Source organism: Eublepharis macularius, chromosome 6, assembly GCF_028583425.1.
Source record: "Eublepharis macularius isolate TG4126 chromosome 6, MPM_Emac_v1.0, whole genome shotgun sequence".
Taxonomy (NCBI): Eukaryota; Metazoa; Chordata; class Lepidosauria; order Squamata; family Eublepharidae; genus Eublepharis; species Eublepharis macularius.
In genome coordinates this window covers 141,006,446-141,150,624 of record NC_072795.1, presented here as the reverse complement: position 1 = coordinate 141,150,624, position 144,179 = coordinate 141,006,446, and the positions used below count along the sequence as shown (strand labels likewise).

At 46.2% G+C, this 144,179-nt stretch overlaps 2 protein-coding genes across 2 annotated transcripts in view; one reads left to right on the top strand and one right to left on the bottom strand.

Moving 5' to 3' along the window:
• LRIT2 (leucine rich repeat, Ig-like and transmembrane domains 2) overlaps nt 1-8,651 on the top strand; it is a 12,093-nt gene extending 3,442 nt beyond the window's left edge. Inside the window, exon 3 of the mRNA XM_054982180.1 lies at nt 7,852-8,651. Coding sequence (XP_054838155.1) covers nt 7,852-8,651 — 800 coding nt within the window. The remainder of the gene's footprint in view (nt 1-7,851) is intronic.
• A 15,691-nt stretch (nt 8,652-24,342) lies between these two features.
• On the bottom strand, nt 24,343-121,457 carry CDHR1 (cadherin related family member 1). The gene is made up of 18 exons (XM_054983976.1): nt 121,397-121,457; nt 121,134-121,136; nt 120,344-120,439; nt 106,716-106,861; nt 105,913-105,963; nt 103,278-103,367; nt 99,500-99,586; nt 95,417-95,533; nt 89,038-89,181; nt 77,693-77,771; nt 72,422-72,522; nt 67,909-68,112; nt 63,486-63,638; nt 52,632-52,796; nt 49,273-49,340; nt 43,883-44,111; nt 39,440-39,694; nt 24,343-24,897 (listed from the first exon to the last, which is right to left on the bottom strand). Exons 1-18 carry the CDS (start codon nt 121,455-121,457, stop codon nt 24,343-24,345), a joined length of 2,604 nt encoding a protein of 867 aa, XP_054839951.1.
• Nucleotides 121,458-144,179: the final 22,722 nt, after the last annotated feature.

Here is a 144,179-nt window from a genome sequence, read left to right as displayed (position 1 = left end):
TTAATCCATTAAAATCAATGGTCTTAGGCTGGAGAAACCCTACATAGGATTGCACTGTAAATTAAAGTGAAGTCCATTGCTTTCCATCTATTTACTGTTTTTATTTCATTCTTTTCTGAAGGAGCTCAGGCTGGTATTAGCTAGTCCACCCTTATAACAATCCCATGAGGTGAGTTAAGATGAGGGAGAATGTGGTAAGTTCAGGGTCACCCATTGAGGGTCATAGCTTGAGGATTCCACCAGGCCTTGTCTGATATGCTAGCCACTACACCACAATTTCCATTCCAAGCCTGGTACGTGGTATTCAGTAGGGAATAGTCATAGCCCAAATTTGCTGCATTAGGCTTAGTTTCTTTCAAATATACATCTGGTATAGACGCTTTCAACTTTCTCTTCCTAGAAAAACTGAGTCCATCTTCTTTGAAAGCCGTCTTGTTAAGACCAAGATACAACTTTGCAGACTTATTGCCTCAGCTGTCCTGCTCATAATTTTCTTGAACAGGTGGAACTTAGATTTTCTTAGGCTTGCCCTAGTCCTGAGGTAAATTGTTGTCAACAATTTGAACCAAATTGGTTCTGCTAGTTTCTGAGCAATCCAAGGGCAATGCAGAAATTGATTAGACTGTATCAAGAGACAGTTAAAATAAGATGCAATGTGGAAGGTCAGACTACAGATTCTGTTCCTATCTTTCAAAGTGTTTGACAAGGCTGTCTTTTATCTCCTCATCTCTTCAACTTGTATATCAATGGCATTGTTAAAGCTATCTCAGGATATATCTTTCACGCACCTATTCTTAACCAGCCAGATCTTTCAATTCTACTCTATGCTGCTGCTGATGACAAGAACAACAACAACATTCGATTTATATACCGCCCTTCAGGAAGGTATATAAATGCCCACTCAAAGCGGTTTACAAAGTATGTTATTATTATCCCCACAACCAACATCCTGTGAGGTCACCCAGCTGGCTTCAAGTGGAGGAGTGGGGAGTCAAACCCGGTTCTCCAGATATGAGTCCTGTCGCTCTTAACCACTACACCAAACTGATGTGGCATTATTATTCCCAATAACTGTAGGACTAAAGTGTATGCTACTCAGTTTTGACACTCCTGTGCTGAGGAAGGTCTAATAATAAATGTGAAAAAATCTAAAATAATTGGTTTCTCAGCAGTCTGTTGGCCAAAGAAAAAAAAAAAGAGAAGCAAATATATTAAAATCTAACAAGAGACCAGATTTAGATATCTGGGATTACTATTCTTTCAAGATTTATCTTGAAAAGTCTAATTCCAATTCATTCTTCAAAAAATATTGCCATATTTAAATGCTTTGTTGTATTTTTTTCATACATTCGGTGGCAAGTATTATCCGGTAGCCGTTAGAATCTTTTTGAGAAAAATTAACTAAATGATTCTTTATTGCTCTGGAGTTTGGGTCAAAGGTGCTTATGAGGCCACTGATTCCTTTCTGCTATAATTTTTAAGGAAAATAACTAGACTGCCTAACTATGTATTAAGTATAGCTAACTGGCAAGAATTTGCAATTGCTTCATTAGAATCAGGTGCTTGAATAGATGCATTTAGACTGAGGATCAAGATTCTTTTTGATCACAGATCCAGGCTCCTCTGTAGATTAAGGGAAGTTTCTTTCTTGAATAGTTTGAAGAGGTTTGTGGATCAGAGATTGAAATGACTAGGATTTACTTCTGTCCTTTTATTATTGATGGAGAATGATAAAATAGCATTAGCATGGGTCAAAAAGCAGTTCGAAGCTTGAGTTCAGAAGAACAAATCTGCTGCTAGAAGGGTGTGCTTTCTTTCTTATTATGGATTAGAACTCCCAGTACCCCTCCCTGCGTATTTAAAATCTTTACTGTCCCTAGATATTGTAAATTTTTTGGCTGCCAGATTACCTATATTAAAGGGAAATTTTTCAGGAATTTCTTTTTTGGAACATTGGCGCTTTTGTAGTACAAGGAAGATAGGTACTTTGTCTCATTTAGTCTTTGAATGCCCTTTATTTATCAAAGATAGAGAGAGATGGATAACTCTGTTGTTAAAGAAGGACGGCCCGGAGTCTCCCTTTTCTTCTTCATGATGATGATCCACATAATGCTAAGCAGGGCTTTTTTTCAGGGGGAACGTGGGGGAACGGAGTTCCGGAACCTCTTGAAAATGGTCACATGGCTGGTGGCCCCGCCCCCTGATCTCCAGACAGAGGGGAGTTGAGATTGCCCTCCGCGCCGCTCGGCGGCGCGGAGGGCAATCTCAACTCCCCTCTGCCTGGAGATCAGGGGGCGGGGCCACCAGCCATGTGACCATTTTCTCCGAGGGCAACCCACTGAGTTCCACCACCTCTTTCCCCAGAAAAAAAGCCGTGATGCTAATTCTTTGGCTTCTTTTCTGCTAGCAATTCGGCATAAAACTAAAACTAAAAAACTTCTATAATTAGAACCAGCCATGTAGGGTTTCTTTTTTTGTCAAACCAGTGTGGTTAGGCTGAAGGCTACAGCCAATAAAGCGGTACTATTAAGGGAAATACAATTATCTGTGGGTGATAAATAAATAAAACAAAATATAAACAATTAACTTCTCTTTTCCCCTCCATAGGTCTTAATTGCAAATGTCCTTGCTGTTAGGCCAAGGAGTTGCAGTTGGAAACATTAACTTTTCTTTGACTGATAGATTTTGTAGAAGAAAAAGGAAGGTCTCAGGTTTGCAGTAAAAGACTTCCTTTTTTTTTTTTTTTTACTTTACTGGCTCAGTTGCTAGCTGGTGTAAAGTATTCCTGCCCTGTTGACTTTACAATCCCAAATTATATTAGAGAAGAAGCAGGATTCTGACTCATGGTTTTTATAGCAGAGATATCAGACCTTGTGAATGCCTTCCCCATATCAATGCCTCCTGGATCTTATCAAGTAGTTCCGTGAACATCCAACATTTCCAGAGTCTTTATAATGATTCCTGCAGTAAATATGCTGTGTACGAAAACTGTGGTTGCCCTAATCATCTGATGTTTTGGAGTTGACACAGATGTGTGGGAAACCTTCGAGATCTCCCTACTACCTGTGCCTTGCCTGGTCTTAGTGGAATTCTCTCCCTCATCGCCCCAACAGCATGATGGGGGGGGGGGGGTCGTAGTGGAGAGGGTTATTTCATGCTCAGAGAAGTGACAAGGTGATCCCCCGTATGGTGCTCTTGAGATCCATGGTGCCCAACAGAGGTTTCCTGGTTTCCGCTTGTTTCTTCCCCAAACCACAAACCACTTCTTCTCCAAAGCAAAGAACCAGTTGTGACTTTCCTTCACTTTATCGGGGCAGGAGATGCCTCCATCCCAAGACGATGCTTGGCTTGGAACCTCTTAACAGTTTGTAATTTACCTAATGGCAGCCATTTTGTCACTGGTCCCACCTCCCATTGCATACATTTTGTGGCGGGATCCACTACCATCTGGGAAAAAAATTCCAGAAGTGTCCACAAGTTCAATGGGTTGTCCTGCTCTAGAAAGAGGCCTCTAGAGCTGATGCACATTCTTGATGATGGTGCTAGAGAGACATCACCATTTGGGAAACGGGTGAATTTTGGATGTTCAGTGGACGTTCTTGTAATGGATTTGGTGTAATGGACCAAATAAGAACTGGACTTAGGGGATCCCACCCAGTATAAATAAAACCAAAAAACCAGTAAAAGAACTTGTTTGTCTAAGACCTAAATATGCACATGAAAGAAAAAGGCTAATGAGTTATATGTAGGCCTTACTAGGTACTGTGCTGAGCTGAACAAACATGCCCATGGACCATTGGCCTTTATTTATGTTGGTCATAAGCAGTCTCATGTTCTTTTACAAGATTATGCATGGAAACATTCCTGAGTTAGGCCTTTTATTTTGGGCAAAGAAAACAACAGACGTTTCCTGGCATTACAGTTCTTTCAAAGACTTTTTAGCATAATGTGCGCCCTCAAATATTTGGACAGCACAAAGCAGGAAAAGTAGTCATCAAATTTACCAGAACTGTCTTTGGCAAAACTCTAAATCGTTTTGAAAGAAGAGATTGGATAAAACACATCGTGAGTGATTCTGCACACGTTGGATAATGCACTTCCAATCCTCTTTATTGATCATTTGGAATGGATTTTTTTGTGTGCAGAACAAAAAATCTACCTCAAACGATTGATAACGTGCATTGAAAGTGCATTATCCAAGGTGTGCAGAATCAGACGTGAAATATCTTCTGGAAAGGGCCAGGTTTGCAAAGCAAATTGTTTTTAGCCATCACTTGTGTATTCTGCCTGTTGCTTTCAAGGATATCAAAAAGTGTCTTGGGCACTTTCCTATCTTAAAGCCCGCTGTGAGGTATGTTAGATTAAGGAAGAGGTTGTTTTTAAAATTTAAATTATATTGGGCTGAATCCACTGATCTCTGGATGCAAGGACCAGGGACCTTCCCCACATTTTGGGCCCTCCTCCACCCAAAGCAGTCCTTTCTGATCCCGGGGAAGTTGACACCTGGGGTCTCGGGATCCTTATGGACTAACAGACTGGGGGCTGGTCTGGAGGTGTTAGAAATAAATTCAAATGGGACTTTGGGACAGAGAGAGGTGACCGAGCTCTACCTGCAACTGCACCAATTTGCATCTCAAGCCTTAGGGACCAAGGAAGAGACAGGAAGGGTTCTGGAGGCCTCACTTCAGAAAGGATGTGGACAAAATCGAGAGGGTGCACAGGAGAGCGATGAGGATGATCAGGGGTCTGGAGACTGAGCCCTATGAGGAAAGGCTGAGGGCTTTGGGAATGTTGAGTTTGGAGAAAAGGAGGTTGAGGGGGGACATGATCACTCTCTTTAAATATTTGAAAGGCTGTCATTTGGAGGAGGGCAAGGAGCTGTTCCAGTTGGCAGCAGAGGGTAGGACCCGAAGCAGTGGGCTAAAACTACATGCACAAAGGTACCGGCTGGATATTAGGAAGAACTTTTTCACGGTCAGAGTAGTTCAAAAGTGGAATCAGCTACCTAGGGAGGTGGTGAGCTCCCCCTCACTGGCAGTTTTCAAGAAGAGGCTGGATGAATCTTTGTCAGGGATGCTTTAGGCTGATCCTGCACTGGGCAGGGGGTTGGACTAGATGGTCTGTATGGCCCCTTCCAACTCTGTGATTCAGTGGGACTCCAGTGTGCTTTGAAAAAACTTTTTCAATTACAGAATGCACTGTAACCCCAACCCTGGCCAGGCCTTCCTGTGCTGTGATACTGTTATGAGCCCGAGCCTAGTGAGGCCTAGTGGCTCTGGGGAGGCCTGAACGAAAGTGACTGCAGGGCCTACATTTCCCCGATTCCCTTTGGCCCTTGTGATTGGGTAAGAGGGGATTCTGAGGGGAAAATTGCACGAATAGAAAAGTAGAGGGATGGTGCCTGAGAGATAAAAGGCCTCGCCACAGTGGGAGGAGGTTCACTCCTAGGGAGCAGCGCTGAGGAGAGGCTGCTGCAGACGGAAGGATCCCTCATCCAGAAGGGGTGACAGAGTTGGAGGCCAGTTGCCAGGAGACAGTTAAGAACAGTCTAGTTAGACGCATTAGGGTGTTATAGTTTTGTTTGTTCACCAACCTTTTACTATTCTTTTTACTTTACAAAGTTTTGAACACCAGTTGCTAATAAACCTTTTTAATAAAGTTCTTTATTATTCTGCCTGGGTCCTCACGACTCATTTGGTCACATAATAAATCAATCCTACTGGGGAAAAGTAAACAGAAGGGGTCGGTTGGGTGCTCTGGGCCCTTCCGAGGAAGCTTGTACCAGAGTGGTGGCAGCCTACAGAGAGCTTCCCTGGGCCTCAGCACCTGTGACAGATGCTGATCTGTAAGGAAAGACTCTCATGGGAGGGTCTAAACTAATCAACCAGGAGAGATCTTCAAAGGTCTCTGCTCCACCTCAGGCATCTCTAGATCTTTTAGTCCATTCTTCTTAGTTTCTGCCTGTCTCCCTACATATGGTTAACTGGGTACCCGTTGAATAAGGCGCCATGGCTCAGAGGTCTTGCCTCCTGGCCTTCGTGATCCATGAGGTAAGCTTGACTCACAGATCTTCTGGAACTTTGTTGACATGCATCTTTACTCATGTTAACTGACTTTGCTTACTTTCCCTTTTTCTCACTGCAGAGAGCTTCTAGTGGCTTCCATTCTCCAGTGTGGAGGTCATCTGTGAACTTTACCACTGGTGGCCTCTTTTATTCCTTTCATCCCAGATCTTATCCTGGCCCAGATCACACTCATCCTGTCATTCTTTTACCCTTTTTTACTTTTCTTGCCCACACATGAACAAGGTTTCATGGGGGAGGTACATAAAAGTACGTCTCAAGCTGCTGGCCGCACTGTATGAATTGTGAAATCTACTGCTCAGCTCCTTCGGGAAGAAGCTAGAGCAAATAGACATTTTACCAACTGCTGCATGATAGGAAAAAACAGGGCTTTTTTTCTGGGAAAAGAGGTGGTGGAACTCGGAGAAAATGATCACATGGCTGGTGGCCCCGCCCCCTGATCTCCAGACAGAGGGGAGTTGAGATTGCCCTCTGCGCGGAGGGCCATCTCAACTCCCCTCTGTCTGGAGATCAGGGGGTGGGGCCACCAGCCATGTGACCATTTTCAAGAGGTTCCGGAACTCCGTTCCCCTGCGTTCCCCCTGAAAAAGAGCCTTGGGAAAAAACACTCAAGCGCCTTCTGTTTTTTACATGCTCCCATGTCTTGTCAGCCTGAAAAATATTTGCAAACTTTAACATTGTTATTAGCTAAAAACCATAAACTTTACAGGCCCATAATTTCATAACTTAGAGGTGCTGCTCTAAGGAAGAGGGAAGGATGTGAAATCACCCTCTCTTTCCTCTTCTGTCATTAGAGCGCTGCTGTTAGAAGAGTTACTAGGGTTAGAAGGGGGGTTTACCCCGTGAACACTGCAGTCTCCTCACCCACATGGACTAATATAGCTTGGGATTGGAGAAGACTGCAGGGGAAAGAGGAGATCCACAACCACCCTTCGATTGAGTCTTGCTGGAACCATCGAACATGACCCTGCTATCAGGAGAAATGTAAATTAAGCAACATAGGACAGAGAAGTGAAGGAGCCACTTCCACCAAATCAAGGGGAGGGGGTATAATAATAGGAGGGATACCTTCTGGTGGGCCAAAGACAGGAATAGCTACTTCCGCTCATGACCAGAATTGACAGTATATAGACCAAAGCAAACAACCATAGTTACAGTTCTGAATCCAAGTCTCCCTCCTTCAAGCCTTACTCTTAGCTACCCCACCACAAGTTTCTTCATCCCTTTTCTGCTCTGGCAAGTAATCTGAAGAATTTATAGGGAGGCTAAAAGCGTTTCGGGAAAACTAGTGGAATTTCTCTGGGGGGTGGTTTGCGTATCCATGTTTTTGGATCATTTTTGGCAGGGCTTTTTTTCAGCTGGAACGTGGTGGAACAGAGTTCTGGCACCTCTTGAAAATGGCCACATGGCCAGTGGCCCCGCCCCCTGCTCTCCAGACAGAGGGGAGTTTAGATTGCCCTCCGCACCGCTGGCACGGAGGGCAATCTAAACTCCTCTCTGTCTGGAGATCAGGGGGGCAGGGCCACTGGCCATGTGACCATTTTCACCGAGGGTGATTTAAACTTAAAAAAAACTCCCCCCTTGTTCCAGCTGACCCAAAGTGATGTCATTGTGCAGTCCTGAGTTCCACCACTGAGTTCTACCACCTCTTTTCCCAGAAAAAAAGCCCTGATTTTTGGGAATGAAAACATGGTTATCACACCTAGACTGCTGTTGGCATTGAAAAGAGAATCTTATGTCCTTTGTCTTTGTCCTCCTTTTCTTCTAGTGTCCACAAGCCATATCAGTGAAGATACCACTAAGTCAGTCTTGGTGATTCCTTCAGTCCATCTTATGGATCATGGCAACTATACCTGCTCAGCCGCCAACTTCCTCGGCAACACCTCAGCCACCATCATGTTGAATGTTCAAGCTCCCCGAACGATGGCTTCTTCCTTCTCCTCTTCCTTCTCAAGAGAAAATCCCTACATTGATGTGAGAATTGCCAAACAGACAGTCTATGGGATCACGTTGGAATGGTACACCATGACCGAGAATCCAGGGGAAACCTGGTATACCCTCCATTTTGGGAAGTATGACGACTCCGAGAAGGAGATGATTTACATTGGCCCTGGAATCAACAGCTACTCGGTCAATGACTTGCTCCCCGCCACTAAGTATGAAGTATGTGTGACTTTGAGGAATCAAATGCCTCAAAGGGGGCAATGCATTGTCTTTGTTACAGGAAATGACATTAGTGAATTGGAACAGAGGGAGAAACTCATTCACATCATTATTATTGTGTGCGCCATGGTGCTGGCTGTCCCTGCTGGGATGTATGCCTGCACCACCGAGACCCGGTTTAATTGTGTACAGAAATGTCGTGACATCTGCCGCAAGAAGAGGAAAACAAAAACTCTTCGAGGAGTCAGTAAGGAGGGCACGTTTGACAGCTTGCCAACAGGCAGTGATGAGGGGTTGTGCCACCAGGACTCCAGTGGTGACAAAAGAAAGCTGAGGGTCTTCGAGGACAAGGAGGAGACCAGCAAACAGAAACCCGGACACCGAAATAGCGCTGATCTCTATTAGCTGATCTCCAGCTATTGCGGTGGATTAGACGAGAGCGAGGCAAACGTAGACAGGCTCTCAAAGTAAAAGGCACTGGGAGGGAAAACCCCACGGGTAACTAACAAAACTTACGGTTCACACCAATTATTTAATCAAGTGAAAAATTCTTTAAAGTGCAAGTGCAAGTGCTACTATAACCATTCAATAAATACTTTACAATTCATTCTCATCCAACTACGAAACAACACTTAATATACAATACAATACATTAAACTCTACAATCACAATAGGTACTACAACGACAGACTATGTCAGGTACAACCGAAAATCATGAAGACGCGACAGTTCTTTTAAATATATTTCTCCAATTTCTCAGATAGTCTGTCGTTGTAGTACCTATTGTGATTGTAGAGTTTAATGTATTGTATTGTATATTAAGTGTTGTTTCGTAGTTGGATGAGAATGAATTGTAAAGTATTTATTGAATGGTTATAGTAGCACTTGCACTTGCACTTTAAAGAATTTTTCACTTGATTAAATAATTGGTGTGAACCGTAAGTTTTGTTAGTTACCCGTGGGGTTTTCCCTCCCAGTGCATTTTGCATAGTGATTACGGGTACAGCCATTACTGCCAGTATCAGGCTCTCAAAGTAGCCTGAGCACACAGATGGCAGGCCTCTGTGCTACATCAACAACTCAGCATGTGACATGCAAACACAATGCACCATTGTTTTCAGAAGGCTGTGGGACCGCCCAGTGCCTACAGGAGGGCAGTGTTATTCGTAGGCAATGACGTGTTCCAATAGGAACAACATGCCTCATTCAGGAGTCTAGCTGAGTTTTATGATTTATAAACTGGTGACTAGATTGACGGGATTGTAGAACGATCATGTAAGTATTACCTATTAATGTGTGCCTGGAGACCTTCCACAGAAGTTCAGCTGTGATTTAGATTACCAGACTGTTCTGGGAACTTCAACACACTGCTTGTATCTATTGTTACTGCTGCGTCGTTTTGGGTTTTTTTTTTCTCCAAAATAAATTGCCCAGGAAATGTCAGTTATGTAACTGTCGAGGTACGTTTTTAAGATAAGAAAAATAAATTCGACTGGATTTAAAAGAAGGAAAAAACCAGGGAGTTGCTAATGATTCTATTATGAACTATATGAACTATTTTACACAGCACTAGCTCATAAAGATAGCATGCAGTAAGACCAAAACTGTCCAAGGCATTGAAACAAAAGAAAATAAATGTTCTAAAAAAATACAAAGTTGTGCTTTATTTGGTTCACTATGGAAACCTGTATCAAGCTCAGGGCTTTTTTTTCAACAGGAATGCGGTGGAACGGAGTTCCGGAACCTCTTGAAAATGGTCACATGGCTGGTGGCCCCGCCCCCTGATCTCCAGACAGAGGGGAGTTGAGATGGCCCTCCGTGCAGAGGGCAATCTCACCTCCCCTCTGTCTGGAGATCAGGGGGCGCGGCCACCAGCCATGTGACCATTTTCAACGAGGGCAACCCACTGAGTTCCACCACCTCTTTTCCCCGAAAAAAAGCCCTGATCAAGCTATTAGTGTAGTGGTCTCTGACTTTCTGAATAGGTGTTCCTTGCAGACACAGAGCTCTTTCGAAGCAACTCCTGTTCCAATGACGGGGAGAGAAGCAGGGGGGAAAGAAGGGCATGGATGCCAGGAAACACCACTGGAATCAACCGCGACTTGGTCAATGACTTGCTGGAAGCAGATGCCTCAAAGGGGGCAATGCACTGTCTTTGCTGTGGGAAATGACACCACCAGTGAATTGGGACAGAGGGAGAAACTCGTCGCTGGGCACTGCACTGGAAGTCACTATGCATCGAACCTATTGAACACACCCACCTGCAGCTGCCTTACACTTCATCAGACCCAGGGTCCGTCAAGGTCCATATTGTGCACTCAGACTGTCAGCGGCTTTCCATGGTCTCAAGAAAAGGCATCTCATTGCATTGATGGAGATGAGGCAGTAACAACAACAACAACAACAACAACAACAACATTCAATTTATACACTGCCCTTCAGGACAACTTAACGCCCACTCAGAGCGGTTTACAAAGTATGCTATTATTATGGTTTGGGGAGGGAGGAGACCTCAGTAGGGTATAGTGCCACAGAACCCCCCCCCCCCAAAGCCTGGAGATCAGATGTAGTCCTGGGGGATCTCCAGGAACCACCTGGTGGTTGGCAACCCTATTATTACCTCCTGCAGTATGCAGCAATGGGCTTCTCTTGCTCCAGTGTGGATTCAGGTGAAGACAGTTCTGCAACATTATGACATCCTTTAAGTTAAAGGGCCAGTTTCAGAAGGAAAACAAAGGTTGATTCATGCGGCTAATGTGGGTGCTTATTGGGACAACATAAAGCCACACAGCACACTGCTCCCCATTCTCAGAGCAGTTTGAAACACTATGTTGTGAAAAGGGCTCAGTTTTTAAAAAGTATTTTAATGATGATGATGATGATGATGATAAAAAATAGATTTATATACCACCCTTCATGATAACTTAACACCAGCTTAGAGAGGTTTACAAAGCATGCTATTATTATCCCCACAACAAAACACCCTGTGAGGTGGGTGGGGCTGAGAGAGCTCTGGAAGAGCTGAGACTGACCCAAGGTCACCCCGCTGGCTTCAGGCGGAGGAGTGGAGAATCAAACCAGGCTCTCCAGATTAGAGTCCCGCGCTCTTAACCACTACACTAAACTGGCTCTCCCAGTATCTCCCAGGGTCGTGGTTGCTCAGGTTATTAACCTGACTGGCTCACATAAAGCATGGATTCACCCACCGTTTGTCATCTCCTTGCACTTACACAGCAGATGCATCCTTTAGGTGACTGATATCAGATAGACTGCACTGTTTCCTGTTAAAGAAGTGATTGCAAGAGCTGGTCCCAAGAGTAGCTGGCTTTGTGAGCACATACCAAGACAACAAGGAGTACGTCTCAACAACAGAAGCAATGTATCTAGATCCTCCGCAATGTGTCGGGACAATCTACTCGTGTCCCGACACTGTAAGAGCCAAGCTACAAGTGACGCCTGACACAGGTTGGACACTTGTCAGCTTCCCTCAAGTTTTTATGGGAAATGTAGGCATCTTGGTTTTGCAGCTGTGATGGAGAGCCAAGCTGTAAAACCAGGACGCCTACATTTCCCATCAAAACTTGAGGTAAGCTGACAAGTGTCCAACCTGTGTCAGGCGTCACTTGTAGCTTGGCTCTAAGACTTCATGTCTTCCTGCCTCCAGACTCTTCAGTGATGCTGCTGGGCAGGAGGCTGCAGCATGTTTTGAAATCAGAGCGTACCATAATATGTTGACATATCACTTTACTAGTGTTGTGCCTGCCGATTCAAACATTCCAGCAGTGGCAGGAGATGGTGACGGCCATTGAAGCAGCAGCAAATGGAGACCTTTCAGATCTTTTCTCTACTATGTGCAGAGGGTTGATAAGCCCTCTTAGCGGGTCTGCTGCTAATAGCCTCTTGTGGAATGTGGGTTGGGCCAGGCCTGGCTGGAACAAGAAGGGGCTAAAGTCAGCTTGAGCAATGAGGCTGCTGCTTCGTACAAGCCAATGAATGATGATGCTCAATGGTTCAACACGGGGCTTTTTTTCTGGGAAAAGAGGTGGTGGAACTCAGTGGTGGAACTCAGGACCGCACAATGACGCCACTTTGGGTCAGCTGGAACAAGGGGGGGGGAGTTGTTTAAAGTTTAAATAGCCCTCCGCGAAAATGGTCACATGGCTGGTGGCCCTGCCCCCTGATCTCCAGACAGAGGGGAGTTTAGATTGCCTTCCGCGCCGCTGCGCGGAGGGCAATCTCAACTCCCCTCTGTCTGGAGATCAGGGGGCGCGGCCACCAGCCATGTGACCATTTTCAAGAGGTTCTGGAACTCCGTTCCACCACATTCCCGCTGAAAAAAAGCCCTGGTTCAACATCTGTGGAATTCAGGTCTGCAGTGGCTGTGATGCTAAAAGGCTACTCATCGGCCCCTTGCTGAGTCCCATATATGTAGAATCCAGCAAACTCTTTCTCTTTGTTTTTACACATTCCAAATGGCTTACCACCTACTGAGCACTGGGATCGTGGACCCTCCCTGGTTTCTGAACCTTCCAAAATATACAACCCGGAGGACTCAAATGCCAATTAGTCCATCTTCTGTGGCTGCCCTTTCTTCCCCTCTGCCTGAACCCTTGCTGCCCATCTAAATCTATGCTTACGTCCTTCTCTCGTTCCCAATCACACTTTCCCAGGCAGTTGCCAAGGCAGGTTTTTGTGATCTTTTGTCACAGATGATGTTTCTCATGTATCTCAAATGTGTTTTCCCCTCACTAGAGAAGCGGATAAATGGAGCGTCAAAAAATCTTTCTTCGAGCTCAGTCCAGCCCAGACGATGACCCCCTTGCCATGGCTGATCTGGTCACCTGGATTCATGCCATGGTAACCTTGAGACTAGACTGCTGTAATGCACACCACCTAGGTCTCGCTGCACAGTCAGCTAGGAGACTCCAGTTGATACAGAATGCCACCTCTTGATTATTATCAGGCGCTAGGCAGAACGTGTGCATTACTCCCGTTCTGCGGCCGCTCCATTGGCTGTCCCATCAGTTACTGAGCTCAGATCAAGGTTTTGGCTATCATATAAAAAGGCCGTCATATGAGGGACCGCCTCTCCCCTTACATTCCACTACGGCAGCTTCAGCGATCTGGGCTCAGCCTTCTGAAGACACCACACCGCAAACAGGCAAAACCAACAGCTGCCTGTATACGGGCCTTCTCTGTGGTGGCCCCTACCTTATGGAGTGGCCTGCTTGAAGAGGTCAGGAAAGCTCTCATTCTCCTGGCTTTCTGCAATCTATACAAAACTGAATTATTCAGGAGGGCTTTTTAAAATCAGTAAAAGAGCTGCGCAGTAAGGAAATGGCTCAAAGAGAAAAAGGAAATCATCCTCTTTTTCCTCTTCTTGGAAAAAGGACAGGGACTGTAGGCTGTACTACTGGGTACTTTATGTTGCTGTAAATATGCTCCTACGGGGTAGTTTCCACAGAGTTTAATATATTATGTCAAATTACTTATTTGTTTCTGCAAAGTTTCATATCAGTATTTGGATCTATGCTTATTTTCAGATTTCTGTATTTGGATCTATGCTTCTTTTCAAATTTCTGCAATCTGTACCCTATTGTATTGTTTTTTTACTGTCCCAACCATTGATCATATTTACTTACCCTGTATAATCCACCTTGAGTCTCAGCGAGAAAGACAAAGTATAAATAAATAAATGAAAGAATGAATAAATAAATAATTAGAAACATTATACTCAGAGACACTAGTCAGAACAATCCTTTTTGGTGTGCTAAGTACTCTGGTTGGATAATGTCCCTGGCAGTTGTATTTCTGCTAACTCAATCTCTCCCTTCACTGACTCACCTCCCTCTACCCAGGAATATGAAACCTGACAGAAAGTACCAAAATAACTCCCAAATCAGAATATTTCTGGCTGTTCCTGAATGTCAGAAATGGTCAGATTCAGAGTATTTCCTATATTTATGAATAGACTAGTAACAAAGCCCATTGTGTGAAAAAATACAATGGGCTCTAGAAAGGGGAAGGGCGGGCAGGAGGGCTTTGCCTCCTCCTCTGTGACTGATCCCGGCTGGGTGAAGGCAGAAGGCAGGCATTGCAACCTGCTTCGCTCCTCGTCCTGGCCGAATGAAGGGGGGGGGCGGGCATTGCCTCCTGCTCCACACTTGATTCTGGTTGGCAGAAGAGGGGGTGGGCATTGCCACTTGCTCTGCTGCTGATCCTGGGTGGGTAAAGGGAGGGTCACCATTGCTGCCTGGTCTGCACCTGATCCCAGTTGGATGAAGGAGGAGCAGGCATTGCCTCCTGCTCCACACCTGATCTGATCTGGGCTGGGTGAAGGTGGGGGTCAGCATTGCCGCCTGCTCCACACCTGATCCTGGCCGAGTGAAGAGGGGCTAGACACTGCCTCCTGCTCCATGCCTGATCCCAGCCAGGTGAAGGTGGCAGGGGGGGGGACATTGCCACCTGCTCCATACCTGATTCTGGCTGCGTGAAAGGGGGGGCGGGTATTGCCATCTGTTCCTCTCCTGATCCTGGCTGTGTGAAGAGGGGGTGGGCATTGGCCCCTGCTCCCCGCCTGATCCTGACTGGGTGAAGGCAGAGGCTGGGCATTGCCACCTGCTTTGCTCCTGATCCCAGCAAGTGAAGGGGGAATGGGCATTGGCAGTTGCTCCGTGCCTGATCCAGTCTCGATGAAGGTGGGGGGCAGGCATTGCCACCTGCTCTGTGCCTGATCTATCTATCTATCTATCTATCTATCTATCTATCTATCTATCTATCTATCTATCTATCTATCTATCTATCTATCTATCATCGATAAAAGGAGCCCCTGCAGCTTTAAGAAATAGATGCCCTCAATGGCTGTTACTAGGCAACCCTCACCATATTCCAGCTTGGTTTCAGTCAGGAAAAGGCAGGAGGGAGGGTCAGGGCCCTTTCCAGGGCTGTTTGGGCCTGTTTGGGCCTTTGAGGAAAGACTCACAGGTCCTTAAAGGAAGGTCCAGCCAGGTCCTCCAGCAACCACTAGGAGGCATGATACCACATGACATGCATGACTCACCCAGGACTGGCTGTTTGCTACCGCTCAACAGCAGCCCCCCCCCCCCTAAAGCCAGTGCAGTGTAGTAGTTAGAGTTTCAGAGTAAGATGTGGGAGTTCCAGGTTCGAATCACTACTGCTGTGGAAGCTCAATGGGTGACTTTGTCAGTCTAACCTACCTCTCAGGGTTGTTGAGGGGATATTATGGAAGCAATAAGCATGATGTAAGCTGTTTTGGAACCCACTGTGGAGAAAGGCAGTACATAAATGAAGCAAATTAATAAATATAGATAGAGATGGGGTATAGATAAAAGGATACAATGTTCTCACTCACCCAGTGGGGGGCAGTTACCATGGGGATCCAGTCACACAGCCCTAAAATTACACCTGAACCCAGTGAATGAGAGAAAAGGGTAAAGGAAGAGGTGGAAAAAGAAGGGGATGCCACCCCCAAGGGAGAACTGGAACAGAACGTACATGGGTGTCCTTTCTCAGGAGGTTGACCGTCAGGAACACCCTGTCCTGTTTATTAGCCGGAAACTGCAACCTGCAGAGCGGAAGTACGCAACAATAGAAAAGGAGGCCTTGGCGGTGAAATGGGCTGTTGGGGCCTTGCAATACTACCTCTCTAAAAACCCCTTTATCTTAGTGACAGATCATGCTCCATTGCAATGGATGGCTCGCATGAAAAATCATAACAACAGGGTCCTGAGATGGTATCTCTCGTTACTGCCACTCAGCTATTCAATCCGGCATCGCCCTGGCCAACTACATGCCAATGCTGACTTCATGTCCCAGATGTTTGAAGACCAACCCGGACCAGGTTCAGCAACCCCACAGGAGGGGGTGCGTCCAGTGACACCGGCCTTTTGTTCACCCCCACCACCAGCCCTGCAGCAGCAGACCCCCCCCTTCAGGCCCTGCAGCTCAGCCTCTGGCAGTGCCTCAGTTGCAGGGGCCCCTCCAGGCCTCCCTCACCCTTAGGCCAGTTGCAGCCGACGCCCAGGCACCGCTCTGGGGAACAGCCTGCAGCCACTCAGCAGACTCACCTGTCTCCTGCAGTTGCCCAGGTGGCTCCACTTCATCCAGGCTCACAGGAGATTGTGCCATCAGCACCAGCCAGGCAGGCCCAGGCCCCAAGATGCCAAGGGAGCCACTGGGGAGGGTCCAGAAGCAGCAGGGGCGAGCCAGGCAGAGAGCAGACCAAGTGCCCCGCCCTAGGCTGGGATGGAGTGGGTGGGGCCAGGAGGCTGCAGAGTCTACCCAGCCCTCCTATCAGATAGGCTGGGAGCAGGGCCAGTCAGGGAGGCGGGGTGGCGATTGGGGGCAGAGCCAGGGAGGTGGGGCAAGGGGAGGCCTTTAAATTCAGGTTCCTGTGAAGGCCGAGGAGGATTTTGGAGGGAGAGACAGCTGGAGCATGCTGCTACTCCCGGGGCAGGAGAAGGAACCAGGTGGTGCTACCCCCTTCCCTGCCCATCTGAGGCCGGAGGACACCTGCCTGGAGAGCTGGTAGGATGGCAGGCCATCAGGAGAGGGTGCCAGTGAGGGAGGAGCCTCACAATGGGCTTTAGTACCGAAAGGGTAAACTGTACATCCCAGCCAGTCTGAGAGGGGAAGTGTTAAAAACCTGTCATGACACAAAATTAGCAGGCTACTTTGGTTACATAAAGAGTTTGCATCTCACACAGAGACAATTCTGGTGGCCAAATATGAGATGAGATATCTCCCAAAATGTTTCTTCATGCCAGGTGTGCCTGATGGGGGAAAAAGGGGGGGAACCACCGGGACTCTTGCAACCATTGAAACCCCCCTCCCAGCCATGGGCGACGGTCTTGATGGACTTCATCACCATTCTTCCCCCTTCCAAGGGGTAGTCTGTAATTTTGGTAGTGGTGGACCTATTTTCAAAGCAGCCTCACTTTATCCCTTGCTCGAAGATCCCAACTGCAAAGAAACTAGCCAGTTTGTTCATGCAGCACGTAGTCCACTTACACGCATTCCTAGAGAAAGTGATTTCCGACAAGGGAAGACAGTTTGTTGCCAAGTTCTGGTGGGAGCTCCTGCAAGTAGCAGGGATCGAGCAGGGGCTCAGCTCCGTTTATCACCCCAAGACCGACAGGCAAATCGATAGGGTTAATCAAGTGTTGGAACAATTCCTAAGATGCTATGTTAATTACCAACCAGATAACTGGACAGACTTTCTGATTTTTGCTGAATATTGTTATAACAACGCAGTACATGCTTCTACCAGGGCCTCCCCCTTTATGGTGGCTCATGGACATGAGGGAAAGGGCATGCCGTTTGCTCAAAGTCCACCAGAAGCTCCCCCAGGGGATTTGAGAGACGGGTGGTCCAGATTAGTAGCTCAAGGGGAAGTAATCAAAAAAACCCTGGACAAAGCAAAAGGGGATCATAAAAGACAGGCAGACAAAAAACAGATCTGACCCATGGAAGTTACAAGTGGGAGACTATGTGTATATATCCACCAAGAACCTGGGGGGGGGGGGGGAAGCAACCCAGTAAAAAACTTGGGTGGAAATTCCTAGGACTTTTCCCGGTGGTGAGGGTGATCCATGATGTAAGGGTGGAGGTGAAACTACCGAAAAATTTGAAAAATGTCCACCTTGTATTTCATTTCATCCTCTTGAAGAAAGCGCCCCCCCCCCCAGATAAATGGCACCCGGAACAGGGAGTTTTCCCCACTCCGATTGTGAATGGACAACCACACTATGAAGTTGAAGATATTTTGGACTCTAAATTGAAAAGGGGTGAACTATTTTACCTGATTCAATGCGTACACTTTGATAAAAGTAATGTGGAATGGGTAAAAGCTAAAGATGTTGATGCTCCCAAATTGGTACGCAGATTTCACAAAGCTTACCCAGGGAAATCGAGTCCACTGTGAGGGGAGGGGCATCTTGGGAGGGGCAGTATGTCAGATGTGCCCTGCGTATCTGCCAGGTATGCCTATTATACTCTGTATTGTATTCTGAGCCTCTGAGAATGTGTGAAGAACTATCTGTGTAGCTTTCCAACTGTGTAGCTGTGAATCCCTTATCTTGCAGGTGGCTGCTTTCACTTCCTTGACGAGCCTGGGAAAGCGTCCTTGGCGTGCCGGCTGGAGCCGTATCTCCCTGAGACATGAAATGAGCTCATCTTTGTCTTCCTCTCCCCTACCCCCTCCAACCTTCTGGGCCCTGTGCACCTAAATTCTAATGGTCCTTATCCCAGGGCGGGAACCTTGCCCTATAACTAACATTGCTTCCCCCCTTTTTGTCACTTCTGCCAATGCTGCTGCCTGAGTGCCCTGATACTGATGGATCTCTAATAAAGAAACTTTAGCTGGACTCTAGGAGTGTCTACAGTGAAGTAACTGGGGATCTAACTGGCAGGCCTTGACAGGAAACATCACTACTCCCATGTTCTAGTATTCCTCAAAATGACAACAGTATTGTTACCCGCAAGTCACTCTTTTCCAGTTGGCTGCAGGATGGACGGAACTTTGTAGTGCAGTTGACATGGGTAGATAATTTATTACGAAGCTGCCATTTCCATAGGACCTGGCAGTTAAGTCCTTGTTATGTGAGTACATCATGGGATACACGCATTACTGAGGCCTTTTCTGATGGGGCTTTTTCATTGGTTCTGGCCCCATATGGCATTGATTTCTCTCTGGGGTTCTGCATGCACAGTCAAAATGCCCTGATTCAGTCTTCAAACTGCTTCCCAGAATTTTTGCATTCTGCACGGAGAAGGGCTGCATCAGCTGCAGACTTGGGTTTTCTGCAGTTTTTCTCCCAGCACATATACCCAGGGCTTTTTTTTTAGCGGGAACGTGGTGGAATGGAGTTCCGGCACCTCTTGAAAATGGTCACATGGCCGGCGGCCCCGCCCCCTGATCTCCAGACAGAGGGGAGTTGAGATTGCCCTCGGCAGAGGGCAATCTCAACTCCCCTCTGTCTGGAGATCAGGGGGCGGGGCCGCCGGCCATGTGACCATTTTCACCGAGGGCGATTTAAACTTTAAAAAACTCCCCCCTTGTTCCAGCTGACCCAAAGTGACGTCATTGTGCGGTCCTGAGTTCCACCACGGAGTTCCACCACCTCTTTTCCCAGGAAAAGAAAGCCCTGCATATACCCAATGTTCCCCCCCCCCCCAGGGAAGTCAAACTGGAGCTTTTGTGAAGTGCAGAATGCTTTCTTCAGTCTGAGGCCTGGCTCTGGCCCCGCCTTTTGCCCTCCCCTTTATCCCCTTGCATCCTGATTGGTTGAACAGCAACCACTCCATTTTTTCCCTGAATTTAAAAAAAATTAAATAGCAATGTTGCAACATTGGTACCTTAAAGGGAAAAAAAACCCTTTGCAGCTGAGGGGAGGGGAACACACACTGCGATAGGGCTAATACAAACACTCTGCAGAGAGCCCTGAAACCTACTTGATATTTTAAAGTTTTCACTTGCGCTTCATGAGCTTCTCTGGGTAACCTTGGGTCAGTCAGTCACACACTGTCGGCCTCACCTACCTCAGAGGGTTGTTGTTGTGAGAATAAAATGGAGGGGAACTATGTAAATTGTTTTGGGAAAGCAGTGGGATGGAAATGAAGTAAATAAATAAAGGTGTGAGCTCCTCTGGGAATGGGAAGAGCGTATTTTCTATATAAGTGAACAATGCATCTGCCTCTGCTTTCAGGTGCAACTAGTATTATAAGTAAGGTTTGAAAGTCAGATTGTGTGAACCCCTGGACCTCTGTTCCATTCTAGAAATGAATCATTAGCACAGTGGATAAAATAATCCTATGGGAAATGCGAGGAATTTTGCTTGATTATCCAGTCCCTGCTAGAATGCTGCAGTATAGACACCCATGGTTCATATTGTCGTGATCCGTGGTTGCTGCTGCATTCACCCCCTAGTTTCTGTTGGTGTGTGCCGGGGGTTCTGCCCCTCTCTCCATGTCTTGCTGCTCTGAGGTCCTGTAATTACTTCCTAGCTGGGCGAGATGCTAAAGCAATCTCCTTTTGCATCTAACGGCACATTCTTGTTACGTTGGATTTTACTTCATTTTTTAAAACAGTGCCTCTGTTGTGTGCATGTCTTCTGTAAAATGAAAAAAAATGAAGAAAAAAACCTTCCACCAAACAATTTTCTTATACACGGAGTTATTATATACACATGCATCCCACATGGCAGGCAACATAAGAACAAACATTTCAGGTGTATCTGGGCAAAACCCTCAAACACACCAGTACATAAATGATTTTTTAAAAAATGAAACAAAAATACCTCATAAAAATGGTAGAGATATAAATCTTTGAATGTACATAGAATTGGTATTACAAAGTTTGGAGCCATGAAGTGGAGAAGAAAATTTCTTAAAAGAAGACATTTGTCTTAAAACTCTAGAGCTAAGAATACATTCCCCATTGCACACTGTTAGACCCAGGATACTAATACAGACAATTATACAACCATGTGGGAAATGCAAGGAAACCTTGCTACTTGATAATGTCCAACGTTTACCACACATTTGAAGTGTGGAGAAATGTGTTTTACTTCAGAGGCTTGGACTGCACAAAACCTTTCCCTTTAGGCTTTAGAAGTTTTTCTCTCTCCTAGCAGAGAATACATGGCAGGGTGGTGAACCAGGGAAGTTCAGTCAAACACTCTCAGCTTTATCCAGCCAAGCTTTAGAAATGTGAATAGCCTCCCTGACTGAGACAATAAAATGTTGAGCTCACATCTCCTGTTAGAAGCTGACGGCTTAGCTAACAGGAGGCAAAGGTTTAGGAGGTTAAAAATGCCAGAAGGTCTCCTCTTAGAGATTTCAAGAAAGACAAGTTTCATCCAGAGAAGGATAATAAATCCCCTTGGCACGGAGGGGAAGGTCTCTTTGGCTGATTCTACGTAGGGAGAAGGAGCTCTTGCTAAAGGTGGCCATTGACATGTGGAGGGGATAAAGGGCTGCTTGTCTGACTCAGAGCCAAGCTACAAATGAGGCCTGACACAGGTTGGACGCTTGTCAGCTTCCCTCAAGTTTTGATGGGAAATGTAGGCATCCTGGTTTTACAGCTTGGCTCTCCATCACAGCTGCAAGACCAGGATGCCTACATTTCCCATCAAAACTTGAGGGAAGCTGACAAGTGTCCAACCTGTGTCAGGCCTCACTTGTAGCTTGGCTCTAAGACTCCAAGGTAATGGGAAATTTTTAGAATATTGGAACTTCTCAGTGAAACAGCCAGAATAAGATCAGTTGGGTATGTACAGGGTGAGGGACAGGGGAACTGTGTGTTTACAACTTTCTTTTGGATCCCTTGCTCAATCCATTTTCTTTTTAATAAACACTTTGTAATTTTTAGTTGCACTCTGTACACATAGACCCACTGTTCAAACATGCTATTTAAAATGGGTGCCAGGAGAAGGCGGAGTCTGTTGGCAGGAGATGTAGGCATGAAGCAGGGCCCTAGAATGGCATGGCAAGGTGGGGAAGCTCTGAGCACTGGCCCTAACAGTGGGCAAATCCTACAAAGGCCAGTTGGTAGCAAGGACTGTGCCGAAAGAGGGAGAGAGAATGCCTTGGAGGGCAGGGCTGGGGGAGACCTGGATGGCTGCTTGGATCTAGACGCCTCAGAAGGCAGGATGCAGCAGTGTTTGTAGGTCAGTGGGGCTGTTCTGCCAGATGATGATTAAAACAAATTATTCATGTGACCATTCTCAAGAGATTCCGGAACTCCGTTCCACCGCGTTCCTGCTGAAAAAAAGCCCTGATGAGGGGAGAAACTAGAGTTCAAGCTGCTCAGCCCATAGGTATGAGACCTGGTTCTTGGGATATTTCAGAATGACCTCCTCACCCTTTCTCCAAGATGGTCTGTACATTACACATAGGCTAGTCTATTTTGCCCTCATGCATAATCAAAGAAGTAGGTTAGGCTAAGACTACCTAGTGAATTTCACAGAACGTCTTCCCAGGTCCCCACTGCCCGTGAGCAGTTTCTACTCTACACCTCAATGTATCCCTGTGGTGACCTTCAGCTCCCAAAGCAGCTTGAAGATCCAATAATTTGTCTCACTTGTTTTCTAGGCAGTGGATACGTCTGAGAATGAGGGAAACAGGTATGTCCCCAGAAGGCTGTTAACTCAAGAAAAAAGTGGTATAATAAATACTAGGGTCCCTCTGTCTGAAAAGTTTTCTTCCTCTTGCACATGTGCTCCAACCCAAACTGTGCCAAAGTTATGCAAAGGGAATTCCATTTGGCAGAACTAGGCTACTTCTTTTTGTGAGAACAAGAAAGTGTTTGACTTAGAACTCGTTGCTTCATGTATTGATGTAAACTATGCAATACAGTTCTGGGATAGGAGCGCACTTACGTAGAAGTAAGCTCCCTTAGAAATCCAGTCTCTTCCTTCTAGTCCTGTGCAGCTTGGCTTGTCTCTCTACCTAGTTCTAGGTTTGTTTCCTGCACCTTTTTGTTTCCTGTTTAAGACTCAATCTCTCCACTTGATTGCTGAACATGCGACCGGATAATACTTCTTAACATATCTCCACTTGTCATTCAATACTCGTGTCCCATTTCTGCCTAAATTACATGAGATGCAGACGGTGCCTGTACTGGCGGCCCTGTTTGCCTTGGACACGACGGTGTTGCTTTGTTTGCAAGCCAATAGGCAGGACTGCATCCATCAGAGGGACACTTCTGAACCTGCTGGTGCCTTCCTGTGTGCTGCTTTGAACTCTGCCGTTCTCAAGTCCAGGGCTGGCGCCACTGGTGAGGTGGTGAGGCAGGGGCCACAGGGCTGGAGGGGGCAGTGGAGGGGGTGCTGGGGGTGGGGGCGTGCCTCCGCCAGCCAGCCCCGTGCCGCTGCCACCACCACCACACACACACACCCCAGGCAGACACAGCAGCCGCGGGCCAGGGACGGCAGGCAGCCGGGGTGGCGTGCGGAGCGCAGGTGGCCTCCTCGCGCTGCCCCAGCCACTCGCCGGCCAATGGCCCGGCGTCACTGCATGATGATGTCATTACGTGATGATGTCATCATGCAGTCTGGGTGCCTCGGGCGCCAGTAACCCTGGCACCAGGGCCGCTCAAGTCACCTGCCCATCTTATTCCACTTGGACTTGGGTGATTTGCTTCCAGTGCTTCCTTCCCTGGCCTTATCCACCAGCCCTCTTCCTGCGGTGGAGCCTTGCTTCTGTTCCTTTGCTGTTCTTGGATCCATTCACATCTCACCTTGACGCACACACCTAAAAGCTGCTTCTAAATTCTGCCCCAGTGAGATTTAGGATTGGATCTCCCTGTCCTAGTGAAGGGACACCAATTTCTGGGTATATACTCCGACCCACCAATTCTCAGTGAGTGCTGCCAGGCCTAACAGGTGCAGGGAGGGGACATCCTCAGACCTCACTAGCTTCTTTACTCATGTCTGGAGGCATCTGGTATGTGATCAAAAGTTTTTAAATATTTCAGATTGGCTTTAACTAACTAAAACAAAAAACCCAGAGCAAAACATGGGAAACCCTTAAACACATTGTTTGAATCAGAATAAATCAGACTCCTAGCATGGCACAGAATCAGACTTTGCATGAAGGATCTAGATAAAAATTGTAACAAACCCGCATTGCACGGATATCGTAATGGTATACGTGAAATGATTCCACAGGGAAATAGGATATGCAATGCGAGGTAATACAAGCAACTGGAATGGAAGTACTCTTACGAGCGCCCGTAGGGGGGATTAGTACAAAGCAGGGCTTTTTTTCAGGGGGAATGCAGGGGAACGGAGTTTCAGCACCTCTTGAAAATGGTCACATGGCTGGTGGCCTCGTCCCCTGATCTCCAGACAGAGGGGAGTTTAGATTGCCCTCCGCGAGGGCAATCTCAACTCCCCTCTGTCTGGAGATCAGGGGGCGGGGCCACCGGTCATGTGACCATTTTCTCTGAGGACAACCCACTGAGTTCCACCACCTCTTTCCCCAGAAAAAAAGCCCTGGTACAAAGTACAAAAGAACGACCACACCATGTCACTAGAATGCCGCCTGCACTCTGCATGCCACTTTTGGAAATGGGCTAAACATGAAGGTGGCCAAAGCCTGCATTTCTCTTCTCAAACCTCAGCTTGAGCTCAGACACCAGGGCATTGTGGGCCGTGCTAGCGGAGCCCTTTTTCTTCCCCTGTTTGCTTCTGATCTTGGGGCTCAGGCATCCGGACACAGTGGGCACTCTCCATTCAGAGAGGCTTGCCTTGAACGTCGGGGCGGGAGGTGGGACCGGGGCTGTCGGCGGCAAAGGGGGCAGCACCTGGAGCAAGTTGTTGTTCCCGTTCTCATTTTGCACACTGCTAACATCTTCTTGGGCCACAAACTTCTCAGAAACGTTGGCAGAGCTCTTGATCTTCAGCCACTCCAGCCTGACCGTCCGGGGTTGATAGTTCTGTCTTTTTTTAATGATTCGCCTCACCGGCATGACTTTGTTGGATCTCTTATTACGCCAGAACGTGGCGGTAGAGATCAAGACCGTGATCATCACCATCACCCCCATGACACCAGCTAGGACTCCTAAGGCTTTCAAAGGGTTATCTTTTGTTTGCATCAAAAAGGCGGCCATAGGCCCTTTGTGGAGAGTCTGTAAAAGAGTACAAAGAGAACATGTGACTTACTCTGGGGCACAGACAGAGGCTGCAATTTCATTTGTCAGAAAGATGTAACAACCAGGGCTGACCAACATCCCCAAATTATCCGAGTTGGTGTGTGACATGTGGATTTAATACCACAAAGGCTATAGGTGAATCTTTGCAGTACTACACTATAGCAATGAAAAAAGGGGGTTTTCACTCAGGATGTTATGCTAAATATTCTGGATGACTCCTGTGTAAATATCTAATGTGTATTAATTAAAGACATAACGAGAAGCCCTGGAATTGATAACCATGGGCCTTACCATATTGCAGTCTTAAAACTTAAAACTTCTCCAACTGGGAGTTGCAGTTTTGTGAAGAGGCTTCTCAAAAATTGTAAGTTACAGTTCCCAGGATTCTTTGGTGGAAGCCATCCCAGTTATCATAACCAGGGCTTTTTTTCTGGGAAAAGAGGTGGTGGAACTCAGTGGGTTGCTCTCGGAGAAAATGGTCACATGGCTGGTGGCCCCACCCCCTGATCTCAAGACAGAGGGGAGTTTAGATTGCCCTCTAAACTCCCCTCTGTCTTGAGATCAGAGGGCGGGGCCACCAGCCATGTGACAATTTTCAAGAGGTTCCGCAACTCCGTTCCGTGTTTCAGCTGAAAAAAAGCCCTGATCATAACGGATATCAAGATAACATTAAATGATCGAAATAAAGCCAGATGGTGTTAGTTGTCCTTCATGTTTGATTTCAGAATCTAAATACAATTAAAACCCTGTATTCACACCAAATATCAACACTAGGATTCCCCCTCCCCCAGCCAATTGCTGAATTATGAAAGTTAATTTTTTTTGACAGTGTTGAATCCATTCTTCAGTGGCTGAGACTGACCATGTTCTATTGTCTAGTACTCTTTTACAGACATTATAAAGCAAAACCGCAAACAAGCCACCATTTTGAGTTAACAACTCTAAGCTGAACAGACAAGCTGTGTATTCCATTGAAAATTTCCCAGAGTTCAGTAACAGGTATTGTTGTTTCTATATATGGCATATTGAGGACAAATGAAGGAGCCGTTCATTTAGTGAATTAGCACAAAGATCGCCGTGGTGGTCCCCGTATAATTTTCCTGATTTTGCCCTGAGGATGGAGCCGGGACTTTTTCACGCTTCTCCAGTACATGATGGTGGAAATCATAACGGTTACAGAAATGGTGGAAAGGACGGCACTCATGCAAATCCCAAATATTGTCCACGGGTGCTTCCTCAGGCCTAAAACATACGTTTTTACCTTGGACTTGATCTGGAAATGTCAAAAACAAGACAATTGAGCAACCTATAAACCACCATAATTAAGGAAACAAAGGACTTCTTATTGTTGTTTGTAAATGAAGTCACAACGATGCTGAAGAGAGACAAGATCTGCCCCGGCATATTAACCAGTAAGGCAATGGGGGCCTTCAGCCTTACGTTAGTTAAAAGTCTCACCTCTGCTCAAGTAATCGGGCTAAACAAATATCTTTAGTATCGTGCATCGGCAGGAGGACCGAAGAATGGAAACACTCAACCCTTGGAGGTGTTTGAGAATGTTATTTTGCATTTTGGCTGTAACTAGGGTTGCCAACTCTGGGTTGGGAAATTTCTGGAGATTTGGGGTGGAGCTTGGGGAGGGTGGAATTTGGGGAAGGGGGGGGGGACTCAGCGGTGATGTGATGCCACTTTCCGAAGCTGCCATTTTCTCCAAGGGAACTGATCTTTGTAGTCTGGAGATGAGTTGTAATTCCAGGAGAATTCCAGCTCTCACATGGAGGCTGGTAACCCTAGCTGAATATTGCTCGGATAAAAGCAGGGCCATGCTCATATCTCAGTGCGGGGAATGTGTTCTCCAGCTCAGTGCCCTTGACGCCCACCCGGAGAAGATGGAACCTAAAAGGCAGTAGACCGTGCTCTATTGTCTAGACAAAAGTTGGGCTTCCAGGCCTCAGCAATTCAGAGACATCATACTTTCAGTCAGTCACAGGTTCTGCCACACAATAGGCCTCCCTGGACCATATAGTGCCAGTCTGCAAGGGGAGTCACCCATGAGCAGGAGTACATTGACACACCATTCTTTCCCAATAAAGTACCATGTACACACTTTTGTATATACTGCCAATTGCTGTGACTGAGGGTTGACTTCCACATGCTGCCGTTGAAGCGAAAGAGTGACTAGGAACGGGTCCAGCATTCCAACTGTGCGGCAACCCAATCAAAGGACTTGCATATGTGCATAATTTGCATGCCAGAGATCAATAGCGTCTCTGCAGCTATTGAGCTGGCATGCTAATTCAGTGCACGTAACTCCTTGAAACAGCTTAAATGAAATGCTGAGCCCCTGGCAGTCCACACCAGGGAAAACTCTTTGCTTCAACAGCATCATGTTTCAATCAGGCCAGCCGGAAGAGCTGATTAGAGGCAGATTATGCTCCAAGTCCAGACCAATGAGAACCTTCGTCCATTGATCTAAATGTTCCAGAATCAAGCCTACCTAGGAGTGTTGGATAAGGTTATAAAATTGATGCAAGAATACATTCTTGACTAGACACTTTTGTTAGGAGGACCATTACTGTCCATCATGAAACACAAGGCCTTAACATCCAATTGAAAGAAGATGAGATTGTATGAAAAGCATTTTCTAAGGTAGGGGTTTCATGTCATTCTGTTTTAAAAGGGACTCTCAAGTTCAAGTTTTATTGCATTGGCCCAAAGGCCATTGCAAGCAATAAAACAGTAGCAAAAATATAAGCGACGATACAGATAAAATATACAATACAAGCTGAATAAAACACTATGTTACACTATTGTGCTTGTAGCCTATTGACAGCCCTGTGCTGTCGCAACCTTCTCTCGAATTTTCCCTGCTGCAAGGGCAAAAAGAGCGACCTTGTACGAGGTCTCTGGGTCCACATCTGCTAATATGGCAATGATGTTTTCATTATTTTGTCTGGAGCCTAAACTGGCTAAGATTGGACTTAGGGACTCTCCGTAGGTGAGTCATGTGCTTACTGCCTGAGGGTGAAAATTTGATCAGAACCCTGCTTTAGACAGCAAGATGTCAGTCCTTCTAAACCATAATTAGAAAGCTACCATGGGTACAAACCGACCAAAGAAGAGGGTATTCCCCCCGCCCCCATGGTACTCAATGATACCCAATCAACAGTATAAGAATTACAAATATTTCAATCAATGCAAGAAAAAAGTGCAAGTGTGCTAAAGTGCTTTCATACAATAAATGCACTTCCTAAATACATAATAATACATATGATGAAAGAATAATAACTACAGTACATGAATTATGACTGCCAAGATACAAAGTGTCAAAGCATTTTACAAGTTGCCAGCCACAATCACAGCTGGTTGGAAATATATATATGGAAGATATACAAGATAACGGCTGTTTCTTCTCCTTCTCTCCTATTCTCTGCAGAATAAGAATGTTCTCCAAGCTACAGTGTCTTCTCAGACATGAGATAAGTAATAAGTCTTTTGTTTCCCCAAAATTAACAGTTGATTTTTCATATGTGTTTCAGGTTCCCCCGAGCCCAAGAGAGGTTGTGCTGCCCAACAGGCTGCTAGCGGAAAGCCCGTTTTGCTGAGCTTCCTCAGGGGCTCCTCAAACTGCAGTCAACCTGGGCGAGAAAATAAATTGTACCAAAACATTCATGGAGGAATGACAATTTACAATAAAAATACAAATATAGGAGATGTCAAATACTCAATCACAATGTATTTTCATGGATGTCACTCCTCAGCAAGCATGACAGACCACCAGTCCTCTTTCCAGCAAAGCAGGCAAGCAACGACACTTTGTATCTTGGCTGTGTCATAATCCATGTACTGTATTTATTATTCTTTCATCATATGTATTACTATGTATTTAGGAAGTAAATTTATGGTAGAAGTAGCACTTTAACACACTGGCACTTTTATCTTGCACTGATATAAATATTTGTAATTCTTATATTGTTGATTGAGATAAATTTAGTACCACCGGGGGGGGGGGGTGGCAGGGGAGGTAATACCCTCTTCTTTGGTCATTCCTGCTCACCCAGTCCTTCTATAAGGGAGAGAATCTTCCACTAGCAACAAAACCTAGCAAAGCCATTAGGATGCTTTGTGATTACAGGATCCGGTTTTCTGATTCTAGGCCACTGGAATCACGGCTTAAAATTTCTCTCCTAAAAACTACCTCTAACCACCAGGAGATAGAAGGGAACAACACACTTTTCCAATATGTTTTTCCCTAAATGAGGGGTTATTAAAGAGTTGGTTTGTAGTCAATACCTCTGCTAATATAAAATCAGTTAAAGTAGCTTTGGGAAATACATTAATTGCTGTATTGTTCTAAGAGTAAAAGATCATTTTGATATATGATCTTACCAAAGCTAACCACAAGGTCTCTGCCTCAAAGGCAGCAGCCTTCTATTAATTGCAGTGGTGGTAAACGTTAATCAAAAACATGTTCGCTTAATTACTCTCTGTGATGGACACTGCTGGATACTTCTAGTTATACCGTCAAAGAAGCTCATCCTTCAAAAGAAAAAGAGAACCCTACTGTGGAAAGCAAAGGGATGGATCAGGTATAATAAAAGAATAGCACCTGCAGTCCCATGGGGGACATCCAGCAAGTGACGGAACATGTGATGTAAGCAGTCGGCCCCAGCCTCTGCCACGGTTAATACAGCCTGTGATATAAAAACCGCAGGGGCCCTGAATTAATGCAGCCTGATCTGCACCAGGAAAATCCCAGCCGGCTGGGCAGAGTGTTGCTGAGTCCTGCCTGGGAGATTAAGCTGTGAATGGAATGTCCATGAAAAATGCTGAGGATTGAGGTGATTAGTTTACTGCCTTCCCAGCTGCAGGCATAGCCGTGACAAGGAAGGGTCTCACTGAGTCACCCCACTTAGCACATTCCAATATCCTCCTTCCATGATTAGATCCCCACCCCAAGATCAAGAGTCATCAATTGGCACTGATAAGTTTCTATTTTGTCTCTGGGAACATGCGTTTCATATTTAAATTCATCAACTCAGCTCTGGGAACATTGATTAGCATACTACTTCTTTTCAAACCATCAGGAGAATACTCTGCATTTTCTTTATCACACCCCGGTAGCACCAATCAAAGGTAATCAAACTTTTGTCATTCCCAAGAGCTCACCTTTAGGTCTTTGTTCCAAGAGCTGAGGTGGCTCCCCAGCCTCGGGACATGTTTTGCCCTATAAAACCCAGGGCTTTGCCCCACTCAAATAGTGCATGCTTTCTGGATCCAAGCACTGCTCCTTTCCCTAAGTCTCTCTTTTTTTTTTAAAGGATTTTTTATTGGATGGGTTTACAAACATAAACATAATAATCATTATCATTTTCTGCCCCATTGCATTTTCCCCATCCTCCCCCCCCTTTTCTAATGACTCCCAACAGTTTTCCATACCCAACTTAACCTAAAGAATATATAATATAAATTCTTAAAGTCTATAATAATATATATAATATATATCTATATAATACATACTAATCTAGTCTATTTAATTGTATTAACTATATTAATATAATACTTATCTAAATTAAGAGTATAAAAATTATATAAGTATATAATAGGTACATATACTAACTAACTAACTAACTAACTAACTAACTAACTAACTAATATATATATAGAACCTTATTATAGAACCTATAGAACCTTATTATTCAACCTTATGACTTCCCATATGAATATGCTATCTTACTCTTAACTTTATAATACTATAACTCTATACTAATCCAATAGAATATAATAATATACCCCCTTTTAACCTTAAGAAAGTTTCTATCTCCCCCTTAACAACTACTTTCCCTAAGTCTCTCTCCTGGCCGAGAATGTGGGACATTTGAAGCTCTCTTCCTCCATAGACTGCTATACGCTTCTGGTTAGGTAAATATATCCCCCCACACTCTATTCCAAGCTCTCGCTAATTTCCTCGGACTGTGTGTGTGTGTGTGTACCAGTTTTTATTTGCCAATTGTGTGTTTGTTTGTTTTTCCTCTTTAAATAAAAATACTCCTTTATTTAAGCACCAAGTTTCATCTGCTGCCTTGGGGAGGGGATCCAGTAAATACTGGTGGAGTATCCCATCGTTACCCCTCTCGCATAGCCTTCCTCCTTGCCACTAATTCCCCCTACTCGCAAGGAGACCCATTCCGGTAACAGTGGGGCTGTTGTTTGACTACCTTAACACTCAGTTTTCCAAACTGATTATTGGCTTTGCAAACTAAAGAAAGGCACACATGGCTTGTAGGCATTGTCAATTCACATTCCTGTGATAAAAAAATAAATGGAATTCTTGTAGGTCCCTAAAGTTTTTATTCTACTGGAAGGTTTTGGAGACAATAGTCTACTGCATCAGATTCTAGTCAAGACCTTCTGAAATGAAACCATAAGCAACTGTAAAGCTTTGTTAATTTCACCCATTTAAGACCTGCTATGTGTATAACATGCATACAGAAGACAGAGCCAAAAGCAATATTTTCCACAAGTAGAGACAAGTTCCCAATTCTACCCCCTCCCCTACTGAATTGGGGTGATGATCCTACTATATAAAAAGCTAACTGTGTTCCAGACAACTCACTTCTTACCCTGGTGCACCTCCAGAAGACGCTGCTGTGGAGGGAAGCCAAGAAGAGGCAGCCCGTCCCTCCAAGACTGCGCTGCAGTGGGAAGCCGGGATCAGGAGTGGAGCTGGTGGCAATGCCTGCACCCTGCCTTCACCCAGCTGGGATCAGGAGCGGAGCAGGTGACAATCTCTGCCCCCTGCCTTGATCCAGCTGGCATCAAGAACAGCCTGGTACCAAGAGCAGCTGACATCAAGAGCAGCCTTCACCCAGCTGGTATCAGGAGCGGAGAAGGTGGCAATGTCCACCCTCAGCCTTTACCTAGCTGGTATCAGGAGTGGAGCAGATAGCAATCCCTGCACCCTGCCTTCACCCAGCTGGGATCAGGAGCAGAGCAGGCGGCAATACCCACCCACAGCCTTCACCAAGCTGGAATCAGGCGTGAACCAGGTAGCGATGCCTGCCCTCTCCCTTCACCCGGCCGGGATCAGTGGAGCTGGTGGCAATGCCTGTACCCTGCCTTCACCTGGCTGGGATCAGTCACAGAGGAGGAGGCAATGCCCTCTTGTCCACCCTCCCTTTTCTAAAGCCCATTGTATTTTTTCCCACAACAGGCTTTGTTACTAGTCTTCACATAATTCCCAATTACTTCTATCTAGCTCAGTACTGGGTATCCCCTATGTCGTTTTTTAACAACTTCATTCCTTTAATCTGGGCCAGACTGCCCTAGTCCACTCCAGGATTTGGTGTCCACTCCAGGTGTGGACAGGGAGCATGGAAGGAAGTTGTAGCTCCAGTTAGGGGGGAATGAAGAAATGGAGACTGGATAAAAACTCTTGCCTGTTGGAAATGATGCTGCCTTGTCATTCCTAAGTCTGGCATTAAGGACACATCTGCAGAATGTGCCCTGCTCTGGCTGCACTGATCATTGGAGCAAAGTCTACTAAAGCTGCTGCCCTGCACATGGATAAGATTGACAGCTGTCCATACCTGAGCTTTCTTGGTTGTAGCTCCCACCAGGTGAAATAGACTGTCTGACAAGATCAGGAAGGCCCCCACATAAACATGGGCATGAATCGAAATACGAATTAATTTTTGTGACAAGTCAGGCCAATTCGTGTTTTGTGAAAACATGTTTTGTGGGGCCATGGTTTTCATAAAATTCACGACTTTTTGGCCCATTTCATTTGTTTCATGAACAATTCATTATTTCAGCCAGGCTGGCACCGATCCATTGATTCCCTAGGCAACAATGGGCCCAAACCTTTTGTTGCCATTGGAAACCCCAACCATAGCCCACTTAACCTTGATAGGCAGCTCTCCTAGCCAACTGGAGAGCTTCCATTCTGCCCTATACAGCAATACTGGCGGGGAGGTCTCGGAGGCACCAGAAAGTCCTACTGTAGATCTGCCTGCAGAGGCTGTGGAGGAGGCAGAACAGATCTCACCGCTGGCGGGAGTGGAAGTGGATATCCTCACAATTTTTGAGGAAGATGATGAAAGGGAATCTCAGGATAAATGGTGGGGTTTTGGAGAAACATCCAGCTCCTCCAAATTCCAAACTCTTGGGACTGTCCCTGCCTACAGTCCGCCCCTCACTCCGCCTTCCCAGCTCAGCTCCACACCACGGCTGGTAATCTTTCGTCCTCCTCCTCACTCACCAACTCCAGGTCGCCGTTTCAGTCAGGCACTCTGGCAGCACTTCCAGACTCTTCCCAATGACCCCTGTGCGGTGCAGTGCTATTCCTGCGATGCCGTGGTGCGTAGGCGCTGTGACCCTAAGCACCTGTTGTCAACTGCTCTCCGCTTGCATCTGCAGAGGCACCACCCGAACCTTTAGCCTCCAGAGCCACACGAGCCATCTGGCGGATGGAAGATGAGGGCTTCTGATCAGAAAGAAGGGGGAGGGTCACGGAAGTCCACCCCAAGCAAGAAGCCTTTCACCGAGGGTGCTGCAGGTGGGAGTGGAATGTCTCGGCAGGCTACCCTGCAGGAGGTTGTCCCCTCAGGGTCAGCAACGGTGCCCAGCAAAAGAGTCAGGGGAAGGGCTCAGGAGGTGGGCACTCATGTAGTGGTGGAGATGATTGCCCTGGATAGACTGTCTTTGTCTATCGTGGATGGTGTGGGTTTCGGAGGTTACTGCGTCACTTTGTCCCCTGGTTCACAACGCCGTCGCAGTGGATCATTGGCTGGTGAGTCTTGCCCGCCCTCTGCCACCTTGTGCGAGAGATGGTTTATAAGGAGCTGTCAGGTGCCAAAGGGTGGACTGTGCACTTCACGGTGGATATGTGGAGTGGCTGTCATTATGGCTACCTTGCCCTCACTGCCAATGGGTGGCAACTGGAGGACTTCTGCTGCCCCAGGGAAAGGCCAGGGCCCCGGGGTGAGGTGCTACCCTTGGCACCGGCGACTGAGTGGTCCTTCTCCAGGCACGGGGGGTGGATGAGGACCACACGGGGAAGAACATCACCACCACGGTCAAGGCAGGACTGAGGGACTGGACATCCAGGCTGGATTTTGTCCATGGCATCATGGTCACCGATGTGGGAAGTAACATGCCGGCAGCCCTGAGAGAGGCATCCCTCGACGACCTTGTCTGCCCGGCACCATAAGCTGCACCTGATCATGACATATGCTCTTGGGCTAGGCAGCAAGGTCAAGGCCAGTTGGGATGAGGGAACATTGTCCATGCGCGCCTTGTTGGACATCTGCCGGAGTCTGGCTTCCCACTTCTCCTGCAGTGTGAAGTCTTTGCACCAGCTGCTCCAGAGGCAGGGGGAGGGGGGCAATCCCGAGCACAACCTCTACCAGGACATGCCCACCTGCTGGAACTCCACCTACGACACAGTTACTTGTCTAGTGGAGCAAAAAAACCCTGTGCAAGACATAACGTCATTTCTGGCCATTCTGCGGGAGGGAGAGGAGGTCAGCCTCAGCTCTATAGACTGGTAGGCCCTCTCCCAGGTGGTCCGTGTCCTGAAGCCATTTAAGGACACCACTGAGTTCCTCTGCTCTTACCAGGTCAGCCTGGGACAGGTCATCCCCCTGATCCACGGGCTGGCCCAAGTGCTGGCCCGAGAGCTGGAGCATGAGGACGCTCTTCTCCCCAGGGTAAGGGAATCGGTCAGGAGGTTGCAGGTGGGCATTGCTGCCCACTTGCATCCTCTCTGCCAGGAGCTGACTTGTGTGCATGTGCAACCCCCATATAAAGGGCAGCATCACCCTGTAGAACGGCCAGCTGCAGAGATGGAAGAAGGACCTGTGCAGAGCAGTGTGCATGTTCCAAGAACAAAAAGCGAGATGGAGGGTTGAGAGTGTGGAGGGGGGGGTGGATGAAGAGGAGGAGGAGGGAAGGTGGCAAGTCGGCCAGGCGTCCCCAGTCATAAGAGCCTTCCCAACAGGGACCCACCACATTTCTGGGCCTTGGGGGTGAGCTGGGCAGTTGGCGGCAGGAGGGCCAGTGTGTCTGTCAGGGTGGAGGACTCGGCGGGGGCGATGGTGTGAGAGTACCTTGCCAAGCCTACTGAGTCCCCCAACGCCAACCCCCTGGAGTATTGGGCAAGAAAATCTGCCATCTGGCTGGACCTTTCAATTGTGGCCACTAATCTCCTCTCCTGCTCTCCCATCAATGTCCAGAGCGAGCAGATATTCTCCCACCTGGGAGACCTCCTCCATCCCCTCCGCTCACGTCTGCACCCAGACCTGGTGGATATATTGTCTTTTATCAAGGTCGACCTCCCCCTGCTTGGCTACCCCTCCTTGCACCTAGACTGGTCTGGGCTCTGAGCCACCCCAGTCTCTGTGTGGCCACCCACTTACCACCAGGCTCTGGGGCAAAGCTTACTGGGCACCTGTACTGAGGGCTCAGACACTCGCTCTTCTTTTTGTTTTCTTTAATCCTTAACTCTGGTTTGGTGCATCTTTCTGGCCTGGGAAGGTGTCTGCGTGCTGTCTCTCACTTCTTCTGTTTTTGTGACTCCTCTCGACTCTTACTTTGAGCACCTGTCTCACATGGGAAGGTGTCCATGTGCTGTTAGGGGGCTGCCCCCCAACCCCAGTTGCAGGGCCACCACCTGGCCCAGGGGCCCAGCTTAGTGGGTTCCTTGCCCAAGAACTCACAGGACTGTTGGAGCAACTGTCTGGAATGGGAGAGGTATGTGGGTTATGGGCCTGCTGCACAAAAAATTAAGTCGTACAGAGGGAAGGCCATGTTAGTCCCTCTGTAGCAGTAGCAAAGTTCTTCTCACTGGGGGAGGACACTAGGTCTCAATTGTGTCCTGTGGTAGGTACTGCACTGCTCTCCTTTGTTAGCAGCCACATCCTCTCATTTGGGAGAGCCACACTATGTCTTGATCTGGGCCTCCTGGAAGAGTGTGGAGGGCCTCTGTTGGTGCCGCCACGTCCGGCAGGAGGGTTTTGTCAGCAGCCATCTCCAAGAGTGGGACTTAGAATATCCTCTCCCTACAGAGGGGAAGTCATTTGTCATTCTTCACTGAGTCCGGGTCCTGGGGTGGGGGAGACAGCCTTCCCCAGGAGTGGGACTTAGAATACCCTCCCAAAGAGGGGGAGGAATCCGTCGGTGCTGCCACATCCGGCAAGTGGGTTCTGTCAGCGGCCAAAGCTCCTCATCATGAGGGACAGGCATCACTTTCTGCTCTCGTTTCCTCCCCACAGGGTGGAAGTGCCCCCAAGAGTGGGAGTTAGAAATTGAATAACCTCCCCTCAGAGAGAGGGATTTATCCTTCCGTTCATTGTTGAGCAACCTCCTCTCAGAGAGGGGAATTCATCCTTTCATTCTCATTGAGCAACCTCCCCCCAGAGAGGGGGAGGCAAACTTCTGTTCATCAATGAGCAACCTCCTCCCAAGAGGGGGAGGAATCCGTCCATTCACCATTGAGAAGCCTCCCCACAGAGACGGGGAGGCTTCCTTCCATTCGTCGTTGAGCAACCTCTCCCCAGATTGGGGGAAGCGTCCTTCCGTTCATCGTTGAGCAACCTCCCCACAGAGAGGGGGAGGCAGCCTTCTGATCATCATTGAGTCCAGGTCCTGGGGTTGGGGAGACGGCCCCCCAGGAGTGGGAGTTAGAATAACCTCCCCCCAACCTCCATCTGTTCAGTGCCGCCATGTCCAGCAAGTGGGTTTTGTTGGCAAACATCAGCATGAGCAGTGGGTATCAATTCAGCTGTGCTGCCCTGCTGTTTCTATCTGGAGGATACAGTCTCTCCCTCCCTGACCCAAGGGAGGACATCCACCGGCGCCACAATGTCCAGCAAGTGGGTTTTGCAGATGGGAGGCGGCCAAGGGTCTTATTTTGTGCACCCTGTTCCACCTGGGTGGGTGTGGAGGGCATCTGCTGGTGCCACCATGTCCATGGGTGTTTGTTGGCCACCACCGCTCCTCAGCATGAGGGGCGGGCACCTATCCACTGCATTGCTCTCCTGTCCTCAATGGGGGGGGGATGTAGTCTCTCCCTCCTCAACCCGGGGGAGGGCATCCACCAGTGCCACCATGTCTGGCAAGTGGGTTTTGCAGATGGGAGGTGGCCAAAGGTCTTATTTGGTGCACCCTGTCCCACTTGGGTAGGTGTGGAGGGCATCTCTCGGTGTCGCCATGTCTGTGGGTGGTTTTGTTGGCCACCACTGCTCCTCAGCACGAGTGATGGGCTTTGCTCTATTGTCCCCACTGGTGGGGGGCTTATTTTCTCCCTCCTTGACCCGGGGGAGGACAACCCCTGGCTCCACCACGTCTGGCAGGTGGGTGATTTCAGCAGCCACCACTCCTCAACATGAGGAGCAGGCATCAATTCACTGCATTACTCTGCTATCTTCACCCAGGGAACTTGGTCTTACCATTCCCAACCATTGGGAGAAGGGTGGCACAGACAAGACCATTGGTCAGATGCAGTGGGCGACCATTGGAGCACAAGGGAGGTGCTGCAGGCCACCCTCACCGGCTGAGGCCATGGCACCCTGGGGGATAGAGGGGAGGTGCTCCAGACTGTAGACCACCTCCTGGGCCTGCAAGGAGGGGGTGGCCACTGACGAAGCCCATTAGTCAGATGCGAAGGCCGCCCATTGGGGCACAAGGGGCTGCTGCGGGCCCCCCCACCCATCGAGGCTGTGGCACCTTGGGGGACAAAGGGGAGGCAGTCTGGACTGTAGACTGCCTCCCAGGCCCATGAAGGGGGGCACAGAGAAAGCCCATTGGTCAGATGCGGTGGGTGACCATTGGGGCACAAGGGAGGTGCTGTGGGCCACCCCCACCTGCCAAGGCCGTTGCACACTGGGGGATGGAGGGGAGGTGGTCCAGACTGTAGACCACCTCCAAGGTGGTGGCCGGTAATCCTTCATCCTCCTCCTGACCCAGCAAGTCCCAGTCCCCATTTCAGTCAAGCTCTGTGGCAGTTCTTGCCACCCTTCCCGTTGACCGCCTCCCGGTCAATGTTTTGCAATCTTGGTCAAACCGGGGAGGTGGGCGGAAGAGAGCCTGCTGAAGTCTCTCTGTGAGTTTGGCATCTCTGAAGGGTTATTGAAGTGACCCGGGGTCTGATGAATCACAAACCTAACAAATGGTTTCACAAAACAGGTAAATTTCATGGAAGTTAGTTTTTCGTGCTTCGTGGAAACCGACAAAACGCGAAACTCTCGTTTCATTTCCCCCCGTTTTATGCCTATCTCTACCCCCACACTCCTATCATTGCATAGAATGTCTGTGGATTTCAAGGTAGTGTTCAGTGTACATATTGTTTTTGGCATTGTTCTTTGATTTTGTAATCCACTTTTATTAATCCGCTTATTGTAATATAATGTTTCACTGCATTGTTCTACAATCATGTAATTCCTGGTTTATTGCCTGTAATATGCAGCATACTCCTATTCTGTTGATTATATATATTACATTGTTCTTATTATTAATTGTAATCTACCTTGTGTCTCAGGGAGAAAGGCAGACTAGGATCAAACAAACAAACAAACAAACAAACAAACAAACAAACAAACAAACAAACAAACAAACAAACAAACAAACAAACAAACAAACAAACAAACAAACAAACAAACAAACAAACAAACAAACAAACAAACAAACAAACATCTTCTGGGAGATCTCATGTAATAATAGAAAAACTAAACTGTACAGGAGTCACGGCTGTACTGAGCCCTGCAGAGAGTGACAGGTAAAATCTTGGAGGGGAATAAGAATGACTGTAGAGTTTTAAGAACACTTCTGTGGAAATTTCAAGTTTTCTCTTTCACAATCTGCATCATGTTGCTGCTGAATTGATTGACTGTGCTAGGCTGCAGGCACACAGCCAATGAGAAGCTGCCTATACTAAGCCTCTGAGCAAGCTGAAATCTGATTTTTCATATACCCATACTGGAACCATGCATAGATATGCCACTCTGAAAAGAAAACATGATGTAATGTAATGATATTTTAACTGTTAATATATTGCCTGTTCATTGTGAGGTTCTTCTTGCACTTCTGTCCTGGTTGTGCACCATAAAGTCACCCTAGTTCTGCTACCAAAGACATTTCTGAGCTTCCCACCGACAATGCCTCCTCATTCTTCCCAGTGTAACCTCACCATATTTAACAATGGTGCTTTCATAGTGAATTAGGCCCTGACCTGGATAGCCCAAGTGAGTCTGATCTTGTCAGATCTCAGAAGCTAAGCAGGGTTGGCCTTGGTTAGTAATTGGATGGGAGACCTCCAGTGAAGGCCAGGATAGCAGAGGCAGGCAATGGCAAACCACCCCAGTTAGTCTCTTGCCATGAAAAATTCACCAGGGGTCTCCATAAGTCAGCTATGACTTGATGGCACTCTCCCCCACCTTATAATGAATTATAAAATTTCTCTTTGTTTTTCAACCCCGTGCGTCTTTCTCCTTTCTATGTTTAATCTCCACCATCCCATTACCTCTTCTGTGATGTCGATCTTCAGAACAGCTGTGGTGCTGAATGAAGGCGAGCCCCGGTCTTTGGCCTGTACGACCACTGACCATATGCAGTCTTTGTTCTTGGTGATGTTGTGAATGATGTCCAAGGACCGGATGTAGGATTTCAGCTTTATTTCTCCAGTGCTTTGGTCGATATCAAACACATTGGCTGGATCTGCTTGCATAATGGAGTAGTCGACTATGTTGTTGGGTTCTTCTGCATCTTGGTCTGTTGCCTGTTCACAGGGAAATAATAAAAGGGGGATGGTGGTTGTGGGTTTTCCGGGCTGTATTGCCGTGGTCTTGGCATTGTAGTTCCTGACGTTTCGCCAGCAGCTGTGGCTGGCATCTTCAGAGGTGTAGCACCAAAAGACAGAGATTTCTGTGTCACAGTGTGGAAAAGATGTTGGCAGGTCATTTATATCTACTCAGGAGGGGTGAGGTTGAGCTGAGTCATCCTGTAAGAGTTTCCCAGGGTGTGGAATGCTAATGGCGGGAGGCTTCACTGTATCCTGAGGAGGTTCTTTTGCATATGGATTGGTGCTTGATGTGCTAATCTTCTCTGCAGGGCTATTGTCGGGTATAGAGTGTTTTGTTAGCCTGGTGTTTTTCAGAACTGGAAACCATACTCTGTTCATTCTTAACACGGCAATACAGCCCGGAAAACCAGATCTCTGTCTTTCGGTGCTACACCTCTGAAGATGCCAGCCACAGCTGCTGGCGAAACGTCAGGAACCATGGCAATACAGCCCGGAAAACCCACAACAACCATCGTTCTCCGGCCGTGAAAGCCTTCGACAATACAATAAAAGGGGGACTTCACTGAATGTGAATCTATTATAAAAGAACTTTCAAGAGGGCCAATGGGAGCATTAAGTTAAGGATTTCCTGACATACGTTAGCGAGTGAGGATAAAACAAAGTCAAATGGCACCTCTGATGCATATGCTTCTCTGAGTGTGTTATTCTTCCATCTACTCTGTACATCTAGCATTCAAACAATAACGCCAGGCATTATTGCTTCTTCTTCTACGGGACATACCTTTAAAATTTCAGGGGTGGGGGCTCCCTGATTTGCACTAGGAAACTTTTACCTTTCAACTCTATCCCTTGATCCTATTTCCATTTATTCTTACTCCCCCTGGAAATCTTTGCCTGGATGTCTTCTCTCTTCTCCCCTTCACTCAGATATTTTTCCAGGCTGTCTCTCTATCTGTGGGTCACTCTACATGTTGTTTCTTTGACAAGTTCTCCACGGAGCCAACGCATATTCTGCGCAGACAATTGTCAGCTCTGGGGATTGGCTTCTATATAAAAAAGCGAGAGTGCAAATGGGCTCGGAAAGCTATGCTGGGGGGTAGAAGAGCTCCTGCCTTTCTCCCAAGCTTCTTTTCCCACACAAAAACTGTTAAGGGATTTTTTTTAAAAACCCTCTTCTAGAAGCCATATATGAGCATTATTCAAGCAAGACATTCTCTCAGGGAGGAAAGAACTTGCTTTAGTGGGAAATTCCTTCTCTGCTAAGTGATCAGACTGCAGGGTTGGCTTGAACTCAAAACAAGTGAGGGAGTTCTGGCAACTGTAAACATTTTTTATTGTTTTCATTCTATGACCATAATTTTAGCCTTGGACAAGCTTCTTATTTTATTTATTTATTTATGTCATTTATAGTCCGCCTTTCTCACTGAGCCTCAAGGCGGATTACACAGTATGAGGTTAGTACAATCAGTATCAAGTACATTTCCCTCAATCAGCTCCTCTCCATAGGTTGCCTTCACCCGCCCAGGCATTTGGCAGCAAAATGGCCGACTACCCCACACTGTAGGCAGTGTGGGGCATCTGGTAAATGTCCTGAGAGAAGGCGGTGGGCCAGAAGGGTTGTTATGACATGTAAACAAGAGTCCTGTCAGAGATAGAAAGTTCTGTAGCAGACAATATGGAACAGCTTAAAGAATTTGGGCGAACACCCGGAAATGACTTAGTAGATCAAACTTCAGACAAAAGTTCATGGTTTCACCATAACAGACTTTAGAAACAGCATCTCATCCTAATATGGGGAGTATTTGAGAAACCCCAAAGGGGATGTATCTGAGAGACCCCAAGGGACCCTAAATTAACAGCTGCCGAGGACTGGATTGAGAGAAAACAAGGACAGCTATGGTTTGCTTTTTACACCCTCTCTGCAACATCCGTGTTTGTCGAAGCCGTACATGTGGAAGAATTTGTTCGTTTTTGGAAACCCCCAGCCAGCCGGTTAATATTTACATACACAAGGAAGTGTCAGTTTGTTTGGAACAGGGCTCATTTGGAGGCAGAACTCGCCGGAACGGTGTTCCGGTAGATCTGAAAAGAGGTCACGTGGGTTTTGGCCCCGTCCACGATTCCTTTTTCTCCTGGCTGTCCTTGTCTTTAGCAGCAGGCAGCAGCAGCTGCAGCACCACCACCTCCTGGCTTCCCTGGTAGGAACCAAGGGGGCGGGCATGGGCACGGGCCATCCTTGAGGCCTGTAAGCGGTGAGGGCTCTCCAAAGGAGGGTAGGCTGCTTTATTTTCATTTGTGACTCATGAGAGGGAGAGAGAGAGAGAGAGAGAGAGAGAGAGAGAGAGAGAGAAAATGAGTGAGTGCAAGCTGAGTGGGGCTGGGCTCCAAAGGAGCATAAGCTGCTTTGAATTCATTCTGCTCTGCTGCTTTATTTTCATTTGTGACTTGTGAGAGAAAGTGAGTGCATGCGTGCGTGCATGCAAGCAGGACTGGCTCTCCAGAGGACGGTAAGCTGCTTTGAGTTCATTCTGCTTTAAGGAAAAACCTGGAGATTTTTGGGGAAAGGGGACGGAGGGGTGGATGTTGCCTTCTGACACACTTCCGGTGATGTCAGGGGGTGTGGCATATGCTAATGAGTTATGCTAATGAGTTCCTGCTGTTCTTTTTCTAGGAAATGACCCCTGGTTTGGAAAGTACTGAAGCACAAAGAGTATCTCTCACTGATAGAAAAGGTTTGAAGCTTTCTCTCTAAATAAAGAAATCATGCTCTTAGTTTAAATACTGAGAGAGATCAGTTCCTATTTTAGGTTGCTAATCTTTGCTTAAGGGAGCTAGCTATGAAATCATGTACCTTAATGCAAATTACAAGCACAGCCAATCACCTACACACGCATACACATATATTAATATACATCCTTACATATATATCAATATATAAAGGAATATTCTTAGTTATAAGACTACATTTATAGTTATTAATGGTACAAGTTAAGCATACAGGGTTATGACAGGGTGTTTACACAGTCATACTCAAAGAAGAAGCGGATGCTTAGGATATTACAACACTGATACGTAAGCGAGCCTAGTTGGCTTGAGAAACGGGTCAGATCAACCCAGAGAGTTTACATTTAAGATGAATTGTTATCATTTAGTTTTAATAGCAAATTCCTGATAGGTCAAAGAGATTCAAAGGAAGAGGAACGGAAACAAAATGGCCACAAGAATAGGTCAAATCCCATATAAGGGAAAGTCACGGTTGTTGAGGGGCTTTCCATGCTAAAACCCAAATAAAGGGAAGGTTGGAAAAGGTGACAGTTGTTTTGTAGAGTTTTATTGATCAAGGGACTTTCCTACCAAGGATGAGGTAGACTCCAGGGGATCTGCTTGGTTGAGAGAGAGGTGGGCAGGTCTGCCCAAAAGAGTATAAAGGGAGATATGAGACCAAGGAGGAGTTAGGTTGGGGAAGGAACCATCTTCCTCCTAAACCTCATTTTGCAGGTACGCTATCCAGAAGGCAAAGGTGGAACCCTTCCTCTCCTCAACGCAGATCTTTTGGATAGATGAGATCAGGGCTTTTTTTCTGGGAAAAGAGGTGGTGGAACTCAGTGGGTCACATGGCCGGTGGCCCCGCCCCCTGATCTCCAGACAGAGGGGAGTTTAGATTGCCCTCCGCGCCGCTGGCATCTAAACTCCCCTCTGTCTGGAGATCAGGGGGCGGGGCCACCGGCCATGTGACCATTTTCAAGAGGTGCCGGAACTCCGTTCCCCTGCGTTCCCCCTGAAAAAAAGCCCTGGGTGAGATACCCTGCTATACTATGCCATGCTATGACACCCTGCTTCACTATGGTAGTGTATAATTCAACTATTGCTGGCCTTTTACTAATAGAGATGAAACTAAGTTCTAGGGTTTTATTATATGTGATTCACGTTTATCCATATGTTACAATCTGGTTTCTCAGAGCTCTGTATTATAACTTTTATAAGAAACTTAGACTGAATAAAATTTAAAATCTTATGGACTCGTTGTTTGATTCCTTTTCTCCTCCTTGGAGATTCTCTCTCCCCCAGAGCAAACTAGGAAAGATCCTCTCCCGCAGGCCAAGGTTGACTTGGTCATAGAAGGCCAGGTAACACTACACAGGTTGGTGTGTTGTTGTGACCCACCTCCACTTTCACGAGTGAGCCGATAACCATGGTTTTTTCCTGGATGTTGTTGTTGAATTCTGGCGAGTGGTCATTGACATCAAGCACGGTAATGAAGACTTCAGACAAGCTATATTTCCCTTCTGTATCTTCAGCCTTCACATAGAAGTTGTACTTAGAAGTGACCTCTGCATCTAATGTGGCCCACGGCTGTGTATAGATAATCCCTGTAGATGGGTGGATCAGGAATCTGGAAAACAGCAAAGAAAGGATGAGGTCTGCCTCCGAAAGATGCCAGAGGTAACACGTTCAGAGTATTTCTCACTTTCAGGGGATGGTGACTCTAGTCCTAATCCTCTTGCTGGACTGTATATGCTTATTTATTTACAAAACTTATGGGCCATTTCTCTATAAACACGTAAAACCAGTCCACAATAAAAAGAAACAATTAAAACAACATATCTCTTCAAAACCAGTAGCAACGCAATGTCCCTTTTGATTCAGGCCCAACAATAATCCGGCGGTATTCTTGTAAAAAGGCCTTTCCGGATAACAGTTCCTTAACTTGCAGATGCAAAAAAAGGAGAAGGGTGGTTCCCGGAGTCATGTTCTTGGGGCGATGAGCTCCACTCCCCAGAGAGAGGGCCAAAGCAATGCAGGCTGTGCCGGATGACCTCAGAGCTTCTTCCTGGGTTCTCGCTGCAAGGGATACACAGCAAAGCCTCGGCTGTTTGTGTGAGGGAATGGGTGGTACATAGGAGAGGAGGTGCGCCATAAGGAACACAAGGCCCAAGTTGTGTAAGTTGTCTCTTAAAGACATGTTCTCCGTGCCAGTCCTGCCAGGCTGTGGCATTTTGTACCAGCTTCCAAACCATGGTGGTAGGGATGCCAATCTCCAGGTGGGGCCTCGAGATATCCCAGGATTAAAACTGATCTTCAGGCCACAGAGATCCTTGGAGGAAAATGGCAGCTTTGGAGGGTGGACTGTATGGTGTCACATTCTTACTGAGCTCCCTGCCCTCCTCAAACCCTGCCCTCCCAAGGCTCCACCGCCAGATCCCCAGGATTTTCCCAACCTATCGTTGGCAGCCCTCCATGGAAGAACCTTGCTTCAGGGACGGAGGGATGACCTTGCTGCATATGGTCAGAGAAAAGACAACACAGCACTGCTCCAGGGTTCAGGCACGGCACATCCAGCTTGTAAGTTTTATTGAAATGCTGATGAAGTGTAATCTGCCCTGAGCCTGCTGGTGTGGGGAGGGCAGAATATAAATTGAAGCAAATGAATGAATAATAAATAGATAACCTTTCACTATTATTATTTGAAGCTTAATTTTTGAACAGATGTGTGTTCCTCTGCACATGCTTTCACAGTTTACCTAACAAGACCATAGGGCTGCCAGCTGCCTGGATAAAAAAAAAAATGTCCCTTCCTCTTAATGAAGACTTAACGTGATATTTACCTCCACGCTATGAAAAGCTTTAACTGCCCATTTCTGCACATTAAGCCGCTGTTAAAAGGGCAGGACAGTTTTTCTCGCAGACTGATGGCAACCTTGAGAGCCAGTTTGGTGCAGTGGTTAAGAGCAGTGGGACTCTAATCTGGAGAACCGGGTTTGACTCCCCACTCCTCCACTTGAAGCCAGCTGGGTGACTTGGGGCTAGTCACGGCTCTTTCAGAGCTCTCTCAGCTCCACCCACCTCACAGGGTGTTTGTTGTTGTGGGGGTATAGCATACTTTGTAAACTGCCCTGAGTGGGTGTTAAGTCATCCTGAAGGGCAGCATATAAATCTATTATTGTTGTTGTTGTTGTTGTTGTTATTATCATCATCATCACCATCATCATCACCATCACCGTCATTATTATTATTATTATTATATTTAAAATACTTTTTAAAAACTGAGCCCTTTTCACAACATAGTGTTTCAAACTGCTCTGAGAATGGGGGAGGGAGCAGTGTGCTGTGTGGCTTTATGTTGTCCCAATAATCACCCACATTAGCCGCATGAATCAACCTTTGTTTTCCTTCTGAAACTGGATGTCATAATGTTGCAGAACTGTCTTCACCCGAATCCACACTGGAGCAAGAGAAGCCCATTGCTGCATACTGCAGGAGGTAATAATAGGGTTGCCAACCACCAGGTGGTTCCTGGAGATCCCCCAGGACTACAGCTGATCTCCAGGCCACTGAGATCAGTTCCCCTGGTGAAAATGAATGCTTTGGGAGGTGGGTTCTGTGGCACTATACCCTACTGAGGTCTCCCCCCTCCCCAAACCATGTCTTCTCCAGGCTTCATTCTCCGGGAATTTCCCAGGCCGGAACTGGCAACCCTAAATAAGCCATGTCACCCTGACCATGTGAAAATGGGACAGTCTTGGAAGAAAGCAAGGAATTTGTGCATAATTTAGGCCTGAATGCAAATCTAGAACAGTCACTGCAGCAAAATTCAGTTGCGGTATACACCTGATAGGTTTAGATGTAATGCTTAGTATTAGCTAAGATCTCCAGGGCCTCTTTGTGTGGAGAGACTTATGGTCAGGCATTTGAAGTTTCATTTTTAAGCCATTTTGCTTATATTCCTTGTTAACAGTTTTCATATTTCTGAATGGTAGAACACAGTGGATTTCCTCCCAAATGCAATCTCTCTGTGCTACAGCAAGAAAGAACTGTTTCTTGGTGCTGTTGGTAAGAACAATGTATTAAATCATGCCCGGAGTAAAACAAGTCTATCAGCAGGAAGACAAGGAAGGCGTGATCTGTTCAAAACCTGGCTGTTTTCTTAGCTTTGTTTCAGGCCCCTTTTTAGAAGAAGAAAGGAAAGAACAATTCCTTTCCCTCGGTCCCTAAAGGCAAGATCAAACCATTTGCATGCAGAGTGTTCCCCCTGGGTCCAAACGGACTAAGGGTTTAGATTAAATGTCTCTAAGTCACACTCATACGTCCATCGCTAATCATTGCGAAGGTCTGGCTGGATTTATTTTAAAGCCACTAATATTAAATTGGATTCGATGGATCTGTTAAATATTACTGCGCACATACACTTTCCCCTCAAATGTGCACTAAGCGTGTGTGTGATTCTTCTCCTGCACCTCTTGGATTATCAAGATTTCTTGATTGATTTATGAGTAATTGATGCTATATAAAGTATTGGTGGCTAATATGCTTGTTGCATATGCACTTTACCTTCATGTTTTCATTTAGTGGAATGTCTTTCATACACGTGTCTGCTGTATTTATGTTTGTTTAAGGATTTTGTTTAGAACACTTTACTTTGTTACTTTATTATATTTATAGAGAGTAAATTGCACACGATTGCTTCCACTGCATATATTTGCTTTTTCTTCCGTGTGGGGTTTTCCACCCGGCTTGCCAGTCTGATCAGCTTGGAGGAACCTCCCTTTGTTAAAAAGCAGCCCTAGCAGGTTGAGGTATTTTCTTTCCGTTTCCTGTGTGCAACACTGAAATCTAGGCATGTGTGGCCACCAGTGCAATCCTAAACAGGTGCCGCTCACAATCCTATTTAGAGGTATTCAGTGGAGCATACTCCTAAAACAAGTATTCTTAGGATTACACTCGGGGCTTTTTTTCTGGGAAAAGAGGTGGTGGAACTCAAGACCGCGCAATGATGTCACTTTGGGTCAGCTGGAACAAGGGGGGAGTTTTTTAAAGTTAAATTGCTCTCTGTGAAAATGGTCACATGGCCGGTGGCCCTGCCCTCTGTCTGGTGATCAGGGGGTGGGGCCACCGGCCATGTGACCATTTTTAAGAGGTGCCAGAACTTTGTTCCACTGCGTTCCCGCTGGAAAAAAAGCCCTGATTACACTGTACAATTGCTCAGATTCATTCTGTGAAACTTGGATCTTCTCTCCTCTCCAGCTTTCTCCCCACTGTCAAATGTTAGATTGTAAGACCCTCATGGTACCAGAGATCTTCAGTTGCATACAAGGCCCCATAATAGTAACATTAATATTTTCTTGTGGAATGACATGGCTAAGGAAATCACAAAAGATTATTTTTTCATGAGCAGGTGGAAACCTATTTCCTCAAATATGCATTATCAACTACTAGTTGATGTATTTTTCCTATGTTTATGCAGCTTAAGAAATAAATTGTTATGTAGTCCCCAGAAACCTAATTAAAGGATTCCATATTTGGGCCTTAGCAGAGTCTATCGTTTGGCAGAGGAAGCGTGATTATAGGTGGTTGTGAGCTCGTTCTGCTGGCTGACGTGTGTGCAGGAGAGAAAATAATAAATCATACACTTGCTTTATATTTAGTAAAGAAATAAGAGTTCTTTATTGTAGGAACTCCATACTCTGATAGGAAAGGAGGAGAGACAGATCCTAACTATCTATCTAGTCTAAGGATAGACATGGATGGCAGGACAAGGCCTGCATCCATGCTGCCAAGATAGAGAGAGGAGAGAGGTGTTGCCTGGAACAATGCCAGAAAGAGAAGAAGCGAGAGGGAGGAAGTCAGGAGGAGGAGGAAATCCTCAGAATAGCAATTTACATATCAAAGGACAGTCACAGTAAACAGTAAACAGAGTGCCCTGACCTCTCTATCTTTCTGACTCTTTGGTTTGTCCTCCTCTGAAACCCGACGAAAGGGACAGCGCTGAATCCTCCTCTTCCAACACAGCTTTCATCCCATTTTATATTTTATCATTATAATTGATTGTTTTTTGTAAACTGCTATGAGTACAATTTTGTGCAGCAAAGGACTAACCAAACAATCCTTGGAGTAAGCCTAACTCTGTAGACTTGGGTCAGATTCTGAGACGATCAGCTGCCATTCTAGTATTTTACTTCTATTTGTTTGCTTGACTGTTTAAAATGCTGATAAATCTTGCCTTCCCAAAATTGCTCAATGTCAGTTTTAAACAGATTTCACGCAATACAATGTGCTAAAAGTAAACACTAGCACAGGGATCTTGGAGCCTAAAACAGACATCAGCTCTTCTCCATAGTCCTGTTCACAGTTTACAGTGAATGCATTGCACGTATGTTCTGTTTGTAAGAAAGAGCCAACACAAATGACTCTGGAAACCAGTATCTGGATAAATATAGTGTCTAAAGCACAAATTGAGCAGTACATGTATTGAATATAATATGAAAATGACTCAACATACGCATAAAAAAATCAAGTGCATACTGTACATAGATTGTATGTGCATTCACTGTAACTTGTGGATAGGATGGAGTCTTTACACAAAGCAACAAGCAAAGGGCACGAGAATCCAGCCCTTTGCTTGTTGCTTTGTGTAAAGACACAGTTTCAGAGAAACAATTTGCAAAAGACATAAACTCTCTTTAGGAATAAATTTCACCATCATTGAAGGGGATGAGGCAGCATTCAAATCCTGATTTTTAAAAAAATCAAACAAAATCTATGCCTTTTACACTTACAGATCTGCTCCTGTTCCATATATGGAATATTTCAGTTCACCCCAAAGGCCTGAATCGGGATCTGTTGCCTTAAGAAGAGAATGCAAAATGGATTAATGGAAATGCTGATGCAAATGAAAATGACTTTCATGGCATGTCTAATAAGTCACTTTGAGGGCAGAACTTACACACATACACATGTAACAAAAGTCAGATTTAGAGGTGGGCACGAATTACAATACAAAGCAAAAAAGTGCACAAAACAGGCAGATTCGCACTTCATGAAAACGTGGTTTGTGGGACCGCATTTTCCACAAACTCCACAACTTTTTTGACCCGGTTCATGTGAGTTGTCAGCGGTTTGTAAAGCCAGACAGGCTGGCACTGCTGATCGTGTGTGAAACTGACAGCCCCATTCTCCCGCCGCTCGGGCAGCAGGAGAAAGGGGCTGTCAGCTTCACTCACCCCGCACTAGCTTCAGCCAATGGGCTGAAGCTTGTGTGGGGTGAGTGAAGCTGACAGCCCCTTTCTCCTGCTGCCCGAGTGATAGGAGAATGAGGCTGTCAGTTTCACAGACCCTGCGCTGGGTTCAGCCAATGGGCTGACAGCCCTGTTCTCCTGCTACTCGGGGGCAGGATAACAGGGCTGTCAGTTTCACATGCCCTGCGCCGGCTTCACCCGATCGGATGTTTTGAAACTGACAGACTTCTCCTGCTGCTTCGGGGTGACAGGAGAAGGGGGCTGTCAATTCCAAATACCCTGCACTGGCTTCAGAAGCTGGTGCTGGGTGTTTGAATTCCACGAACTACAAACCACGAACCGATTTGTGAACTGGTAAAAGTTTGTGGAAGTTCATGGTTTCTGGTTCGTGGAATAGCAACGAACCACGAATCAGGTGGTTCGTTTTTTTTTCTGGTTCGTGCCCATGTCTAGTCAGATTGCAGCTTTTTCTGTGAGAAAAGCAGCTTTGGAGGGGGGTGAAGGATAGAAAGGTGGGAAGTGGGTGCGAAAGCCTTTACTCATCTACCAGTTTTGTACTCCAAGTTTTCCCTTTAACTACGCTCCCCATTGCCACTCCCAGTTTCCATAGTGTGCTTTGAAAATGTGCACTTTGGACTGTGTGTGCACTTAAGGGAAGAACAGCCAGAAAGGAAGCAAAGGGGAGAGAAGCAGGAGACAGGAAAAGGGCACCCCCCCTTCTCCTTCCTAAAACTGCTTTTCTTTCTATGGGAAGTAGTCAGCATTTGTTACACAGGATTGAATGTCATGTATATTTATGCTTTGAAAATGAGAAGAAAAATAGACACTTACCTTTTATAAAATTACATTTCCCCACAATATGTTTATAAAACTTCAGGGATCAATTTCATGTGAGAGTTTGGATAATGGGAGAAAGCCTATGGTGTTATTGAGAGAAATGAAGGGACGCAGCAGCAAGGAGTGCTATCTAACGTCAATCCAGATGTAACACACTGAAAAATTATTTTTCAAGAGAGACCCCAGGAGTGCCATAAAATGTGCCAGCAATGCATAGTGTTCACCAGATGTTATTCAGTTAATAATAACATGGTATTCTTCTTGGTCAAAACTATTATTTTTTGTTATATTAAAGTAGCATTTTATACTAAAATGTATGTAAAGCGCACATAACATTTTGTTTATATGTAGATATTCAATGTGTGGCCTTGTGCAGCATTGTCCCTTTCCTTCTTGGAGATGTACAGATTATGTGCATTGAATCAAACCCCGTATGAATGGGTGTATGAATGCCTAAGATCAGCACAATGTTCTCCATGTTGGAAAATTCCTGGAGATTTGGGAGTTGAGCTTGAGGAAAGCAAGGTTTGAAAAGGGGAAAGATCTCAGTGGGATGTAATGCCACAGAGCCCACCCTCCAAAGAAGCCATTGACTCCAGGGAAACTGATCTCTTTAGTCTAGAGATCAAATATAATATGGGTAGGGCTGTTCCCGTTGTCTCTTGCCATGGTGGTGGAATTTTTTTTTAAATCCCAGTGATATTGGCTACACTGCTACATCACTTCCAAGAGAAATCCCAGAAGTGACATAGGGTAGCTCTAGGAATTGTGAGAAACTCTATGGTTTTAATTTGGATAAGTAGAACATACAAAGAAAAGGTAAGGATTTCCATTCAAATCCTCAGAAAGAGCTGCATAACCTAGTGTGGACACCGGGTGGCTCCCTTCACCAGAGATCTGTGCTATTAGTCAAGTTTTGGACTAGAATTATAGGAAGCGTTCCATATACCTCTGACACTTTTCTGTAAAAAACCAAGTCTGAGCATTAGGCAGATTGGGTATATTGAAAACAAAGGAGCTGGCTGGTAATCTACTGTTTGCCAAACATCTAGATTTTACCTGTTTTCTCCTTAAAAAATTCTAGTTGAGACTAAATAATATTTGTGATCGGGGAAATGTGCAGTGTAGAAAATGCCATTTGTCTTTAAAGAAGTACTTCATCATAAACAATGTATCTAAGGCCATTTCTAGAAGTCTTGATAGGGATGGCCTACATATGGAATGCTGGCAGCTTTCCCCCAGGAATCCAGACATCTCTATTTGCAAAATGGTCTCAAGCTGCTTGGTTTCCATTTTTCGGCACCTTTTCTCAGACCGTGGGAAAGAGTGGTTCCAGAAAAGGTGCCGGAAAAACAGAAAGCAAACTGTCTGGAACTGTTTTGCAAACAGACATCTGCTCGGATTCCAGAAGAGAAATGCTGCTAGCGTTCTGTGAGTGGCCTGTCCCTACAAGGATGTGTGGAAATGGCCTGATTCTCAACATGGCCAAATCTGTGGATATCTAAACCCATGAATCAGGGCCATTATGACAGAAAGGAGATTTTCCTCCGAAGTTGGGGGATTCCCCAGAAAAACCTGGGGAAAATCTGAAACCTAATAAAGCGAGAGTGTCCCCCCCCCCAAACCTAAAAACGGAGAGCATTTGCTCTCAGTGCATGCAACTGTCTCCTGGGAGCTGCCTTCCTGCTCACTGATGAGACAACCTCACTGGAGCTGGCTGGAAAAAAGGGCTGGCTGGAAAGAGCTTTGAGGCCCCCAACATCACTGAAATGGACTCTGGGGCAGCAGTGCTGGAGGGGGGCAGATGAGCAAGGGAGAGGGGAAGCCTCTGCCTCCCCCTCCTCCTGCTGAAACTGCCATGTAGTTGGGCAGCCAGAACCCGAGTGAGGACGCCGGCTGTGCAGTTGAGCCGAATCTCATCTCACTGCTGCCTCAGAGGGTGACCAAGAAGCATGAGCTTCTGTCCTTCTCAATCTTGCTTTTGCTGCCACTGCAAAGTAGAGTGGCAGCATGGGGCATGAATGTCAGAGGATGGGTGGGGGAGAGGACTGAATCAAACTTACTGTGACAGCCACTACATTGGAGCCTCCAGGGGAATTCTCTGGAATCCGAGCAATATAATAATCCGATGAAAACTTTGGGACGTTGTCATTGGTGTCCAAGAGTCGTATCACAATATCAGCTGTTGAACTAAACTTCTCAGGAGTGTTAACTTCTATTGCAAGAAGCTAAGGAGTTAATAGGGATGATTATTTCAAAAGTTAACAAGACATACAAAATTGCAATCTGTTGAGAAACAACTAATATGATTTGTAAATAATAATCAATAGATCTAATTCTCAGTGTGGCCCCATCTATGATACTTAAGTCTGGACACTGCAGCCATGAACTTACAAGAAAGATCTTTCTTCAAATCTGAGAAAAGCCCCAGCTTTGCAGAAAAATCTTAAATTTAAAGCAACCCCCCCCAAGAGAAATAGTGCCCGTACCTTTAAGAAATGGATGCCCTCTGAGATCTCAGTGGCCATTGCAGGAATTGCTAAGCAACCACAAAAACATTGCTAGACTTCAAACCTTGGGTTTCTATTAGTGAAAGATATGTGTAGGGGTCATTTCCATGGATATTTTGTTCTCCTAGTTCACCCCTGTCCTTCCTGCCCTGGAGGGAAGACTCATTGGAGTCAGGATGAGCAGCAAACACTTAGAAACTTGCTACCATGCAATTTGTGCAACTCACCCAGGTGCAGTAGTGGCTATGACAATGCCACATAACTCACTTGGATCTCGTGATACGTCTCCATATAACACACAACTTGACTGAGCCCAGCAATAGCCACCACAGACCTCACCCTTAAGTGACTTTCTACTTCTGGAACCTGGTCAGTATTTTCCCAGAGAGAGTCTCCCAGGGGGAGGGAAACAGAAAGCTAAAAGCCAGTGTAGCTTATTGGGGTTAGAGTGTCATACCAGCGTCTGAGAGACCCAAGTTCAAATCCTCACTCTGCCATTGAAGCTCGGTGCCAGTCATAGTCTGTTTAATCTTCCTCACACTGTTGTTGTGAGGATAAATGGAGGAGAGGAGAGTGATGTAAGCTGCTTTGTGTCCCCGTTGGTGGGATAAATAGATAATGAAATTAAACGCAGCACTGGGTGGGGAGCACCCAGAAAACTGGAAAACTTATTTACCCTCATCTGGTTTCTCAGATTTCAGCAGGCATTACCCAATACTCGTACAGTTTTGCAGCCATAAGGTTTTAAAGTGATAGGCAAATCCCCTACACTGTGAATCAAAATTTGGTGTTGCTTTACAAGCGGCATCTGTAAATGCTAGGAGAAAAGGCCCCACTCTCCTGTCTAAATTAGCTTGCATTTTATGGCGCATGCACATTGTTGATATGCCCCTTGGAAACAGCTGGGTATAAACTTCCTTTTCTTCCATAGACACTGTGTGTCACAACTCACAACACCAGTGTGGTACAGTGGTCTGAGGGCTGAACTATGATCTGGAAGATCCAGGCGTGAATCCCTGCTCTGCCCCAGAAGCTCATCAAGTGACGTTTCTTTAAGCCATCTGACGGGCTGGTTGTGAGAATAAATTAGAGAGAAAAATGATATAAGACCAGGGCTCTTTTTTTCAGCCGGAACGCGGTGGAACAGAGTTCCGGAACCTCTTGAAAATGGTCACATGAGCTGGTGGCCCCAACCCCTGATCTCCAGACAGAGGGGAGTTGAGATTGCCCTTCGCGCCGCTGAGCGGCGCGGAGGGCAATCTCAACTCCCCTCTGTCTGGAGATCAGGGGGCGGGGCCACCAGCCATGTGACCATTTTCTCCGAGGGCAACCCACTGAGTTCCACCACCTCTTTCCCCAGAAAAAAAGCCCTGATGCTAATTCTTTGGCTTCTTTTCTGCTAGCAATTCGGCATAAAACTAAAACTAAAAAACTTCTATAATTAGAACCAGCCATGTAGGGTTTCTTTTTTTGTCAAACCAGTGTGGTTAGGCTGAAGGCTACAGCCAATAAAGCGGTACTATTAAGGGAAATACAATTATCTGTGGGTGATAAATAAATAAAACAAAATATAAACAATTAACTTCTCTTTTCCCCTCCATAGGTCTTAATTGCAAATGTTCTTGCTGTTAGGCCAAGGAGTTGCAGTTGGAAACATTAACTTTTCCTTGACTGACTAAAACTTTACTGGCTCATTTTCTCTGAGGGCAACCCATTGAGTTCCACCACCTCTCCCCCCCCCCCAAAAAAGCCCTGTATAAGACGCTTTTGGATTCCCATCGGGAAAAAGTGGGGTAAATATATCTAAGCAAACACCTTGTCCCCTGATAAGTTCATTGAACATAACCTACATTTACCAGCATAGATCTTCTCATAGAGAAAGAGGAGGAAAAGCCTTACAATTACATTTGCAGAAAGCTCGAGTCAACGTCAGCTATCAGAGCACTGCGACCGTGAAAAGATGAAGGAATCAACTTCTCAGCAAACCCCAACAGCGGCGACTGCCCTCGTCTGCTTAGTCTGATTAATGCTGACTGTGCAAGTACAAATGCAAGCCAGAAGCTGAAAATACGTCTAGTTTTTAAATAGCAAACGGTAATAATGTCAGAGCAAGAAGGATAAACTTGTAATAAAAACTACTATTAAGAGCAGGAAAAAATTCATATTATGAGCTCATTATTTCCAAACTTCATGGCATCGTTGCTTTTTCTTTCAAATGATGAATGCAGACATTTTCACAGAGCTGAACTGAGCACCAGCATATCATTAGCACACTTTCTCTCTGTGTTTTGTGTGTGTGTGTGTGTTCTCCAGAATCACAGCATAAAGGTAGCTCTGTTCATCTGCAGCCCTTGTGTTCTATTTCCAAAAGTGATCTAAAGAGACAGATCCTCCGCTGAACCACGCTCCTCTCTGTTGCTTCCGTATTGTCCTTGGTCCTTGCTATGGTGCCACAGGTATATTTCATGGGATGCATCCTCAGAAGGAGCACCATGGATGGAAGGGCACTGAGCGATGGTAGAAGAATATTTTTTTAAAAAGTTGGCATTGTCTATGCTGCTTCATGACTTAAGGAAAAAGCAGAAGTGATATAGGGTATCTCTAGTAATATCTTACCTTAGAGTTTCAAGTGATTACTAGAGCTACCATATGCCACTTTCAGGTTTTCTTTCCCCTTGCTCTTAGGGGACAGGGGGCACAGGAACAGTATGAGGTGGACTGGTCTGCCGGCGGGGAGTGGGGGGAGTTCAGCAAATATCACCCCTTTTCCATCTGTGGAAATCCTCCATAGGATGGACCTCCATGTATTTCTTCCTGACTGTTGCAAATTTAACATGGTGGTGCAGGTGCCAGCCTGCACACGGGTGAAATCAACCGCAGCGTGCACACGGGCTTTCTTTGTGGTGGCCCCCATCCTGTGGAACACCCAGCCTGAGGAGGTCAGGAAAGTGCCCACTCTCCTGGCTTTCTGCAAACTATGCAAAAATGAATTATTCAAAAAGGCTTTTTACTCAGATAGGAGGGAAGTATTGTAGGGAGGGGGAGTCTCGGACGATTTGCTAATGAGTTAGGGACCATAGACTTCACCATTATTTGTTGCTTTAAATATGTACTCCTATATACTACCTGTACTTCATGCTATCTATGTCAGTCCTAGAAGTGATTATGTTCTGTTCCAGTAGTTCTTCAACTCTGTATTGGGTCCTTGCTAATGCTATGTCTTTGTGAAATCCTATGGGATTGTTTATGGAAATGTCCTTGGCATTGTATGGAAATGTCCTTGATACTGATTGTACTAATTTCACGCTAGGTAATTTGCGTTGAGCCTCAGTGAGAAAGGCGGACTATACATGACATAACCAAATAAGTAAATAAAGATTACTGCTAAAAACAGCCACAGTCATTTCGGTGAAGCATCAATAGTGCCATGTGAGGATCAGCCCCACCCAACAGGCAGATGGATTTGACACATCAAACTGGAAACCAGGCAGCATTTTTAGTGTCTCTCTCCTTATGCTCTTTTCTGCATTTTGTTCTGCATCCAAACTCCTTTCTGAACTTCAAATAGTGCAGTCCTAACTGTGCTTATTTACTACTAGAGTTGCCTGTCCCCTAGTAGGGGTGGGAGATCCCCCACTCCCAGCCTCCTCCCCCTGGTGCTGCTCACCTGGCCAGTGGGGGAAAAGGTGCAGGAATGGACCTCCTGGGGCACAGTCCCAGTATGGCATGACATCACTCCCAGGAGTGACGTCATTGCTCAGGCCCCGAGAGTGTGCCCGGGCTTTGTGCCAGGCTGATTCAGCCCATTTAGGGGCCCAAATCGGCCCGGTATGAAGCCTGGGAGCACTCCCTGGGCCTGTGCGATGATGTCACTCTGGGTTCTCAGGGGCCTGCTGGTGGTGGGCAAAGTCCTGGGGATTTGCCCCCTCACCTGGCAATTGCCCAGTGATCAGCAGGAGGTAGCAAGCCCCCCAGAGGTTGCCCGCCACCAGCAGGCACCCAGGGAACATGTGTCATCCGCGTGCTCCCTGGGGGTGTGACGACATCACTTCCGGAAGTGACATCATCCTGCTGGCTGTGCACGGGAACATTCCCGTGCTTTGTTTGGGGCCGATTTGGGTCCCAAACAGGCCAAATCGGCCCTAAGCGGATCATGGGAGTGCTCACATGGCCAGCGTGGTGACTTCACTTCCAGAAATCTATTATTTATTCAAAGAGACTCAAGGCAGATTATATAGTATGAAATTAGTACAATCAGTATTAAGGACATTTCCATAAACAATGCCATAGATACAAGTTTAAAAGACATAGCATTAGCAAGAATCCAATATAGAGTAAAAAAAATACTGAAATAGAACATAATAAATTCTAGGACTGACAATAGACAACATGGAGCACAGGTGGTACACATAGAAGTACAGATTTAAAGCAGCAGATAATATGTAAGGCTATATAGTGATGAAATCTGTGGTCCCTAACTCAATGGCGAAGCATCTGAGGCCCCATCCCCACAATACAGACCTCCCATTTGAATAAAAAGCCTTTTTGAATAATTCGGTTTTGCATCGTTTGCGGAAAGTCAGGAGAGTGGGGGCCCTCCTGTCCTCCTCAGGCAGGCCGTTCCACAGGATGGGGGCCACCACAGAGAAAGTCTGTGTACAGGCTGCTGTTGATTTCACCCGTGACTGTGTCAGCCCCCTGGATGCAAACAAGGACCATGGGCCCAACATGAGGTCATTCCCAGTGGGAAGGTAGAGGTACCTGGCAACCTACATCACTCCCAGAAGCAGTCACATCCAACAGGTAAGTGATGGGCCCCCGCATCCTCCCGCTGGGAGGGTAAAGAGACTGGGCAAGCCTATTTACTGATCTTCTAGACAGATTAGTGCCCCACTCAGAGTGGTAAACAAAGTCAGTGTTATTATCATCTCCACTATACAGCTGGGCAGCTGGGGCTGAGAGGAGTGGTTTACCCAAGGCTACCTACTGATCTTATGGCAGTAGTGGGATTTGAACCAGGGGAGTGCTGATTTGCAACCCAGCCTCTTAACCATGATGCTACAGCATTAGAAGGCATGGATAATGGCTCTCACTCCAAAGAAACTATACATTTCCTGTTGCACTCAGTCAGGCCTGTGATTAAGTGATGGGAAGACATTCTTTCTAGAACAGATGAATTTACAAGGAACAGCATTTTCAGCTCTCTCTACACATGTATTGTTGCTATGATTTACTAAAACGCTTAGCTTGGAGGACATAAAATAGCTGCGTTTTTTTGACACAGAGGAGATGACCAAATATAGTTATGGAACATCTCTATCATTTTGGTTTTGGGCCACAAAGCAGTTGATAATTTTCTGATGTATCACCAACTTAAGCAGATACCCAATGCCTATATAGAGCCAAGAAGGTGATTAAGGACAAGCAAAAAGCAAACATGGACAGAATGGGGTTGGAGGAGACACATAAGGCCTAGAATTGTGGTAAGGTTGCCAGGACCCTTTACCCTCCCAGCGGGGGAGGGGGGGAGACCTGGCACTCACCTTTAGGAAGTCCTCGAGCATGAACAAACTATGTGTCAGTTCCCAGCGTGATGATGTCACTTCCAGGAGTGACGTCATTGCCCAGGCCGTGGGAATGCTTCTGTGCTTTGCTCTGGGCTGATTCTTAAAGGATCTGCCTGTTCGGGGCCCATATTGGCCCTGCGCGAACTGCTGGAGCATTTCGGCAGCCTGCACAATGACGTCACTCCTGGAAGTGAAGTCATCACGCCGTGCTGGGAGCGCACCCTGAGAGGCCCATTGCCATGACTTCCCCCCCTGACGGCCAGGTGACTGGCCACCCTAGATTGTTGCCGGGGCCTAGACTTACCAAGTTGCCTGCTGTGGCTGGCAGCTTCCTCTCTGCTTTCCCCTCTTGCTATCGTTCAGTGAAGAAGAAGAAAAAAAACTGGGGGGAACGGGGTTATGTGACACTATGAAGTCTCTCCTGGGTGTGTGATATCAGGGCATTGCACAACACTCAGGGAATTCCCCTAATCCAGAGTGAGGAAGTGTTGCCAACTCTGGAAAATTCCTGGAGATTTGGGGGCAGTGACTGGGGATGATGGAGTTCGGGGAGGGCAAGTAATTCAGCAGGGAGACGATGACAACGATCACCCTCCAAAGTTGGTTTCAGGTGGGTAGCCATCTTGGCCTGCAACAGAACAGCAGGATTTGAGTCCAGTGGCACCTTAGAAACCAACAAGATTTTCAGGGTAGAAGATTCTGAGATTCAAAGCTCCCCTCTTCAAGAAAATTTTGTTAGTCTATAAGGTGCCACTGGATTCAAATCCTGCTGTCCTCCGGAGCTGCGTGTCAACCTCCAGGTGGGGTGTGGAGTTTTCCAGGAATTATAACATCTCTGGACTACACACATTAGTTCCTCTGGAGGAAATGGAGTTTTGGAGGGAGGACTGTAGATGCCAGATGAAATTCTCTCCTCGACAGACTCTATCTCCAAATCTCCGGGAATTTCCCAGGCCACAGTTGGCAACCATACTCCAAAGGTGCTATTTATTCCATTGGAACTGGTTTATCTAATCTGGTGATTAGATAACTTACCTGTACTGTGTGGGGAATTCCTTGCTCCCAGCCCCAGCTTCCCACACCCCAGGAATTGAGGAACATGAGGGAAAAAAGGCCTCCCCATAGTGGTGATGTAGGAATTTCCCCTAATCTCTGTGGTAAAGACCACAGAGATAAGGGGAGGCAGCCTACAGCATGATCCAGAAGTGACATCACTTCCTTCCCAATCTCCACCTTCTGCAGTCACTGTCCCCCAAATCTCCCAGCATTTGCCAAGACAGTGTTGAGAACTCGATGTGAGTTTTGGGAGAACTCCAGGCCTTGCCTCGAGGTTAACAATCCTAGGGCCAGGATACATAGAAATTAGTCTTCCTCCACCAACATTTCAAAATCTGAACTCTACAGTCCCAAATCTGGCTCTGAATTAATCCCACACAGGGTGTGTGATGAAGCAAGTCAATTAATCATTATCTCCACTAAGTATAATCAAATTCCAGGGACTAACTGTACATTCAAACTTATTTTAAAATGAACTTTGTATAATCTGCAGCCATCACATGAAAACTATAGGCCAACTATCTTACAGGTGTCCACTCCAAAAAAAAGAAAAAGAAAAAAAACTCATATTTCTGAAACTTGAAATGTCATGTGAACATTTTGGACCCCAATAAAGGCAATGGGAATTTTTTCTATGGGTACCCGTTAAATAGTTAATTCAAGACTAATTTTCTTTCTCTCACACAATTTGGGATTTAGAAGCAGGTTCTCAATTTGTAGCAAAGCTCTTTGCAGTTTATCTTCAGTCTCTTGCGGAGAAAAATAATTTTGCTCAAGACAAAGTGGGCAATCTCTTAAGTAAAAAAATAAACGTATTCTTTTCTCTTTTAATTACTTCCTGCTGTATTTACAGTCGTAATCACACTGAATTCCATTAGTATTCATGAGGCCACAGCGTGCAATTTCTTTACACTAGCATATTTGGACATTGCTTCATAACCTGTGAATCTTCTAGTTTCAATAAGAGCAATTATACATCGCATTGCGGTTGCACCTGCTTAATCTAAATCCCATGAAAATGGCAAGCAGGGACTCAAAAGGAGCAGAAGGTAATGAAATCCGGCACTCTTCTAGCGGACAGAAATAGCCTTGTGACATCCTCTGCAGATAAACCCACATAATCCAGAACACCATGTGCCAGAAGCAGAGAAAGAGTCATCGGGGTAGCAGCACAAAAAGGTATATGCAGGCATCTCCAGTCAATGAGTCAAGGGATACGCTATGTATGTACGTACGCATGCATGCATGCATGCATGCAGGGCTTTTTTTCTGGGAAAAGAGGTGGTGGAACTCAGTGGGTTGCCCTCAGAGAAAATGGTCACATGGCTGGTGGCCCCGCCCCCTGATCTCCAGACAGAGGGGAGTTGAGATGGCCCTCCACGCTGCTCGGCGGCGCGGAGGGCCATCTCAGCTCCCCTCTGTCTGGAGATCAGGGGGCGGGGCCACCAGCCATGTGACCATTTTCAAGAGGTTCTGGAACTCCGTTCCACCACGTTCCAGCTGAAAAAAAGCCCTGTATGTATGTATCCTCCCATTTCCCCTTCCTCCTTTTTATCCTGGTTAGGCTGGATGTGTCTGGCCCAAAGTCACCCAGCAAGCTTCCATGACCGAAGAGGGTATTTGAACGGAGACCAGGCCTCCCAGCTCCTAGCCTGACACTCTGAGCTCTGCACTGCATTGGCTCTGCAGAGGCTGGTGTGGCTCTTAGCCAATCTGACTTGGGGAAGAAACACATCATTTTAGAGAGATATCAAACCCCTCTGAGAAACTTCATCAGTTTTATCAAAACTCTGAAGGCTTCCCTTAATATTTCTATGATGTATTTTGCCCGATCACCTTCCAAATTCCCTTTGGATTTTGCTTCAGACAAAATCCAGTGATACTTAGGGGATATATTCTCCCGAAAAATGTTCCAAATCTTCTCAAAATTGTTTGGGCTTCCATCCTAGCTCCCTAGTGCTCTTGCTTGTGGAGGAACCTCCAAATTTGCATAAGATTTTGTACCCAGAGTGCTTTGCAGGCCAGGCCTGAACACTCTGTTATGGCCATGTAAGATGCTTTTCTTTCTTAAAAACATGTTTTCCATCTTACTGTCCATCTTATCTGATCACAGTTCCCTGTTATTGTATTGGGGAGTGGGATATTTATGAGTTAAAATATGACCTGGTACAGGAGTCTTCTAGGGAGGATAGTAGCACGCTTCATATTGGATCCTTGCCACATACTGCTTATCAGTTGACCTTGGATATGTCACTCCTCTCCAAGGTCAACTGCGAAAAACAAGCGCATAAGTGTAGCCATATAGCTTCTATACAAGTCTCTGTTAGACTTTCCACAGAAGAATCTTGGCTCTGGCTGAACTGTGAAAGCAGATCTGTACAACTGACCACAACCAGGGTTCACCTGGGTCCGTCCCCCCCACCCCTTGCAGGAAAAACAGCAGTATATGGGTGTAAACATATTCTCTGTTCTGTTCTCGTTTATTTCTTTAAATTGTCAGAGGCAGGGCTTTTTTTCAGGGGGAACATGGTGGAACGGAGTTCCGGAACCTCTTGAAAACAGTCACATGGCTGGTGGCCCCGCCCCCTGATCTCCAGGCAGAGGGGAGTTGAGATTGCCCTCCACACCACATGGCGCAGAGGGCAATCTCAACTCCCCTCTGTCTGGAGATCAGGGGGCGGAGCCACCAGCCATGTGACCATTTTCTCTGAGGGCAACCCACTGAGTTCCGCCACCTCTTTCCCCAGAAAAAAAGCCCTGGTCAGAGGGATTTAATCAATCCATTTTCCTTCAACACTCGTGTGTTTATTGTCCTCAGATCCAAAAGAACCATTGCCCCTTGGCAACACAGGAGGAGGCAGTCATTTTAAGAGGGCTGCTTCATGATCGATGTTTGACCCTTTTTGTTCAGAGTTCTTATTTCAAATGACATGAGAGCCATGTCATAGTGAAGGCCTTATTATTGGATGCTTAGGCATGTGGTCCTTGAAAGAAATTGGAAGCAATGCCTGGGAAGGGAATCAGGCCATCGCTTCAAAGCGGCTTAAGGGGGCACATGCCCTGCAGTCCAAAAACACAGACCTCACAAGTAATGTAGTACTGTGGGTGGAACACCAAAGCTTGGTCATATGACAGGTTACTCAGGCATGCTGGGATCAAAATGACAACCCTATGAAAAAATATTTTTCAGAGAGGGAAGCAAAAAGGAGAATTTATCCCTTTTTACATTCCCCTTTCATATCAGCAGGGCTTTTTTTCAGCAGGAATGCGGTGGAACGGAGTTCCGGCACCTCTTAAAAATGGCCACATGGCCAGTGGCCTCGCCCCCTGATCACCAGACAGAGGGGAGTTTAGATTACCTTCAGTGGCACAGAGGGCGATCTCAACTCCCTTCTGTCTGGAGATCAGGGGGCGGGGCCACCGGCCATGTGACCATTTTCGCCAAGGGCAATTTAAACTTTAAAAAACTCCCTCCCTTGTTCCAGCTGACCCAAAGTGACGTCATTGTGCAGTCTTGAGTGCCACCACCTCTTTTCCCAGAAAAAAAGCCCTGCATACCAGCTATCCTGGATCTATGAAGCTGGCTGTGGAGACAGTCACCCCAGGCCCCTGTCAGCAAAGAGGCTTCTGCAGAGGCTGTCCAACTTCCACAATGGCTTTGGTGACCACAGTTCCAATCCCCAAAGCTTTCCAGAGGTTGGTCTTGGGCTCCAGGCTGGATGAAACTAACTAGCACCTTCCCCTGTTCTTCTATAACAAATAAATGTAGAAGTCATTACAATACCTTGAAAGATAAAACCTGGAATTTTTCATAGTCTATGGCAGCAGAGTTTTCTACTATTATGGTGACCTGAGCTTCGTTCAGGACAGTCTGAGGGACAACACGGAAGATGCCACCGAGACCAACAAGGCAGAGGCTGAATTTGGCATTTGCTCCCTGTGTAAAGTTAGGATGAAAATTATTTACAGCCATTGACATTAACAGTATTAGCGACATTTCTGGTTGAACGATTATGTGTGGATTTAATGTACAAATGTGTCTGTGTGTGAGAGCGAGCGAGAGCGAAGGGGAGATTGTTTGGAAAGTTCTGATCAAGAGCAATGGGGTGAGAGGGTACTAAGAAGCTTACTTAAGTAATTTCACCAGCTCTGAGCAGATATGACCTCCGGTAAAAATAGATCTGGCAGGTTGCCAATTTTTATAGTCACAATAGAAGAAAACCTTGTTTGGACTGGCTAAGCAGGGAAAAATCTCAATCTTTGGTGCTGAATCTTCAGAGAGAAGTAGTTACCTAAAAGTGGGAATTTAAGTCAAACTAAGCCTTTGTCACGGCAAAGTCCTTTTAAATGTTATCCTACATTTCTTGCTGGGAAAAGACTAGAAGTAGACTTCAGGAGGAGCCATAGGTTTCTTTGTAGTTTTTGCCACAACACAGTAAAATGGCCGAACCTTTGGAACTGTTCACTGTGCACTTCGTAAAGCACAACTCCCTCACTGTCAAATGGATTACCTGTCCCCTCTTTTCCCTCACAGTATTGCACTTTAGAGATCTAGCAACTGGTAATGGGGATGGGCAGGGCTTTTTTTCTGGGAAAAGAGGTGGTGGAACTCAGTGGGTTGCCCTCGGAGAAAATGGTCACATGGCTGGTGGCCTCGCCCCCTGATCTCCAGACAGAGGGGAGTTGAGATTGCCCTCCACGCCGCTGAGCGGCGCGGAGGGTAATCTCAACTCCCCTCTGTCTGGAGATCAGGGGGCGGGGCCACCAGCCATGTGACCATTTTCAAGAGGTTCCAGAACTCCATTCCACCACATTCCTGCTGAAAAAAAGCCCTGCATCTTTGACTTCTAATTTTAAACACGGTTCATGCACAGAGTGCAAAAACACATTGAGGGAGAGGGCAGGAGTTGGGTCTCTCTTGAGAATGTGGGTTGGGAGGGGCAAAAAGACCGTTGACATATGCAACAAAATCTTGGATTTTTTTGTGGGGAAAATACCCATATTGTTTTATAAAGGCCAACAACTGGGGTGGGACAAGGAAAGATAAGGAGACAGCTGGGGGTAAGCAAGGAGAAACACTGAAAGAAAAAGAATTCTGATCAGGCACAAAATATGTCAAGAACAGGAAAGAATGGCTGAGTAGATCATGCCCAAAGCGAGGAGGCCTGCAAGGAATGTCAGTTTAAAGATCACAGGGATCTCATTTTTGGCTTGGAACTGTAACAAGGGGAGGCGGAGAGGCTGAAATGACCCCCCCTCCATTCTTACTTAATAACTTTGGAGCAGCGTATGGAATATTCTCAGCAGAAGCCTCTCCAAAGTTATGTAAATAAGTCCCTGCGGGGCATGCCCAGAGGCTCTTCGCTTGAGGCAGATCACCTAGTTGGGAGCCTCCCCTCCCTTTCTTGCGCGTTCTGTTGCATTTTTATCTCTCTCTATTGTTAGCTGCTTTGGGTCCCCATTGTGGGGGGAAAAGTGAAATATAAATGTACTAAATAAATAAATTTTAGCAGTGAAGAGTTCAATTTTTACTGGGGCAGGCGGAATGAATGGGAACAGAATATAACAAAAATCATTAAGAACAAAATATACCAACTACAACTGGTTTTTTTTTATTTGCAATCCTCCAGTGGTATCATATTATAAACCCTTCGTGCTCTTCAGACTGAAACTTCTTTAGTTATCCTATCTTCTGTGTGAACAGCAGCCGCTGTAACTTGGAGGCTGGCTACCTCAAAACGAGTCATTTTATTCCTTTTTGTCAGGCCAGTGGCCTACTTACTTTTGTACAGCACAGAATTTAGTCACTTTAGCACAATCCTCTGCTGCATAGTGACAGGTTCGGTTTCTTTTCAATAATTAAAAATCCCCTTTCCTCTCTCAGGTTAGCTCAGGTGGAAGCTAGCACATACATTTCCATGGCAACCACAGTCAGCATGTCCAAGGAAATGCCATTGCATTTTAAGGTCATCGGTAAACCTAAATATACTAAAAGTAGTAGTGTGTGCATATGTGCCATCAAGTCCCAGCCCACTTATGGCGAATGGCGAACACAGCAAAGGCCTTTTAAGACAAGTGAGAAGCAGCGGTGGTTTGCTGGTGCCTTCCTCTGCAGAGTCTTCTTTGATAGTTGCCTATTCAAGTACTGATCCTTAGGGGTGTGCACTTTGGGTTTCTGATTCCGGTTTTTAACCCGAAGTGGCCCTATTTGGGGTTCCTGAATCAGCCCCAGCATTGCTGAGCTGATTCGGGAATCCCGAAGCAAAACTTTCCGAAGCAATTTGTATCACTTCGGGAAGTTTCGGGCAAAGAGCAGGCGGCAAGAAAAGTGTTGCTTTCAAAATGCCAGCCGCTTTACAGCTGATGGGAGGGGATTCCCCTCTCATCAGATGAAAAAAGCCTTTTAAATGCTGACTGCTTTCTTCAGCTAACAGGAGGAAGATTCACCTCTCATCAGCTGAAGAAAGCCTTTTAAATGCCCTCCGCTTTTTTCAGATGATGGGGGATCCCCCTCCCATCATCTGTAAAGCAGCCGGCATTTGAATGCAACACTTTCCTTGCCATTTGCAAATGTCAAGAAAAGTGCTGCTTTGAGTTTTGGTGTGTTCTGTAAATATTCCCGAATCCTTATAGAGCATACCGAAGCAATTAAACACCCAAACCCCAAAGTGGCTTGCCGCTTTGGGATTCGGGTTATCCCAAATTTTTTTCCTGCTTCGGGTAAATCCGAAGCAGGAAACCTGAATATTTTACAGGTGCACACCCCTACTGACCTTGCTTAGCTTCTGAGATCTGACAAGATCGGTCTATACCATGCTGCTTCCCCCTCCAGTTGTAGTAGTATGGCCCCAGTTTGATTTGACTTCTGACTCTTTACTCAGCACATCAACTAAAAGTGATCTCCACATTATTAATATGCCACATTTCCCCTCTGTAGTTGGCCTTTTAAGAGGTCTGTATGTTCAGTTTGGTGTTAGAGAGGTATTTGATCAGCTAGTGGTTTTATGCTGGACAGCGCCTACTTACTTTTTTAGCCTTTGCCCCCTTCTTGCAGCTACTTTTGTACAGTTACTTGTTGCCACACAAATTTTTCCTCCTCATTATTGTCACAAAGGGTGAGGCGCTCAGATGCTGGCAAGGAAGAAAGAAAAGGAAGGGTGCAAAGGGCAGGCGTTGCCTCTAGGGATGGCTGGTCTGCGACCCACTTTCAGAGGCTTCACAACCCACTTTTGGGTCCTGACTCACAGGTTGGGAAGCACTGCTCTCGAAGCTCTAGAGTAATGCCACAGAGTAGCTAGAGTGTTGGTTGTTGACATCCGGTCCGGGTTTTCACCCGAGAGTGAGAGTGATGTATTGCACAACATCATTTCCGCCTCCCACATTTCTCCCTCTGACCTGGTCTCAAGCACGGGTGGGAGGGCTGAACTGCTGGGAAGTTGCCCACTTGAAGCAGGGAAATGGAGGGGTGGGTTTTAAGGTGGGCCTCTGAAAAAATGACGATTTGGGATCTGGGACCTGCAGTCAAATCCCCACTTTGCCATGAAACTTCTTGGATAACCTTGAGACAGTTATTCTCTTTCATCCAAAAACAAGGCTGTTGTGCGGGTAAAATGGTGAAGAGTATATCCCTTTCTGCTCCTTGGAGGAAGCATGTACCATTGGAGTAGAGGCGACTCAGCATGCGTGACGTGGATATTAGGGGTTGCTGGCTACACTGCTCTTTGGGATGGGTTATCTTCCAAATGAATAGGATGCCTCTCTTTGTCTAAAGTGGGAGCACCTCTCTGTCTCCTCCTTTTCTTCTTGTGCCCTTTCTTCATTTCCCTCTTCTATTGTTGCTTTACTAGGAGAAGGAGGCATCTCCACAGCGCTCTCTATGGAGCCATGTTGCATACTTTCCACATGTGTGCTGCTGGATGGATGGCCACGTGACTGGGAAAAATACTCTTTAGGTTATGCTTTCTCTCTCTCCTTTCTTCTAGAAGTGATGGATCTCAATAAATGTAATTTTAACTTTTTTCAACGTATTGGCCTGAGGGCTGGTTAGCGTATGCAGTTGCATGCACTGTTGACTGTGTAACTCTGCTATACTATACCAAGCCAACTAACCAAAATTCCAATATGAACTATATAGACTGAGTTGGATGCTGATATTTAAAGTGGAGAGTGGAGTTTTGGGAGAAGGTTGATAAACAATTACAACCAACCTGATCTGAATCGTTAACTGTAATTTTGAGCCCCCTCAGGATCTCACCCTCTGGTGGATGTTCATACATTGTGACCTCAAACCGGTTCTGTAGCCCATTTTCTCCGTAGAATGTTGGCGGGTGATTGTTGAGGTCAACAACTCTTATTGTTACCATAGCAAAAGCATGTGCAGCCATATCACCCTCTGGACCAATTTCTGAGGCCTGCAATGGACAAGAGATAAGACTGTATGTAGGCTGTATCTGGACATTTCTCTCTCTTTCGTTCTGAGTTAAATATTTTGGCATTTGTGTTTGTGCATGCCATCAAGTAACAAGCGACTTGTGGTGACCCCAGCAAAGGGCTTTCAAGGCAAGTGAGAAGCAGAGGTGGTTTGCCACGGCCTTCCTCTGCAGAGCCTTCCCTGGTGGCCCCCCATCCAAGTTCTGACCCTGTTTGGCTTCTGAGATGGGACAAAATAAGACTATACCGTGCCACCTTCCCTCCAAATTTTAGCATTTACTTCTCGGAAATTGCCATGAATTCTTGTGAGTGGAAAGGGAGCATGTGCGCTTGTTGGCATGCAATAAATTCCTAAAGAAATGCTGCCTTTAAAAAAAGTATAACTAATTGTCTTTTTAAAACTGGACAAATCACCAATTTATATAATGCACAACGTATCAGTCCATCACACGTCCCTTCCACAGGCCTGACTGGAAATGATTGTTTTACTCATTTAAGTAGAGATTGTAAAGGAGGAATTCCTGGTGAATTTCACCCTAAATATCTAGCTCCAAAAAGCCACATACCAACTACACACTTGTATCTTAATATGCACTAAACAATAGATTCCTTACCAATATAAAACAAATTTCAGTATCAGTACTCTGCATATTCAATAACGTTTCTAATTATTAAACCCTCTCTTAAACTTCAAACATTGCCATAAAGTAGAATCCACATCTGTACCAGAAAAGCAATCTGAAGATATCAAGTTTGAATTTGATGGTAGCAATGGAAGATTCTCAAATTGCCATCTCTAGCAGATGGAAACCAACGAAACAAAAACAGATGCTCACTGGGTCATGAATAAATGAAGCCTAGCTTTTATAAAAATTAATTTGAAGGGAAGCCCCAGCAATCATTAATATTCATTGGCTGAACGCAAAACATTTCTGAGATATACCTTATGAGGATGAATAACAATAACAACAACAATAAAACAACAACATTCAATTTATATACTGCCCTTCGGGACAATTTAATGACCACTCAGGTCGGTTTACAAAATGTAATTTAATTCAGAAGGGGGGGTGGGATTTTTGGAATGGAGAAAATGTCATGTATGGGTGCTGGTGATTAACCCTTTCCCTGCTTTCCCATTTCTATTCAAAATCTATGTGGACAGTTATTAACCTTGCGGGTATTTGTCCTCCTAAAGATAGGAGAGAAACAGGCTTGAGGTATGTTCTACTGTAATTTGGTTACTAACAGTACAATCCTAAGAAGAGTTACTCCAGTCTAAGCCTATTGAAGTCAATGAACTTAGACTGGAGTAACTTTATTTAGGATTGCACTGTTGTAAGCAATAAAGTCTCTCTGACCACACAAGAAAAATACACAGAGGTGCCACACTAATACGAATTACATATCTCTGCATAGGTCCAAATCTCCTCCCCCCAAGCTTTAACTATGTTTTTGCTTGATGTAGCTCTATTCTGGCTGGCCCCCCAGGTGCCAATCACGCTGCACCACAGGTTGGGATGCCCGGGTTTCTGCAAGGGAGATAGATCCAATCAGGGCTTTTTTTCTGGGAAAAGAGGTGGTAGAACTCAGTGGGTTGCCCTTGGAGAAAATGGTCACATGGCTGGTGGCCCCGCCCCCTGATCTCCAGACAGAGGGGAGCTTAGATTGCCCTCCGCACCGCTCTGCGGTGCGGAGGGCAATCTAAACTCCCCTCTGTCTGGAGATCGGGGACGGGGCCACCAGCCATGTGACCATTTTCAAGCGGTTCCAGAACTCTGTTCCACCGCGTTCCAGCTGAAAAAAAGCCCTGGATCCAATCCATTGCCTATGAGCCGAGTCCTCATTTTACAAACTAGAGTTAGGCAAAATAAATCCTGGTTTTTGTGTTACATTTGCGCTAGAATACCAGTTTGAGCTAGAATATCAGTTTTCACTTCTGCCCTCTTTTAAATCTGAAGGAATTCTGCAGAAAAGACGCTTTCTATAAAAGTTCTTATTTTAATCGCCTGTGGAAATTTTTGGCAATTTTCTTCCGCTCCTCCTTTATTTATCAGATATATCATACTTTTATTTCATTGTTCTCATATAGTGGTCTCTAATTGTGAAATCCAATTTAGGGGATATATTACCCTATTCTAATTTCATTTATTTCGTTGTATAAACCAGTTTTGTTGCATTGTTACTTGTATGTTTTATACTGGTCTTCATTGCATTGTTTTTATCACCGCCCCACAATGCAAGTAAATCTTGGGGAATGAGCTGTAAAAAGACATTGGGATGAAGCAGCAGCCGTGAACTGGACCCTGTCAAGATGAAGTCCCCGGGCTGAACTTTTCTGGTTCCATCAGTTCTAGCTTTTTAGTCTCGATTGGTTTCTGGGTCTATCTAACCTCCTGAGAACCTCCTGAAAAGCTCAAGCAGGGTCCGTGTTGGGATTCTGGGTTTTCTTTGCAGTGTGGCCGCTACTTTAGGTCTCCATACTCATCTCCCTTCGCTTCCCATCATTGTGTGTCCTCTGTCTGTCTGCCTGATGTGCTTGACAACCTGTACCTGGGACTTGACAGCTGCAGCCAGTTGGCTGCCTGTAGCTTTGGTCTTGGCTTGCTTGGACTAGACTTGGACTTCTTGGAGCGTCATTCTGCAAGATCTGAGTCGTGTGCTCAGGGACATTCATTCAGGTGAGCTTCCTTAGGGCTTTGTTCCTGGGACTGGCTTTGACCCACGGCTCTGGGGCTGTGCTTAGCCTATGTGCCTCTGACATACCAGCAACAGATATATGCTGGATTGCTAATTATCTTCATATCGGTACAACTGCCAAAAGAATGCCTTTTAGACAGGATAAAATAACCTGGAGGACTTACGGTGAATAACCAGGGTTAGGAAAATGTGCTCTGAAGGACCAGGTGCTCCCATATTGTCCTGCCCACCTTTCATCAGAGGCCACACTGAAGGTGCCCAACTTGCTAAGTGGAAATGGATGTGGTCACCCAGTAGTGGCACTATGGTTATGGAATTCTTCTCAGCAAAATTTCTGATTGTCCGATCAAGGAATCAACATCTCTTGCCTGTGGTACATGACACAGGAAAAAAACCCCACAGCAGTGAGAATTAGGAAAAGCAATTGCAGGTACAGACACGTCGTTATAGCAAAAGCAATAAGTAATTTTATATGAACAATTATAATAGAAAATTCATCAGTATATAAGAACTTTTACGTATTCTTACACCATAGGCAAAGAAAAGCACAACCACAACCAAAATGGAACGGACTGCCTTACTGCTAGTGGACCATTGCAGCTCTAAGAGAAGAGAGAAACGTCACTTCCTTTCCCTGTCAAAAGACTTTATTTTGGACACTATCAACTCTGGGGAAGGCGGTCCGTTCCATTTTGGTTGTGGTTGTGCTTTTCTTTGCCTATGGTGTAAGAATACGTAGAAGTTCTTATATACTGATGAGTTTTCTATTATAATTGTTCATATAAAATTACTTATTGCTTTTGCTATAACAACGTGTCTGTGCCTCCAATTGCTTTTCCTAATTCTCACTGCTGTGGGTTTTTTCCCCTGTATCCGGGGTTACCCAACAGCGTTGCCCCCCCCCCCCGCTTGTTTCTTGCTGTGGTACATGACAACCTTTGCCAGTGGTTCCATTGACCAAGACAAATTCTAAAAAATGACAGCTGCTTAGTAGACAGGCTCAATACATACCATTTCCCCAGTATAAGAGCAGGCTACAGGCACACTAGCTGAAGATCTGCATGGTGTAAATCCAGGGCTCATTTTGAGGGGGAATGTGCAAGAACGCAGTTCTGGCAGTTCCCCAAAGAGGTCACATGTCAGGTGGCCCCGCTCAGCTGACTCTTGGCCATTTTGGCCCTGTTTCAGCCTGGATTGGGGCTGAAATGGCCCAGATCAGGCCTTTGACGGATGGTGGATCGCTGTCCCACTCCACAGCAGCCCGATCCTGACCATTTTGGGCCCCTTTTCGGCCTTTTTCAGCCCCTTTTGCCATTTTGGGCCCAATTTCAGCCCTGAATGGCCAAGATTGGGTCCCAAACAGCCAGGATAGGTGATGTCAGGGGGTGTGGCATATACAAATCAGTTATGCTAATGACACACTTCTGGTGATGTCAAGGGGCATGGCATATGCGAATGGATTACGCTAATAAGTTATGCTAATAGTTCCTCCAGCTGTTTTTCTACAAAATGACCCCTGTGTAAATCCATCAGATAGTGATTCAGGCATAATATAGCTAAATTCATATAATGACAAGACGAAACAGATACCTGAACTTTCAGTTCATACACTTCTTTTTGCAGTTTAATGGGGTTCTTAATAACAGAAATGGCTCCAGTTGTGTTGTTTATTTCAAAGGACCCTTCACTTCCTGTCACAAAACAGAAACATACTTGGTTACAGCTAGTTAATTTCCCATCATCCTGATAAAAGAAGGGCCCCATTCCGATTCAGCTCCTAGGGAACTAGTCGGCTGTAATGGCTGAAGACCCTGGATGGCAACAGACACCCCCAAGTGCGTCAACGCACAACTTGCCACCTCAGTGAGACCTGAGCGAGCATCAAAACGTGCCTGCGAAAGTCTGCTTCAGTGTACGGGTCTAACCTGCTGGATTGGGGTAACTGACTGTAAAAAGCGGAATAGTCCACAAAAGGTACACGTTTGCATGCATTTTTTAATTTGTCAGATAAGTTACATGTCTCAGCTACAGGTGACTTTCCGATCCAGTAGGCTTTCTGCAGCCAAAAAGGATGAATTGGACTGCAGCGTGATGAATTAGGTAGGGGAGAGGGAAAATATGTTTTTCATAGAGTTGAAAGTGGCATGATGCGGCTCACAGAGTGTGAATTTCTTGAATTGTAACTGTCCTGCTATTATCCCTGATCAAATAGGTTTTGCAAGTTCTTTTAGATTAGAGTGGTAAGTGGAAATAGCAGGTGCCAATTAAGATTTCAGTAGCGGAGGGTGATGATGAGATTTTGATACTGCTACTGCAAGAGTTGATGGATTTCAACAAGATCCAAAGTCTCCTTCTGGGATATATATATGGTTCCCCAAACAGTGTATTTTGAGTGTATTTGGCGTAAGTAATTTCTTTTTAAAAAATAGTATCAGTAGCCCTTTTTTTTTATACAGGAGAAATCCTTTCCTAAAGATAGCTTTTCTTTTGAAGGAACACGATCATGTATTGGCCTTAGATCCAGAGGAGTTCGCCATGTTAGTCTGTGGTTGCAAAATAGTAGAGTCCAGTAGCACCTTTAAGACTAACCAACTTTATTGTAGCATAAGCTTTCGAGAACCACAGATCTCTTTGTCAGCTGATGACGCCTGAGAACAAATCATGCCCTAAAAGTGATGCTGGTGGGAGCAGAGTGCTCTGGCAGGCCATGCTCACGGAGGTTGTCCCCTCGGGGTCTGGGACAGCGCCGCTTAGAACCTCGAGGTTGATGGCTCAGGAGGCGGGCCTTTGCGTCTTGGCAGAGATGATTCCCCTACACGGCTTGCCCCTATCCATTGTGGAGTGCGTGGGCTTCCGCAGACTACTAAAGCATCTTGCCCCTTGGTTCTCCATGCCGTCGCTGTGCACCCTTGCCCGTCAAGTCCTGCGGGTATCTTGAATGAGGGCTGGCACGTTTGGGTCAGGTTTAGCCAGGCCCACTCCCACTGCTAACAGGCTTCTGAGACCTTGCTAGGCCTTCCTGGCACAGCCAGATCATCATGACAACTCCTTTCTGCAAAGGCAGGAATGTGGGTGATGCTGGTGGCAGCCTCCTTTGGGCACTTGCACAACAGCTCAGGAGCTATAGTGGAGCTGCAAGTTGCCCCTATCCATCATAAACGCTCTCTGAGCAGGGGGGAATGGGTCCCTCGACTCATGTCCTTCCCGCAAAGGCAGGAAGGTGGCCGATGTCAGCTGCTGCTGCTGCTGTCCCGTTTCTGTCTCTCCCTCTCAGGAACCACTCTGACCCGTCCAAGCAATGTCTCCTGTCCTGCCCATCCCCTTCTTTCCGCAAAGGCAGGACGGCGGGTCATGTCAGCCACCGCTTCACAAGGGACTATCCTGTTGCTGCTCCCTCCTTGGTCACGAGGGACAGCCCAGCTGCTATCGTGCAGCTGATTGTATCGTATAGGGATACTGTCAGTTGCACAGCGTGGCGGCTCCCCTGTCAACGGGACTGACAGGACCCCTTTCAGCCGGGTGGGAATGTGTCCCACAACTCCCGTCCTTTCTGCCAAGGCAGGAAGGTGGGTGATGCTGGCTGCCACTGGAGAAATCCTCAGGGGGACCCTCGGGTGAGGCCCTGCAGCTGCTGGGGGACCTTGCCACTACCCCTCCAAATGACATGCGAATGCTACAAATAGATTCAGAGTCAGACAGAACAAGATAGCCAGATAGATAGAAAGATGGATTGAAAAACAAAAACACTGGGAAAAGATTGACAAACGAGCATACATATAGAGGAAGATAGAGAAAGGTATGTAGAAAACAATATAGTTACAGAAAGAGAGAAAAAGACAGCTAGAGATGGAAAGAAACAGGAAAGGGCAGATATACATAGAAAGATATAGATTCAGATAGATAGTGGTGGAATCACATAGGAAGAAACACAGAGAGATAGAAAGTTGCAAATAGACAGTGAGAGGGAGATACAGAGAAACAGATAGAAAGGGGCACACAGATATCAACTGTTCTAGAACTAGAAACAAAATGCGAATGCAACAAAGAGATATTGAATCGAACAGAACACGACACATCTATGGATAAAAGGACTGAAAATCAAAAACAGAGAAAGATACAAACATTAGAGAATGTATAATGAACAATACACTAGAATGTATGTACATACATTAGAGAATGTATGTTAACAGTTAGAGAATGGTATGTAGAACACGATAGAGATAGAAATAGAAAGAGAGGGGACATCACCCGCCCTCCGGCCCTTGCCGGGAATAGCTGCATGCTCCTGTGAGGCCAGGCAGTAGATGGGGGATGTTGCCACTCCCCCTCCACATGATATGTCCTCTCGGGTGCTGTTAGCTGCCACCATATTATTCCTCAGTGGGACCCTTGGGTGAGGACCCGCGGTTGCTGGAGGATCTTGCCACTCCCCCTCCACATGACATGTCCTCTCCCTCCCATCCTTTCCGGCAAGGCAGGAAGGTGGGTGCTGTTGGCTGCCACCGTATTATTCCTCAGTGGGACCCTCAGGTGAGGACAATTGTATGTAGAAAAAAATAGAGATAGAAAGAGAAAGAGAGGGGATATCACCCGCCTTTCGGCCCTTGCCGGGAATAAATGCATGCTCCTCTGAGGCCTGGCAGGTGGGCACACGGGGGGAGCCGCTGGCGAGTGGCCAGACCCCCCACCTCTCCTTGCCCACCAGGCCTGGCAGCTGCTGTCAAACCCCACCTTTGACGTGCTTATTCCGGCTTGCACTGTAAAAGCCCACCTTTGACACGCTTATTCCGGCTTGCACCAGGACTAAGCAAGCGCTCCTCTGAGGCCTGGAAGGTGGGCACACGGGGGGTGCCACTGGCGAGTGGCCAGACCCCCCGCCTCCCTGTGCCCGCCAGGCCCGGCAGCCGCCGTCAACACCCACCTTCCGGCCTGTGCCGGGAATAAGCGCACGCTCCTCTGAGGCCTGGTGGGTGGGCTCATGGGGGGTGCTGCCAGCGAGCAGCCAGACTCCCTGCCCCCTGAGGGGAAGTGGCATGCCGTCGCCTCTCCATGCCCGCCAGGCCCAGCGGCCGCTGTCAACACTCACCTTCCGGCCTGCGCCGGGAATAAGCGTGCGCTCCTCTGAGGCCTGGTGGGCGGTCACATGGGGGGTGCCACTGGTGAGCAGCCAGACCCCCCAACCCTGAGGGGAGGCAGCATGCCTTCGAGTACACCCCTTGTACAATGGGCCAACGTCAACCGGTAGCTCTCATTGTATCGAGTGGAAGTTTCCTGCGGGCCTCGGATTGGAGAGGGTATAACTCCAAGGTCCCTATTGCAATTTTGACCAAACTTGGGTAAAGGCTGGAGGAGAGCTTGTTAAACACTCCCTGAGAATATGGGCTCTCTAAGTCCAACTGGGGCCGTTCTGACTCCCACGACCTCAAACTGGTTCATCAGTGGGAAAAAGTTAGTTGTGATTTGCTAGTTTGGGTTCGGCGGTGGCACTGAACCACGAACCACGGGCTCGTTAATTTTTGGGGGGTTCGTGCCCATGTCTAGTTAGGAGCCAGGTAGCGCTTGCAAGCTGGTCAGAAGTTTTAGTCCAGTTTCCATTGCAATCTCTTGATCAGAAACCAGAATTGTAGAATGCAGGGCCAGAAAATGTAGACATTCAGACGGATGCATCCACATGGTAGTAGAGACAGTTGTGTTTATAGCTTAGTACACATCGGCTGTGCTGTGAAGGTCATGCTTTGTGAAAACAAACGTGCATGGTGTTTGTTTCTCACATGCTTGGCTCATGCATCGCAGGATCACAACGATGGCCAGCACCATTTTGCAAGGTGCTTTTTATAAACCTGCACACTGGCAATCGCTGGGCTGTTGTGTAAGCAAGCAGGGTAGCGCAGAAGAGAATCCCAGGATCTCCCCCTCAGTTATTTCATCCCAGGCCATTTACCTGTGCAACTTTTGGGGATGTTGCTATCACAGTGACCCCTGCTTCTTTCTGGTTTCTCCCTACTCCCCGTGCCCCCTGACATTTCTGCAAATGACCTGATTGGGGCATCATGCAAGTGGCCCTCACACAAGCACATTTGGACTGAGGCCCGGAAATTCCTGCCAGCATATCAAGCGTACCAGTAATACCAGTGTTCTAGGAAGAGTTTTTTTCCATGCAGCAAGGCTGCTAGAGGTTCTGGAGCTCAACACAGGTTTCATTTAAACTTTGCTTGAAATTAGTATAGTCAGAAATCTGGTTAAAGAAAAGGGCAGAGGCATTCCGCTCCCTCCCACCCCCTCTTTCTAATTTGACACCAATGCTTGTTTTTTCAAACCTGTCCAATAATGGCCCTTTTTGCTAATATCTGCAATAACTGAGGCTTCATTAAAGGGCATTAGACTTCACATGGAACGTGTATTGGCTTATGTGGAACACCATCATCAAGATTCATAGGCCAGAAAAGTCAATCTTGTCTACAATGCAAATTTAAGTCAATAGCAGTTCAAGTGTTCATAAACCATGATGTTGTCTGACAGTTATGAGGAAGCTGGTTACTCAAAGGATGGTCCATTGTGTGCTTTCTATAACAAAATACTTCTTGAAGGATTAGCCTGTACTTAAAATAGAGCCTTCATTTTAATCCAAAAGCCTTGCTAACTCCTATGATACATCGTACAAAATGTGTGCGGCAGAATATCTGGTACTCGCTGTGATGATGATGTACCTTTAATGGGAATAGCTGTCTGTTGGGCCGGAGCAGTTGAAACAACTGCAGAGGTGCATATATTAACACACAACGAAACAAACCATCTATTAATTTGGTGTAATAGATGGTTTTGCCAATCTACCAGGGTTTCATGCCGATCAAGACCGTTTACCGTTAAGAAGAGTGTAATGAATGCTGTTAGGCTTCCCTCGATCGCCATCAACTGCGGCAACTGTCATCACCTCAGAACCCTGGAAAGGGGGGGAAAAAGTCTCTATATAGACAACACGTTGAGGTAAAGACTGCTAAAACATATGAGTCATACTAATCGAGCAACACCCTCCCATCTTGCTAGATGGCAGGAAATTTGAAGGGACACGTGGAAAGAACAGAGAGTTAACTAGTCATCTTGCCTGTCTAGCCAAGCAGGGATTCCTTGTGAAGTAATTCCTTTGATCTGTTGGTTTTAAGACACTAAGTCCATCTGTATTTTTGGCTGAATGCCTTTTCATATCAAAGTATTGCTTTTTGATAGAATTTTGTTTTCAAAAGACCAAACATCTCAGGTAAGAACCTCAAAGAGGGGAAGCTTGACGACTCACCGGCAGGCTGGGTTGGCCTGCCACCCCTCCTCCCCTCCGCTGTTTATGGACCGATGGGGGCACTGTCACAACTTTATGGGTTTGGCTGTTTTGAGGCACTGGGCTGGATCCCAACAGGGTGAGTGGGCCTTCAGGACTGCTCACCCCAACGGATCTGGAAGCAAGGGTTGCCTGGCAGCGCCGGCAATGGAACAACGTGTGCCGAGGTGTGCCAGCAGGAGGCTGGTGGGAGATGCATCGGTCGGCAGCCTGGCCCTCCGATGCCAATGGGGATCCGTGTCCAGATGCCGGGCCAATGCTCTATCCAGCTGTAATTAATAAAATGGTGGCCATTTCTAACCCAAAAAGGTGTCCGGTGTGAATCATTTAGCCGGAACGCAGTCTGTCGTAGCACATAGGTGACAACCTTTTTTCCCTAGGGGGATGCTACTTAGTAGCTATGATGATAAAGTGGTCCCAACATGCCACTCTTGTCCTATCTAGGGGTTCAACTCCCTGGCTGCCGTCCCAAGTGGTGCTCACAGTCACTCAGACCCCTAGTAGCCTTCCCTGGGGAGATTAAACCACCTAGATTGTTTGAGATATTGCTGCCTTCGGGTTCCCTTTTTTCTCTGGGTGAATTTGCACGCAGCTGGTTGGAAACTCAAGATGCTGGCCTACATATGTTGTTGTTTATTAATTTAGTAGTGTATATGAAGTCGCAGGAACGACTCATAAGGCACACGCAAAGGCAACAAAATAACAAACAACTGTTTCTTGCTAAAACTAGCTAACTAAAGATAGAACAGGCTAACTTGCCTCTCCTCAGAAGAGGCTTGAGTGTTCATCCTTCTCCAGCAGCCTAAGGGCCAGACTACAAGTGATGAATGACACAGGTTGGACACTTGTCAGCTTCCCTCAAGTTTTGATGGGAAATGTAGGCAGCTTGGTGGAATGTTGGACAAGTGACAGTTGAAAAGTCCATTGGACAGCAGTCGGAGAGCCAAGCTGCGAGACCAGGATGCCTCCATTCCCCATCAAAACTTGAGGGAAGCTGACAAGTGTCCAACCTGTGCCTTTTGTCACTTGTAGCTTGGCCCTACGTGTCCCTCCTTTTTTTAACTGCCCTGAGGATCCAACTTCCCTCACTCTGTCAGCCAATCAGGAGCCACTTCGCTATCCATGTTGCTAGGCTACGGCAATACTCCCTTCCCCCCATGAACACCAAGCAGAACTAGCCCTTCAAGAACCAAAGCACTCAAAACAGGGGGCTGGCCTGGACATGTCCTCTCTGTTTTTGCCAGACTAACATGGAGGAATGACTGGACAGTCTATAATTTGTCCGACTAGAGGTAGAAATGCTACACTGTACAGTCCAATGAATCAGGCATTATGCCTTTACAGAAAAGGCCATTATACCTTTACATGTGTGTGGTAATAGTATAGTGAGACCCACAAATTCACATGAACATGGAGGAAATGGTCATGGCCAAAAACATCTTTCTTATTTAGCAAGCAGTATCATTGACTCCTCTCACTCTGTGAGAAACAAACCCAAACATATAAGCTTCCCTTGTGCAGCAGGGAAGGGGAAGAGGGTTGCCACTTGCCAGCCAGTGGTTGGCACTTGCTGTGAGACCGGGATCAGTATTGCTCTAATGGCACGAGGGGCCAAGCTACAAGTGACGAATGACACAGGTTGTCACACTTGTCAGCTTCCCTCAAGTTTTGATGGGAAATGTCGGCATCCTGGTCTAGCAGCTTGGCTCTCCGACTGCTGTCCAATGGTCTTTTCAACTGTCACTTGTCCAACATTCCACCAAGCTGCCTACATTTCCCATCAAAACTTGAGGGAAGCTGACAAGTGACCAACCTGTGTCACTCGTCACTTGTAGTTTGGCCAAAGGTCACTTCCAGGATGTCCAGGATAGGGCACAGCAGCCACCCCAGACTCCCAGCTGCCCAACTCACCTGCAGCCCCAACCATGATGCCAACCACCAGGACTCACCACCACTGAAAACTCTGAGCCCCACAGCAGGAAGGTTATGTGGGGGCAGGACCAATAGTTGCAGCCTCCATGGGGCCCAACCTGCCAACTGCCTGGCAAGCCACAATCCCACTGTGAGACCATCCAGACATGGTGACAGCATGCCCACAGAGCCATGTCTCCATCAATCAGCTGCCAGGCTCAGCAAGGAAGCCATGGGTGATTGTTGGATATTTATCAGAGTAAATAAAACACAATGGAATAATGCAGCACAGACGCGTGCGTTTACCTTCTAAGAAAAAGTTTACTTCAAAAATTAGGGAAAGGATTTCATGGAAAGAGAACAACAGCAGTCTAACTAACTTATCTTTCTAGTTCTGATATACTCCATCTTGTTTCTTTGTTCCCCTTCTTCAGGGCCTTTTTTCTGGGAAAAGAGGTGGTGGAACTTACTGGGTTGCCCTTGGAGAAAATGGTCACATGGCCGGTGGCCCCGCCCCCTGATCTCCAGACAGAGGGGAGCTTAGATCACCCTCCACACCGCCAAGCGGTGCAGAGGGCAATCTAAACTCCCCTCTGCCTGGAGATCAGGGGGCGGGGCCACCAGCCATGTGACCATTTTCAAGAGGTGCCGGAACTCCGTTCCCCCGCGTTCCTGCTGAAAAAAAGCCCTGCCCTTCTTTCTCTCTCTCTGTCCCCTTGCGTACATGCAGGATAGCATGAACCATTTCCAATATATATTGATTAGCCAACAGTCAATCTTAGGGTCATCTCATTAAGAATAAAACCTCCCCCCCCTTTGGTGGGAAGAGTCTACTCTGCATCTAATTGGCTCTATGCTAAACTTGCTCTCATTAGCTTACAGAAACTTAAGCATGAAGAGATGACACTTGCAAAACCCAACAAAGATGTCTAGCCTTCCTCCCACACCACTCTCGGAAGTAACCTCACATGTATTCCTCCCTGTTCACTTGTGCTCCACTTGCACTCCACTCAATCACGAGTGGAGTGCAAGTGGAGTGCAAGTGAACAGGGAGGAATACATGTGAGGGAGGAATACATGTGAGTCTGTTCACTTGCCATTCAAGTGTAATTTGTCACTTCTAGCTTGGCCCATAGTGGGAGGAAGAGGCAGAGCCAGCCCCACCTAGGGGAGCTTCAGATAGCTGGGCTAGTCCCTGCAGCTGGGGGCAAAGGAGCCAGTGAATTCTAGAGTGTTGCGCTGATGCCATGATGTAACTTCTGACCTCGCCCCCAAAGTGGTGCCATGCTGTGGGAGCAACGCTGATTTGGGGAGCATTTCCCCCCTGCTGCCCTATTTATTAAAAGGTATACAAAACTGGGCAGAGTATATCAATCACAGGGAGAATGTGATGGGTTTTTGGAGCTTGCTGGCTGCTATGAGTGTGAGAGAGGCAATAACAAACTTAGCTTAGGTTTAGAAAAGAAGTAAGAGTTCTTTATGATGACAGGAAAGATGAGAGATTCCTAGCTGCCTATTTAGTCTAAGGATGGGCATAGATGTAGGACAAGCCCTGCATCCATGACGCAAGAGGGAGAGAGAGCTGTGTGACAAAGAGAGGAAGAGAAGGATGTCATGAAGAGCAAATCCTGAGATTAGCAATCTACACATCAAAGGATAGTTCAGGGCAGCAAGGAGTAAGCAGATGCCCTGAAGGCTCTACCTTTCTAACTTGCTGGTTTGTCCCCCTCTGAACCTGAGGAAAGGGACAGCATTACATCCTTCTCGTCTATCACTACCAAGAAGCGGTGAGGGTTGGGACTGCTGCCAGGATATCTACTGCTCTAGTGGGAGACCTGGCAGTGGGGTTGCTAACTCTAGGTTGGGAAATTCCTGGAGATTGAGGGGTGGCGCCTAGGGAGGACAAAGCGTATGCCATAGAGTCTACCCTCCAAAGCAGCCATTTTCTCCAAGGGAATTGATTTCTCTAGCCTGGAGATCAGTTGTAATTCTGGGAGATCTCCAGGCCTGACCTGGAGGTTGGCTACCCTATCTGATAGCCCTAGTCCATTGCCAAGGAACTCTTCTCCAGTGAAGCTCATTGGCTGCACTTCACTGCAGCACATTCTTGGACCACTTTTCCTTTGCAAAAAACATATAAGACATGGTTTGCGACAAAAAACAGCCGCACCCAAATGGCAAAACCGGATGATGTTTGAAGGGCTGTTTTCTGCCCTTTGTGAGTTTTGTGTGTGTATGTGAGAGAGACAGAGAGAGCATGCAGACAGAGAGAAATCTATTAACTGGCTGTACTTTTGGGATATTGTTTACTAATGTGTTGGTTACAACGTCCATGAGCAGATAAAGCCAAAGCAAGGAGTCAACTAGTCCCAAATGCATTCAATCGCATAATCACCCAGCTGGAAAGCCTCCTTCCAATGCACGGACAGTTCAAGAGATCAGTTAGACATTGCATCCAGGTAAATGCGATGCTGTCCAGTTCAGACTCTTCATGGTGACAAGCAGGGCTTTTTTTCTGGGAAAAGAGGTGGTGGAACTCAGGACTGCACAATGACATCACTTTGGGTCAGCTGGAACAAAGGGGGTAGTTTTTTAAGGTTTAAATCGCCCTCGGCAAAAATGGTCACATGGCCGGTGGCCCCTTCCCCTGATCTCCAGACAGAGGGGAGTTTAGATCGCGGCGCAGAGGGCGATCTAAACTCCCCTCTGTTTGGAGATCAGGAGGTGGGGCCACCAGCCATGTGACCATTTTCAAGAGGTGCCGGAACTCCATTCCACCACGTTCCAGCTGAAAAAAAGCCCTGGGGAAGGGTACCGAAGAGTCTGAATCTTATTTAAAGTTGAATGTTCACAAGATGATAAAGAGTGAGCAGATCCCTGTATTTCACACATACACAACCTCTGCTGCAATAATTTGAACTGCTTTGAAGAGAATTCGCAGAGATTTGAAAAGTGAGGCAATCCATCTTGGGGCCTAAGAAAGTAGTGTGGTGAAAAATTAAACAACCCCACCCCTGTTTTCTCCAAAAAAGAACCCCACATCTAAAGGGACAACGTCTGGTTTTGTAAGTAGTACCGTAACTGGAAATTGCACTTCACTCTCTGGATTTTCTTGCCACTGATCTAGCAAGGATGGAAGTTTTTCCATCATTATAATGTGTTAATATTTCTGGTTATAGAGCTCATAGTGCAGGTAGTTAATGCTTAATTATCCTTGATTTCTGCTGTGGGCTCCATAAAAAACAACTTATTTAATAATTATGGGTATTTCCAGATCATTGGCTAATAGCAGCACAAGGTAAATTATTGTGTTTCACAGTTTTATAGCACCTTTTATTGCCAAAGCTTACAAAGTGCATGAAAAATGCCAGCAATATGCCTAGAAATAATTTTTTCCTGCCCTCTGACTGAACAGACTACAGCAATCTATGTGGTGGAATGCACTCCCAAGCTACTAAAATAATTGTAGAACAAGGTCAAAAGTAGAGGGGGGGAACCCTCTAAAGACTGGGAAGGACTGAAAAGCACCTACAGCACCAGAAAGATAAGCAATGAATTAGCTTCTTCTCTGGATAACGTCCTCTCCTCTGGATAATTGTAGTCCTACAAGCTAAACCAGGATTAACCCTGTCTCATGCACTGAAGGCTAAACTCAGATCTCTGCCGAGGTTAACACTAGAGATGGGCACAAACTGAAATACAAACCAAAATTAAGCACGAACCAGGTCGGTTCGTGGTTCGCAAACCAGCCGTTCAACAGATCCCATTTCTGATGAACCGCCATGAACTTTAGGCTGGTTTGTTTTTTGGTTCGTCACTGCAGACAGCCTGGTGCCAATCAATCAGTTTCCTAGGCAACAGGGGATGGACTTTGTGCAGACTTTCTGCTGTCCCAGAAGTGACCTTCTGCTGGCCCGGAAGTGAAGGTTTTCTGACCTGGATGTGACATTTTCATGAACCAAATGAACTGGTTTACAAACCAGGGACAGGTTAGTGAAAGTTCATGGTTTGTGAAATTTGATGAACCACGAACCACATGGTTTGGTTTTTTTCCGGTTCATGCCCATCTCTAATTAACACTACAGTGTATACTGTATTACTGTGCTTTTGATTAGAACATTAACTGGGACTGGAATTACCAAGTAGCAGAGGGCTACTTGGCTGTGGAACATATGCGAATGTGTGTAATCATGCTAAAATTCTACATCTCCTACTATATTAAGTATCATAAAATGTGGGGGATCACCGGCTTCTCTATTCTAACAATGTTCCTATCCAAGCCGTGCGTGGCTGGCACCTGTTACCTTCTTCGTTATGAAGTTGTCCCACTCAGACCATCAGTTCATGTAGCTCCGATTGGCAAGTGGCTCTCTAGGGAACCATGCAAAGAAAACTGATTCTCAAAATGTACTGCCCGAAATCCCTTAACTGGGGACACCAGAGACTGAACCAGAGACCTTCTGCCTGCAAAGCAAGTGTTCTACCACTAACAGGGCAATCCTAAGCCTCCCTTCGCAGCTGTTGGGTGCCCGTCTGTGTAACTTCCCCACCACTTGACCGCTCCCTAAGGACTCTCATGATCAAGCTGGACTGGTGGGCGAAGTACAGCGAGGCATGGCCAGGACTGCATCCCCTCAGTTCCCCTGGCAACCCCGGCAGCATCCACCAATTGCTGGGCAGCGGCTGTTGACAGCCCCGTAAGTGGCAAGCAAAGGCGCAGCCGTTCCACAGGCCACGACCGATGCTGCTGCTTATCAATAGAGACTGAGTGCGAGGGGAACAAAGACCCCTCATGTTTGCAGCACCCATACAGAGGCACTGGGCTCGAGAGGAGCCCTGCCTTGCTCAGAGGGCGGAGGAAATGTACACCCCCGATGCCAAGCTGGCAGCCAAAACGTCACTCACCAGCAAATGCCCCCTCCCCCTCCAACACCCTGTGACACTCGCAGCCCTTTTCTGGGAAAGTAAATTCAGAAAGGCAGCAGGACTGAGAAGAACTCAGCCAGGGACAGACCCTCAGACCCTGGCACTCAGGACCCTGGGCCCCAAGCCTTGGACCCTGGACAGGCAGCTCTTGAGAGACAAGCCGGGAAGGAATCAGGAGCCCTCCATAGCACGGACGTCACCTGTAGCAGCTTGGCCAGACAGAGAATATCTTGCTGACCAGCATGGCCCAGTGGGAAGGTGCCAGGATGGCATGTCTGTTGCTTGTGGCATGAAGCCCAATAGGGGGGCTAGAGACCCAGTTCCCCCTCCCGCCCTCCACAAACAGCTGGAGGGAAAGTGAGCTGGCCTTGCAGACGAGGCGCCCCTGAGATCCCTTGGTTTGGCTGGCACGTTGCTCCCCCCTCCCACCGCCACATCCTCACGTCTTCGCATCAACCTCCCTCCTCATGTGCCATCCATCTGCCTGGCTTATGAGACTCCTGCAGTGCTGTGGGAGAGTGTGAGATCTCAGTGGAAGCCCCCCCCCTCACAGGCACAAATGGACAGCACTGGAAATCCCACCCCACTCCCAGCAGCGTGTCTGAGTGGGAAGGGAGTGCGTGGGAAGCTTGGCTCCTGTTCTGTGAAGCACAATACCTTTGGAGCCACACCTTACCAGAGCCAAGGACAATCCTTTGGGATGTATGATGGGGCAGTCTAATGAGGAAGTGTGAGAAAGTGCTTCCAACAGGCACAATGATGTCACTTCCAGAAGTGATGTCATTGGGCTGGCTGCAGGAGCATTACAGCACTTCTTTGGGGGGCAATTTGGGCCCCAAATGGTCTGAATTAGCCGTGTGCAGAACGTGGGATGCTTGTGCAGCCTGCATGGTGACATCACTTCTGGAAATGATGTCATTGTGTCAGTCCCGGGGTGCGCATGTGCAAAGAAGGATCTCATGGCCGGCACAAGTTAAGTGCCAGGGACTCTACCCTCCCAGCAGGAGGGCAGAGGGAAATGGCAACCCTACTGACTGGACACAGGTTACCAGTTCCTCTCCTCTGGGGCGGTGACCGTGCCTGAGCACGCTGCTCTCAGAGGTTGTTTTGCAGGGTGTGGAATCTTGTCATGTAAGAAATCTAATTGGAATGGTGGGACATTCCCTATACTACAACTCCCAGAAGGCAACAACAGTTAACTTGGGTGCAAAACAAAGCACCCGAGTTAAAAATATACACAGAAATAGCTGTTTGAATCATTACCTTGATTGTCTGGAAAGTAACACAAACTCAAGATGCTTGCAATAAGGAAATCCCCTCCCCGAAATATCCCTTGTTTTTTCTCCAAGTTCTGATGCTGACCGGCCATGCAACATGAACACATTTTTTTCTCTGTATTATTTCTTGGAACTGGCATTTCTCCCTTCCAATCAAACTCTTGCAAGGGAGGAGCAAAAAGCACTCCCAGCCAATTCAAACTGCAGACAGTTGCCATTCTCCTTCTTTCCTTTCTTATGGATGGGAGATTTTTTTCCACCTTGTAAAATAGAAGAGCCTCAGCTTGCTCAATTGCTGTAGAATTCAAACTCCCCTTCGGCACAGGGCTCTCTTGCACTCCTGAGCCCTTTCCTTGTACAGGTTGTAGTTGAGCTTGCTGAGCTGAGCTATGCTTTGCACCAGCTAATGTATGCTTTGTAGAAAGTTCATTCATTGCAGAAAGCAATGAAACTTGTAAATTACTTTCTTGCACTTGGCTAGGTCTGCAGCTGCTCAGGTTTGTGCAAACTGTCTGCTGTGCCCCTCCTCTGCCCCCTCAGATCATTGCAAGGGAAGAGCCAGGGGATATGATGACATTTGGATGAGATATGCCATTGTAACTCAAAGTCACTTCCTGAGCACTCCCCGTCATGCCTCAGGTGGGGTGAGCCCCCTTACGCTGCCACCACTCTGGGATTTAGGGTCCCTTGGGAAGGCCCAGAGTACCCGCCCCCCCAACCCTTCTGACCTCCGTAGCTTGGCCAATAGGCAGGCATGAGGACCCAGCAGAGTAACAACAAACAAAAGGGTTTATGTACAAGGAGGTCAGTTAATATCAAACAACAAGCAAGCAAGGTGCCTTAGCAACAATGGATAGGTGAAAGTAAATTATACAAAAGGCCCCAGCGCAACTGAATTCCCTGTCCCTCTGTCTGCCAGGCCTGTCTTCTCACCCTCCCTGGATGAGGGCCTCCCTGGGCCTCCCCCCCCCCAGCAGAGACCCCCTCTGGCCTGCCGCTCCCTGGAAGAAAGAAGAACCCAGGCTTTTGTTCCTCCCAGACTTATATATCGCCAGCCCCTGTGTTCTGATTGGCCAAAAAGGGAGCCAAAATTGTAGGCAGGCCTATTTTCACTGCTAACAGGCTTCTGAGGCCTTGCTAGGCCTTCCTGGCACAGCCAGATCATGACACCCCCTTACGACTGCACTGCAAGCCACATCCCCACATGACCTGAGAGTCATGGTTCTCCTTTTCCCAATCCATCCTTTCCTTCTTGTTCAGTTTCCCATTCCAACATATCTCCTCTTACTCCATTTCCAGAATACTGGAGAAACTCACTGTAAGCACAATATAAGTGCAATCCAATTTAATTAACATGACACAATTAGTTTTGAATATTACACAGGGATACAAGGACTTAACTACAATTTACTGATTGAGAGATTTTTGGTGAGATTTTTGATCATCTTTTATATATTTGTTTATTCTATTTTTTTTTACTCTGCTTCTTTGTAGCATGAAGCTATGAAGTACAAAGCAGCTTACAAAATTAAAACATACACAGCCACAAAGAGCTAAACCCCAAGAAATTATCTCAAAGAATACACTTACTATAAAAGCAATTAAAATACCATGTTAGAAAACAAAACAGAATCAAAACAGAACAAAATTATCTCAATTCATCCACTATTTTTGCCCTCAGCTTCATAGCTCAGGAGGACGAGCAAATGCGAATGACGGAAGCACAATGACGGTGATGGGAAACGTGGTAGGAGCTCCACTGAGTACCCTCCCCAGACTCAACATTTGCATCCTTACTTGCAGCCCTCCCACCAGTTGCCAGTTGGCCTGGCAACCTTAAACTGTGACCATTTGGATTTAGAATTTTAAAAATTTGGATTCTGGATATTTTAAACATAACTAAAATAATTAGGAAACAAAGCAGTCATTTCCTACTAAAAACAAGGCAATCCATTTTTAAAAGGTTTCCCTCAGTCATCTAACCCATTTCTAGTGCTTGTGTCAACCCCAAAGAGCCACAGTTGCCCAGCCAGGTACACAGGCATTGGGCAAATAGGCATTCACAAACCCTGAATCCAAGACCCATTCTAACAAACTTTATCCTTATTTACAGGGCTTTTTTTCTGGGCAATGAGGTGAGGGGACTCTCACTCAGGGCAACTCCCAGCAGGAGGTGGCACCCCTGTCACTACACTACTGGGACCATGCAATGATGTCACTATCATGCACATGATGTGGCCGGCCCAGAAAGGAAGGAAGGAAGGAAGGAAGGAAGGAAGGAAGGAAGGAAGGAAGAGAAAGGGAGGGAGGGAGGGAAGGAGGGAAGGAGGAAGGCAGGCTTCAGCTGGGAGGGGGGGAAGTACCCCTCTTCTCAACTGAAGTTTAAAGCCCGTTTGGGGCTTCCCTCCACCAGCTGAAGAGTGGGGGTTTAAGAGCTCCTTTCCCGCAGCTCGCAAGCTGGTCAGGGCCACCTGAACATGCGACTACTTTGCAGAGCTGCCGGGACGCTGTTCCGGTGTGTTCCAGCAGGGGGGGGAAAGCCTGCTTATTTCTAATGTACTCTGAAAAGGAGATGGGGTGCTTCGGAATAGCATTTCATGAGGTACAGAGAAAATTAGTAGTCTTATTTATTTATACCCCACTTTTCTTCATGAAGGAGGAAAAGTCCTAGATGCCCAGGCCTCTTTACATCTCAATTTTGATTTCCTGCTTGTGGAATGTATATGATTTTGCTAGAGTTCATTAGCCACAGCAATACTCACTGTCAGGGTGTCCTCATAGACGTATCCATAGTACGGAGTGCCAACAAACATGGGTGGTGTGTCCTGAACATCTTCTACATTGACAGTGACCGTGGTTGTGGCGGAGAACACTTTGTTGTTCCCACGTAACTTGCCACCACCATCCTAGGACGCAAAGCAGTTCAAAGATCATGACATAGGAATGGTTTGATCCTTCTCTATACATATTTTTTAAAATTAAGCTTCTTGTATAACTGCAGTCTCTAAACCTTATGCATTGCTCTCTACCCATGCAGGGCCTGTTCATTTGTTATGTTCCAGGCAGGATTCTTAAGTACTGGCTCATTGGTCTCCTTCTATCATACTGACAACAAACTATCATAAATGACCTTGGTTGATGTGGTAAAGAGTTACAAAGGATGATACAGTTAGGAAACAGTTCAGTGTTTGGAGGAGAAGCCATCTACCTCCTGGTGGTGTCTAGGGTGAAGGAGCTATGTTGTTCTTGCCGCTCACTAAATTGGTTGAGTTTCTTCACAAGCATCTGGGATCAGTTCTTTGGGGAACCTAAAGGATCTTCCTAAATTCTACCACTATAACAGTCTAGTTTACAATCCAGCCAAGCAGAATGGAAGATTTCACAGTATACTTCTGCTTTGGATGTCTGGTGAAACGGTTATAGATCCCAACGGGAGGCTGCTGAATTGGAATTCATATGCAAATTTGACTCTGTCAAGCTGGGACTGAATAGAGACTATGAATGGTTATCACATTATCACAGGTAACAGATTCTCTTTACAGAGGCGTGATCTGGGGGAGCCCAGTGACGCCTGGTGTGGGCTTTCGGGGACCACAGTTCTCTTTGTCAGATGCAGCTGGCAGGGAGAGCTGTGGTTACTGAAGGCTTATACTACATGGGAATTGGATACCTTCACTGCTACAAACTAATACGGCAAACTGACTGCACACCAAAAGGAGATGTTTACATTTCCAAGCAAAGGAATGTTTTGATTGCCTCCACGCTAATTGCATTCTGTCCCCTTGTGATTTATGTCCCCTTCTTTCCTCTCCCTCTCTCTTCCCCCCTCCTCTTCTGTATCTGCCCAGTTTTGATCAGGCATCTGACGAAGAGAACTTGATTCTTGAAAGCTTATGCTACAATAAAATTGGTTAGTCTTAAAGGTGCTACTGGACTCTTTTTGATTTTGGTGAAACGGTTGTTTCTTTAGGCTCAGCGTAACAAGAAAAGCTGGCTGTTTCACATTTATTTGACATTACTATAATTATACATGCTGTTTACCTTATGGTTGACTATACAAATATTACACGTTTTACTAGCTCCATTTCCTGAACGCAGGAGAAAGCAGCATTATCTGAAATCTATTTACAGCTGTCAAATGTTAATAGTCAAATATTGTCATTGTCTTGCACTGCCTCTGTTCTCTGCTTGGCTTGCTAAAGCATGGAACTGCATGAAATGATCAAAATTACCGGCTTGGAACCTATCTAAAATTTCCACAGATGGAAGGATTTCCAGCCAAGGAGCATAATGTCTTCCCTTCCCCTCTCACTGCAGCCCAAGATGCCCCTAAAGTGCTTTCCCTGGGACCCTCAGGAATAGCTTCAGAGTCACTGGAGGTCTGCAGAAGAAGGGGGAATCAGCAAAGATCCCATCCACTGATCTATTTGGAGGGATCCAAGCCATAGACAATGTCCGTAAGAGAGAAAATTAATTTATAAAGAACCTTATCAAATAGTCTGGAAATTATTTATTCAAGTTATGACTGTACACTATATCTTGGATAAATGAGTGATTAACTTTTCCTCTTTCTTGAAAATGTTACTTGAGTACACATAAGATTAAGTTTGACTGTATTGTTATTTATAGCTTTTTTGTAATTTTGTGGAACAGTTAAATAAAAAAAGAACATGTAAGTCCCAAACCAAAAATCAAACTCAACAATGATCACAGAAAAAATGGTGGTGGGGTTTCTGTGACGTGACCAAGAAGCTGCCACGTTTAATAAAGATGGTATAATCTCAATCACCCTTTACTTTCTTCCCATGGTGAACACAGGTGTAAAAAAAATTCATCCAAAAATGATGCTATGTTGTGAGTTATCCCTGGAATTCCATAACTGAAAAGATCTCCCCATGGTGCATTCTTTAGAAAGAGAATGAAGAGATTTTTACCTGTTAAAATGCCCAATTCCTTATTAAGAACACAGATAAGAAAGCAAGCAAGAATTGTTGTGTGGCTTTGAAAATGGATCCCTGTGATTTTTAATTGGCTTTTTTTTTCTTTGAAGAAGCAGGCAGACACAAATCCATCAGAAATCCCCCTTTTTTAAAGCTTTAAAAGGTATGTTCAAAAGGGCACAACTAGAAAAGATGCAGGAGTGTCAGATAAGCCTCCAGCATATCTGCCATGGGTTAAATGTTCCAGCATATCTGTCACATGTTATGAGTTTCTTACCTCTGAGAACATGCAGAGTAAAACCTGTTTTGCTGAACAGTTTCTAGCTGCTATCTTGCAGGAGTTTTGGTTATGACTTCCTGGCAGGCCTGGGAACTCGGCCTTGAAGTTACAGCAGAGACTGCACCAAGCTTCTAAGAGAATGAGTAGAGCTCATCCCTTCCCTCCTCCTCTCTTCCCAGGCCCTGCACGCCAAAATCCTACTGGACTTGGGCCATTCCAGCCAATACTCCTGTCCTAGCATCTTGATACTGGTATTTTTCTTTAATAAAAACAACTTTAACTCATACACATCAGTGATGCAGTGAAGTGTTTTGGGGAATACCTGGCAAGACCTGACAAGGAGGTTCATAGTCCACTCCTGGCAACTTTCATTTTATTTAAAGGAAGGAAGGTGGCTTCCGTACACAGAGACATCTGGTGTGGGCTCTTCTCTGGGACAGCAGCCTTCAACCTTACGAATTACACAAGGATGCACCCATGAAGGGATCTGCAATGTTGGCTGAGAAGCTGATTTTTAACAGACAGATCGGAAGACTTTGTCAAATTCCCTCTCTGCAGAGCCAGCAAAGATGGCTCCTCAGAGGGTTTGTTAATTTCCTCTTGGACTCCTGAAGACTCTGTCAGTTTCACCTCCCCTTCTGGGAGACACAGAGGAAATAAACAAATCCCCTGAGGAGAGATCTTTTCTGACTCTGTAGAGAGGGAAATTGACAAAGCCTTCCAATTTGTCTTTTAAAACGTGGTTTCCCAGCTAACATCGCATCTCCCTTCACTTGAGTGTCCTCGAGTAATCCGTCTCCTGGAGAGAGACTCTAAGAGGCTCTGTGAATTTCACCTCCCCTTTTGGGAGGTAGAGAGGAAATAAACAAACCCTCTGAGGAGCGATCTTTGCTGGCCCTGTAGAGAGGAGAAATGGACAGAGCCTTCCGATCTGTCTTTTAAAGCTCAGCTTCCCCACTAACGTTGTTACTCCTTTTATGTGTGCATCCTCGTGTAATCCGTCTCTTTTAGTTTAGCTCTAAGAGGTATACCATGGTAAGGAAGAAGGCTTTCCCTCCTTCGAATGACCTCATCATGACTTCCTGTTGCTCTTCTTAGCATATTTGCAAAGCGAAGGAAGAGGCACCCTTCTTCTCTAGGCATCAGAGAAAGGAAAATGGCAAATCTAGAATGACTCACATCCTACCAGGAAGGGCTTCATGGCCCACCCGTGAAGACCATTGTGGTCGCCTGATCGCATGTGGTATTACCTTAATCACAGACAGGGCTTTTTTTCTGGGAAAAGAGGTGGTGGAACTCAGTGGGTTGCCCTTGGAGAAAATGGTCACATGGCTGTTGGCCCCGCCCCCTGATCTCCAGACAGAGGGGAGTTGAGATTGCCCTCCACACCGCTCAGCGGCGCGGAGGGCAATCTAAACTCCCCTTTGTCTGGAGATCAGGAGGTGGGGCCACCAGCCATATGACCATTTTCAAGAGGTGCCGGAACTCCGTTCCACCGCGTTCCCACTGAAAAAAAGCCCTGATCACAGGCATAAGAAGTAACAGTATTGCTGCCAGTAGTGCTATTTTCTAAGGGAAAAATCAAACTCAACACCGATAACAATTTCTGGGAACCCAGCCCCAACTCATAGGGTGTAACAAATGTGTTACTTGGCCCTATGTGATGTTCTCTTAAGACGGATGCTACAGCATTTACACAAAATGTAAGAACGGGTCACAAATTCACTCAGGCAGATTAATGGACTTTTTTCGATGGCATATCAACAACTTTCTCTTCTTATACACACTTCTAGAAAGAATAATAAGATCATGTGACACAGCCTTATCAGCACTTTGCCATATCAGCTTGCAGCTGCAGGAATCATGTGACTGAACACGCCCACATATTAAACAACTACCACCCTGCACACAGAAAACTAGCACAACAGGAGCAAGGGTTGTAGTCTAGCCTTCTCTCCGACACAGTTTTTGATTATTGGTGCAAAGGCCAAGGTGGCAGAGGCAGGCATTGGCAAACTACCTCTGTTCGTCTGTAGCTGTGAAAACCCCACTGGGGGTTGCCAAAAGACAGCTGTGACCTGACTGCACTCTCCACCATGAGGGAGGAGAGAGAATTCAAACATGCAAGTCCTCCCCACAAGTCCACCTTCATTCCGAAATGAACTGAAGCACTTTTACCACATGATCTATGTTAACATAGATCAGTCTTGAATTTTCGGTTTCAACATTTTAGGACCTAATTATGTTGCATTTCCCCCAGGGACATCCCCAGATCATGTGGCGTGTGGGGTAACCACCCTTAACATGGGCCCTGGAGTTCTGCTGGAATTATGACTGATCTCCAGAATACAGAAATCAGTTGCCCAGTAGGAAATGGCAGCTTTGGAAGGTGGACTGTACATCATTACGTCCCTGCTGAGAGTCCTCACCAGAATTTACAGAATTTATCTTCCCTAAACAGCGCCACCAAAGCTCCTGGAATTTCCCAAGACTGAGTTGGTAACCCTAGTGGGAAGGCATGTTCTGACTTTTGATGTTTCCTTGGGGTGCATGGGTCTGATTTGTATTTCATTGTGTGGGTCCACAATGTACAGAGATAGAGGGCTTAAACCTTACCCCCTCACTATTTTTCTAACCTGGAACAACTCTTTGTAATAAAAGAGTTATTTATAAAAAGAGTTGTTCCAGGTTAGAAATATACATATATATATTCCAAATTAGTAAAAAGACAGCAAAAGAAGAAAAAAAGAAAAAGGTATCTACCTAAAACAGGTATCTACCATCAATATTGTAGCTTATCTCCAAATTAATCCGAAATGATCATATCTCCTACCCCTCTAAAAAAACATTTTTCTCCACCTCTTAATCTTCAAATACACAAACCATCAGTTCATTTCTCTCTGTTTCCTGAAAAAAGTCTATAAGGGGTTTCCAGGCAGCCACATATTTCTCCAGTGATCTTTCTCTAATCAACGATGCAAGTTTGGCCATCTCAGCATAGTCTATCATCTTCTCCAGCCATTTCTCTGCTGTAGATATTATTGCAGCTTTCCATTTTTGAGCATGGAACAGTCTCGCTGCTGTTATCATATAAAGTGTACCGTGAGAGACTTCCAACTGTTTCTCCATTAAGCCCAACAAAAACGCCTTGGTTTCATTTGTTACATTAGTCCGTAGAATCTTCTGAACAATTGAGTGTATTTGTATCCATTTTTTTTTAGTTTTGTTGCATGTCCACCATAAATGATAACATTCATTTATGTATTATATTTACATATCACATTTATACCCTGCCCTCCCCTCCTGGAACAACTCTGTGGAGGCCCACGTGTCTCATGCAGGGCTGCACATGTACTGATGTTGCGTTTCCACAGCGGGCCACATACTGCCCCTTGGGGTCTAAGCCTTCTCGGTTGTGGTGCCATAATTTTGAAGTGTACTAATGGGAGAGGTTATGTGGCAAAAAAGAATTAAATCTACCAGGCCATTTTGAAAATAGAAGGCAGTTTCAGATATTCAGAAATTGCCCATCCAGAGAACAGTGATCAGGTCCGTTTCTTTCAAAACACATTCAAACATTTACCTACCCACCACCCAAGAAAATCACTCGCTCTGTTATGGGAAAAATAGATATATTTGGCCATCATAAACTGTTCCTTCAGCACTTCATGGGTAAGAAATGCTGGAGAATGCTCAGGCCAAGGGAACCCCTGGAGAGACCAAAGCAAATCTTCTTCAGAATTGCTTTGACAGACCAGCAGAAGCCCATGCATTGAAAGATTAGAAAAGATTACATGTCACAATCGATTCGGAGCTTGTTAGAGCCTGCATGGAGTCCATCATCCAAACAGTGCCCTTGCTTGTCCATGCCCATTTTCTTCCCTTTGGTTGCGAAAGTATAAGCAGAGGGACACACTGTACCTTTGCCACAATGGTAACAAAATGAGTTCTTGATTTTTCATAGTCAAGAGTAATCCCTGTTTTGATGCGAAGGACGCCACTGTGACGATCTATGGTAAACTTGTTTGTATGGACATTCTAGGTGGAGGAAAAAAGAGAGAGAAGGTGAAGGTTTATTATGGTAGGATTTTTATGCTTTCACGGCATGTGTCTACAGCCCAAATGTATGCAACGATGCCTGCTTGTGCTCCCTGACTCCTTTTCACTATGCATGTTCAGAATAACTTCAGAAAGAACGTAAATGTGGGAAAACTGCATAAGTTTTTTATAGGTTACACTGAATATGCACAGAGAAGTGGGAGAATGGCCAACCAGCGTAATCCTGCTCATTCTCAATATATGCACGCACGCATGTATTCGCATACACACGCACACACAGGGCTTTTTTTCAGTGGGAACGTGGTGGAACGGAGTTCTGGCACCTCTTGAAAATGGTCACATGGCTGGAGGCCCCGCCCCCTGATCTCCAGAGAGAGGGGAGTTGAGATTGCCCTCCGCGCCACTCGGTGCGGCCACTCGGCACAGAGGGCAATCTCAACTCCCCTCTGTCTGGAGATCAGGGGGCAGGGCCACCGGCCATATGACCATGTTCGCCGAGGGCGATTTAAACTTTTAAAAACTCCCCCTTGTTCCAGCCGACCCAAAGTGACATCATTGTATGGTACTGAGTTCCACCACTGAGTTCCACCACCTCTTTTCCCAGAAAAAAAAGCCCTGCACAGACATGTATAAAACCCTTTTAAAATAGCTTAGAAATGATATTTTGAATCAAATATCTGCTGGAAGGAACCAATTAGATGTTACTTTACTATGAAAACAACAACTAAGCAGTGTGGCAATACAGAGATCAAAATCAAACGAATGACCAGTCTGCACATTCTTATGGGAAAGCTCAAATGGCTTTTTAATTACAATTTATTTTTAATTAATTTAATTTTAAAAAATAAATTCATGTAAAATACCATTTTATTCTTTAAAAGACTCATAGCAGGGCAAGGGTGTATGTCTGGGGCAGTGGTCGCTTGGGGAGGTTCAACTTATGTAACCCTTTGCGTCTTTTTGGATCTCACGTTCTCCCGTATTCTGCCCTATAGACGGCTGTTGTCATGGTGGAACCACGGGGTGGTACAGTCTACAAGAACAGACGTGGTGCTGTCGGCATGGCAAATGTGACTCTCTTTCTGTTCAGCTGGCCACCTCTACAAATGCCAGGCTAGGGAGCGCGGGAGCTGCCTGTGGAGATGGGACCCAACAGCCAAACTTGGGACAGATCTCTGTTAGCTCAGTGTTTAGGGAGAACTTCACTAGGGATTCGGGTGGGTTGTCATTTTATTCTGCAGTAGAAGAGCAAGATTCGAGTCCAGAATCTACTCTAAAGACCAGCAAGATTTCCAAGGTATAAGTTCTTGAGAGTCAGAAGTACCTGATGAAGAGATCTTTGACCCTTGAATGCTCATACCCTGGAAATCTAGTTGTCTCTAAGGTGTTACTGGACTTGAATATTGCTCTTCATGAGGGGTGTGTGCACTTCAAAAACTTTCATATTAATTTCATTTTGGGATTTCAGGGGGCATGCTTTTCATTATCCCAAATTTTAGGGAGTGTTGTGGCTGGTTCAGGGTTACATTTTGGATACATTTTTCAGATTCTGGAAGTTTGTGAGCATTATTTTGTGCCAATTCCCTCCCCTTTTCTCCCTCCCAGAGGCATCAGGAGCTAGGAAGGAAAGAAAGAGAGGAAGTGTTCCCAGAAAACAGCTGTTTCTATCAGAAAACTTGGCCTCTAAACTCTGGAGTTCCTCATTACATCCTATGGGCACTAGGGAGCTAGCCACTAGGCCAGGTCTACCTTCACTGCACCCTAGCTGTAGGGCTGTGCATCGTTGGTTAGCCTTGGTTATTAATTGGATGGGAGACCTCCAACAAAAACGAAGGTCGCAGAGGCAGGCAATGGCAAACCACCACCATTCGTTTCTTGCTATGAGAACCCCACTAGGGGTCACCATAAGTCAGCTATCACTTGATGGCATTCTTCACCACCATATCCAAATGCACACCCCTAAGTTTCACTTTAGAGGGAAGTGAGGCCTGAAGCCTCCTCTTTAAACACATTTACTTTCTGTGAGGTTTCTCAGATGTGAACTCTTTCAAACAAGAAATCCCCAGTGTACTGTCTGAGCTGATAACAACTAATGAGAAGACAGAGTCAAGCACCCCCTGAATGTCTGGATCTGTGTGGAGAGATTTCTTTCTTTCTTTCTTTCTTTCTTTCTTTCTTTCTTTCTTTCTTTCTTTCTTTCTTTCTTTCTTTCTTTCTTTCTTTCTTTCTTTCTTTCTTTCTTTCTTTCTTTCTTTCTTTCTTTCTTTCTTTCTTTCTTTCTTAAAACCCTAGTAAAGTATTTTTTTCAGTAAAAATGGGCAACAGCTTTTTTTTGTCTCCCTCAGCTGTTCACAATACTTGGCTTAGGGCATCTCTCCTTTGAGTATTTTCCCCCTCCTGTTAAGAAGATTAAATTTAATCCTGCTTGAATATCTAGGCTTTCGAAAGCAGCTCCTTGATTAGTGAGCTGTCCCCAGTTGGAGCAAACACTGAAATGAATTGGTTTATATGGATTCTTTTACCTTCAGTTGGATGGAAATAAAAATTACTCAGCAATTGTCCCTTAGAAGCCTTGACTTGTCCTCACTCAGGTAGCAGCACTGACACAAAATAGTAATTCTCTGTTTGTAACTAGTCACTTGTGTTCTGATAAAGCAACTGACTTTGGTGTAGAATAAACACTCACATAGAGGAGTTAAAATTAGAGTGGAATCAAGTACAACTTTCTGATCTAAAGAGGAATAAGATCAAAACTCCTGCAATATCTAAAAGTGTGAATATGAGGCTTGCTGTATCCTTTTCCTGTTCCAGGGATGCGTCTGTCCCCTCTGGAGATCATGGTACTGAAAGAAGCAAAGCCACCAAATAACCCTGCATTCATTCATTCATTCATTCATTCATTCATTCATTCATTCATTCATTCATTCGTTCGGTTGGTCGTTTGTTCGGTCGTTCGGTCGTTCATTTATTTATTTATAGTCCGCCTTTCTCACTGATACTCAAGGTGGATTATGTAGTATGAGATCAGTGCAATCAGTAGCAAGAACAAGGGCAGGCATTTCCATACAGTGTCAAGGACTTTTCCATAAACAATGTCATAGGGTAGATGAATACACGTTTACAGAGACATAGCATTAGCAAGGATCCAATACAGGGTTGAAGGATTGCTGAAACAGAACATAACCCATTCTAGGACTGACATTAGACAACATGAAGTACAAGCAGTATATAAGAGTACATATTCAAAGCAACAGATAATATGTAAAGCAACATAATGGTGGAGCCCATGGTTCCTAACTCATTGCCGAAACATCCGAGACCCCCTCTTTACCATACCACCGTCCTATTAGCGAAACAGCTAGCAACTTTTTCTTATCCATTCTCAAAACTACTTTGTGAGGTGGACTAATCACGTTTTCAGTATGTAAAAAAACGAGGTTAGCAACATGCCCAAAGGAGTTGCAGTAAGCTAAGGAGGGTCTTGGGGGAAACCCAGCCGTCTAACTTGTAGGGAAGTGTATCACAGTAGTTAGAGTGTTGGACTAGGATCTGGAAGACCCAGGTTCAAACCTCTACTTTGCCATGGAAGTTTTCTGGATAACGTTGGGACAGTTACTCTCGGCCTAACTTACCTCACAGGGTTGTCAAAAGAATAAAAGAGAAAGAGTGGATGCTGCACTGAGCTCCTTGGAGAGACAGCAGGATAAAAACATATTTAATAAATAAATAATACCAGTTTAGAAAGTGTTTATCCCATATAGCATTTGACTAAACTGACCTCCCCAGAACATTAAAGAAGTTTTAATTATCTTTGACAGCATCATGGTCAAAGGATACACCAGCTACCATGTGGTAAGATTCTGTTACTACCTCAAGGCCCTACGAACCTTCCCTCTGGCTCTTATCTTTTTCCTGCAGTTTCTGAACAATTCAGACAACGCTTACCTGTAGAAAGTAGGTTATGCTGCCCCCAGATCCAGTGTCTCTGTCCACAGCTTCAGTTTTGAAAATGCTGCTCCCAGAGGGAGTATTCTGTGAAGCCAAACAGATAATAGAATCAAGGCTCTCCTGAAGGGACACAACTCTTTATTTAAATTACTTAAATAGTTTCTTCTTTAAATTATTGCACCTCATAGCTGTTAAGTCTCATTTGAGAGATGAGGGGGGGGGAAGTGACAGTGGTAATGTGGGAGGACAGATTTGATAGTTCAAGGAAAAGGGCGAGAAAGGAAAGCAGGCGAGAAGCAATCGGCAAAATAGAAAAGCACACTAAAATGGGGAAGATACGTGTGAGGGGAAAAGTAAATGAGGGATGAGGCAGAACTACCAAATACCAGTTGCTTGTGAAGTACATGATCTGAAACTCAAGAAATGTGTACCAGCAAAGTCATGGTAGAGACATTTTAAAGCTGTAGCATTTGTCGAGCAGAGGAACTGCTTTGGAAGCTGCTTTCCTGCACTCTCTACAACTGTTGCTTTCCTTCTCCAAGGCTAAGCTCTTAGGGAAAAAAGAGCTAGAAACATTAGAAGCTAATGGAAGTTAACTTTAGTTGATTGGCTCATGCATTTGATGTCAGCAACCAGGCTGCTCCTTCTGATCAGGGCTGGATCTAGGGTTGCTGGCGCCCAGGGCAACGCTAGTCCAACCCCTTGTCCGACCCCGGCGCTGCATGATGATGTCATTTCGGTGACATCATCATGCAGGGCAGAGAGGTGGAGGCAGCGCGGGCGCTGCGAGGCCGCCTGCGCCATTCGCCTCCCCGCAGGACAGGGGGTGGGTGGCTGCCCCCTGTCCTGCGGGGCAGGCGAATGGTGTGGGCGGCCTCGCAGCCCCCCCTGCTGCCTTTTGCCTGCCCTGCAGGACAGGGGGTGCATGGCAAGCTGGCCACCCCCTATCCTGCAGGGCAGGCGAAAGGCAGCGTGGGGGGCTGCGAGGCTGCCTGCATGCTCCTGGGGGTTGTGAGGCTGCACACACACTCCCGGCAGCTGGAAGCTGCTCCCAGCGCCCCCTCCCTGGCAGCGCTGGGGGCAGACTACCCCCCCTGCCTCCCCTCGATCCGGCCCTGCTTCTGATCCCTGGAACAATTTGGCAACTATTTTTAAAATATTTCAGTTTTAAAAAACAAGGTAAAGGATAAACATAGATGGAGAAATAGATATGTGTGGGGTTTTTTTAACAAAATGAAAGACGGGCAGCCTACCAGCAGCACAAGAGTGTGGGATGGGAGAATGAGAGCTAAGCCTGGTATGAAGCAGACTTGCCTAGATCGCTAAAATGAAGAGCTTGAGATAGCCCAGAAACACAAGGCTCGCGGAAACTCCCAAACGGAACAGGCATGAGTTTAGGGGGCTCTGCGTGGGTTTATTGTCTCCAAAGTGGATCCACTTTCAGGGCTAGGTTAAAGGACTGCGTACCTCCCGTGTGCCTGGGGACAGAGACCCATTTTCATTTTTTTTTAAATTGCATTCTTTATTGTTGTCAGCAGCTAAGACGGTATTAGCTCAAAACAGGAAGACACCCCCCAACCCCACTGACAAACAGTGTTTGCTGAAGGTTTGGGACCTGTTGATAATGGAGAAAATAACTGAACACATAACATCTATGAATAATCCCAATTACTAATCTTCATATATAGCAAAATTGTCCCCTTTTTTTGAATTTGTAATCAACTATGCTACAAATGACAACTCAGTACCAGGAAAAGAAACCTTTTATATTAATTGTGTATGATATAAAAATCTGTATATCAGGTTGTTTAGCTCAATTTCTTAAATGTTGCTATATAAATCACTCATTTGGTGTTAAAAGTTTACATTTTGTTAATGTTGGGAAAAAATTATAAAATTAAAATAGTTATTTTAAAAAATTGGAGCTTCCATTTTCAGTGGGTGGGCTAGCCATACTGAGATGCTGATGTAACGAATCAGAATCCTCCACCGGCTCACGGGCAAGGGCATGCCCCCCGGTGAGTCTCAACTGCAGAGGTCAGCGCTTGGAGAGGTGCAGGTGAGGAGAGAGGGGAGGCCAGGAACCATGAGCGAGCCAGGGCAGCTGCCTCCCCAGCTCCTTCTTACCTGTTGGAATGCCCTAGCCCATCCTCAAGCCAGAACTCAGGAGACAGGTAACCCGCAAGGGAACTTGGGTGGTAGTCATTGATCTGACATTCTGGACATGGCTCTCCCCCCCATATGTGAGTGTGTGGCACACTCCAAATTTTGCAAATTTCCCCCTGTGAACTCTTGCCCGGCCACTGCAAGCACCCTGTCCTGCCTCGCGCTCCAAGTCCCCATGGCAGAGGGCTCTCGGGCACCTCCCTACTTACCTGGTGGGCACCTTGGCCGGAGTTTATGTAGGGTGCTTAAGGGACTTACTGGGTGCAGGCAAGGGAACTTAGCTGCCATGGAGCCTCAAGTGTATTGGTCCCCACAGTATTTGGCATCCTATGCTCTGCTGCACCACTGGGGGAGGCTGGATGTGTGTGTGGGGGGGGGCGGGAAATCGACTTTTCACATGCAATAGGCACCTGTGGGCTACACTGTCATTTTTTGTGGTGTAACTTTCTACTGTTCCTGCACCCAGAATGGCTTACGGAGCTAACTCACTCTTGCCCTACCCCCCAGCCCACCCCCCGGCAGAGGACCCGGACCCAGGGGGATGTCATGGACCAACCTGGCCCAGCGGAGCAGAGAGACTCAGAGGACTCTTCTGAGGGAGAGGCAGCTGGCGAACCTGACCCAGATCCACAGCCAGTGGCAGAGGCATTGCAGGAGGAGGCAGGCCCTGAAGGATCAGGCATAGACCCACGGCCAGGTCCCAGCACATCGGTTCCTCAGCTTCCCAGCCCTGGGCTGGCAACAGAAAGCCAGGGGCAGGCCAGCTCTCCCCCTTCCTCACCAGAGCCTCGGGAGCGCTGCCAGAGGAGGGCTAGAAGAGCCCTCCAAGCCAGAAGGCGCAGTGCCAGACTAGCAGCACAGCACCGGCCCAGCATCGTTAGTGATGATGAGTGCTCGCAGGAGCAGGACTGAGACAGCCGGCAGGTGCTTGCTGTAGCACAGGCAGCTGAGCACTGTGAGGGTTAAAAGCAGCCAAAGAGGGAGTGGCTGTGTGGAAGCAACGAGTCCGCTCACTACTGACCTTGCTGCTGTGTTTTGAACTGATTATCTTGTCCCTGACCTTGGCCTGTTCCTGTGGATGTGTTTCTGGAAGCCCCCTTTGGACTTGATGCCGTGAGTGTGCCCAGTTGGTGCCTGGACCTTGGAACTGAGTGCTGCCCGGCTCGGACAACTTGGGAGTTTTCCCTTGCCTGCTGCCAGTGTGAGTCTGCATCGGGACAGGGGAGCAGTATATGTCTGGAAATACACCGGAGTAACTCCTAGTTGGCTCTAAGGGCACTCCCGCCCCCCCATTTCGGCTCTGTTTACTTTAACAGGATTGTGCTGTTAATGTAAATGGAACAATAATGAGCCTTTAATTAATCGAAATGTTTCTTTAGAAGAGCTGAAGTACTGGTTGAATTTTAACAAGTATAGAATTAGGATTGTGAAATGATACCTCTTTTTTAGGTTTTTTCCCCCCTTTTGGCTATATATTTCTTTTTTCTTTTATCTGTTTATATCCTTTTTTTGTAATTTGCAATATATGCTTTTTTGTTATATTTTATATAACTTAACAATAAAATTATTCTGCAAAAAAAAAAAGAGAATGAAAAAAAGTGTCACCGACCTCTAGGACTTGGACTATATAAGGAGTGTTGAGAAATTCTGGGCTCTCATCGTTGGCATCAGTTACAAGGATTCTGACTTTCTCGGACACCTGAAATGAAGTATAAGGACCTTTTAAATAGGCAAACTGATTTTTTTAAAAAAAACCTATTGACTTGCAGGATTACTTTTGTCTTACTGGCATCACAATTTACTGCTATCATAATTACCAGGGCTTTTTTTCAGCTGGAACGCAGTGGAACCGAGTTCCGGAACCTCTTGAAAATGGTCACATGGCTGGTGGCCCCGCCCCCTGATCTCCAGACAGAGGGGAGTTGAGATTGCCCTCCGCGCCGCTCAGCGGCGTGGAGGGCAATCTAAACTCCCCTCTGTCTGGAGATCAGGGGGCAGAGCCACCAGCCATGTGACCATTTTTTCCGAGGGCAACCCACTGAGTTCCACCACCTGTTTTCCCAGAAAAAAAAGCCCTGATAATTACTAAAATCATAGTAATCATAAATATAAAAAGACCGCTTTGTCCGGCTACTAATGCAGTAACCCCCACTCACTCTTCTAGAAGTGGCCTTGGATCACTAATGATGGTTATAGAAAGGAAAAGATGATCAGAAAAATGTTTTAAAATAATTCGTGTTAGCCCAATGCACGGGATCTTGTCTTTTAAAACAAATGTTAATGAATTAATACTTTGCAGCAATCAAAGTCTCATTCATTGAATTTTGTTTAAAATACAAGAAGATCCCCTGTGCTAAATCTGCAGTGCTGATTATTCTGGAGGTACCATTTTCACGGACTTTCCCACCATCTTAAGCGACTTCTCCTCTGGCAGAGGAGCCATTTAAGTTAGAGGAAGGCTTCGAAAGTGGAGGAAGGCTCCAAACGTTGCTGAGTTGAATTGTGTAAATTTTGGTTGACAGGAGATTATCAGAATCATCTTGCAGGATCATGCCAAATATCCGCAAAGCTCAGCTTCCTGGATCTGCACTCTCCCATGGCAACCAGGGCTCTGGAATGTGCACATTCAGAGCTTGAGGACAACTGCCATTCCCCCTGCACCTGTATTCACGTATGCTGCGTCTGAACATGGAAGTTCCACTGTTCCAGACCTATCTTCCATTAATTTTTCTAGACCTGTTAAAATACCTTTTGGCTAGTTGCTGTCATTCCTACAATTTGTAGCAGAAAACTCCATGACAGGTTAGTTACATACTCCGTGAAGTTCTTTTTTCTTTTCTTTTTTAAAAATCTGAACCAGTCAATTTTCTTGGACAATCCTAAATTCTAGTGGTATAAGAGAGGGAAGACATTCATGGCTCAAAGTAACAGCTGCTTGATCTCACACTTGCTCCCCACAAATACCCTATTCTGTGTGTCATACCCCATACCACAAAGGACTGGTGCTGGTGGTAAAAATTGGCTATTCCCTTATTTAGTACTGAAGCGCTTCACACAACAACAGAGACCTCTCTGGTCATAATTTTATACATCTTTATCCTGTTCCCTGCCCTAATAATTTTGGGGGTTATTTTGGAAAGAAAAATATGTGGACATTTAAATCTGTCTTATACTGATTTAGACCACTAAGGACCTTTAACTAGACATCTTATGGATTTAATCTGTGATCCTTTGTGTGTAAAGTCTGTGCTCTACCCCTGAGCTATGGGGTCTCCCCATATTTGCATTATGAAAATGCCAAAAGGATTTATTTACCCACTGCAAGTGAGATACAAGTGTGCCAAAACACTCCTGGATTCTTGCTGATAGAGTGAGTTGCAGGGACCCAGATCGAGGTTAGACATTGACAGCGGAAGAGGCACTGGGGCTCTAGTTTATGGGCTAGAGATGGATATTCCCAGGAAAAGCAGACAGACTCTCTTTCAGATAAGGCCAATAGTTGAGCGGTTTATGCATCTGAAGAAGAGAGATCTTACTTGTGAAAGTTTATGTTGGAATGCATTAGGTTATTCTTAAAGGTACCGCTTGATTTCCATTTTACTAATTCATCATTAGACAATTATTTTAGTGGATAGCTGGAAGGTTCTAACTGGATCATTTTAATTGTGTAATATGAGGCCTGAATGGAAATGGATGTCAGTCCCTGGCAGTTCGGTCCCTCGAGCCCTCCATAGTTAACACGCAGGTGTTCCAGTTGAAGTAGCTTTATTGAGATCCATACAGTACAGGTGTTCACCCGAAGGTGGCAATTGGCAGAAGTGACAATTCAAACAAAGGCATTGCTAATTATAGGGAAACTTCCCGCCCTTTGGGGTCCGTTGACATTCTAGCGCGAAACCCCAAAGAGGTTGCATGGGAAAAGATTAGTTTAGACTGCATGAAGTACAAAGCAAAATATCCCAGTCTCTGGGAAAGTTATAATGTTCGCTGCTAGCAGCTCTCCTCGAGGACACTTGCTGGAAAAAGTGAAAGTACAGATTTTCAACAGATAATGGAGGGGCCCCACTGGCTCTGCTGCAATTAATATCAGAAGTTAAGACACTCTCAGATGATCTACACAGAATACAGCATATAATTCTGGCAAACAGCATTGACCAGTATAAACTGCAGAATACAATTATGGCAGGTATGCTGGCATACATGACAACGGATAAGGAAAGTTTCTTTTCTATTGAAATACTTACTTTACTTAAGCCATCTGAAATGCTGACTACAACTTCAATCTCATCTTCTCTCTGAAATGAATAAATAGTTTGTAGCATGGGTGATGGAAGCAGGCTGGTTTTCTAGCTTGCCTTATATTTATCATAAGGTGAAAGAAGTTTATCTTTGGTGGTTAAATAAATATTGGATAGCTATGTATGAAGCAAATTGCATGGGCTATTCAGAATGTCTGTTTTTGAAAAGTCTCTGAATTACCGGGAATGAGTTCTATGCAGAAAAGATTGCTTGGAAATATCACTTATTTTTTCTTCTTAGAAGTAGTACGGTTGCTTATATTTATTAGTGAGGTTTGTGTCAGTGATCCAGAGGAGTTAGCTGTGTTAGTCTGTAGTGGCAAAATAGTAAAATGTCCAGTAGCATCTTGAAGACTAACCAACTTTATTGTAGCATAAGCTTTCAAGAACCACAGCTCTCTTCGTCAGATGCATCATCAGCTTTTGAGAGCCACAGCTCTCTTCGTCAGATGCATCATCAGCTTTCAAGAACCACAGCTCTCTTTGTCAGATGCATCATCAGCTTTCGAGAACCACAGCTCTCTTTGTCAGATGAATCTGACGAAGTGAGCTGTGGTTCTCGAAAGCTGACAATGCATCTGATGAAGAGAGCTGTGGCTCTCAAAAGCTTATGCTACAATAAAGTTGGTTATGTTTTAAAGTTGCTACTGGACTCTACTGTTTGTGTCAGTGAAATCCTTTTTGCCTTGCGAAATCCATTTTGAGCTGATTACTGCAGTAAAAATCAGTTCATCCTCACTGGACTGTACCTCACGGTCAAGTTCCTCAATCAGAGTGATGTTGCCATTGCTCTCGTCAATAGCAAAGTAGCTTCTGGACCCAGTTTCAAAACTCATGCCGTACGTTACAGGATCCCCTTCTGGGTCTGTTCCGTTGAGTGTATAGACGTGGGTACCTGGAAAAAAGGGAAAGAGGCTTGTAGACAGGTTTTTTTCTCCAGTGGAAGAGGTGGTGAAACTCAGTGGTAGAACTCAGGACCGCACAATGATGTCACTTTGGGTCAGCTGGAACAAGGGGGGAGTTTTTTTAAAGTTTAAATCGCCCTCGGAGAAAATGGTCACATGGCCAGTGGCCCCTCCCCCTGATCTTCAGACAGAGTGGAATTTAGATTGCCCTCCATGCCAGCGGTGCAGAGGGCAATCTAAACTCCCCTCTGTCTGGAGAGCAGGGGGCGGGGCCACTGGCCATGTGACCATTTCAAGAGGTGCCGGAACTCTGTTCCAATGCCTTCCCGCTGAAAAAAAGCCCTGCTTGTAGAACATGGGGGCAAGGGGAAGATGTATCTCTGCTTGCTTATTAATCTATTAAGCCCTCACTATTCTGTTGGAATAAATCTAAATCTATATTGGTTGGGAGCTTGGATCATATGACTCCACTTCGCAGATGTTTGTTCTGGCCGCAACTTAGATCACTACCTTAACCACTAGGGTTTGCACACACACCAAAATCTGGGTTATCCAGGTCCAGGTTTCAGGGATACAAAAAAATAAAAAAATCCGAATCCCTGAAATCTGGGTAAGACTCTCTAATCCAGTTCAGCAAGATTAGAGAATCTCAAGTTTATCCAGCCCTTATTCTCTACAGATGGCTGGGAAGGGGGCATTTGTCAAGCAAACTTTAACAACTTTGCAGGGAACCTAGTCCTAACTGTCCACTAAAGACCTCTCAAGTTTCATGAATATTGGACCCTGGGGCCCAATTCTATGGTCCCATGAACAAGGTGCCCCAGACACTCCCCATGGCTTCCTACAGCGGGAAAAAAAGCCAAGCTGGCTCCCAGGCAGAAATACACAGGGGCAAGGCCGTCACTGGTTCAAGGCACACTCCCAAATGCAAGCTCAACCCAGAGGAACCCCAACAGAACCAAACTGAACCAAAGAGTGGATTCTCCCCAGAACCAAAGTGGAGCATGGGGACCAACATCAAACCAGAAAATTATGTCATCCCACCAAAACCAAAGTGAAGCAAGGAACTCTATTACCCCAACAGAACTGGTGTCTTGTTGTGGGTTTTCCGGGCTGTATTGCCGTGGTCTTGGCATTGTAGTTCCTGATGTTTCGCCAGCAGCTGTGGCTGGCATCTTCAGAGGTGTAGCACCCATTTTGGTGCTACACCTCTGAAGATGCCAGCCACAGCTGCTGGCGAAACGTCAGGAACTACAATGCCAAGACCACGGCAATACAGCCCAGAAAACCCACAACAACCATCGTTCTCCAGCCGTGAAAGCCTTCGACAATACATAGAACTGGTGTCACTCACAGAAGCCAGGCAGAACCCAAGGCCAGTGGGGGAACCGCATACAACCAAGCAGACGACCGGCCGCTCAGCAGCAGAACCACCCACCACCAGGCAGTAGCAAGGAAGCACAGCTCTAAGCAACTTAGTATAAGATGGATCCCTCTTGGCCTCAGAATGAAAGTGTGAGGGAGGGGTACTTTTGGGAAACCCAAGTTCTCTCTCTAGTCCCTGCAGCCTATACAACTTCTCTCACTGGCCCAGAGGAGCCTCGAGGCATAGCTGCAGTCTGCAGTGTCCCTTCACCACTGGCCATCCTGTTCCCTTCTACCCCTGCAATGAAGAAAGCTAACATTTCACACAAGAGCAGCCCAACAGCATTCTCTAGCTCCATTTTGGGTGTTTCAGTGGGATTGCCTCTGCATGTTTGTGGCACTTGCGTGGTGTGTCAAAATTCGCTCCTTTCCCTAACATCCTTCGCCGTATCTTCCTGTTCCAGAGGCAAAGAAAGCGACTCTTCTGTTGCTGTTTTCTAAACTTTTTGCACAGATTTGTGCCAAGGTCCAAGAATGTGCTGGCTGGGCTGGTGCTTTGAGGGTGGGGGTCCCAAACTGGGGTGTGCAGCTTATGATGTGCCAACTGTATCAAGTGTCCCTCCTGCTGGGAAAGAGCATTTCCCCTTCCTCCCAAACACAGACCGACAGAGGATGCAGGCAGAACTGTGCCCACTTCACTCACTCGGGAAGTCCAGAGCTGGGCAGTTGAAGAGCAGCAAGTTGACCTTCAGGAATAATAACATTCGAACATTTGATTCATATACCGCCCTTCAAGACAACTTAACACCCACTCAGAGCGATTTACAAAGGATGTTATTATTATCCCCCTGTGAGAGCTCCTAGAAGCTGTGACTGACCCAAGGTCACCCAGCTGGCTTCAAGTGGAGGAGTGGGGAATCAAACCCGGCTCTCCAGCTTCTCAACCGCTCAACTCTCTGTGGGAGCAGGCAAGGGCATTGAGGTCTGAGAATGTCACTGTTATGATCTTTGCTTTCTTTAGGGTAGATTTTTCTTTTAATCTATCCCTTAACACCCTCTGGGTAGTCTGCTGCCACCAGGAATATTTTATTCCAAGATATTTTATTTAAATTTTCCCTTTGGTAACGTGTTTAAGCGTCAGGCTCCTTCGTGGTTCTATGTGGCCCTGAGGATAGGAATGGGATATAGCAATGGCAGCTACACTGGGATATAATAAAACAAAATAAACTTTTATTTAGTCAAGAAGCGTATTGGTTTCATAAACATAGTTCTCGGTTCTTAAAGTTACTTCATTTACTCTCGTTCACACAGATCACTTCCAAGGCTCTTTCTCTAACTCAATATTTGTCTCACAGAAATGCTTAAAACTCCTCAGGCAGCAGCCCACAGCTGGCCTCCCTTTCCCTGACTGAGTGTCCTTTCACAAACAGGCTCAGTTCAGTTTCCACACAGGTCATATTTCTGTCATAAACACTTCAACATGCTCAGGCAGCAGCACACAGCCAGCCTGCCTTTCCTCGGACTGAAACCTTTCTCTCTCCACTGTCAGTCTCAAACTGCCTTCACTCCGCCCACCCTCTCAGTCATCAACCAATCACATCACTCACTCTTCCCTCTCTCACCCCCACTCTTCACCTAGCTCAAACCAAGCATTTAAAGACACAGGCACACATTTACTTGGAATCATTACAGTCACCAACATGGGATAAATCACACTCGATCTGAATGCTCATTGGAGGGCATGAGAGGAGCCTCAAGAGAGAGGTCCATCCAGACGGCCTCTTTTTTGGCCCAATAGCTCAGAAGACAGGTGGGAAAGAGCTTGCAGGGTTCTAAAAGGTAGTCCAGACTCCTGCCTCCACTGAATCCTGGCTCACGTGACTCGCATTCCCCGAGGGGCTAAGTACCGCCCCAATGGCCTCCATCTCCAGAAACATCTCGGGAGCGGCTGTGAGGGCAACCTGCAGAGACGGGGCAGTATAGGAGCCAGCACAGCTGGTCCCTCCTCCTTCTCCTCTGCTGGCCCAGTCTCCATATTCTTGCTGTAAAGCAAAGGGGAGAGGTAGGGAGAAGCCTAAAAAGGAATTAGGTAAGTTCATGGATGGTACGTCCATCCATGGCTATTAGCCACAAGGACTCAAGGGAATCTCCAGTTCAGAGACAGCAACTCTCTGAATAGTAGGGCTGGCTGGCAACGGTAGTGGGAGATTTGGCCTCCACGCACGGCTTGTAGGCGTTCGTGCCAGGCTGCAGCCAGCAACACTTGGAAGTGCTTCCATTACATTATTTCTGGGTTTAACTGGAAGCAATGTCAGAATGCCAGAGCAATGCCAGTGTAGTACCCAATTCTCCCCCCCCCACCCCGCCCCACTTCCTCCCAATGGCATTTCAGGTAGAAGTTGGCTGGAATGGCTTCTTCTAGGTAGGTTACTTCTTGGTTAGGTTGCCAACCTCCAGATGGGGCATGAATTTCTTACTGAATTACAGTTGCACTACAGACTACAGAGATTGGTTGTCCTGGAGAAAAATGGCTTCAGAGGACAAACTGTATGGTATACTGTAGATTCTAGATGAAATCCCTCCCCAAATTCTCCCTTCATAGGCACCACCCCAAATCTCCAGGAATTTCAGAGCTGTCAGCCCTATGTCTAGGAGAATCAGGTTGGCTGTTGTGTGAAACGGGATGCGTGCAAACAAAGCGGAATGGGGAAGGGGCTGAGCGAGGCTTTTGAAAGCCCACTTATGCACCCTGCTCTCATTTCTCAGATGAGCAGAATGACTTGGTGAGATTGGTACAGACTCTCCAATCTCACATCAAATCATCCCATTTCCAACTGTGAAGGAAACAATAAATAAATAAGGAAAGGATGAAAATTTGGTCTTTCTCCTATTCCCAGCATTATAAGGGGGAAAAAATCACGTGGCTACAGTCCAGAAGGGGGAACCCCCAGGGGAAATTAGCTAAATGGCAAACAGGGGTCCAAGATCTTTAGAATTACCCAAGCAAAGTGTGTTTGGGGTAATAATTCTCAGGGCTTTTTTCTGGGGAAAGAGGTGGTGGAACTCAGTGGGTTGCCCTCGGAGAAAATGGTCACATGGCTGGTGGCCCCGCCCCCTGATCTCCAGACAGAGGGGAGTTGAGATTGCCGGCAATCTAAACTCCCCTCTGTCTGGAGATCAGGGGGCGGGGCCACCAGCCATGTGACCATTTTCAAGAGGTTCCAGAACTCTGTTCCACCGCGTTCCTGCTGAAAAAAAGCCCTGATAATTCTTGTACTTCAGCTTATTAGCACAACAGTCTTTGCTGAATGTTCAGTGGTTGTCAGATTGCTTATGATTGATCCAGATCAACTTGCAGGATGTCATCAGTGTCTACAACTGAAACACAAAAGCTTTTCCTTTAGAAGCCCCTCCTGCACCAGGAACATTACTCCTCATTATCTCAGAAGTCAAGCCGAAAGGCATGGAATCGGCTTGTCTGGGCCCTTTCGCACCTCTCACATTTGGTCAATGTGGTGCCGTTCTTTTTAGTCTACACCGTGTCAAAATGTGTTTGGATCGATGAGTGCTGGTACTTTCGTCACCATGTCAGGCCATTCCTCCCCCATCCCCCACCGTCTTTTTGCTCCTGCGATGAATCGCTGGAATGCTGGATCAATCTATTTATGTTTCCTGGATTTCTCCCTCTCAACCGACTGGTGCCTTGATCCTACACTGGATTTATTTTATTTTTTTAAATGTGTGGAAAAGAAAATAGACAGTAGCCAATCACAACGAATTGGGCTGGCAGAGGGTGGAAGGGGGGCAGAAGAGGGTGGAACGAAAAAAAACAGGATAAAGAGTGTGCATGAGGAAACAGCAGATGGAAAACAGATTTTTTTTTAAAGTATAAGCTCTTGCAAAAAAGCTGTGGAAAAGCAGCATAGTAGCTGGAGTGGCTACTCATAGAGGCCAATTGGGTGCAAATGGTCATTAAAAAAAGGTGTACTGGTGAAATTGGCGCATGCAGAAGGGATGATAAAAGAGGAGGGGGCATTCTTTGGGGTATGCAGTAATGCTGACGACCTCCTCTAGAGGGGCTGGTGTTATAATCCACTTTGGGACATGGCAACAGGACGGTCTGAAAGAGGACCTGAGTTCAAGATACATTTCCTCATTTTTTGTCATTTTGTGATATGGCGTTCAGTCAGATCATTGTGTTACCCTCCCCCCCCCACACACACCTGACCCAGATTCATCAAATCTGCCATAATGGGGTAGTAATAAGGCATAGAATTACACCGCCATCTTAGTTGAAGAGGAACCATGGGAATGGTAATTCTCTCTAAAACATAATTCTCAGCACCCCCAACAATCTACAATTCCCAGGATTATTTAAAGGATACGTGATGATAGTAAAACTGGTATAATATTGGTATTTAAAAAAAATATTGATATGTCTGTAGAATTTGCCCAGCTTTTTTGCAGATGGGTGTGGGGATGGCACAGGTAAATCTCAAGAAAGAAGATGGATACATTTTGTTATTGGCTTCCAGTTAAATTCTTTCATCTATCTTTTAGGAAGTTATATGCAGGGCTTTTTTTCTGGGAAAAGAGGGTGGTGGAACTCAGTGGGTTTCCCTTGGAGAAAATGGTCATATGGCTGGTGGCCCTGCCCCCTGATCTCCAGACAGAGGGGAGTGTAGATTGCCCTCTGTGCTGCTGAGCGGCACGGAGGGCAATCTCAACTCCCCTCTGTCTGGAGATCAGGGGGCGGGGCCACCAGCCATGTGACCAATTTCAAGAGGTTCCGGAACTCCGTTCCACTGTGTTCCAGTTGAAAAAAAGCCCTGGTTATATGTATAAAACACAATGTGGTGGTTTATTTGCAAATTACATGTGTGCATCTATAAACTAGTTTTGTGCAGCAATGAATGTATTTTAGCATCGGTGCAATCAGGTGACTTCTTAGCAGTGCAATAAAAAGACAAACATAAAATGGGGAGCCTCGAGTAATTATGGAGACATCTATGGTATCCCAAACACGCACAAATGGAATCCCCTCCTCTCTCCAGCCTACTTTCTCCTGAGCTAATCCCCAGAATATCCGTTGGTGTTTCACAGGTTGACAGGGTCAGTTCATCACGCAGGTGACTATGCAGAGCACCTTATTTTGATGAGGTTGGTATTGTGGGAGGATCAGGTCCCTCAGTGCCATCGTCAAAGTGAACAGTGAGCTCCGGAGGGACTGGCCGTGTCCTCCGTCTCCCTGCTGGTGGCAGGAATCCTGCCCCATTGCTGCTCAGCTCAGACCAGTGAAGATCCTCTGAGCCAGCCCTCCTGGTTATGGGCAGGTTGGAATGATATTAGAACATTTCAAAAAAACCTGGCAGGCTTTATAACTACCCCTCCAAATCAGCGCCTTAGTGTCTCACTGATAATTTTTTATACGTTTCTCAGCACAAACTCTCCATATCATTAACACTCTGGGAACGCTTCCTAACTGACTTAACACCAATTAAAAAATCTCACATAAGCATTTCTGCCCCTTGTTACTAAAAAAAGAAAAGTGAAAGTCTTCCACTCTGAAAGCTTCTCTCTGTGGCTACATACAAACTTAAGCAAATGCTGCAGTGGTCACCAGGGACAGAAGAAATCTTCTCTCTTGGCTACTGGTGGTGAGTGATTAGTCGGTGCTGAAACTTATTCCTGTCCTATACTTACCCACAGTCCCAGTTTATTAGGGCTACCGTGGAACAGTAAGCTTGGGTGGCAGAAACTGAGGTCAGGAAGAATGGAAAGCGGGGTAGGCTGCTGCTGGTTTGAGAGCTTGATCTTGTCCCGGGACTGCCTGCACGATCTCTTCCACAGCCCGTAACCTCAAGGACTCTCCCCGTTCTGTTAGCAAGGTCCCCCTTCCCAGATGTGTGGGCTAGATTCACTGTGGCAGCCATTTGAGGGGCTAGCCATGCCATAAGGTAAGGCCAAGGCTTTCCTCAGGCTATGCTAATGAGTGGCCCTAACTTTGGGTGGGAGACTCTGATGGGACATCGGCTGGCCTACCCGTTGCCACAGGGGATTGCACTCACCTAGATCTATCAATGTAATCTCACCTGCAGGGACAAGTCTTCTTGTGCACAAAATCGAATTGCTATCAAGCATGTAGATGGGCTTGATTATTTGTCCTGACCTTGTCTGAATGTCTCATAGCAACCCTTTTCAGGCATGGGCGAAGCCCTTTTTGCATCCTGCCAGCCATTTGTCAGCTCTGCTTAGAGGCAATGAACCTTTTTTTTACTTTTCTGTGAAACCCCCTTCCTAGCTCATTCCAATTTAGGAAATGTACAGATTTGCACCCAGGACTCACCCTGAATTCCTGGACATTGTAATTATTTCTTTGCTATTCTTTCGTGTAGGCTCCTATAACTATTGCTGTTCAGCTGGCCAAAGCAGGCAGCCGAATCCCCTCTGCTGGCTCGGAGTCTGTCCGCTCCACTCTTCTCTGGAACCAGCCGTCCTTTTCCTCGGGACCTTCCGAAGCCATGCCTGAGGTCCTGTTCTCTCAGCCTCTGGACCATCAAGAAAGATAACGTACTCTACACAGCTCAGCAGACTGAGAAAAGGTAAACTTCCTTCCCCCCCCCTCTCCTTGCAGCCATTCCCAGCTGCAGAATTCCCTCCCAGCCAGAGGCCTGTTTTTCTTTTCTTTTCTCTCCTTTCACGCCTGCCATTATCATTTACCAGCTATTAATATTCAGCTTCTGCAATCACTCCACTCTCCAAGGTATAAGGACAGGTGGACTTACATTCTAGCTGTATCTGAAGAAGTGAGCTGAGGCTCATGAGTAGACATGGGCACGAACAAAAAACAAAACCCGAACGTGGTGTTCGTTGTTCATTGCCATCCACGAACAACGAACAACGAACACTGACTAACATCATCCTGTCACGAACATGTTTGTTGTTAGTTGTGCAGGCTCTCTCCAGCCATCAAGATCCCTACTGCACCACTCTCAGAAACCCTACCTGAGCAGGAAAGGTACCAGTAATAAATAATAGCTTGGCCCAGAGCCTGGCAGCAGCCCTGGAACTTGAAGGGGTAGATCCCTATCCCACCACACACAAAGACAATTCAAGCTCCGATGCACTCTCTCTATCAAAATGCCAACAGCAACTGTCTCTCCACTGTCTGCAAAGTCAGAGCAGGGAGCCCCCCTCCCCCGTGCTCTTTGCTCCCTTGTAACAAATTTGGAGCTCCACGCTTGGAAGGAAGACCTGCCTATCAAGCTAAATTGGGCTTAGATTGGGGTTTCCAGGGCAACAGCAAGAGTTCAGACAGAGTTCAGACAATCCCTGCCTGAGTTGCCATGGGAATCGATTGCAGGTGCCAGACTGTCTGGCTTGACGAACAGCAACGAACAGCAATGAACAAGGCTTGCAACGACCACCTGTTCGTTTAGAATGGGGCCTCATTCACATCACATATTCTGTTCCCCCTAATTGGCAACAGTGTCAGTTTTCCAAGCTAACCAGGCCGTGGAATGGAAAGAGGTTTCCCCCTGACACTGAGCTTAATTCCCCCAAATTTGTTGTGATTCTGGGTGAGTGTCCCAAACCCATGTTAGAGAGTCCACATGTGTCTAACGAAACATGTGAAAGGGAGCACGTGTGATAACAGTACCATACAGTTGAGCAGTTCGTTCACACTTTGTATAGCTGAGGTAAACTGAGGAGATAACTCTGAGAGATTTTGCTGTAGTTTCCATTGACAGGGAAAGAGAAAGAACCACAAGTTTGTGTCTTGAAGTCAGCAAAAGGGTTAATGTATGTGAGTCCCATGGCACCTTTTTTTATATGAGTTGGAGCCATGATAATGTGGAAGGGGTGGGGGTGGGGTTTACTGTTCACTGCATTCCTTTTTCAAAATCAAAAGGAATCACAAACAAAATCAAAAGAGAGCCAGTCTGGTATAGTAGTTATAAGCGGCAGGACTCTAATTTGGAGAGCCAGGTTTGATTTCCCACTCCTCTGCTTGAAGCCAGCTGGGTGACCTTGGGTCAGTCACAGCTCTCTTGGAGCTCTCTCAGCCCCACCCACCTCACAGGGTGATTGTTGTGGGGATAATAATAGCAGTTTGTAAATTGCTCTAAGTGGGCATTGTTGTCCTGAAGGGCAGCATATAAATCAAATGTTGTTGTTGTTAAAAATTCCCCTCCTCCTGCTAAAAAAAAGATAAACCCCATAAGAGACCTGGGTTTTTAATGTTTTTTTGGTTTGTTTCTTTTCAGGGTTTAAACCAATTTGTGGGGGCAGGTAGGGGACTATCTCTTAGGGAAATGGCCGCAGAGAGGGAACATTAGCTTTCCCAGTGTCGTGACCCCAACCTATCACTCCATGCCTTTTAGGAACAAACATCACAGCAGGGTTTTGAGTAATGGAAGGACGACATCTGTGTAATTTGGCCATGCTAACTTGCCCTTAAACTGAGTCGAAACATCGGTGCAACAAGGTCAGTATTGTCTACTGTGGCTGGCAGCAGCCCTCCACAGCCTCAGACAGAGGTCTTTCATACAGGGCTTTTTTTCAGCTGGAACGTGGTGGAATGCAGTTCCGGAACCTCTTGAAAATGGTCACATGGCTGGTGGCCCCGCCCCCTGACCTCCAGACAGAGGGGAGTTAGATTGAGCAGTGCGGAGGGCAATCTCAACTCCCCTCTGTCTGGAGGTCAGGGGGCGGGGCCACCAGCCATGTGACCATTTTTTCCGAGGGCAACCCACTGAGTTCCACCACCTCTTTTCCCAGAAAAAAAGCCCTGCTTTCATACCACCGACTACAAGATCCTTTGATCTGGCTGAAACTGAGACCTTCTGGGAGCAAAACTGATGCTGTACCACTGAGCCATGGCCCACCCATAAGGGTCTATCGGATTCTAAGGACTCCAACTAGAGTTGCCGGCACAAGGCTGAAAGCCAGCTGGAGTTTGAGGAGGGGGGCGGGGAGGTTGCCGGCAACATAATGGCATTGCTGGTGCCCTGCTGATGTGCAACTGGAAATGACATCAGGGTGTCATCAGCGGTGTCCCCAATGATGCTCTGAGGTCACTTCCGGCATTGCCCATCACCTTCCCATCCCCCCTTATTTTTCTTCTGCTGCCCACCTGAGCTGTGGCAAGAATGGCCCATTGGGAGCAGGGAATCCTTTGTCCAGCCTGAGGAACTCCAACCTGGGCTGAAACAAAGGAAAACCAGGCCTCTCATCCCGTCAGTAAAATGCAGATTGCAAGCAAACTGAGCTTCCATTATCAGCATTTTATAGAAAAAGAAGGTGTGTGTTTAAACCACGTCTCTGAGTGGATATATGCCTTGCTGAAAGGCCGCCTGTTATCCTGCTGGTTTTTGTCAGTACTACCCAGGGCTTTTTTTCTGGGAAAAGAGGTGGTGGAACGAAGTGGGTTGCTCTCGGAGAAAATGGTCACATGGCTGGTGGCCCCGCCCCCTGATCTCCAGACAGAGGGGAGTTTAGATTGCCCTCCGCGCCGCTGAGCGGCGTGGAAGGCAATGTCAACTCCCCTCTGTCTGGAGATCAGGGGGCGGGGCCACCAGCCATGTGACCGTTTTCAAGAGGTTCCAGAACTCCATTCCCCTGCGTTCCCCCTGAAAAAAAGCCCTGGTACTACCCACTATCCAGGAAATCTCTCTCTCTAGCCAGTGGGCTACCCGTCTAGTCAGATCCTCCCGGCTGTTAAGAAGAGTATCGTTCTACACCTGTATATACAGAGGTAGAGGGAACTTTCCAGCCAAGTGGAACAGCCTGGAAACTTCTTTTCTACCTAAAGTAGTGCCAAACTCCAAAACAATCCTGCCCAGAGGGAATTGTGCAAATTCCATCAGGAAATGGGCATGAGCGGGTTGGAGGAATTCAACTGGTCAGCAGAGATCACTCAGAGAAAGAAGGACTTGATTTCTCAGGGCTGTTTGAAGGCCTTACTGACTATTAATTTGACCCAAGAGAGTCTCTGGAGGTAGAATAGCAGTCTTTAAATCTAATATAATAAATTTTTATACAATATTTTTTAAAAATTTTAATTTTATCAATTAAAGTGCAAGTCCTAATTATGTGCAATAATAATGTCAAACATTCATAAAGTTAATAAATAGGCCACTCTATAATGAGAAATACAAAAATATAAATAGAGTAAGTATTATGAGCAGTTATATAGAATGTAACAAATGTCTAATCTGTCCTACTGGTGAAAAGTACATAAATGAATAAATTTTCACTTTTCTTTAATAGATGGTATTTTCTTTGATAGATGGTGTTTTTTGTTGCAAGAAACTCATGAAGGTGACCTCCAGGAATCCACTGCTCAACGGAAGAGCACTGAAGCTGAACGTTACATCAAGCATACAGCTGACGGGTTTTTGCCAGCATATTTTCAATTCCCATTTCGTATTCCCACTTTCTCATAGGCTTCATTCTCAAGTTTAAAGGTCACACATGGTACAATAGCTCATCACCTAGTTGGTTCAAGCAGACGGAACAATGCTTGAACCGACTAGGTGATGAGCTATTGTACCACGTGTGACCTTTAAACTTGACAATAAAGCCTATGAGAATGTGGGAATACAAAACGGGAATTGAAAATATAATTGTATAAAAATTTACTGTATTAGATTTAAAGACTTCTATTCTACCTCCGGAGACTCTTGTGGGTTAAATTAATAGTTTGTCATTGGTTAGCGTTGAAGGCCTTACTGGGCAAGGGACAGTGTTCAACTGACTGGAAGGGGGGAAATGGGGGTGGGGCGGGACATCAAGCAACATCATAACGCTTCAGGAGTTCCCCAAAACTCTATGATAAAACCCAGAAGTCACGTTGGGGTTTGTGGGTAGAGAGATTGGCTCAGAGATGTCAGCGGCTGGAGGGAATTCAGTTAGCAAAAGGAATAATCCATTGTGTGTGACTGTTGTCCTGAATCTCTGCTGAAACTCCTTTTTTTTGAGGGAGCTGGGAAAGCCCAGCAAAGAGGGGCACTTCGCTTTCTGGACAAAGTCTCTCACAAGAATTGTGAGAATGGTGTGTGTGTGTGGGGGGGGGGGGTAATATGTTGGGCGGGGTGGTGATGAATAATAAAAAACAGTAAGTGATGCTCATGAAAATACAGCCTCTGAGAGCGGAACCACAAGTGACAAAAGGCACAGGTTGGACCCTTGTCAGCTTCCCTCAAGTTTTGGCGGGAAATGTAGGCAGCTTGGCGGAATGTTGGACAAGTGACAGTTGAAAAGTCCGTTGGACAGCAGTCGGAGAGCCAAGCTGCAAGACCAGGATGCCTACATTCCCCATCAAAACTTGAGGGAAGCTGACAAGTGTCCAACCTGTGCCTTTTGTCACTTGTAGTTCCGCTCTCAGGCTTTCCGTAGAACCTGGGAAGTGGGCCTGGAAAGACCTGCTTCTTGCCTCCTTCTGGGATGCTGGTGGTTGGCGTGCATGAGCGCACACACACACACACACAATTATATTTCTCCAAGTGGCTCTGGGGATCACAGGGGTCAAGGTCGAGCCCTGCTCTTCAGAGTGATTCCATATTATCAGAAGGTTGGGATATCTGTGCAGCTGGAGAGACCCGAGTTCAAATCTCTACTCAGATGTGAAATTCACTTAGTTGCTTGGGGCCAATAACTCTCTCTCAGCCTAATCTACTTCACAGGGCTTTTGTGAAGATAACTGGAGAAGGGGAAAATAACGCATGGCATTTTAAGCTCCTTGGACGAACAGTGGGATAAAAATGTGACAATAAAAGAGAGATGGCTCAGTTCGGCAAGGATGCTCCAGAGGCAGGATTCTGCACCCACAGCGTGGTGCTGATTCAAATGTACATTTGGCATCTCATGAAGTCTGCATAGCGACATTCACTCCACTGAACAACCGGATGTTCCACAACTATACAAATACTGCACAAATGGTCACGTTCAATATAAGCTAAGTTACTGAATGTGCATCATGGAAAAAACAAACAAAAGACATTCAGAACATACAATCCTTATAAAACGGGATTATGACGACCCTCCCACCTTTAGCAATGCAATTGTCCGCATTTCGAAATGAAATACTGCACAGCAATACTGACCCACAGGAGTGTCTTCAGAAATGCTGAAAAGCGCCATGTTCCCGTTCGTGCTGCTTGCTCCATTGTCAAAGAAATAGGGAGCATAATTTGCCTGAACTAGAAATCAAAAAGAGAACTCGGATGAGATGCATTCTTTAGATCTCTGCAGGATGGAATTGCCTATCCTTTCTTTGTGCGTAAAGTGCAGGCTTTGTTTCCTTTGGGAATAATCAAAGTCCATGATGGATCCAATTACACCTATAGACCTCATTAGCCTTTGAGAAAGTTTATGGGCATCTCACAGAGATCTTTTACTATGGTTATTTTACAAAAGGCTGTGAATTAGTTAATATGTGAATGTACACACAAGGAATTAAACAGACACCTGCAACTCACTTTGAAATATCCTGTTAACCTTTGCAAATGATCACTAATTTTATGTTAATATCAGTGCAATCCTAAACAGAGTTATACTCTTATATGAAAATTGATTTCAATGGACTGAGAAAGTACAATTTTTTAAGGATTGCACTGTAACAAAGCATTAGACAGAGAATTTGCTCAATGAGACTTGCTCCCATGAAAATGATTTTTAGGATAACACTGTCAGAAAAAGAATTAAGAAGGAACCCTGTTACCAGCTCTGAGATTTCCTGTTGCCAACTCAACCTTCACAAATGTACCCTAACTGTACAGTTTGGTGAACATCTCTGACTTCCATGGAATGCCTAACTTAATCTAGCCCCTATCCTAAACATGCTAATTTCTCAGGGAAGCCTACCAAGAAGCCGTAATGAAATAAATTACTTACTTGCTGCAAAGAGAACAGCAAAGTTCAAAGCAAATAAAAACAAAATAAATAAAATTAGTTACCATTCCAATCACAGACGAAACATCAAAAACAATCCATTGAAGCCGCAAATATATAATCGGAAAGAAGGGAGGGGAAGCCAGCAGCAAATAATATTTATGTTGTTATCCAAAAAGAACGGCAAAGTCACATTACTGAGATTACTACAATAAGGCTGAAGCAGTTCTACTCTTTCTTTAGTAGGGAGTTTGAGAGATACTTACCCAAACAAACATTCACCAAACTGAGGAATAAAGATGGGGGGAGACGCCAGATATACTTCATCCCACTGAAGAAACGTCCAGTTTCTGTATATATTTGGCCAGAAAGCCCCAGCCAGAAATGTCCTTCAGAGCCGTACGGTGGAAAGCTTCGGGATAGGCAGGAACAGATGTTAAGATGTTAAGTGGATGACACGTCTTAATTTCTGAGGAACTGAAAGGCGCTCCTTCCTTCCAGCTAATTAGACCAATTACTTTGCGACGAGCTGTGGGACTCATTTCTGAGGCAGAGTCTGAAGGAACCCACCAGATTCACTCTCTGCTGGGACTGTTTGCTCTGTTCTTACATTCTCCAGACCAGATCCAGAAAAGGCAAGGTAAAACAGGGGGTTTGAAACATTTCTTTTCATAATGTCACCTTCCCCCCACCCCCAGCAATGAAAAGGGAGGAAGAAAGGGTGGCCACAGAACGACGTCTTGCTGAATATTGCTTTTCAAAAAACAGTTTTGAAATTAATGCATGCAATACTGAATGATAAGCTTACGAGGAATCGCTTCCCATCAGATTTCTTTGCAATGCTCCTTACAAAAATCAGTGTTTTATAACCTTCATTGACAGTTAACAACAACAACAACAACAACACTGAAATGAGATACGAAGAGGGCTCATTTCGATTTTGGTGTTAGACTTTTTTTGAAGCGTTATTTCAGATAATTAGGAGGTGAAATGGTATGGAAAAACTTGCTATCAGGATTTGTATTAGTAACAAAGTATTTTGTAAGTTATTAAACTAAATCCTAGCCTGTGCATTTATACTTGGAATAAATCCCACCGAATTCAGGGGAATGGCAACCTTAAATAAGGCTCTAACTATCCAAAGCTGTTTTGATTCATTTCTCCTAACACAAGAAAACTTACTTTAAAATGCATTTGATGGTATGCATGGAATTCATTCTTTACTTTACTTATTTATCCAGATTGTTAAATAAGTAATGTACGCCCTCAAGAAGAGAACCTTTCTTTTGTGTTTTGTCCCCACCCATCCCCAAGCCAGGCAGATACTTTAAATGGGAACTAAAATCAAAAAGAGTCCAGTAGCACCTTTAAGACTAACCAATTTTATTGTAGCATAAGCTTTCGAGAATCAAGTCTCTGTATCATGTATCATGCATCTGATGAAGAGAACTTGATTCTCGAAAGCTTATGCTACAATAAAATTGGTTAGTCTTAAAGGTGCTACTGGACTCTTTTTGATTTTGCTACCACAGACTAACACGGCTAACTCCTCTGCATTTAAATGGGAACTAGAAGTGACAGATAAGATACAGATAAGATAAGATACAGTGACTGCAGCCATGCTGAAAAATCTGTCGCAGTTCATACTCTCGGCACCGTGGTGGTGTTGAACATGGAAAGCTTTATACTGTCGTGAAGTATAAATTTATACGCCCTCCCTGCAAAGTCTGTTACTGAGATTTTATTCTACCGTGTGTCCCTCCCCCTTTTGAACAGGATTTCAATCCCCAATTTGCCTCCTGAGGGTTTACTGGCATCTTTTGGCCTTTCATGCTTGGCTCCATTTACTGGCATCTTTTGGCCTTTTGTGTTTGGGTGGAGTATTTGCCTGTCTGTCAACGACGGATAGCTAAGTGGATCCTCAAGGTCCAATGCTGCCTTTTGAGAAAGAGTCATGAGAAAAGGGGAAAACAAAACCGTCTGAGACTTTTTAATTATCATCAAGCAACTCCCTTGTCCATTCCAAGTAAAATACATTTGAATGTACACACATTTGAATGTACATCTCTGTCCATATTCTTGTGCAGTTACTCTTACAGAAAGACATGATTTCGCAGGGAGGGGGCCAACGTGACAGCACAAGTAAGACTCCACTCCTCCCTTTACGCTGAGCATGAACCATACAGAATAGCAGGCCGTAATGTACATGCAGACATGTTCACGCATTCCAAGTGCAGTAACAGAATTTTAAAGTGGAACTCCATTTTTAAGATTTTGAATGACAGCAAGGAAATGAAAATCCTTATAGCAAAATCCTTATAGAAAATGTCTAGCCATAGTGGCAAGGGCCATAGCGGGAAGTTATGTTTTTGACTACTTATACTCTTAGTATCCTGCTTCCTCATGCACGTACAATGCAAATAGGAAGGTAACATAAGTCACTTGCTGGCTTTTAGTTTTTCTTTTTCAGCACAGCCTGCCAGCAGGCAGAACTCAGGTTGCCAAGTATCCAGTTTTCACCTGGGCAGTCTTGCATTTTCTTAGACTGTCTGGGAAAAATGGACTCAAAGTACGAGACACCTGAAAACCCTACTTTCCAGCTGTAATCGCCCAACACCTCCTGCCCACTGAGCTGCTTCTCCGCTGGCCACTCCAGGGTGCTATAGAGCCTGTGCAACTGGGAGCGGGCAGCCCGGCTGCTTTCTGCTGCTGGGTCCTTCTCCGTGTTCTCTAGCAACAATGGCTGGAGGTGGGACCCTGGAGCGGCCTCTCCTGGGCAGAAGCAAACCCCTGGCTCACCAGCCTCACCCCCAGGCAGGTGCTACCATATTCGGGGCGGAGGTAGGAGTAGAGATCTGTGCTCAGCAGCACCCCGAGGAACAGCAGGATAAGCTGCCAGTTGCGGCAGATTCGCAACATGTCCAGCCCAGCTACAGCTGCAATCCTGGCACTGCAGCCAAAGGAGTGCCAGATGGAGCATGCAAATAGTCAGAGGAAGTGGGCAACTGTGGGAGCTGGGCAGGTGGGAATTGGCCCAGGGGCCGGAGCCACTTTCAGGCCAGGACTGCAGTGCCCTGCCTCTCCACTCCCTGTCGATGGGCACTTCTGGGGAGGGCTGGACGGGCCAGGCAGGATCCCTGCCACAGGCCCTGCAGCTGAGGAACTTGGGCTGATGGTGTCACCAGCAGTGACGTCATCAGGCCAAGGGCACGAGGAACATTTCTAAGAGCACCACTCTTTCCAAGGTCTAGTATTTTCTCAGAGCCCATCTAGGCAGAACCTGCAAATAGCCTAAAGAACCCCCAGATTGGTCCCTGTGAATCCACCTGGCCCTAAGGGAGGGAATGAGACCCCCTGCTTTCCTGCTGGATCTTAGCCAATGGGATAACTAGGCTCTAGAATTCAAATAACAAAGAGGGCTGCTGAACCTCTGGCTGTTTGTTCTGCCCCAACATGCTGCAGCCAGAAGGGAAGAGGAAGCCGGGAGACCCTGATGTTTACACCACTGGGCTGGTCCTCCCAACACTCTGACTACTGCGCAGTTCATCATTATATCTAATTCTGAACCATGTCATAGAGGAAATGGTAGTAGATCCACAAAATAGAGCTGGAGCAGATGTGGGGAGGGTTTCTCTACAAACCTGAAGCAAGTCCCAGTTTGCAGAACAATATAAAATCTGAACAACAAAAACACCAGGGGATTAAAATTCCCCAAATAATAGAAACAACGTCCACAGTTTTAATTAAAGAATGCCCACTAAGTTCTCGGGAGCCATTTTGGAGGTTGCTAGGCAACCACAGTAATATTGCTGACTCTTCCAAGGCTTGTTTTCTGTAAAGCAAGGGGGGGGGAGCTGGGATTGCCAACTCTAGTTTGGGAAATTCCTACAGATTTGGGGGTGGAGCTGGAGGATGGCAGGGTTTGGGGAGGAGAGAGACCTGAGGGGGATATAATGCCAGAGAGCCCTGCAAAACAGCTGTTTTCTTCAGGGGAAATGATCTCTGTTGTCTGGAGATCAGTTGTAACTCCAGGAGACGTCTCTCGATCTCCAACCTGGAGTTTGGCAACCCTAAGGAAAGTGCTGGACATAGTCCTGCACAGCTCCTCACAGAGGAGGGGGACAGGTCCCCTGACAGATGAGGACTTACTGGGAAAAATGTCCTGTGGTGACCTCCAGAGACTCACTACCTCCACAACTGGCCCAGCCAGTCTTGCCAACCTCCAGGTCAGGCCTGGAGCTGTTCAGGAATTACAACTGATCTCCAGACTACAGAGATCAGTTCCCTTGGAGAAAATGGCTGTTTCGGAGGGTGGGCTTTATAGCATTACACCCTGCTGAGCTCTCTCTCCGGGCCAGATCAATGGGGGGGTAGGGGAGGTAGTCTGCCCCCGGCGCTGCCAAAGAGGGGGCGCCGGGCGCAGTTGCCAGCCCCAGGAGCGCACTGCCAGCCCCGGGAGTGCACCTGGGGAAAGGCGAACGGCGCGGGCGGCCTCCCAGCCACCCGCGCTGCCTTTTGCCTTTCCCCAGGACAAGGGGCGGTCGGCTTGCGGGAAAGGCAAAAGGCAGCGCGGGTGGCTGGGAAGCCACCCGTGCTGTTCGCCTTTCCCCAGGACAAAGGGTGCACAGCAAGCCGGCTGCCCCTTGTCCTGGGGAAAGGCAAAAGGCAGCGCGAGTGGCTTGGAGGCTGCCCACACCGTTCACCTTTCCCCAGGACAAGGGGCGTGCAGGCAAGCCGGCTGCCCCTTGTCCTGTGGTGCAGGTGAACGGGGCGGGCAGTCTCCAAGCCACTTGCGCTGCTGCCAGCTCCGCGGTGCACCAGGACAGCCGGCTTGCTGCGGGGGCGGGGGGCCCAGACTGATGACATCACGAGAGTGACGTCATCACGCACCACCAGGAGCGCGCGTGCTATGCGTGTGCGCGCATGGAGCCTGACTATGGTTGCCCTGGGCGCTGGCAACCGTAGATCTAGCCCTGCTCTCTCCCCTTCCCAAACTCCGCCCTTCCTGAGCCCCACCCTAGAAATCTCCAGGAATTTCCAACTTCACATTGGTGCAGGAGCTGGCACCATACAACTGGCCAGACTTTGCCCAGAAAGAGGAGGCCTGGGGAGGGAATACTGAAGACAGGGGGGCAGAGAAAGGGAGGTGGTGGGAAGGAATGAAGAAAGCAAGAAAAGGGATAAGGCTTTGATGGTTTCAGGGAACGGAAAGAGGAAATTTGGGGGGAGAGGAAAATTAGATGCCCCCCACAAGTCATTGTGGGTCCCTGCTTGTACATTACTTAAGTACAAACATTGCCTTAAAAAAAACCCTTCTCTATCAGATAGAAAATAATATTACTTCAGCTATTTGGAAGCCAAGTGTAAGAGATTCTGTGAAGTTTCTCTTCCTTCTCACATTTTTAGCCTGCTAATTATACTCATTCCATCACAGGAGCTAAGCGAGGGTGTGGTACCCCTTGCCCCTTCATCTCAGTGTCCACCTCTGCTCCAAGTGGTGGTGGTGGAAGACACCAGTGTGACAATATCATTTCCAGGGAGAACAAGTCTGGGAGTTTGTCATTGGATGCTATGCTATCATAATAGTGCAATCGGTGAGTGGAGCATAGCCTCTTCATGGCCACTAGCCACCCACAGTTTTTCTTTTCAGTGCATTATTCTAAAAACAAAAACTCTCATTCTTAAAGTAGAAACTGTCATGTCACACATGTTAAAGCCTGTAATTCAAAACATTCTTAGGTGGGGGTGAACCTCTGCTTCCAAAGTTGTGGTACAATTCCCGCCCCCCACCACACACACACACTTTTATTTTGGGAATCTTTTTCAGTAGGGTAGCATTCAAATGTGATTCCCATACCTACAATCTGATATATAAAACCCAAGAAAACACATTACACACAACCAGGGCTTTTTTTCAGCAGGAACGTGGTGGAACGGAATTCTGGAACCTCTTGAAAATGGTCACATGGCTGGTGGCCCCGCCCCCTGATCTCCAGACAGAGGGGAGTTTAGATTGCCCTCCGCGCTGCTCGGCGGCGCGGAGGGCAATCTCAACTCCCCTCTGTCTGGAGATCAGGGGGCGGGGCCACCAGCCATGTGACCATTTTCTCCGAGGGCAACTCACGGAGTTCCCCCACCTCTTTTCCCAGAAAAAAAGCCCTGGCCAGGCAGCAGCTGCAGAAGTAAATTTAATTCTGTCCCCACCCCCCCTCAATCACACTGTTATTTTAAAAGGAACAAGCACTTTGTGTCAATGCAGGAAAAAATATGCTAACTGATTCTACTTTACAAGAATATTGCCTAATAGGAGGTATTGTGTCTTGCATCTCGCTAACAACCACCTCCCACAGAATGGGTTTTCATGAAAAAATTGTTCAAGCTATTCTGCTACTGTCACGCCTCCACCAAGAGGTGCTAAAGTATGGGAAACATGACAAATTTCACCTTCCTACATGGATGTGAACTCCATTTCGCAACACGGTGCTTGTTAACAGCTCCATGGCTTTAAATACGGCTGACTGAGAATTATAGGCAGAGATGCAAAGTTAAAGTTGTAACCGTCCAACAAAAGCATTGAAAGAACCCTCATTCGGGCTCTGTATTAGGGGGAAAAAATCAAATCTTACCACTTCTTACAATTTAATGATCGTCCCAAAGCTTCCTAGGACACATTGATTTCATTTCTACCCTGGTTTTAATATTTCTATATGGGCATGCAATATGAAATGTTTTCAACTTTACGAATGGTTCAGAATCATGAAACTTTATGAATAGTTCAGCGAGGCAGAATTATTTAGAAAATTGGGCAATAATCATTCATCACCAGCTATTTAAATTAAACATACTTTCCCCAGTATGTTTCAATTCTAGTAATTCTTGCATTCAGGTGGTGCAATGACCTTGGATAAACCTGCAGGCTAAAGACCAGTTAACTGGTAAAGCAGAAGAACCACTGAAATCTTACTTAGAGCTTTGAGTCAAAGAGTGGCACTGGATTGGATCTCTACTGCAACCTGTCTTCCAGGGCTGGGTAGCTTTTCCATTGCTTTCTAATGACTAGTAACAAAGCCCATTGTGGGGAAAAAATACAAAGGGCTCTAGAAAGGAGAGGGTGGGCAGGTGGGCATTGCCTCCACTTCCGTGATGGATCTCGGCTGGATGAAAATGGGCGGTGGGCATTGCTACCTGCTCTGAGCCTGATTCCGGCCAGGTGAAAGGGCGCAGGCATTGCCTCCTGCTTCGTGTCTCATCCTGGCTGGGTGAAGAGGGGAGTGAGCATTGCCATCAGCAATCAAAGAAATATATTCCCATAGGAAAGTCCAGATTCTCCAAAGTCCATACAAATTGAAAACGGAGACCAAGCTTTCTTCTTTATATTCCTTCAAGGGAACCCGAAGCCGACTCCTGGATCAGTGAACCCACAGTGGAGGCAAAGGACATACGGGGAAAGAATCACAGCTATCAACCACACAACAGGGCGCAAGCTGGATTCCTGTTTCAGTGTGGCTTTTTCAAGAGCGTTGATAGAGTTCCAAATGCAAAAGTAACCTCGCGTCTCTAATCCAAGTGGGAAACCCAGATAGTCAAATCTATCTGTTATTGGCTCTTTGTATTTGTCTTTGGAACACTACCATACTGGTTAATGTGATTGTGTGAACTCCCAGCTGTTTAGATAAATAGTGATATTTTTGGTAAGTTTGTGAGAAGGAGCGTGTCATCTTTCAGCTGTACGATGTCCTTTAAATAGTGTTTGTGGGTCATTTAGTCCAAACCGTGGTAGGTCCTTGGTTTGCTTCTTGTTATCCACTACGAGGTGCCCTTTTTTTTGTGTTACTCTGGGCCTGATCCCAGCTGGGTGAAGAGGGGGCATTGATGCCTGCACCACTCCTGATCCCAGCTGGGTGAAGAGGGAAGTGGCCATTGCCTCCTGCTCCATGCCTGATCCCGGCTGGGTGAAGGCAGGGGTGGGCATTGCCACCTGCTTTGCTCCTCATCCCAGCTGGGTGAAGGCGGCGGTGGGCATTGCCACTTGCTCTGCTCCTGATCCCAGTTGGGTGAAAATGTGGGAGGCGGGCATTGCCCCCTGCTCCGCGCCTGATCTCAGCTGTGTGAAGGCGGAGGGTGGGCATTGCCTCCTGCTCTGCTCCTGATCCCCCTGAAAAGACAAAAAGTCCCCATGGATACAGTCACAGACAACAAGACTTATATAACCATTTTCTCTTTGAAGTGCAAGGTGCTCAGTTAATATAAGGCAATATATTTGGCAATAACACTAAATCTCTTGTCAGCACCAGTATATATAATTAGTGGTATTACAATCCTGAACAATTCCATTCATAATTCACAGTTAGCCATTCATAAATCACATAAATACAGTATAGACCATGATTGCAGCAATCAATGTACAATAAATACCATAAATACTTCAATAAATATTTCAATAAATATAATAAATATTTCAATAAATAATATTTAATAAACATTGAGTCAGCTGTTGCTTTGTACACACATATGAATAATGGTGGAACAAGAGTCCAAGCTCTCCTGATAATACAAGCATACAACCTTTGGATTCTTTAAGAGGTGAGTAAAATGTATCTCTGTTCCTCACTGTATGACTTTTTGTTTTTAGGTCCATCAACTGGGTGACAAAACTCTGCTCTCAAACTGTATTCAGATCGGCCGCCTTCCAAGTCCCGCTGGACCGAGGTGCAAGAAAAGTTCTCCCAACAGGATGCTAGCTTGTTTCCTGTTTCATCAATTTCTTTTTCAAGGAACAATCAGTACTGACACCCTACAGTATACAGGCACAACACTAATATGTATTGTCCAAATGTACAATGTACAATAAATAATAATAATAATAATAACAACAACATGCAATTTATATACTGCCCTTCAAGACAACTTAATGCCCACTCAGTGTCAGGCCTGGCTAGGGGATTCTCTCAGACTCCCCACTTCATCAAACACAGTTGTATGAGTTAAAGGTCTTTATTAAAAATTGCTCCCTAGAAGTGCACAAGTACATAGTAGTTGCCTGGAATGCCAAAGCACAGTCTTTCCCGAGGTTATACCTCCAGTCCCCTCCCCCTAGTTCAAACAAGAGTCAGTTGAAGTCAGCGAAAGTCCTGAAAGAGAGGCAGAGCTGAGTTTCCCGAGGTCGTTCAGTTCCAGCTGCAGTGACAACACCAATCAACCCAAGCAAAGTGTGGCCAAGATACAGTGAAGGAGGAAAGCTACACTACTACCCATCCCCCTCCAGTAGAGATACATTCACATGTATGGCAGGCAGGCAGGCTGGCCTGTCTGACTCTTAGAGTGGTTTACAAAGTATGTCATTATTACCCCCACAACAAAACACCCTGTAAGGTTGGAGGGGCTGAGAGAGCTCCTAGAAGCTGTGACTGTCCCAAGGTCACCCAGCTGCCTTCAAGTGGAGGAGTGGGGTATCAAACCCAGTTCTCCAGATTAGAGTTCCGCGCTCTTAACCACTACACCAAACTGGCTCTCTTTTATAATCAGTACTCACAGATCATGATCATCGTTTATACTCAGTAGTCACAGATCATGGACTGACTGATCAGTACCCATTTGTGCTGGTTCACGTGGGAAAGAATGACACAGCCGCGAATACCATCGCAAGAATTAAAGAGGACTATGAAGCTCTTGGAAGGCAGTTGAAGAAAGTGGTGGCACAGGTTGTGTTCTCTTCTATCCTTCCTGTCAAAGGAAGAGGAATGCGAAGGGAGCAGACCATACTCGAGGTGAATTGTTGGCTGAGGTGGTGGTGCCGGCAGGAACGCTTTGAGTTCTGGGACCACGGGGTAAGTTTCCTTAGAGAAGGCCTTCTAGCACACGATGGGATTCACTTCTCAAGGTCAGGGAAGAAAATGTTTGGAAAGAACCTGGAGAGCTTCATCAGGAGAGCTTTAAACTGATGCCGCAAGAGGAAGGGGATGATCAACAAGGGGATTTCAATGAAGAAGAGATAACAGCTGAGGCCCACCTGTTACAAAGTTACAAGGCTACAAGTGCCTATATATCAATGCCCGAAGTATGTGTAATAAGAAGGAAGAATTTGAGCTTCTCTTGCAAACAGAGGGCTATGATACAGGAGGACTTACTGAGGCTTGGTGGGATGATTCCCATGACTGGAATGTGGTAGTGGATGGGTACGAGTTGTTCAAGAAAAAACAGAAGGGTAGAAGAGGAGGCAGAGTGGCATTGTATGTGAGGAGAGGGCTTGATTGTCAGCAAGTTCTGGAGAATGTAGTTGACAGCCCAGTGGAAAGTATATGGGTGGAAATAAGGGGAGGAAGGACAGAGGGTATTGTTGTTGGAGTGTGCTAGAGACCGCCTGACCAGGTAGAGGAAATGGATGCTGCCCTCCTTGAACAGATTGGTAGAGCATCCAGAAAACAGAACCTTATAATTATGGGTGACTTCAACTTCCCCGATGTGTACTGGAAGACAAGCTCAGCAAAGCGACAAGACTCACACAACTTCCTGACCTACCTGGCCAATAACTTCCTTTTTCGAATGATGGAGGAAGCTACAAGGGGCTCGCCCATACTAGACTTAATATTAACCAACTGGGAAGAATTGGTAGATGAGGTGAAGGTAGTGGGGACCTTGGGGGGAAGTGACCATGACCATGTCGTCCTTGAATTCTTATTCTTTATTCTTGAAAGATGTTCCTAAATACGGACCTTAACTGGTCCCTGTGTACTTCCAATATAAATCAGTGGGCACGTACATTCAATGATGTACACAACCCACGTAATATTACAAGTGGAGTAATGATTGAGTCTGATACTGCGCCCTGTGCTAGTGATCCTGAACTCCTTTCCACCAGCTTCCAGGTTACACGGGTTGCATCACCCACACTGAAAATGTCCCTGTGGATTCGTTGCCTGTTCTTCTGGTTGACGGAAATCTGAATGTACTAGAAATTCTTTAAAGTTATGGGTCCGTCGGAACCCGAACGCAGGTTTGACTGCACACCCTGGAATATGATTTAGCAATGCCACTGTCTTTTAATTATTGTACTGATGCCACTGGCCAAATGTGTATCGTCCACTCCCCATCTGATGGAGCCGTCATGAACCTGTTCTTTGCTGTTAAACAAATCGGGCCTGTTCTTCCTGGCAGCCCTTGCCACTGCATTCCTAATAACTGTACCGGGATATCCTTGTTAACGAAAAACTTGATCTCTCTCCCTGGCATAATCAAGGTCCCTGGATGAATTCCTGCGAAGCCTTAAATACTGTCCATATGGTAAACTGTAGCATAAATGAGGTGGGTGATGGGAAGAAAAATGTAAATATGAATGTCTGTCGGTCTTATACCTATGGTGTTCTCCAAGGTCCCAAAGGTAACTACATCCAGAAAACTAACAAAATTACTATTGTAGTTCCAAGTGAAATGGATATTGGAATCCAGTGTATTTTTCCAATTGACAAAGCTGCTCACCGTGGCAGCTTCATTGTATATTAGATACAAGTCATTAATAAATCTTCGAAAAAAGACAACATTGGCATAATATGGGCTGTTTTCACACTACTAACCTGCTTCTGTTACGTTGCGAAACATTGCGCGAAAAACACGGAAGATAGCGTCTTCTCCCGAGAGTTTTGCACGACATTGTGCAAAACTCTCGCGAGAAGACGCTATCTTCCACGTTTTTCGTGCAATGTTTCGCAACGTTACAGAAGCAGGTTAGTAGTGCGAAAATGGCCATGGATTGGCAGCATGATTTAATACGGTTCATCTCGGCCATATACAAGTTGGCAATACTGGGGGTGGTCACACATCCCATGGCCACCCCCTTTACTGTGTTAACAGTGTTAACAGTTCAGCATTTATATCAAGGTTCGTCTTTTGGAAAATCACTATTAACTGGCAAATGACGATGGATTGAGGACACTTATAAGTTCTGTTTGTAACCAATTTCTTTATTAATCATTTGTTTGTGACAGAGCATTGTTTGATGTTGTAACAGGATATTTCAGCATTGGAGAATCTGTTTGGAAATGGCACGTTCTTGAAAAAGAATTTTCTGGAAACGAGGCGGTCAATCAAGTCGCCTCCTTGTCAAACGGAGCTGTGGAAAAGCAAGAAAAGAAAAAAGTTGCACTTCAGTCACTATTGGACTATTGAACTCCACTTTATTGGAGTTACCTATCATTTATTCTTCATGTCAATGAACGGTGCTTATTTATAGTGTTTTTATCTCCATTACGAGTATTTATTATGCTCAAATATTTATATTGTTCATTCTGAATTGTGACTGTAATTGGATGCAAAACTGAATGAATATAACTGAATGGTTTCTGTATGATACAAGCTATTGTATTAATTCTTGGATACATATAGCCTTAAATTTAACCAGTTAGTCAGGTACCGTGGGCATTCCTGTTTTTCTAGCTTATTGCTGTAACTCTCTCCAGGGCTTTTTTTCTGGGAAAAGAGTTGGTGGAACTCAGTGGGTTGCCCTCGGAGAAAATGGTCACATGGCCGGTGGCCCCGCCCCCTGATCTCCAGACAGAGGGGAGTTGGGAGGGCAATCTCAATTCCCCTCTGTCTGGAGATCAGGGGGCGGGGCCACTGGCCATGTGACCATTTTCAAGAAGTGCCGGAACTCCGTTCCGCCGCGTTCCCCCTGAAAAAAAGCCCTGACTCTCTCTTTCATTTGTAGGCAAAAAAGTTTCCAACAGCCACCTTCCAAATGTTTTTGAACCTTGATTGGTATTGACAGCCCATTATCATAAAAAATAGGAGTAATCTACAAATCTCTAATGCTAGTAAACATACCCTTGACTGAAGAATGGTACACTCCTTCTATCTGGGATGGTTATCCTCTTCCACCGAGCGTGCAGCTTCAGGAGGGACACACATGGAGTGGTGAGGGAGGAAGGGGACACCCACCTAGCCAGCCAGATCAGCCAAATCAACCCTGACGATCAATGGGGTGACAGATATTGCAGCCAGATCGCCCTCACATGGTTCCAAAGTTTCTGTCCAGTAGCAGAGTTGCAAAGTCTATCAGAATATAGGATCCTTTTGTCACCCTTGTCCCTCTCTCATTTCCTTCCCAGGCGTGCCTTAGGAGAGCTCTGGCCCCTCCTCCCAAGTTCCCCTTGGCTTCCCCTTTTTAGGCTGCCCTTAGGGGTGGGAGAACCCCAGGATCCTCCTCCTCCTTTCCCTCCCTGTGGAGCCTGTCCAGGGCCTTCCCCAGGCTCTCCCCCAATCCTCTGAGGCAGCAGAAGGCTTGTTGGCTGTCATTCATAGGCGCCAGCTACTCCTGAGCTCCCCTGCCCCTTATAGTCTTCCATCGGGCAACCTAACCAGGAGGGTGTTGCCCCACTTGCTGCAGCCGCAGCCAGGGTAGTGCAGACACTGACTGCCATGGTGTCGACCTCTGCTGGGCAGGGCTCAGCCCAGCCGCATCTCTGCTTGGCCCCGCCTTCGCCGATGCTGCTGTCAATGAGCTGAGAGGACAGGGCTCTCTCTGGGCTGGCTGTTGGATGGCCAGGAGACCCAGCCACGCCTGCAGTGCCGAGCTCCAGTCAGGTGGCTGCTCCTTCACCAGGAGTGGCCCCAGCCCTACTGCCATCTTCACTGCCCTCCAAAGTGCTGGTGAGTGTGGGGGAGGGGGCTGCAGCCTTGAACAACACCATAAGTTTCATTCAGTGTTAGTATACATAATGCTTAGTGATTTTTATGGCTGTCGATCTATTAGGAGCAGCAGCATTTTTGTGCATGTGCAGTTTTGGAAAAACAACTGATGCGAACAATTTGGCAGACATTGAAGTTCTTCAGTGCCAAATTGATTGGTTCACATCTGATCATTGCAGTTCAACACGTTCACTGAGAAAGTCTCAGCATCTCTAGTCTTAACATGCTGTTTGCCTGGCCCCATTCCCTTGTGGTAAGCACTGATGTGGGGCAGAGAAGCATGGAGAAACACTATAGCAAGGGTACCCAACGTGGTGCCCCTGGGTGCCATGGCACCCCCAACGCCTTTCCTAGTGTCCACCAAGTGTTTTTAGAAAGTGGTGGGGCAGGTGGGATTTTGCCCAGCAGAGCTTCTTATTGGCTGTGCAGATTTTTAGAAAGTTGCTTTGCCAACAGCTGTCAAGACAGCCTAAGGATCTTCACTGTGAGACTGAAGGTAAACTCTGCGTGTGCAAAAATGTTTTAAAACAATATGTTCATTAAAAAGGCACCCTGTTAAACAGAGCTTCTGCCTGTGATGTTGAATATATACTATTAGAGTTAAACATAATCTCACTTCCTAACATTTTATGGCTGGCTCGGCCTCCTGTGGCAGCCATTATGTGGCCGTGTCCACCACTGCAAGGCAAAATTCCAAAGGTGGGAAGATCTATGGAGTAAAGACATCACATTTACAGGCTGTCAGTTACTAAGTGAGAATTGGTATAAAATATTTTTTTAGATGGTACACTACCCCCAAAGACATTGTGAGAATTAGTAAGAGTTATAGTGGGCACTGTTGGAAATGTCAAAGCATGGGTGCTACATTTTACCATACGTGGTGGACCTGTAAGAGGGCATGAAAATATTGGATAATGATACAGGAACAGATGCAGAAGATTCTTAAATTCAGATCTGAGCCAAATCCAAAAAACATGGTCTTAAACATCCTGCCAATTAATGTTAGAAAAGAATGGGGAGATGGTTGTTGTGGGTTTTCCGGGCTGTATTGCCGTGGTCTTGGCATTGTAGTTCTACAATGCCAAGACCACGGCAATACAGCCCGGAAAACCCACAACAACCATCGTTCTCCGGCCGTGAAAGCCTTCGAGAATGGGGAGACCTTTTCCGTTACATGGTGACAGCAGCAAACGTATTATATGCAGCAAAATGGAAAACAGATATATGCCCTGATGCGTCAAAGTGGAAAGATAAGATTTATGAATATGCATCAATGGCCAAATTCACTACTTATCTACATAATAGACCAACAGCTGAATTTTGGGAAAAATTGAAGGATTTCTTTGATTACTTAGGCAGAAATTAACATTAATTAAGGTAACTTAATATAAAGATAAGATTAAACATAGGGAAATGATGAATCAAAAAAGCTGATATTATAGTTTGTTAAGTATAAGCAATCAAGGAGGGTAAAGGAGAGCCAATATTAGTAAATTCTGAATGTATTTTCCATTAGTCCAATGTAATTTTAAATGCAGTGCTTGCATAAGCAGGGCTCATTTTGAGGGGGAACGCGCAGGAACGCAGTTCCAGCAGTTCCCCAAAGAGGTCACATGTCAGGTGGCCCCACCCACCTGACTCTCGGCCATTTGGGCCCGTTTCGTCCTGGATTGGGGCCGAAACGGCCTGGATTGGGCCTCTGATGGGTGGTGGATCACTCTCCCGCTCAGCAGCGGCCCAATCGTGACCATTTTGGGCTACTTTTCGGTCATTTTCAGCCCCTTTTTGCCATTTTGGGCCCAATTTCAGCCCTGAATGGCCAGGATTGGGTCCAAAACAGCCAGGATAGGTGATATCAGGGGGTGTGGCATATGCAAATCAGTTATGCTAATGACATACTTCTGGTGATGGTAAGGGGAGTGGCATATGCTAATGAGTTATGCTAGTGAGTTCCTCCAGCTCTTTTTCTACGAAATGACCCCTGTGTATATGTTTTAAACTAATTCCAAATGTAGTGTTTATATAAGTTTGTATGTCTCAATTCAACTTCAAATGTAGTGTTTGTATAATCTTTTTATGCACTTTCTATTCTCATAGCTTTTCTTTTAAATAAAATTACTTTAAAAAAATTCCATAGTTTCTACAGGCTCAAAAAGACTGGGGACTCCTGGGCCGATTCCAGACGGCCCTCCGCAATCCGAAACGTTGCACGTTGTCGTGCGTCGTCGCGCGGAAAACGCGAAATATCGTGTTTTCTCGCGCGAGTTTTGCGCGACCTCGTGCAAAACTTGCGCGAGAAAACGCGATATTTCATGTTTTCTGCGCGACGACGTGCGACAACGCGCAACGTTTTGGATTGCAGAGGGCCGTCTGGAATCGGCCCTGCATTATAGGAAAGAAGTCTATCTGAATGCCACAGGGACAGAAGAATTCAACTTCTGTCTATCATTTTGATAGCGTCTTCAATGTATCAGTTCACACATTACATTTTTTAAGAGGACACACAAGATATTTTACATGTCCAGTACAAAATATAACAAATGAATTTTACCCAGAAATGTTCACAAAACAGGTGTTTTGAAGGCACACATAGCAAGGAGCCTGGCAGAAGCAAAAAAAACCCCTCTCTGTCAAGGGTCTGTGTGGCTGCAAAACAGGATTTGCTGCTTCATGAGGCCAGAGAGACCCTTTTTACAGTTAGGCAACTTGAGCAGCAGAATATTACGTGGTAAGATTTTGCTCTCCTTCCCCTCTTTTTAGCTGAAAATGTATAGATTCTACCAGGGCTTTTTTTCTGGGACCAGAAGTGGTGGAACTCAGTGGGTGGCCCTCAGAGAAAATGGTCACATGGCCAGCGGCCCCGCCCCCTGATCTCCAGACAGAGGGGAGCTGAGATTCCCTTCTGTGCCGCCATTTTCGCTGAGGGCGATTTAAACTTTTAAAAACTCCCTCCCTTGTTCCAGCTGACCCAAAGTGACGTCATTGTGAGATCCTGAGTTCCACCACCTCTTTTCCCAGAAAAAAAGCCCTGTATAGAACGCGAAATCATGTGGCCCACTTAGACTGGAAGCTCCCCGGGAAAGGATCTGTTGTTCAGTTTACTCTGCAAAGCGCAACGCACATTGATGATCATAAATGATCGATGATATTTAGTTCAATATTAAATGATGAGGAAATCTGGATGCAAAAAAAAAAAAAGACTTCCGGTGTCCACCTGCCTTATAGTTTCTCTCAGCATCCTCGTCTGTCATTCAGTAAATGATAATCCTGCATTGCGTGAGAAAATGCGATCTTCCGCGGTTTTTGCGTGACGTTCCACGTCGTTGCGAGTAAAGGTAAGCAGTGTGGAAAGGGCCTGGATCTCCAAGCTCTGACTAAAACAAAATGACGGTGCCTCGGGCTCTGCCACCAATGGATGATGGAGGCCTGCTGCGGGAGACCTACCCGTGGCTTAGCGAAAGGCGCAAGGAACAGGTCACAGCAAGCCTAATCTCTGCATCCTGTCAGCCATAACAAGACACGATAGCACAAGCTGTCCAATGAGAAAAGAAAATGGATTCATATACAGGAAACGCCAGTCAAAAGTCATTTGCCAAGAAAGATATCCTAGGGTATAACAAATAAGACAAACCCAGTACTTAAACTGTCACAACAGAAAGGGGACAACCCCAACTGGGTCAAAACGCTTTTTTTTCTTTTTCAAAGCTACAAATGCTCACTCTTTACGCAATGTATTTCATAAATAACAATTTAAAGACACGACTCCAGATAACTGAAGCAAGGTAAGTAATTAAAGTCCATTCTTTTTCCAAAGCAACAATTGCTCACTCTTTATACAATGTAGTAATTAAAGTCCATTCATAGTAGTGCACTCATCTTCTTTCCTTTTGCAGCTTGTATTTATCAGTTGTTGTTGCCAGAGGAATTGGCATTCCCACGCAGACGCCCAAATCGGGGCCGGCTATTTATAAACGCTGATTTTCGTCCCACAGACTTCCTCAGGGGCGTTTTAATCTGTTAATTATTACAGTATTTACAAAGCATTCAGTTATTGATACACAATATAATACACAAATTACATTCAACGTACAAATAATAAACATTAACTTCATATTCAAGGCTTACCCGTCTCCTTTTAATTCTTATGCTTCAATTATCTGGGGTCGTGTCTTTAAATTGTTATTTATGAAATACATTGCCTAAAGAGTGAGCATTTGTTGCTCTGAAAAAGAAAAAAAGCTTTTTGACCCAGTTGGGGTTGTCCCCTTTCTATTGTTACAAGAAAGATATCCTGGCAGCTGTTCTGCAGGCAACCACGTTGTACCCCATCCCAAAAGACCACAGAGACTCGGGATTCCACCAATCTGCATCACTGCAGCTGTGAACGGGCCACAGAATGTGTTCTTGACTCTGGGGGGCGCAGCAGAATCCAGAGCTCTCCATTAAAAGGGCCACAGAGTGATTTTTGTCCCCTTCTCCCTGAAACCCACTGCACCTCATGGCTACTACTGTATGCAGATCTCGCACCCCAGGAATCAAGATTGCAACGGATTGCCGGTGGGGATGGGAACATGGGAAAGATCCACAATTATCAGCACGTTCTGCTAATGGATCGATGGATCCAACCCTACATCTTGAACTTCAGAAGGAATAATTACCACATGGTTCTGTTGACTGCAGGGCTTTTTTTCAGGGGGAACGTGGGGGAACGGAGTTCCGGAACCTCTTGAAAATGGTCACATGGCTGGTGGCCCCGCCCCCTGATCTCCGGACAGAGGGGAGTTGAGATTGCCCTCCGTGCCACTCAGCAGTGCAGAGGGCAATCTCAACTCCCCTCTGCCTGGAGATCAGGGGGCGGGGCCACCAGCCATGTGACCATTTTCTCCGAGGGCAACCCACTGAGTTCCACCACCTCTTTTCCCAGAAAAAAAGCCCTGGTTGACTGTTTAAGTTATACCCTGCACTCCAATGACTGCTCTGCACTGGCTGTCGTGAAGATGCGAGGAAAGGTGTTCTACTAACCTGCAGGTGCCTTACACCAAAGCAGAGTGTTAGTCTTTGTCTTATTCACTGACGAAGTATATGTCATTGTGATGGACAGGCTATGTCTCAATGTGAAGCCTGTATGTTGCCCAATCAAAGCCCCAGCCCACGAGGTCTCTGTGAATAAAACCAGGGCTTTTTTTCTGGGAAAAGAGGTGGTGGAACTCAGTGGGTTGCCCTCGTTGAAAATGGTCACATGGCTGGTGGCCCCGCCCCCTGATCTCCAGACAGAGGGGAGTTTAGATTGCCCTCCGCGCCGCTTGGCGCGGAGGGCAATCTCAACTCCCCTCTGTCTGGAGATCAGGGGGCGGGGCCACCAGCCATGTGACCATTTTCAAGAGGTTCCAGAACTCCATTCCCCCACATTCCCCCTGAAAAAAAGCACTGAATAAAACCTTTGCCAACATCTGGCAGGAGACTGTTGAATCAAGAGGTGTGGACAGGATTTTTTACCATTGCAGTGTTGTTCCTAGAGTGTAGCGTTTTAGTTTTTTTCTTTGGAGTGAATCAGCCATTCATCAATATTCGAAAAAGCACGGGGGCATATGGAGTGAGTGATCCATTCCCTGCTCCTGGCAACCCTCATGCCTCACAGCCAAGCTACACGAGACCTGCGGCATGTGGAGGGTTCGTGCAAGTTTACCTGGGAAGTGTAGTTGGGTGAGCAGCTGCAGCAGGCCCAGAAAGGATGGGATGGAAAGAATCAGCTAAGAGAGTCCGAAGAGAGCCGTCTGCTGCTGCTAGCCACCTGTCAGCTTCGGGCTCCCCTCACTGACGCTTTGTCTCCCGTCCTTCTGGCCCGGCTGCTGCTGCTGCTCTCTCAACTACACTGCCCAGGTAAACTTGCGCAAACCCTCCACACGCTGCATGTCTTGTGTAGCTTGGCTGTAAAGTGAGGGTCAGGATTTTTTCCCCTCTTGCTGGTATCTTCAATTGCAGGTTGTCTTGCAGGCAGGGCCATAGAGAGGGGAGGAGAATGAGGACAAAATTTGAGGGGCTTGGATTGCCCTTGGGCCCCTAGAAAGGCAGGTAATTGTAGCAGCATACCTGTTTTCAATATGCATCTTGTATGTGTTCTTCTGCGGATCAGGGAGTGGGCGGATAGAATCTTTGACGAAGGGTCAGGAGCCTTCCCCAGAGAACTGAGTTAGGGCTGGTCTTTATCCTTACTGCCTCTCCCCGTATGTGCCCTGGAGAATGCTCTGATCAGCTGGAAAACATCTGCTGGTGGTCCCTGGCCCCAGGGAGGCTCGGTTGGCCTCAGCCAAGGCCAGGGCCTTTTCGGTCCTGGCCCCAACCTGGTGGAACTCTCTGTCTGAGGACACCTGGGCCCGTCAGGATCTTCCACCATTTTGGTGGGTCTGCAAGACGGAGATGTTCCACCAGGCGTACGGTTGAGGCCAGCTTGAGATCCTCACTGAGCCTCCCACCAGCCTCCCACTAAGTGTGGGGTGATACAATGTCCATTGGCCAGTTGCTTGATGTATGGGTACAGCACGGGACTATGTAGTGCCCATTCGTTTGCTGACCCACGTATGGGTTGCAGTACATTATCTGTCCGCTTCCCTCCCCCTGTATGTTGATGGGCAGGAATCTGGAATTGACCCCATCTTGGGGCAGTTAGTATCTGTTGTTGATTTTATGGTGAACTGTTGTTTTATTAATTGTTTTAATATTTGTATTATATTTTTATAACTGCTGTACCTCGCCCTGAGCCCACTTGCGGGAAGGGCGAGTTAGAAATGTAATAAATAATAATAATAATTACCTACTTTCTGTTTTGTAGACACAGAGAATAAAACCACGGAACTAGAAGACAGACAGACTCTCTCCAAGGCTTCCGTCACTGGCTTCAAAATGGCTAAGCAGTCACATGACTGTTTGCTTTTACTGGCAGAGGGTGACCTGATTTCTCCATTTACACTTTGGGACAGATGGTATTATACTTATGAGAGGATTATTGCGCGGCAAATCCATGTTTTAGTCATACCAGGAGGTGAGTCAAATGAAAACTGTGAACTCAGCCTCCCATGCTGAAGACATTGCTGGGAACTGGGATTCCTTTTGTAAGTTAGGATGATCAAACTATGATTCAGGTTTGCACTTTATTCTCAGAGACAATTCTCTGTGCCTTTGATTCAAGATGCCTGCCGAAATGAATTCCAGATTATACAATCCATTTGTGGCCAGCCTAAGTGGTTCTACAGTCAAAAACCTGCCCACGTACTAAAAAGGCTAGCGAAATGCACAAACATCATCTCAGACCGCTTTTGTGCCCTCATTAAGATGTAAACAACCAAATAAAATTACAAACATCTTGTTTGGGGCGCAGGTCTTCCCTTCTCCAAGCGTTAAGAAGTTCTACAGTCATGTGCAATTGGTTGCGCTTCCTTAAGCAGAAAGCAGTAGAGGCTGATGCTATTTTTTGTTATACTGTTCACAAACATGCATGTCAGGTGCGGGGAACACACAAAGGGCATGCAAGTCCTTAGAAAGGGATGGGGGCCATAGCTCAATGGTAGCGCATCTGCCTTGCATGTAGAGGGTCACAGATTCAGAGGTCATTTTGTAGAAAAAGAACTGGAGGAACTCATTAGCATAACTCATTAGCATATGCCACACCCTTGCCATCACCAGAAGTGTGTGATTAGCATAACTGATTTGCATATGCCACACCCCCTGATATCACCTATCCTGGCTGTTTTGGACCCAATCCTGGCCATTCAGGGCCAAAATTGGGCCCAAAATGGCAAAAAGGGGCTGAAAATGGCCACAAAGGGGCCCAAAATGGTCAGGATCGGGCCGCTGCTGAGCGGGAGAGTGATCCACCACCTGTCAGAGGCCCAATCTGGGAAATTTTTGCCCCAATCCAGGCTGAAACTGGCCCAAACTGGCCGAGAGTCAGGTGGGCGGGGCCACCTAACATGTGACCTCTTTGGGGAACTGCCGGAACTGCATTCCTGTGCATTCCCCCTCGAAACGAGCCCTGCCCAGATTCAATCCTCAGCATCTCCAGTTGAAGCCACAAATAACAGGTGATGTAAAAGATCTCTGTGAAGACCCACTGCCTGCCAGAGTAAAAGAATACTACTGACCTTGAAAGACCAATGGTCCGACTTGGTATATAAGGCATGTTTGTGTGTGCTGAGACAGTGTTTGTCTTTAGGATAGTTTCAGATCTTTGCAAAGGAAGCAGAGTTCCTCAAAGCACTTTCCTTCCAGTGAGATACAAAACAAAGGCTTCTTCTGCTTTGCTAGTCTCACTGCAACTTTCCATAGTGTAATGATTTTAAGTAAGTGTGTGTCTTTAAATTCTCGGTGTGGTATAGATGAAGAGTGGGGGTGAAAGAGGGGGCGGAGTGAGGGAGATGATTGGTTGATGACTGAGAGTGTGGGCGGAATTAAGGCAGTTTTAGACTGAGGGCCAAACTACAAGTGATGAATGACACAGGTTGGACACTTGTCAGCTTCCCTCAAGTTCTGATGGGAAATGTAGGCAGCTTGGTGGAATGTTGGACAAGTGACAGTTGAAAAGTCCGTTGGGCAGCAGTCGGAGAGCCAAGCTGCAAGACCAGGATGCCTACATTTCCCATCAAAACTTGAGGGAAGCTGACAAGTGTCCAACCTGTGCCTTTTGTCACTTGTAGCTTGGCCCTGAGAGTGGAGAAAGAACATTCAGTCAGGGCAAGAGAGGCCAGCTGTGTGCAGCCTTGGCAGGTTTAAGCATTTCTGAGAAAAATATTTAATCTGGTATTAGCAGGCAAGCTGTGTGCAGCCTGAGTATTTTTAAGCAGTTCTGAGAGAAATATAACCTGTGTGGGAGCCTGAACTGTGTGTTTGTGAAAGAACATTCAGTCAGGAGAAAGCAGGCAAGCTGTGTGCGCGCCTGAGAAAAGGTCTTACTTGTAATTGAGAGAGAAATTAATATCAGAAGCAGGCTGAATCCACATGTCCAACTCCTGGCATAGCACTAAAACTGTCGGAACGATAGCGTCTTCCTGGTGTAATTTCTGACATCATTGCGCCACATGGCGCGATGTGGAGTGATGACATCAGAAATCGTGCCAGGACGTGGGGATTCAGCCCTGGAGCACAACCCATGTGCTCAAACAGGGATTTGAGAATCTATGTGTTACGACCCCTTTCTTTCTCTTGGGTAGATGTGATCTTTAAGCCTTTTATTCTTGCCCCCTCTAGTTATAGTTATAGAAACATTATCTGATCATTAGCAAGACATTAAGTTTTGAAAAACCTATTCTTTGCTTGGTCTGTCACAACAAAATTCCTGTCTGAGGTTTCATGCTTCACCACTGGCCTATGTACAGG

Coding starts and splice junctions, on each gene's coding strand:
- CDHR1 (XM_054983976.1), bottom strand. CDS start 121,457: ATGAAGTATATCTGGCGTCTCCCCCCATCTTTATTCCTCAGTTTGGTG. Junction 99,587..103,277: donor ATATAGTCCAAGTCCTAGAG/GTCGGTGACACT, acceptor TTGGCTTCACAG/AATACTCCCTCTGGGAGCAG. Junction 24,898..39,439: donor AGATCGACATCACAGAAGAG/GTAATGGGATGG, acceptor ACTCTTTTACAG/ACTCTCCACAAAGGGCCTAT.